The sequence below is a fragment of the Oncorhynchus masou genome, chromosome 2, assembly GCF_036934945.1.
Source record: "Oncorhynchus masou masou isolate Uvic2021 chromosome 2, UVic_Omas_1.1, whole genome shotgun sequence".
NCBI classification, from domain to species: Eukaryota; Metazoa; Chordata; class Actinopteri; order Salmoniformes; family Salmonidae; genus Oncorhynchus; species Oncorhynchus masou.
In genome coordinates, this window is record NC_088213.1 from 16657597 (window position 1) to 16801775 (window position 144179).

General features: G+C 46.4%; 2 protein-coding genes across 2 annotated transcripts in view; both read left to right on the top strand.

Annotated features, from left to right (window-relative positions):
• The window catches only part of LOC135556041 (mortality factor 4-like protein 1), an 11975-nt gene extending 3365 nt beyond the window's left edge, over positions 1-8610 (top strand). Inside the window, exons 8-13 of the mRNA XM_064988915.1 lie at positions 3273-3361; positions 3996-4097; positions 4487-4575; positions 4808-4980; positions 7203-7287; positions 8041-8610. Coding sequence (XP_064844987.1) covers positions 3273-3361; positions 3996-4097; positions 4487-4575; positions 4808-4980; positions 7203-7287; positions 8041-8122 — 620 coding nt within the window. The 3' untranslated portion in view covers positions 8123-8610. The remainder of the gene's footprint in view (positions 1-3272; positions 3362-3995; positions 4098-4486; positions 4576-4807; positions 4981-7202; positions 7288-8040) is intronic.
• Positions 8611-19275: 10665 nt separating this feature from the next.
• LOC135556048 (uveal autoantigen with coiled-coil domains and ankyrin repeats-like) lies at positions 19276-95561 on the top strand. The gene is given in 21 exon segments (XM_064988929.1): positions 19276-19469; positions 57930-58060; positions 66333-66421; positions 67793-67857; positions 70402-70459; positions 76843-76913; positions 77073-77179; positions 78995-79176; positions 83570-83607; positions 84789-84830; positions 86076-86183; positions 86538-86570; positions 86815-86907; positions 87052-87082; positions 87193-87242; positions 87697-88966; positions 88969-90181; positions 90183-90438; positions 90920-91075; positions 92824-92889; positions 95398-95561. Coding segments are annotated over 21 exon segments (4179 nt in total). The 5' UTR covers positions 19276-19421; the 3' UTR covers positions 95470-95561.
• The last annotated feature ends 48618 nt before the right edge of the window (positions 95562-144179 follow it).

Below are 144179 nucleotides of genomic sequence, written 5' to 3' on the forward strand. Positions count from 1 at the left end.
TTAGTCCCACTTTTTTCTGCTACTAGTTAGTGTTAGTCCCACTAGTTTCTGCTACTAGTTAGTGTTAGTCCCACTAGTTTCTGCTACCAGTAAAAGTGTTAGTCCCACTAGTTTCTGCTACCAGTAAAAGTGTTAGTCCCACTGGTTTCTGCTACTAGTAAAAGTGTTAGTCCCACTAGTTTCTGCTACTAGTAAAAGTGTTAGTCCCACTAGTTTCTGCTACTAGTTAGTGTTAGTCCCACTAGTTTCTGCCACTAGTTAGTGTTAGTCCCACTAGTTTCTGCTACTAGTTAGTGTTAGTCCCACTAGTTTCTGCTGCTAGTAAAAGTGTTAGTCCCACTGGTTTCTGCTACTAGTAAAAGTGTTAGTCCCACTGGTTTCTGCTACTAGTAAAAGTGTTAGTCCCACTAGTTTCTGCTACTAGTAAAAGTGTTAGTCCCACTAGTTTCTGCTACTAGTAAAAGTGTTAGTCCCACTAGTTTCTGCTACTAGTTAGTGTTAGTCCCACTAGTTTCTGCCACTAGTTAGTGTTAGTCCCACTAGTTTCTGCTACTAGTTAGTGTTAGTCCCACTAGTTTCTGCTACCAGTAAAAGTGTTAGCCCCACTGGTTTCTGCTACTAGTTAGTGTTAGTCCTACTGGTTTCTGCTACTAGTAAAAGTTAGTCCCACTAGTTTCTGCTACTAGTAAAAGTGTTAGTCCCACTAGTTTCTGCTACTAGTAAAAGTGTTAGTCCCACTAGTTTCTGCTACTAGTTAGTGTTAGTCCCACTAGTTTCTGCTCCTAGTAAAAGTGTTAGTCCCACTGGTTTCTGCTACTAGTTAGTGTTAGTCCCACTGGTTTCTGCCACTAGTTTCTGCTACTAGTAAAAGTGTTAGTCCCACTGGTTTCTGCTACTAGTAAAAGTGTTAGTCCCACTAGTTTCTGCTACTAGTAAAAGTGTTAGTCCCACTTTTTCTGCTACTAGTTAGTGTTAGTCCCACTAGTTTCTGCTACTAGTTAGTGTTAGTCCCACTAGTTTCTGCTACCAGTAAAAGTGTTAGTCCCACTAGTTTCTGCTACCAGTAAAAGTGTTAGTCCCACTGGTTTCTGCTACTAGTAAAAGTGTTAGTCCCACTAGTTTCTGCTACTAGTAAAAGTGTTAGTCCCACTAGTTTCTGCTACTAGTTAGTGTTAGTCCCACTAGTTTCTGCCACTAGTTAGTGTTAGTCCCACTAGTTTCTGCTACTAGTTAGTGTTAGTCCCACTAGTTTCTGCTGCTAGTAAAAGTGTTAGTCCCACTGGTTTCTGCTACTAGTAAAAGTGTTAGTCCCACTGGTTTCTGCTACTAGTAAAAGTGTTAGTCCCACTAGTTTCTGCTACTAGTAAAAGTGTTAGTCCCACTAGTTTCTGCTACTAGTAAAAGTGTTAGTCCCACTAGTTTCTGCTACTAGTTAGTGTTAGTCCCACTAGTTTCTGCCACTAGTTAGTGTTAGTCCCACTAGTTTCTGCTACTAGTTAGTGTTAGTCCCACTAGTTTCTGCTGCTAGTAAAAGTGTTAGTCCCACTGGTTTCTGCTACTAGTAAAAGTGTTAGTCCCACTGGTTTCTGCTACTAGTAAAAGTGTTAGTCCCACTGGTTTCTGCTACTAGTAAAAGTGTTAGTCCCACTAGTTTCTGCTACTAGTAAAAGTGTTAGTCCCACTAGTTTCTGCTACTAGTAAAAGTGTTAGTCCCACTAGTTTCTGCTACTAGTAAAAGTGTTAGTCCCACTAGTTTCTGCTACTAGTAAAAGTGTTAGTCCCACTAGTTTCTGCTACTAGTAAAAGTGTTAGTCCCACTAGTTTCTGCTACTAGTAAAAGTGTTAGTCCCACTAGTTTCTGCTACTAGTTAGTGTTAGTCCCACTAGTTTCTGCCACTAGTTAGTGTTAGTCCCACTAGTTTCTGCTACTAGTTAGTGTTAGTCCCACTAGTTTCTGCTGCTAGTAAAAGTGTTAGTCCCACTGGTTTCTGCTACTAGTAAAAGTGTTAGTCCCACTGGTTTCTGCTACTAGTAAAAGTGTTAGTCCCACTAGTTTCTGCTACTAGTAAAAGTGTTAGTCCCACTAGTTTCTGCTACTAGTAAAAGTGTTAGTCCCACTAGTTTCTGCTACTAGTAAAAGTGTTAGTCCCACTGGTTTCTGCTACTAGTAAAAGTGTTAGTCCCACTAGTTTCTGCCGCTAGTAAGTGTTAGTCCCACTAGTTTCTGCTGCTAGTAAAAGTGTTAGTCCCACTGGTTTCTGCTACTAGTAAAAGTGTTAGTCCCACTAGTTTCTGCTACTAGTAAAAGTGTTAGTCCCACTAGTTTCTGCTACTAGTAAAAGTGTTAGTCCCACTAGTTTCTGCTCCTAGTAAAAGTGTTAGTCCCACTGGTTTCTGCTACTAGTAAAAGTGTTAGTCCCACTAGTTTCTGCTACTAGTAAAAGTGTTAGTCCCACTAGTTTCTGCTACTAGTAAAAGTGTTAGTCCCACTGGTTTCTGCTACTAGTAAAAGTGTTAGTCCCACTAGTTTCTGCTCCTAGTAAAAGTGTTAGTCCCACTGGTTTCTGCTACTAGTTAGTGTTAGTCCCACTGGTTTCTGCTACTAGTTAGTGTTAGTCCCACTAGTTTCTGCTACTAGTAAAAGTGTTAGTCCCACTAGTTTCTGCTCCCAGTAAAAGTGTTAGTCCCACTGGTTTCTGCTACTAGTAAAAGTGTTAGTCCCACTAGTTTCTGCTACTAGTTAGTGTTAGTCCCACTAGTTTCTGCCACTAGTTAGTGTTAGTCCCACTAGTTTCTGCTGCTAGTAAGTGTTAGTCCCACTAGTTTCTGCTGCTAGTAAAAGTGTTAGTCCCACTGGTTTCTGCTACTAGTAAAAGTGTTAGTCCCACTGGTTTCTGCTACTAGTAAAAGTGTTAGTCCCACTAGTTTCTGCTACTAGTAAAAGTGTTAGTCCCACTGGTTTCTGCTACTAGTAAAAGTGTTAGTCCCACTAGTTTCTGCCACTAGTTAGTTAGTCCCACTAGTTTCTGCCGCTAGTTAGTGTTAGTCCCACTAGTTTCTGCCACTAGTTAGTGTTAGTCCCACTAGTTTCTGCCGCTAGTAAGTGTTAGTCCCACTAGTTTCTGCTGCTAGTAAAAGTGTTAGTCCCACTAGTTTCTGCTACTAGTAAAAGTGTTAGTCCCACTAGTTTCTGCTACTAGTTAAATGAACCCTTTAACATTTCTTTGTGGATAGAGTTTGATTGTGTGTCTGTCCCATTTGTCGTTGTGCAGCACCAGCGGCTGGAGAAGGTACCAGCACAGGAGAGATGCCACAGCCACCGCGGAAGAAGAGGGCTCGTTGCGACCCAACTGTGGAGAGTGTATGTCCACCTATGGATGCTGTGTGTTGTCCCTCACGTACAGCAGGCCTGTTCTCTGTGTTGTCCCTCACGTACAGCAGGCCTGTTCTCTGTGTTGTCCCTCATGTACAGCAGGCCTGTTCTCTGTGTTGTCCCTCACGTACAGCAGGCCTGTTCTCTGTGTTGTCCCTCACGTACAGCAGGCCTGTTCTCTGTGTTGTCCCTCACGTACAGCAGGCCTGTTCTCTGTGTTGTCCCTCACGTACAGCAGGCCTGTTCTCTGTGTTGTCCCTCACGTACAGCAGGCCTGTTTTCTGTGTTGTCCCTCACGTACAGCAGGCCTGTTCTCTGTGTTGTCGCTCACGTACAGCAGGCCTGTTCTCTGTGTTTTCGCTCACGTACAGCAGGCCCGTACTCTGTGTTGTCGCTCACATACAGCAGGCCTGTACTCTGTGTTGTCTGTCTCTCACATACAGCAGGCCTGTCCTCTCATACTCTGAAACAACAGCTCCAGTTACTTATGTCCTGCAGCAGTCAGCCAATCACAGATGAGAATTGTGTTTTTTAACAAGACCCAGGGCTTATTTTTTTACTGGTTTTCACATCTCTTATTGTAAATGAGTCTGACTGTTCCATTTGGTTTCACTGTAACCAGGAGGAGACGTTCATCAACCGCGTGGAGGTCAAGGTGAAGATTCCTGAGGAGCTGAAGCCCTGGCTTGTGGATGACTGGGACCTTATTACCAGACAGAAGCAGGTGGGGGTCTAGACAGCCGTCTACCAGGTTTGGGCTCAATTCCAATTGAAAATGGTCAATTCGGGAATTTGAATTTTAAACTTCAAATATTGAGAAAAAAACAAACATTTGAAATGAATAGTTTTACTTTTAAGTTTTATTGAGAAGTAATTGAAAATAGTTTTTATTTTTCTATTATTGAATTGGAATTTCAGTTCCTGAATTGGCTGCCGTCACTTCAAATTGACCCCAACCCTGCTGTCTTACCATGGTCAGAAGATGCCAACTATTTAATGGCAAGACAGGCTTTCTCTACAAGTTCATTCTTTACAGGATTTTGTTTGTGTTTTAAGCTTATTTTATGAGGTGCTTGACAAACACGTAAACATGACATTTTTCTTGAATTGTAGCTTTTTCACCTGCCCGCGAGAAAGAATGTGGATAGTGTCTTGGAGGACTATGCAAGCTATAAGAAATCAAGAGGAACTTCAGAAAGCAAGTGAGTAAACCCACACCCCTCTCAATGCTGCATTACGAGTGAAGTTACAATGAAGAAGGTCATCTGACTAGAAACCAGACAAGCCTGGCCTGTATCTGCTTATCAAAGTGGAATAGCTGTAATTCGCTTGCTTGGTGAAGTTCAACCCAGGCATCACGCATTCATTCAGCTCTAGCTGTGAACACTTCAGCAGTGCCTGTTGCCTTATGTCTCCTGTCCTGGTTCCCCTCAGGGAGTATGCTGTGAACGAGGTGGTGGCAGGGATCAGGGAGTACTTCAACGTCATGCTGGGCACTCAGCTGCTCTATAAGTTTGAGAGGCCCCAGTATGCAGAGATACTGGCGGATCACCCCGACACACCCATGTCCCAGGTCTACGGGGGCCCACACCTGCTCCGGCTTTTTGGTACGTAGCCACGGGGGGGGGCTGTCTGAATGAGGAGGATCGGAAGTAGTTTCTGGACTGGAACTTTTAACAAATATTTCCGTTTGAATCTCAGGAGTCTAACGTTGTGGTGATTGAGCTCTTTAGGAGAGGTGAAGACCCAGGGGGAAATGGTTCTCTTTAGGAGAGGTGAGGACCCAGGGGGAAATGGTTCTCTTTGGGAGAGGTGAAGACCCAGGGGGAAATGGTTCTCTTTAGGAGAGGTGAAGGCCCAGGGGGAAATGGTTCTCTTTAGGAGAGCTGAAGGCCCAGGGGGAAATGGTTCTCTTTAGGAGAGCTGAAGGCCCAGGGGGAAATGGTTCTCTTTAGGAGAGGTGAAGGCCCAGGGGGAAATGGTTCTCTTTAGGAGAGGTGAAGGCCCAGGGGGAAATGGTTCTCTTTGGGAGAGGTGAAGACCCAGGGGGAAATGGTTCTCTTTGGGAGAGGTGAAGACCCTGGGGGAAATGGTTCTCTTTGGGAGAGGTGAAGACCCAGGGGGCAAAATGGTTCTCTTTGGGAGAGGTGAGGACCCAGGGGCAAATGGTTCTCTTTGGGAGAGGTGAGGACCCAGGGGCAAATGGTTCTCTTTGGGAGAGGTGAGGACCCAGGGGCAAATGGTTCTCTTTGGGAGAGGTGAGGACCCAGGGGCAAATGGTTCTCTTTGGGAGAGGTGAGGACCCAGGGGCAAATGGTTCTCTTTGGGAGAGGTGAGGACCCAGGGGCAAATGGTTCTCTTTGGGAGAGGTGAGGACCCAGGGGCAAATGGTTCTCTTTGGGAGAGGTGAGGACCCAGGGGCAAATGGTTCTCTTTGGGAGAGGTGAGGACCCAGGGGCAAATGGTTCTCTTTGGGAGAGGTGAGGACCCAGGGGCAAATGGTTCTCTTTGGGAGAGGTGAGGACCCAGGGGCAAATGGTTCTCTTTGGGAGAGGTGAGGACCCAGGGGCAAATGGTTCTCTTTGGGAGAGGTGAGGACCCAGGGGCAAATGGTTCTCTTTGGGAGAGGTGAGGACCCAGGGGCAAATGGTTCTCTTTGGGAGAGGTGAGGACCCAGGGGCAAATGGTTCTCTTTAGTTATTAGAGCCTTAAGACTGTTTACAGTGCTGTTTGTCTACCCTTCTCCTACCACCGTTTACTGCTCTGTCATTGGTGCACCGTCACAGCACCCATGAAAGCTCATCTTCAGCCATATTGCTAATGAAGGACACTTTAATAGATTTCATTATCGGCCATTATCACAGGGATGAAAGTTAACTTTCTGGAGTCAATGGGGTGTAGGAGAATGTGTAATGTGTAATACCCAGGGAAGGCCAGAAAGTTAAGCGTCTACCGTTGCCACAAATTGCATCCAGAATCCCATTAGTTAGTTAATTAACATTGAGCGGATCTTTAACTACCGACAATTGGGATTCTGATCTCAACCGGTGTGATCATCAGATGGGCAAAGTGCCAGGGACATTTGAGAAAGCGTCTCGTTCCCAGCCAGGTTGAACTGAGGTTAGTCGATGAAGAACCATTTAGAAAAGCGTTTGTGTCATCAATGGCTGTGTCAAACACTTGAAGGGCAAACGCCAAGCGTCAATTGGGTGGTGCAGTCAGAAACAGGTTGTGTTTACAATCTCAAGGCCATCAGACTGTTAAATAGCCATCATTTGGGTGGATTCCACACGGTTACACAACCCTGCACCTTGGAGGCTGCTGAGCCTATATACATAGACTTGAAATCACTGGCCACTTTAATAATGTTTCCACATTTCTCATATATACTGTATTCTATTCTACTGTATTTTAGTCTGCGCCACTCTGACATTGCTCATCCTAATATTTATATATTTCTTAATTCCATTCTTTTACTTTTAGATTAGTGTGTATTGTTAGATATTACTGCACTAGAAACACAAGCATTTCTCTACATCCGCAATAACATCTGCTAAATGTGTGTGACCAATAACATTATATTTTGAAATGATAAATAAAATGAAATCACAATTTATTAAGGACTGCATTTAACAAAGTCACAACACTCTTCACAGATTTAAATAAAACTATAGCAGTTTCCATGGGAGAGTTTCAGTTAACCGTCATCTGTCCACACCTGCATTGAGACAGTATTTATTCAAATATCAGCCAATGCTAATATAGATTAATGTCTGTGTACATATGGCTAAATCTGGTCCCTGACAGTGCTGTTCTTTGTGTTGTGCAGTGAGAATTGGCTCCATGCTGGCCTACACTCCCCTGGATGAGAAAAGCCTGGCTCTGCTGCTCAACTACCTGCAGGATTTTCTCAAGTAAGACGCCTCTCCTTCATCCCCACTCGTGAAATTGAATGTCTGGCTTGGCAGAGCATTCCCTAACCTGGCTGGCCTATCATATTTATATATTCTCATCAGAAGGATTTCACCGTTGAAAACGTAGCCCACTGACCGTGAAATGCTGCTGTCCTAATCTCGCTGTCAGGGCTCGGTCTTGACACTGACAGACTTTGTGATACCACTCTAAGGAGAAGTTATCAAGACCATTGGATTCCAGAGTAGGCCTCATCGTACAGCTTATTTCAGTCATGCCGATGAAGCAGTTCCTTTGTTCACTGTTGCTCTGCCATGAATGTTTTCCTTGCAGTGGGCCTAAATATCTGGCCGTGCATCTGCAGGATACTGTCTGTGTACCCTAGAAACCATCTGGGAATGTGGTCATAATCATGATCCTCCTCAACCTGCAACAACCGTAGTAGATTGGGATGGGTTCAAACGGAGGCCACATTCATTTAGCCTTTTCCACGCGTCGTTATTTCCTGTAAACACATGTGGCCTTAACCGTCTGCAGCCATTAGGATATCTGGACAAAGTCTGTTTTAAAGGTCCAAATAGAAATGAGGTTATAAGTTGTTAGGATGAGCTGATCTGCTCCTCATTTTTCTGCAGCCTGTAATATTTCTAGACTTCATCGAGGCCGATCACCTTTACGAATACAGATGCCAAGTTTTTGTCCATTTTTCTATGGCTGGTAATTGACCTATTGTTTGTTCCTCCTGTGTGTCATAGGTATCTAATGAAGAACTCCTCCCTCTTCAGTGCCAGCGACTACGAGGTGGCGCCCCCAGAGTACCATAGGAAAGCCGTCTGAGAGGAAGGTGCAGTGGGCAGGGGGGCGATCGACCCGTTCGGAAACACCAAGCCTCTTCCAGACTACATGGAACCATCTCAAACCCGTTTGAGTGGAAAGCTGGACTGGATTTTATTTTATTTTTTTCACTTGAACTATTTCTGGAGGTTCCCTGGAGTCGGTTATGTCTTTTGGAGCAGTGGCAGCTTTTAAGATATAAAGTGTTTTTCTTTCCCACTGGGTACGTAACACAAGCGAGACAGGCATGTTTTCCTCCCAATATCGGGGACTTTTTACCATGAACAGCTCTGTAATGTTTCTGTGCATTCCATCGGATCTGGGGTTTTTGTTTGTCTGTTTTCACCTCAACGACTTTGCATGTGTTGAATTATGGATATTTGATGCTAACCACAATTTGTGCAAAGCAATCGAGTTGAAATGTCTTTGGTGGGATACATTAGCTGTGTAATGGTTGGCTATCATTTTGTAATAAAGATGTTTCTACACAAGTTCTGTATGGTAAATATCCTTCATTCTCCCTGACAACCTGTACTCTGCCAAAATAATGAGGATTATTTCTGTATTTGTATTCATGAGACTGAGATTTAATAATGGTCATTGATTCCCCATTAGATGGTTTTCACTCAAGGCACATGCACAATCACAGTGAAATGAGTGACCTGCCCTTCCCAACAGTGCAGTATTCAGTATCAGAATAGTGTAACTGGCACATACCCTGTTCAAAGACCCTAATCTTCTGTCTGGCCCATTCACCCTCTGAATGGCACACATACACAGTCCATGTCTCAAGATTTAAAAATCTCTACTTATGGATTTGAAAAGTGACTGGTAACCTGATTTAACACATGTACAGGCTTTAACCCGTCTCCTCCCCTTCATCTACACTGATTTGAAGTGGATTTAACAGGTGACATCAATAATGGATCATAGTTTTCACCTGGTCAGTCTTGTGGAAAGAGCAGGTGTTCCTAATGTTTTGTAAACAGGACTGAAAAGTGACTGGTAACCCGACTCTACTTATGGTAATACACATGTAAACAGGGCTGAAAAGTGACTGGTAACCAGACTACTTATGGTAATACACATGTAAACAGGGCTGAAAAGTGACTGGTAACCCCACTCTACTTATGGTAATACACATGTAAACAGGGCTGAAAAGTGACTGGTAACCCCACTCTACTTATGGTAATACACATGTAAACAGGGCTGAAAAGTGACTGGTAACCCGACTCTACTTATGGTAATACACATGTAAACAGGGCTGAGAACCCCACTCTACTTATGGACTAAACAGGGCTGAAAAGTGACCCGACTCTACTTATGGTAATACACATGTAAACAGGGCTGAAAAGTGACTGGTAACCAGACTCTACTTATGGTAATGGTAATACACATGTAAACAGAGCTGAAAAGTGACTGGTAACCAGACTCTACTTATGGTAATACACATGTAAACAGGGCTGAAAAGTGACTGGTAACCAGACTCTACTTATGGTAATACACATGTAAACAGGGCTGAAAAGTGACTGGTAACCCGACTCTACTTATGGTAATACACATGTAAACAGAGCTGAAAAGTGACTGGTAACCAGACTCTACTTATGGTAATACACATGTAAACAGGACTGAAAAGTGACTGGTAACCAGACTCTACTTATGGTAATACACATGTAAACAGGGCTGAGAAGTGACTGGTAACCCGACTCTACTTATGGTAATACACATGTAAACAGGGCTGAAAAGTGACTGGTAACCCGACTCTACTTATGGTAATACACATGTAAACAGGACTGAAAAGTGACGTAACCCGACTCTACTTATGGTAATACACATGTAAACAGGGCTGAAAAGTGACTGGTAACCCGACTCTACTTATGGTAATACACATGTAAACAGGGGTAAGATACCATCTATTTCTAGAGTTAACTATATCAATACTTATGGTAATATACAGTTGAAGTCGGAAGTTTACAAAGTTGTGGCCAAAAGTTTTGTAAATGACACATCTAAATTTCCACAAAGTTTGCTGCTTCAGTGTCTCGATACTTTTGTCAGATGTTACAATGGAATACTGAAGTATAATTACAAGCATTTCATACGTGTCAATGGCTTTTATTGACAATTACATGAAGTTGATGCAAAGAGTCAATATTTGCAGTGGTCACCCTTCTTTTTCAAGATCTCTGCAATCCGCCCTGGCATGCTGTCAATTAACTTCTGGGCCACATCCTGACTGATTGCAGCCCATTCTTGCATAATCAATGCTTGGAGTTTGTGGGTTTTTGTTTGTCCACTCACCTCTTGAGGATTGACCACAAATTCTTAATGGGATTAAGGTCTGGGGAGTTTCCTGGCCATGGACCCAAAATAACGATGTTTTGTTCCCCGAGCCTTATGGCAAGGACTGACACAGGACTGATGGTAGCGCTCACCTTGTCTTCTCCAGACAAGCTTTTTTCCAGATGCCCCAAACAATCGGAAAGGGGATTCATCAGAGAAAATGACTTTACCCCAGTCCTCAGCAGTCCAATCCCTCTACCTTCTGCAGAATATCAGTCTGTCCCTGATGTTTTTCCTGGAGAGAAGTGGCTTCTTTGCTGCCCTTCTGGACACCAGGCCATCCTCCAAAAGTCTTCGCCTCACTGTGCGTGCAGATGGACCTGCCTGCTGCCATTCCTGAGCAAGCTCTGTACGGGTGGTGCCCCAATCCCACAGCTGAATCAGCTTTAGGAGACGGTCCTGGCGTTTGCTGGACTTTCTTGGGCGCCCTGAAGCATTCTTCATAACAATTGAACCGCTCTCCTTGAAGTTCTTGATGAGCTGATAAATGGTTGATTTAGGTGCAATCTTACCGGCAGCAATATCCTTGCCTGGGAAGCCCTTGTTGTGCGATGCAATGATGACGGCAAGTGTTTCCTTGCAGGTAACCATGGTTGACAGAGGAAGAACAATGATTCCAAGCACCACCCAACCTTTTGAAGCTTCCAGTCTGTTATTCAAACTCAATCAGCATGACAGAGTGATCTCCAGCCTTGTCCTCGTCAACACTCACACCTGTGTTAACGAGAGAATCACTGACATGATGTCAGCTGGTCCTTTTGTGGCAGGGCTGAAATGCAGTGGAAATGTTTTTTGGGGATTTCACTACATTTGCATGGCAAGAGGGACTGCAGTTAATTGCAATTCATCTGATCACTCTTCATAAAATTCTGGAGTTTATGCAAATTGCCATCATACAAACCGAGGCAGCAGACTTTGTGAAAATTAATATTTGCGTCATTCTCAAAACTTTTGGCCACGACTGTACACTTAGGTTAGAGTCATTAAAACTAGTTTTTCAACCACTCCACAAATTTCATCTTAACAAACTTTTGGCAAGTTGATTAGGACATCTACTTTGTGCATGACACAAGTAATTTTTCCAACAATTGTTTACAGACAGATTATTTCACTTTTAATTCACTTTATCACAATTCCAATGGGTCAGAAGTTTACCTACACTAAGTTGACTGTGCCTTTAAAGCTTGGAAAATTCCAGAAAATTATGTCATGGCTTGAGAAGCTTCTGATAGGCTAGTTGACATCATTTGAGTCAATTGTAGGTGTACCTGTGGATGTATTTGAAGGCCTGCCTTCAAACTCAATGCCTCTTTGCTTGACATCATGAGACAATCAAAAGAAATCAGCCAAAAATTGTAGACTTGTAGACCTCCACAAGTCTGGTTCATCCTTGGGAGCAATTTCCAAACGCCTGAAGGTACCACGTTCATCTGTACAAATAATAGTACGCAAGTATAAACACCATGGGACCACGCAGCCGTCATACCACTCTGGAAGGATGCGCGTTCGTCTCCTAGAGATGAACGTACTTTGGTGTGAAAAGTGCAAATCAATTCCAAACCAACAGCAAAGGACCTTGTGAAGATGCTAAAGGAAACAGGTACAAAAGTATCTATATACACAGTAAAAGGAGTCCAATATCAACATAACCTGAAAGGCCGCTCAGCAAGAAAGAAGCCACTCCTCTAAAACCGCCATAAAAAAGCCAGACTACCGTTTGCAACTGCACATGGGGACAAAGATTGTACTTTTTGGAGAAATGTCCTATGGTCTGATGAAACAAAAATAAAACTGTTTGGCCATAATGACCATCATTATGTTTGGAGGAAAAAGAGGTAGGCTTGCAAGCTGAAGAACATCATCCCAACTGTGAAGCACAGGGGTGGCAGCATTGTGTTGTGGGGGTGCTTGCTGCAGGAGGGACTGGTGCACTTCATAAAATAGATGGCATCATGAGGGAGGAAAATTATATGGATATATTGAAACAACATATATTTATATTTATATGTATGTATCTATATCTATAACAGCAAATGGGTCTTCCAAATGGACATTGACACCAAGCATACTTCCAAAGTTGTGGCAAAATGGTTTAAGGACAACAAAGTCAAGGTATTTGAGTGGCCATCACAAAGCCCTGACCTCAATCCTATAGAAGGGAGTGTGAGGGAGGGTGGATGTGAAGGTGTGAGGGAGTGTAGGTGTGAGGGAGGGTGGATGTGGAAGTGTGAGGGAGGGTGGGTGTGAGGGAGTGTGGATGTGAAGATGAGGGAGTGTAAGTGTGAGGGAGGGTGGATGTGGAAGTGTGAGGGAGGGTGGGTGTGAGGGAGTGTGGATGTGAAGGTGAGGGAGTGTAAGTGTGAGGGAGAGTGGATGTGAAGTTGTGAGGGAGGGTGGATGGAAGGTGTGAGGGAGTGTAGGGGAGGGTGGATGTGAAGGTGTGAGGGGGTGGATGTGAAGGTGGAGGGAATGTAGGTGTGAGGGAGGGTGGATGGAATGTGAAGTGTGAGGGAGGGTGGTGAAGGTGAGGGAGTGAGGGAGGAGGGTGGATGTGAAGGTGAGGGGGTGGATGGAAGTGTGAGGGAATGTAGGTGTGAGGGAGGGTGGAGAAGGTGTGAGGGAGGATGTGAGGGAGGTGAAGGTGAGGGATTGTGAGGGAGAGTGGATGTGAAGGTGTGAGGGATTGTAGGTGTGAGGGGATGTGTGTGAGTGTGCGTGACACTGAAGGGGTGTGTGTGTGTGTCTAAGTGTGTAGAAACCTGTGGATGGGCATAGAGCCAGTGTGGATGGGAGTCTGTTGGTCTGAGCCGTGATGCATGCCTCAGGTGGCTGGAGTTTTTGGCAATTTTTCCGGGCAACCAAGAAAGACAATTTGAAAGATAGCTGCAGTTCAATTTCCTCTGGAGCTTGTGTCTGAATTTTTATGGAGTTTGCATATTTCTTTGTGTAAGAATAATTGCTAGAAAGATTAGAAGTTGAAACTTGGACCCATTTAAAATGATTAGAGGATGCCCTCAATTGAGGATTCATAGTCTTCAGATTCGGAGGCAGAATTCCTGGAGATATATGAAAGACTTGGACTAAAAGCAAAGCAGAGTCCTGTATCCACTACTTCCTGTACAGTGCTGCCCTAGATAATCTACTTCCTGTACTGTGGTTCCCTATATCATCTACTTCCTGTACAGTGCTGCCCTAGATAATCTACTTCCTGTACTGTGGTGCCTTATATCATCTACTTCCTGTACTTTGGTGCCCTATATCATCTACTTCCCGTACAGTGGTGCCCAAGATCATCTACTTCCCGTACAGTGGTGCCCTAGATTATCTACTTCCTGTACAGTGGTGCCCTAGATCATCTACTTCCCATACAGTGGTGTCCTAGATTATCTACTTCCCGTACAGTGGTGCCCTAGATTATCTACTTCCCAGTGGTGCCCAGTGGTGCCCTAGATTATCTACTTCCTATACGCGTAAATGTTTTGCTCCATGAAGTAATCCAGAAATGTGTACGCCACCATCTTGTCTATTTCAAGTCATTGATTGAGACATTCTGTAGCTAACCTACTGCAACATGTGTGGATAGGCCTTTGCAAAACATAAAGGGAAAGGACTTGAGTCGCTAAGGTACTAAATTAATGATATTAATGAACAGAATACAAGGCTGCTGAGGTGTGGGCCAACTGTGTATTTCTAACAGCTTCCAGCAACAAATACAAGCTGCAATTCCTACCGAGTCAGTCAGTAAATGGTGAGTGACAAACAAACAAAATAGGGGAACATCCTAATAGTCTACGAGGCTACGCCTCCCTGTCCTTCTCTCCATCTGTGTGGAGTGTAGACTTCTAAATGTGTCAATCAGCGGAGAGTGGTGGGAGGAGCTATAGGAGGACGGGCTCATGGTAATGGCTGGAATGGAATTAACGGAATGGTATCAAACATATGGAAACCACATGTTTGACTCAGTTCCTTTTTTTCCATTTAAAGCCATGACAATGTGCCTGTCCTCCTATATCTCCTCACACCAGCCTCCACTGGTGTCAATGGATTCTGCACTAATGTAAAATAACTGGTTAAGCAAAAGCACAATCTGAGAAGACATTGACTGTAGAAAGGATTCATCAAATCCAGGTGTTAATTGAACGTGCAAGTCATTGGACTGTTCTTATTTATGCTGACAATGAATTGAATATGACTCTGTTTACTTGTCAGATTTGACGATTGGCAGACACGAAGATGACTACAGATCAGTGGGGCGAGCAGGTATCCACCAGAAGGGTTCCTCCAGAATGTGTGACATGTCATGTGAGTGTGCAGGCCATGCAAGAACTGGGACACGTTCAGCTTCAGTGAATTGTGGACAGATCCTTGCGACATGGGGCTAAGCATTATCATGCTGAAACATGAGGTGATGGAAGCGGATGAATTGCACAACAATGGGCCTCAGGACCTCGTCACGGTATCTCTGTACATTCAAATCGTCATCGATAAAATGCAATTGTGTTTGTTTCTATAGCTTATGCCTGCCCAAACCATAACCCCACCTCCACCATGAAGCGCTCTGTTCACAACGTTGACATCAGATAACCGCTCGCCCACACGATGCTCGCCCACACGATGTCCACTGAAGTCTGGTACGACGCAAAACTGCAGTCAGGTCAAGACCCTGGTGAGGATGACAAGCATGCAGATGAGATTTCCTGAGACGGTTCCTGACAGTTTGTGTAGAACTTCTTTGGTTGTGCAAACCCACAGTTTCAACTGTCGGTTGTGAGGCTGGTTCGACGTACTGCCAAATTCTCTAAAACGACTTTGGAGGTGGTTTATGGTGGAGAAATGAACGTTCAATTGTCTGGCAACAGCTCTGGTGGATATTCCTGCAGTCAGCATTCCAATTGCTTGCTCCCTAAAAACTTGAGACTTCTGTGGCATTGTGTTGTGTGACAAAACTTCACATTTTAGATTGACCTTTTATTGTCCCCAGCACAAGGTGTACCTGTGTAATTATCATGCTGTTTAATAAGCTTCTTGACATGCCACACCTTTCAGGTGGATGGATTATCTTGGCAAAGGAGAAATGCTCACTAACAGGGATATAAACAAATTTGTGCACAACATTTGAGAGAAATAAGCTTTTTGTGTGTATGGAACATTTCTGATATCTTTTATTTCAGCTCATGAAACATGGGACCAAAACTTTACATGTTGCATTTATAATTTTGTTCAGTGTAGTTTGAGTATATACACAGATTTGAGTCAGGCGAACAAAATCTAACTTTGTAGAAGTAGAGGCTTATATATCCAGTCTTCCCTGCACAGTGTGCCATGGACATAATGCTCTTGTTGGGTGCTAGCAGGAATCCATGAGCGTTAATGGTCAGCTCTGCTATTGACAGGCAGCGATGCCTGTTGACCTTGTATAACATCTCGATAAGACAAAGGCTGTTTAGTGGAAGAGGAGTTGTCTCTGGCTTCAATCACACAGGTGCAGGACACAGCGTTGCCAGCAATGCAGTACTACGGGGAATCCATGGCAACGCTGTTGCTATGGAATCTTTGAGAGCTACAGTAAAAAACAACAACATCCAGTCGACATACCACAGGAGGTTGGTGGCACCTTAATTGGCACGGACGATGTCGTGGTAATGGCTGGAGTGCAATAAGTGGAATGATATGAAATATATCAAACCCATGTGTTTGACGTCATTCCATTCGCTCCGTTCCAGCCATTATAATGAGCCGTCCTCCCCTCAGCAGCCTCCAATGCAACATACTGTACATACACTCTGAGCCGGCCTGTAGAGATTCACTTGAATGAAAGACAGTATATTGAGCCTGTGTATAAGACAGAACTGTGCGATTTATGTTCAGTGTATTGACGTGTCGGAGCTAGACATTCTTTGGGAGGTCGTTCAAGGTAGGAGGTGGGAGGTAGGAGGTGGGAGGCGAGGCCTTTAAAAGTCGTATTTATTATTCCAACAAAAAAATATGAATCTCATTCTGAAAAAGATTCATAAACTATGTGCTTTTTCATGTTTCCATGACAGCGACTGTCAATATAACAATTTCCTCATCTTGAGCAAAAAGTAAACAAGCAAGTGTTCAATTACAGCGCAGATTTTAATTATGTTATGTCTTATGTTGTTATCAATAACCAAGCAATTATTTTAAATTGGGAAAATAATTGCCCAGAAGGGGGCAATCTTTCTCTTTTTCGACTTGGTTGAGTTGAGTCGTCCCACAGAAAGTAATGGTCTGCTACATTGATTCCACATTGACAGTGTGCATTACAAGGCAACATATGTTTTATTAGAACAATTCTGATGAGACTTTGTGTAGTATTGCCCCCCTCGTACCCAACCAGTTCAGTGTTCAAATCTACAACTGTTTAGTCAATTCCTCTCCTCGCATACATTAACCCTGGTAATATGCATTACCCTATTCACACTGAGTATACCAAATGTTAGGAAGACTTTCGTAATATTGTGTTGCACCTCTTTGGCCCTCAAAATTTGTCAGGGCGTCGAAAGAGTCCCACGCGGATGCTGGCCCATGTTGACTCCAATGCTTCCCACAGTTGTGTCAAGTTGGCTGGATAGCCTTTGGATGGTGAACCATTTTTGATACAAGGGAAACTGTTGGGTGTGAAAAACCCAGCAGCATTGCAGTTCTTGACACACTCAAACTGGTGGACCTGGCACCTACTATCATACCCTGTTCAAAGGCACTTAAATATTTTGTTTTGGCCATTCACCCTCTGAATGGCACACGTACACAATCCATGTCTCAATTGTCTCAAGGCTTAACAATCCTTCTTTAACCTTTCTCCTCCCCTTCATCTACACTGATTGAAGTGGATTTAACACGTTACATCAATAAGGGACCACAGACTGACCAGGTGAAATCTATGTAATGGAAAGAGTTCCTAATGTTTTGTACACTCAGTGTATATTGTGTATAATCCATGAGTACCCAAACCCCGGTCCAGCGACTGTCAAGTCAACACCGTAACAAAAACGACAGGTTGGAGCCCCTTGACGAGGTCGCTAGGTGTTCACAGGTTGCTACATCACCCCTTCCTTCTCTACACAGTCCTTCACAGGGCTACATCACCCCTTCCTTCTCTACACAGTCCTTCACAGGTTGCTACATCACCCCTTCCTTCTCTACACAGTCCTTCACAGGTTGCTACATCACCCCTTCCTTCTCTACACAGTCCTTCACAGGTTGCTACATCACCCCTTCCTTCTCTACACAGTCCTTCACAGGTTGCTACATCACCCCTTCCTTCTCTACACAGTCCTTCACAGGTTGCTACATCACCCCTTCCTTCTCTACACAGTCCTTCACAGGTTGCTACATCACCCCTTCCTTCTCTACACAGTCCTTCACAGGTTGCTACATCACCCCTTCCTTCTCTACACAGTCCTTCACAGGTTGCTACATCACCCCTTCCTTCTCTACACAGTCCTTCACAGGTTGCTACATCACCCCTTCCTTCTCTACACAGTCCTTCACAGGTTGCTACATCACCCCTTCCTTCTCAGTCCTTCACTTCTCTACACAGTCCTTCACAGGTTGCTACATCACCCCTTCCTTCTCTACACAGTCCTTCACAGGTTGCTACATCACCCCTTCCTTCTCTACACAGTCCTTCACAGGTTGCTACATCACCCCTTCCTTCTCTACACAGTCCTTCACAGGTTGCTACATCACCCCTTCCTTCTCTACACAGTCCTTCACAGGTTGCTACATCACCCCTTCCTTCTCTACACAGTCCTTCACAGGTTGCTACATCACCCCTTCCTTCTCTACACAGTCCTTCACAGGTTGCTACATCACCCCTTCCTTCGGGAGAGAGAAAATGTCCCCACGCTTCTCTACACAGTCCTTCACAGGTTGCTACATCACCCCTTCCTTCTCTACACATTCCATGGCCTCATTGGTTGCCATCCCTTCCTTCTACACAGTCCTTCACAGGTTGCTACATCAAACCCTTCCTAGACTCTACACAGTCCTTCACAGGTGCTACATCACTGTCAAGCAAACACCTTCGGAGAGAAAAATGTCCCCACGCTCTACACAGTCCTTCACATGTACCAACCTATTCCATGGACCATTGGTGCCATCCCACTTATGACACCAATGTGGTGACTAAACCCTGGTCCTGTACAAACATAAATTACGCCCAGAGGTCCCAACCTCTTGACCAAAAATATTAAGGACAAAAAATTAAAGGGGGATGCCTAGTCAGTTGCACAACTTAATGCATTATATTATTTATAGTATATGTATAAATGAGCTCATAGTTTCTCATGGTGTCTAATGCAGTTCCATGAGCACAACACTTGTTTGGTATGAATTCAGTCATGTATTCAGTCTTGTATTAAGTAATGTTTAAAAACAGAGCCCCTAGTCATCATTTTGTAATTTTCATATTTGTAACATTCCAGTATTACAAAAAATAAGTAGACCTCGGAATGTTTTGGGGAATTAATATGTGTGTGTGGGATATATGAGCTCTAGTGTGGATCATAAATCTAATAATCTATTTATGAATTGCTGTAGGCAAGCCAGGTTCGGAAAAGCCTGTACTGTACGTCCCGCCATTTCCCTCTTTCAGCCAGGTAAACCTGACGTCACATCACCACAGAAACTTAGGTTGTCCGGTGGGTTTTCCCATCAACTCCAAAAGTACGGCTGCCCAAGCTAACAAGGAAGTCCCTCCTTCACTTACGACTTATTGGTTACAACCCAACTGGTACGGGACACATTGTATTCTCATTGGTTTATTTGGTTGTCAATTTAGCAACTCTAGTTGGTTTGCGTCAGGTGAAAGTCGTACGGTACTCAGCGGAGGAAAAGTTGTTTCGTTTAGAAATGAAACGTTTGTCAACATCTTAAATTATAAATGTTGAATAATAAGATTTACAACTTCAACATCACCAGGTAAACAGCAGCAATGAAGAGTCTCAAATACCGACTGAAAAAGCATGAAGTTACGCTCACAGTAAGTTGAATCAGAACCTTTTGTGAATTACACGTTAATTTTTAGTAATGTACAGTGTAGTCTGATATATCGGACTCAAATGATATCAACCAAGTTTTCCTGTTACAAAGTTTCGAGCTTCCCAAACAAAAGCCAACCAACCCAAGCTAATCGGGGTTTGGCTACATCAAGCCCGTTTGTCATGATCGTGTTGTTAATCATTGTCTTATTGACAAATGCTTAAAACAAAAGTTTCACATTGAAGCATGCTCGTTTATCCAACTGTGTTCGTGGGCAGGGGAGTGGGGTTTTGAGAAAGGATGTTGGAACAGACACCCACGACACGAGCGTCCAATAGCGCCAAATGTTCTCCCTATGGAGGGCATCGTGTCGTGTGTAAATCTGTGCAACAAAGTTCGCATTGTTTAGAGTCTCTATCAGTCGGCACTTCAGGGCCATTGAGCCTCAGCAACATCGATCAATGTCCTCTCGAACAGCATTTATTGTTTTATTGCGTCATATTTTGTCGCTGGCTTGTAGGCGCCTATAAAAGACAGGCAATTTGAGACAACTGCAAGATGCAGATGTCACCGACTGTACAGACTGCGAGAACCTTTCATAGGCAACATTACAATATCTGTCAGGGGACTGTCGTGCCTTTACGTGTTCCGGGGCTACGCAATTCCACACGGATGTTATGTCACATCTGCCTATGGATGCACTCTAAAATACACTCTGAAATGTATGTGTATATATATACCGTGTATGCTATATATATACTGTATATGCTATATAGTAGCCTAATGTTGACTCTATACCAAGAATATTTAGTTGTTGTACAGGTTAGGCCAGTAGGCCCACTATTTATTTCTGGAAGTGACCTGTATGTTACGTTAAGGGCATGAGTGATCCCTTAGGCTATTCCTGCTATATCCCATACAGCCTGCAGGGTGGTAGCATTATGATTCTACTCAGTTCAGCAGGAGTTGTGTGGATGTTTGGCAGCGACAGCCCCTTCTCCCCACAGTAGGCTAATTAACATGAGAAAGGCACAAAGCCAAGAGCTGTTTTTATTGTCCAAGTTTGTGGCCCAGTCCCTAGAAAGGGAATTCAGGAATTCCATTCAATTTAAATCACAGTGGACCTGTCTCACATGTTTGCAGAGGCCAGAAACACACAGGTCATGGTGATGAGCTGCAGGCCAATGTTTAGCCTAGTAAAAAAATAAAATAAATAATGAACATAACTTGAGAAAAGCATTAATTTCCCCTGTGGGCGATGGAGGTGCACACTGATTTAAAAGGCAGCAGGTGGTCATGTCTAGCAAACTGGATTCCTGGTATTCTTATTTTGAAACCTCCAGACCTGTAACAGACACGATTGGATATCAAGAACCTTCAAATAGCGCAGACGGCCACACATTGTTTCTAGAAAACACGATTGACATTTGACTGATCATTTCATGTTGGCCTTGTTGCATAGCGTTGTGCTTGGAGGGGCTGAAGGGACCTAGAATTGAGATGGGGGGGGGGGGGGGGGGGTAGTAGCACGTTGCAGGATGAACCAGTGCAAATGCCTGGAGTTACAAAATGTGCCCCAAGAAATTGTCTGTGAAGAGAGTATTTACACATTGCAGATCACCATTATCTGTCCAACTCCAAGGCCCTGGGCCCTACTTCTAGACCCCTCATGTTGACCGGAGCTTCCTGATTGATTCATTTGATATCATGGTTACCCTTAATCAACCCCTTTAGACCTACACACGTTCATGGGGGCAGGAGGTCGATTTGGAATTGAGTGATATTTATGATGTCATACAGAAAAGATACCAAAAGAATATTCGTTGTGATCTTTCATACCAAAAGAAAATTGGTTTTGAACTCTATGATTGTAAGTAAGCATGTATTTCACTGTAAGGTTGTATTTGGGGACACGTGACAAAAAAACTTAGATTTGTCTGTGTGAAACATGAGGTGATACTGCCTGTAACCTCTAAAACGTTGATTTGTCTGTGTGAAACATGAGGTGATACTGCCTGTAACCTAAAAAACATTGATTTGTCTGTGTGAAACATGAGGTGATACTGCCTGTAACCTCTAAAACGTTGATTTGTCTGTGTGAAACATGAGATGATACTGCCTGTAACCTCTAAAACGTTGATTTGTCTGTGTGAAACATGAGATAATACTGCCTGTAACCTCTAAAACGTTGATTTGTCTGTGTGAAACATGAGGTGATACTGCCTGTAACCTCTAAAACGTTGATTTGTCTGTGTGAAACATGAGGTGATACTGCCTGTAACCTCTAAAACGTTGATTTGTCTGTGTGAAACATGAGGTGATACTGCCTGTAACCTAAAAAACAGACGAGCATGTCCCTACTGAACTGACAGCATTAGTCTTGTGAGCCAGCTTCTCCATGGGTGTAACAGGGAACTCTTCCCACACCCTCATCATATTGCACTGTTATTATGAGAACTACAGTAACTGACTACAGAACACAACATGAAGCACACCCTACAGTCCAGCAGAGCCTACACACTTATATACAGCTGTGTTTGTAATGGCTGCTTACTCCAAAACCCATGAGGATGATTGTGCTGTTTCAAGTGGTCCAACAGCTGTGTGAGAGTGAGTCAGCACGAGGCCTTTTGGGACGGGAACAATAGCTGAATCTAATCCAGACCACGACCACTTGTGGAAATCGTCCACTAAGTTTTGCAATGTATTTTTTTTCTACACATTCCTTTAGTTTTTTTTCTGTCTTCCAAATAAGATCCTGGGGGTTAGTTCCAGGTCGGTAGGACAAAGGGAGCCAATAGCCGTAAGCTTTGTTTTATGCTCCGTTTGTTCCAGGTCGGTAGGACAAAGGGAGCCAATAGCCGTAAGCTTTGTTTTATGCTCCGTTTGTTTCAGGTCGGTAGGACAAAGGGTAAGCTTTGTTTTATGCTCCGTTTGTTTCAGGTCGGTAGGACAAAGGTAGCCAATAGCCGTAAGCTTTTTGTTTTATGCTCCGTTTGGCAGAAATGATCTTGTATTTAGAGAGATTGCCTCCTGAGTGCCAAGCTATACTTTCTGTTGGAGCTGCCAGATTTATTTGACCCTTATCAAACTCAAACTACAAAAAAGCTACTTACTGTCAACAATCTGCACTCAATTCACCCCCCCCTCTACATTGCTGCTACTAGCTGTTTATTATCTATGCATAGTCACTTTACAAATGAGCTCAACTAACCTGTACCCCCTCACATTATCTCGGTACCGGTACCCCATGTATGTAGCCGCTATTTCTTGAGCTGCATTGTTGTTTAAGTGCTTGTCAGTAAGCATTTCATGGTACACCTTTTGTTTTCAGAGGATGTGACAATTTTTGGGATTTGATTTTCAACACTTCTGACACTGAGCTGTAAACAGGCCCTAGTTCTGCCATTGAGAATACTGTCTGGGTGTATGTTTAGAATATTATAATATTTTTTTAAACCTTTATTTAACTAGGCAAGTCAGTTAAGAACAAATTCTTATTTACAATGACGGCCTACACCGGTCAAACCCGAACGATGCTGGGCCATTTGTGTGCCGCCCTATGGGCTTCACAATTACGGCCGGTTGTGATACAGCCTGGAATCGAACCAGGGTGTCTGTAGTGACGCCTCTAGCACTGAGATGCAGTGCCTTAGACCGCTGTGCCACTCGGGAGCCATCCATTTCCACATTCCACACCTTGCCGTTTTGAGTTTGAGGTAGTAAGCTGAGGTAGGTCACACTTTCTCTTCAGGCTCAGAAAGCATTTGAAAGGACTTTTTTTTACCAAACATTTTAGCCTCTGATAAAGTTTGACACTTTATTTTTAGATAGTTTTGACAGTCCATCCCTCTGAGGCCTTTTAGCAACATTGTTTCTCTTGAATGAGAACAAGTTGTTTGCTCGTTTTGATTCACTCATATTGATTTGGGCTTTGTGAATGCTTTGGTGCCTGATTCTTTTCCACTGCGTTTGGGTCTGTCAAGTCTCATCAACTCATGCAGATGTGGAGCCCTGGCATATTAGTTTGTTCACAGCTCTTTACAAATCACAGAGAATCACTGTGACAGGTCTGAGGTTAGGAAAGTTTTCCAGACAGCTGTTGGTGTTCTGTTTTTTCGGATGAGTGAGGTGATAGACAGGCCAGTGTTTGTGTTGACAAATGACTAAATGAAGGAGGGTGCATTCAATACCACACCTTAGAAGTGCTGGCGTTTAATCATTAGGAGCAGGTCTAAAACTATCTTTGTCACTGACCCCACAAGTAACCTTCAATGTCAAATTGCCCACAAAATCGTCCCCCTGCTGCGGTAAATTGGAAGGGGTATAGGGGGGTAACAGTGTAACAGAAGGAAGAACAGTATTGGCTCTGGAACAGCATGAGGACACTCTAGGACAACAGGCCTGCCTGCTCTGCTCCGAGAAGATGGGGGAGGAGCAGACGGGCCAAGAACAGAGAGGAGAAAAAACACAAGAAAATCAAGATAACTCATCCAAAGGACTTTGACTTCTCAAACACAGCAGAAAGCTAACACAATATGATGCCCTGTCACCTTAAGTCAGCAACTTACTTAGATAACTAGCAAGTTATCTCCTCCTGTTGCACTTCTCCACTAGGATGAGAACTCAGAAACAGGCATTCTATCAACAGACAGCGCTCTGACTGATGTGTAGATACTTTTCTCCAGTACTCTTTTCAGTGTAGCCAGCCCTACTTTTCTCCAGTACTCTTTTTCGGTGTACCCAGCCTACTTTTCTCCAGTACTCTTTTCAGTGTAGCCAACCTACTTTTCTCTAGTACTCTTTTCAGTGTAGCCAGCCCTACTTTTCTCCAGTACTCTTTTCGGTGTAGCCAGCCCTACTTTTCTCCAGTACTCTTTTCAGTGTAGCCAGCCCTACTTTTCTCCAGTACTTTTCTCAGTACTCTTTTTGGTGTAGCCAGCCCTACTTTTCTCCAGTACTCTTTTTGGTGTAGCCAGCCCTACTTTTCTCCAGTACTCTTTTTGGTGTTTCTACTTTTCTCTAGTACTCTTTTTGGTGTAGCCAGCCTTACTTTTCTCCAGTACTCTTTTCAGTGTAGCCAGCCCTACTTTTCTCCAGTACTCTTTTTGGTGTAGCCAGCCTACTTTTCTCCCGTAAAATGCAAGATTAACTTTAAGCAAAACATGAGAAAATGTAGCTGTCTTAGGGCTGTCCCCGACATAAAGAAATATCTTGGTCGACCGGAAGTCGTCTGATCGAAATGTTTAAACGTGTATTCTTTACAAATAGATAGGTGAATACACACCCTATGTGTTATAATAAAATCAACTATTGCACTTGTCTGATGTTTTAAGCACTCTGTTTGATGAAATGAGACACAAATAACTCGAGGGAGCCAGAGATTCACATATTCTGCCGTTACTCTCCTGAGGTTGCCTGTAATAAGCTACACGAGGAGTCGGTCAGCTTTTTCATGTGGAACGCCAATTTAACTTACCACTTACCGATCTGCGTGCCAGTTATGATTTTCATATTTCCGTGGAACAGTTTAATTTACTTTATAATAATGTCATGTGGTTAATCAAAATTCTATCCAAATCTAAATTAAAATGATACTAACCTCAAAAGTAACTACTATTGCCAACTATATGAAACTAGCCTAGGTAAAAACATTGCAGCATGCAGGTAGAAAATATCCTCATACCTCTCTCTCACACTCTCTCACACTCTCTCTCACACTCTCTCTCACACTCTCTCTCTCACACTCTCTCACACTCTCTCTCTCACTCACTCTCTCTCACTCACTCACTCTCACACACACATGAGCAAACTTTTCTTTACAAAACATTCACTCACTATTACTTCACTTTGAGCACACACATGAGCAAACTTTTGGTTTACAAAACATCTTTCTATTACTTTGCTTTGAGCTGTTGAGGAGAGGAGGACTAGTGGGTTGGTTTTGTGGAGTCCTGTTGATAGTCTGAGGTAATATTTACCCATCTCGTTTGATTTACCATCAACGCCTATTATAAATGGACTGTTTCATATTAATTCCAGATCCATGTGAGTGGCAGCAGAAGTTGACATGTCGGCTATAGTGGAATGTTGAGGTTATTCATGTTCACAGCTTTCCAGGACCTACATGAACAGATCAGCTGAACAGATCCCAGATATGATAGATGAGGATAGATGACTCGTCTGACGGTCACCTCTTTCTCAGAAATACAGCCTTGCATTAAAATGAACTCATGTGGATCAAGTGTTTATGAACTAAATGCCTATCTAGGACAGATGTTCCACACACAGGACACACAGTGAATGAGTCACTGTCACATCCATAACATATCAACATTTATTTGTCATTCATCAGAAGCCTGTCCTCTGAATGACTCTGACAACCAGCACAAGTACCTAGTAGACAGACTGTCATCTCAACAGAGAAACAGACCATAAAGAGCACAAACTATAGAGAGATGGTTATTTTGAAGTGTGGAAGAGAGTCTAGACATCCTTTCCCAGAACAGAACCCATTCCTGCCGTATCGATTGATGGGTTCCTGTGGAAGCATGCCTCACCCCAATGGGAAATGGGATGTTCTTCTGAAAGCCCTGTGTGTGTGTATGTAGGTCCCAGAGTGCTGCTGCTGGGCGAGAAGGAAACAATGTGGATTGAAGTTTATCCTAGCATGAGTAAAAGCCCCAGGATTACAGGGGAAAGAGAGAATGTGCATAGCAGCATGAAAAGCTCTCTGACCTCTGGTCTCCGCTGCAGTGTGGGAGGTTAGAACAGTGTGGTCAGTCAGTCAGACAACGCTGTCGCTGGATGCCAGTAGTGCTCTGACAATACTATTGATTCATAGTGGTTTATCAATGCCTGGACATTTTAAAGTTAACATTTGCCCTTTTTGAAAGCTGCAATATGTACCTTTTTGGGTGACCCGATCAAATTCACATAGAAATGTTAATTATAGATCTGTCATTCTCATTGAAAGTAAGTCTAAGAAGCTGAAGATCTGTTCTATGTGTGCTATTTCTATGCTTCCCATTCTTAAGTTTAGTTTTTAGTTTGTGTCTTCAAACAGCTGAAAATACAATATTTTTGGTTATTGAAAATATATTTCACAGCAGTTTAGATGGTACAATGATTCTCAACACTTGCTTGTTTTGTCACATAAACTGAAGTTAGGCAAAATATTAGAATTTTAACCAGGAAATGGCGTCGCGATTTCTGCATATTGCACCTTTTTTTTAAAATCGATTACTGTACATTCTCCTCTCTTGAAATGTCCCTTAGCCAGCCATCAGTGTCTCTTAGAGGAAGTAGCAAAGTTATTTCTAAGGTGTTCTCAGGCGAAGATCGATCAAGCATTAATGTCCAAATAGCTGAGGCTTAAGCAGAAGGAAAGTATTGTACCATGTGGATTAGCAGCATAGTACTGGACTGATGCTAGAGAAACCCCTGTTCCAGTCGACTGGTAGATTGTTTGGTTGATAGACTGTTGGTTGACCAATATATTTTTTTAGTTGAGCAGTTGCAAATAGATAAAAAAAAATTAATGGCACACCTGTCTGATTTGCGCCTGTCTCAGTGGACTAATCCATTGAGGAAGGGTTCCCACAGTCCAATAAGGAGTGTAAATAAGATGCACAAGGCACGTCACTCCAGAACGCGTGCTCTCCCTCCATTTTGTGCTCCTTCATTGTTTCATAATGTCGTTGTTTGAATTGTTTGTCCTTTGATTGTTCGTGTCTATCAATTCCCCATTACATAAATGACCAGTAGTAGTACCAGTAAATGACCAGTAGTAGTACCAGTAAATGACCAGTAGTAGTACCAGTAAATGACCAGTAGTAGTACCAGTAAATGACCAGTAGTAGTACCAGTAAATGACTAGTAGTAGTACCAGTAAATGACTAGTAGTAGTACCAGTAAATGACTAGTAGTAGTACCAGTAAATGACTAGTAGTAGTACCAGTAAATGACTAGTAGTAGTACCAGTAAATGTAAATGTACCAGTAAATGTAGTAGTACCAGTAAATGACTAGTAGTAGTACCAGTAAATAGTACCAGTAGTACCAGTAAATGACTAGTAGTACTAGTAGTAGTACCAGTAAATGACCAGTAGTAGTAGTAAATGACCAGTAGTAGTACCAGTAAATGACCAGTAGTAGTACCAGTAAATGACCAGTAGTAGTAGTAAATGACCAGTAGTAGTACCAGTAAATGACCAGTAGTAGTACCAGTAAATGACCGGTAGTAGTACCAGTAAATGACAGTAAAATGTACCAGTAAATGACCGGTAGTGGTAGTAGTACCAGTAAATGACCGGTAGTAGTACCAGTAAAAATGTACCGTACCAGTAAATGACCGGTAGTGGTACCAGTAAATGACCGGTAGTGGTACCAGTAAATGACCGGTAGTGGTACCAGTAAATGACCGGTAGTGGTACCAGTAAATGACCGGTAGTAGTACCAGTAAATGACCGGTAGTAGTACCAGTAAATGACCAGTAGTAGGGTTAACGCACCACCACTAATGATCTGTGGAGCTTCTCAAAGTAATGTTTTCCTCACTTCAAACAGCAAGCAAACAAAATCTGAATTTACATCCAATGACAATGAAAATAGTTCTTCAATGTATTTGAAAAATATTTCCAGCTCTCTCCCTTCCCATAATCCAGGGTTTCCCAAACTTGGTCCTCAGGAACACAAGGGGTGCATGTTTTGGTTTTTACCCTAGCACGACTTGGCTGATTCAACTAATCATCAAGCTTTGATCATTTGAGTCAGCTGTGTACTGTTAGGGTTCCCGAGGACCGAATGTGGGAAACACTGCTATAACCGCTCAGCATCAAAGTGAAAAATGTAATGCTCTGATCCAGTGGGAGTGTCATAAAATACAAGATTACTTCTTACAGGATGGTCTGGAACAGTTTTTCTCCTTCTGGTTAGGCTATCTGAAGGTTACATTTGGCTAGTTAAATAAAGGTTAAATAAAATAAAAATATATTTTTTACATCTTGATCTCCGGCTCCCTCTTGAGTCATTTGTCTTAATTATTTAATCAAACAGCATGCTGAAAGCATCAGACAAGCTCAGTACATATAGTTGGTTTATTAAAACACAGGTTGTGTCTATATATGGAAAAATACACATTTTAAAGACGAATCTCCTCAGCTAAGGTGTATTTTTCAGCGACAGCCCTAATTGAAAGCATTGCGGTTTGTGGGTTTCCATTGGAGGATTTGTGCTGTATGATCCTCCATCAGGATTGACACACTTTCAAAGGTTACTATACAGTTGGTGAACAGTCGGCCCACCTTCTCCCTGAAAACCCTGCTATGACAGGTTTCTGGTCTGTGAAAAGGGAATCAATCTGGAACAGGTCTAATCTTGTTGCTGTGAACATAGCACTAAGTTATTCTATGAATTTCAACGGTAGTTGGCAATGGACTAGCTTAGACTAGTACACTGTATGTGTGTGAATCCGTATGTATGAACCAAAACCATCAATGAACCGTTGGTGCCTGTAATGAGGAATGTTATGCTAAATTAATTTGTCAGCAATTGGATCACCATCCAACAATCAGGAGACCTAATGTTTTGACTTAAACCAAAGCAGCACATTTGAGTTAAACCCGCCCATAGTCTCTCAGAAGATGCTGATTGGACGGGATACTTATTAGCCACTCTAAGTGCCTCTCCATTGGAGTAGGTCCTGATTTGAATCAGTGAAGATTCTTTATTAGTAATAATGAATTCATTTCTAATCAGTGGGCTCTAGCATTTGAATACTACATGTTACAAATGCATGCAGTGGCAGGGCACTCAGTTCTGAAATTAGCCATATGGCATATTAAAGAGATGAGCAATCAGACTCATTTCAAGCCCTTGACCGACTCTCTCCACTGTGTGGGAAAGGCAGCCCCCCGCACCTCTCTGATTCAGAGGGGAGAGGTTAATTGCGGAAGACACATTTCAGTTGAATGCATTCAGTTGTACAACTGACTGTATTCCCATGGACTGAAACATGGTGTTTTGACAGCCTGTATCTTTTAAAATGAATTAACCCTCTTCAGAGGACACACACTTATTTTAATTTGACTTATTTTACAGCTTTTCTGATACATATGCATATATTTCACAAACATACACATTTGACTGACACGGTACTTCTACATTATTCTACCTTTATTTCAACATGGAAAACAGACTGAGACCAGGGGCCTGAAGTAAACATGTTTACACATACAGTTTAGGTACAATGATTAAGAAGCTACACAAGACAAACAAAACCATCACAGATAACACAAACATACAGCAGCAGATTATTACATTTACATAAGGCTATTCCCCTAACAGGCTATTCCCCTAACAGGCTATTCCCCTAACAGGCTATTCCCCTAACAGGCTATTCCCCTAACAGGCTATTCCCCTAACAGGCTATTCCCCTAACAGGCTATTCCCCTAACAGGCTATTATAACAGGCTATTCCCATTACAGCACAAGAACTTGTAACCAAACAGTTATAAAGCAGTCCATAATATTAAAACAGTACCAAACATTAAAACAGTACCAAACATTAAAACAGTACCAAACATTAAAACAGTACCAAATATTAAAACAGTACCAAACATTAAAACAGTACCAAATATTAAAACAGTACCAAACATTACATTTAACAGTCAGACCAACCCTTAGCCATTCAAAATCACCTTAGACCAACAGCCACTTCAGCCAATCCAACCATCTAAACCATTTAAGCCACTGAAGCCCATCCAACCTATCACCTAGGTACCAAGAGGTGGGGCCAGGTGTCTCCACCCATGACTCCGCTGTCCTGGCGTGTCAAACAGTACCAAACATCAAAACAGTACCAAACATGAGCCAAACATTAAAACATCCCAAACATTAAAACATTACCAAACATTAAAACATTACCAAACACTAAAACATTACCAAACATGACCAAACATTAAAACATTACCAAACATCCCAAACATAAAACATAGACCAACCCATTCAGCCACTGTCAGCCCATCCAACCCATCACCTTTCAGACCAACCCTCAGCCACTGTCAGCCCATCCCACCCATCACCATAGACCAACCCTCAGCCACTGTCAGCCCATCCCACCTATCACCATAGACCATCCTCAGCCACTGTCAGCCCATCCCACCTATCACCATAGACCAACCCTCAGCCACTGTCAGCCCATCCCACCCATCACCATAGACCAACCCTCAGCCACTGTCAGCCCATCCCACCCATCACCATAGACCAACCCTCAGCCACTGTCAGCCCATCCCACCCATCACCATAGACCAACCCTCAGCCACTGTCAGCCCATCCCACCCATCACCATAGACCAACCCTCAGCCACTGTCAGCCCATCCCACCCATCACCATAGACCAACCCTCAGCCACTGTCAGCCCATCCCACCCATCACCATAGACCAACCCTCAGCCACTGTCAGCCCATCCCACCCATCACCGTAGACCAACCCTCAGCCACTGTCAGCCCATCCCACCCATCACCATAGACCAACCCTCAGCCACTGTCAGCCCATCCCACCCATCACCGTAGACCAACCCTCAGCCACTGTCAGCCCATCCCACCCATCACCATAGACCAACCCTCAGCCACTGTCAGCCCATCCCACCCATCACCGTAGACCAAACCTCAGCCACTGTCAGCCCATCCCACCCATCACCGTAGACCAACCCTCAGCCACTGTCAGCCCATCCCACCCATCACCGTAGACCAACCCTCAGCCACTGTCAGCCCATCCCACCCATCACCGTAGACCAATCCTCAGCCACTCTCAGCCCATCCCACCCATCACCATAGACCAATCCTCAGCCACTGTCAGCCCATCCCACCCATCACCGTAGACCAATCCTCAGCCACTGTCAGCCCATCCCACCCATCACCGTAGACCAACCCTCAGCCACTGTCAGCCCATCCCACCCATCACCGTAGACCAACCCTCAGCCACTGTCAGCCCATCCCACCCATCACCGTAGACCAACCCTCAGCCACTGTCAGCCCATCCCACCCATCACCGTAGACCAACCCTCAGCCACTGTCAGCCCATCCCACCCATCACCGTAGACCAACCCTCAGCCACTGTCAGCCCATCCCACCCATCACCGTAGACCAACCCTCAGCCACTGTCAGCCCATCCCACCCATCACCGTAGACCAACCCTCAGCCACTGTCAGCCCATCCCACCTATCACCATAGACCAACCCTCAGCCACTGTCAGCCCATCCCACCCATCACCGTAGACGATCCTCGTTTGGTTTCCATGTGCCATATATTTTTCAATTGTACTGTGATGTTTTACATACATGTTGAACCTTTCTAATTGTATAGTATCCACAGATAGTGAGCTAAAGATGAAAACCTTTCCTACCAGTAGTATTATATTATTTGTTGACTTCCAGATCGCCCAACACTGCTATTTGTAGGGTTCATTTTAAGTGAATGTTGTGATTTATTTTTTATTTACCATTCCTGAATCTGTGACCAGAAACAAGGTACATAGGGGCAATACCAGAATAAATTATCTATTGGTTCTATCTCTTCACAGCAAAATCTACAGAGCTGAAATGGTTGTATGCCCTATGTGTGTGTGTGTGTGTGTGTGTGTGTGTGTGTGTGTGTGTGTGTGTTGGTGGCAACAAAAAAAGTATAATAATTCACATTGGAAAAACTGTTTTTGTACCTGTTCATAAACCATGTGCCGATTCCATGGCACATCACAAATCTCTTCCCATTTATTTTTGCAACATGTATGGCACAGCTGTCAACATTGTTGTCCTTAGATGAAACTGGTATATTTTTCTATTTATGCCAGTTCCTTTCAGCCAATTAGTATCTTTACTATATGACAGACAAACTAGTGGTAGTGCTGCAATCAGTTGGTTGTAAGTTTGGATTGAGCAGAGACTCCCATATATTTCTGATAGCTGCATATGTGACATAACTCCACCGTTTCTATTCATAATGTCTTTAATAAATATAATACCACATAATACCATGTTTTTCCCTTGAAGAATGTTATTTATTAATCAGTATATTTGACTTACTATTTGTTGTAATATTTGTTGTCTCTTCTGGAGGATAAGACTGAAATTGTAACCAACTTTGTGTGTCTTGTTTAAGAAAGAGTGATACTTTAAACAACATTTATTTTTCAATTAGTCATAAATTACAAGTTGTAATCTGTATAAAGGCCATTTTTGAACAAAGGATGAGTCTTTCTTAATAATCTACTGGAGAATCATTTTGGGTTTAATTATAACTTATATATGAGTGAAGCTTTTAGTGAGAGGTTTAACGCTTCAGTATGTCATAATATTAGTACCCCCAAACTCATTCATTATTTAAATATGCATGTTTAATTATGTCTGGCTTAGCATTCCAAATAAAATGAAATATTATTTGCTCATATGATTAAAAAAAACAAGTTGTCTGGTGTAGGCAGCGCCATTAGTAAGTAAACTGTGAAAGGTCCAAAGAGTTAATCAATGTGATTTATTTTGTATTTTTCCATAAATAGACAAGTATTTACCTCTGTGGATGCAGAATCTTATCTATTTTTGCAAACTTACTGTTGAAGTCGATTGTGTTAAGTTCATTTATATTTTGAGGAATTAATACCAAGTACTTCACCATCCGCCCATTTATCGAATCCCTGAGCTGACAAGGTAAAAAAAAACTGCCGTTCTGCCCCTGAGCAAGGCTGTTAAGGTGGAGGGGTAGGACGGTGGGTTTGGGGTGGTGGAGGGGTAGGACGGTTTGGGGTTTTGGGGGGTGGTGGAGGGGTAGGATGAGTTTGAGTGGTGGGGGTGGAGGGGTAGGACGGTGAGTTTGGGTGGTGGAGTGGGTGGTTTGGGACGGGGGTTTGGGGTTGTAGGACGGTGGGTTTGGGGTGGTGGTGGGGGTAGGATGGTTTGGTGGTGGAGGGTAGGACGGTGGTTTTTTGGGACTGGTGGAGGGGTGGTGGAGGGGTAGGATGGTGGTGGAGGGGGGACGGTGGGTTTGGGGTGGTGGAGGGGTAGGACGGTGGTTTTGGGTGGTGGTGGAGGGGTTTAGGACGGTGAGTTTGGGGTGGTGGATGGTGGGTGGAGGGTAGGAGGTGAGTTTGGGGTGTAGGATGGTGGGTTTGGGCTGGTGGTGGATGGTGGTTTTGGGTGGTGGAGGGGTGGTGGTGGTTTTGGGTGGTGGAGGGGTAGGATGGTGGGTTTGGGCGGTGAGTTTGGGTGGTGGAGGGGTAGGATGGTGGTGGAGGGTGGTGGGTTTGGGTGGGAGGGGTAGGATGGTGGGTTTGGGCTGGTGAGAGGGGTAGGATGGTGGGTTTGGGCTGGTGAGAGGGGTAGGATGGTGGGTTTGGGCTGGTGAGATGGGTAGGATGGTGGGGTTTGGTGGTGATGGTGAGTTTGGGGTGGTGGGGGTAGGATGGTGGGTTTGGGCTGGTGAGGAGGGGTAGGGTGGTGAGTTTGGGCTGGTGAGGGGTAGGACGGTGGTTTGGGCTGGTGGGTGAGTTTGGGCTGGTGGTAGGACGGTGAGTTTGGGCTGGTGGGGGTAGGGTGGTGGGTTTGGGCTGGGGTGGTAGGATGGTTTGGGTTTGGGCTGGTGGAGGGGTGGGTTTGGGCTGGTGAGAGGGGTAGGGTGGTGGGTTTGGGCTGGTGAGTTTGGGGTTAGGGTGGTGGGTTTGGGTGAGAGGGGTAGGGTGGTGGGTTTGGGCTGGTGAGAGGGGTAGGGTGGTGGGTTTGGGCTGGTGAGAGGGGTGCAGGTCTCGGTGCTTTGTTTGGAAGGAGAAACCTCTGATTTGAAGGTTGTTTGGGAACAACAGGGAGAGTCATGAGTACGGCAATACAAGTGAGAAGAAACCCTGTAACATCTGGACTTAATGCTGTGTACCTTACCTCTTCATGAACCAAAACGGTCTGTCCTCAGACAAAAACTCTTACCCTAAAGGTATGATCAAATAGATTTGCAGGTTGAGGAAATTAGATTTTACAAGCGTTTGGTCAACTTCGCTATTGAGGTGATGAGCGGCTAAAGGAAACCTGCTGCTCTCCTGAACATGTTTATATGTGCAGTGGAATGTTTTGTCTCGTGGACCAGCATTGACCCACTATAACAGCAGACATCATTCTGTAGAATTACTCTGAAGAGGTTTATCTGGTCCCCAATGACCTGTCCACCTTTTTGATTGGCCCACATGGTGTAACCTCACAAGCACAGCAGTGCCTGGCTCACTCCACTTCCCCTCTCATTCTCCTCCTCTGCCCAGATTCTCTGTCTCCACTCCCTCTGGAATCAATGAAAAGAGGCCTGGAGTGCTGTGGAAGACTTCTCTGTCTGGCTGCTCAGGGCCTGAAAGCACTGTCACTAAGGGGTTATTATGTGTTTGCGTGTGAAAAGGAGAGACTTTAATACACCCCCACTTATGGCTGTGTGTGAGAGAGAGAACGCGAGAGAGGCTGAATACACTCCCACTCAGAGGCTCGTCCAAAGAGAGAGGAGAGCCTCTGTTCACATCAGAGGCCACCATGGCACAGCGCCCTGTGGCGCCCTCCGTTTTGGAATTGCCCTGGCTCCTCCCCTTTTTGTCTTCATGAAACGACAAGGAAACTACTGTATTAATCCAGAAACCTTCTTTCACTGTGCCAGTGTGGAACCAGTCCTACTACAGACTGCAGAGTGCCTCGCAGCAGATGTTCTCATGTTTTAGAAGTGCTTTTAGGAGTGAATCAATACTTTGTTGCCCAAAAAGAGTGAGAGATACTTTGTCCTCTGCCTGAGGAAGGGCCCCCTTTGTCCTCTGCCTGAGGAAGGGCCCCTGTCCTCTGCCTGAGGAAGGGCCCCTTTGTCCTCTGCCTGAGGAAGGGCCTCACTGTCCTCTGCCTGAGGAAGGGCCCTCTCTGTCCTCTGCCTGAGGAAGGGCCTCTCTGTCTTCTGCCTGAGGAAGGGCCCCCTTTGTCCTCTGCCTGAGGAAGGGGTCCTCTGCCTGAGGAAGGGTATTTGTCCTCTGCCTGAGGAAGGGCCCCCTTTGTCCTCTGCCTGAGGAAGGGCCCCCTTTGTCCTCTGCCTGAGGAAGGGCCCCCTTTGTCCTCTGCCTGAGGACAGGGCCCCTTTGTCCTCTGCCTGAGGAAGGGCCCTTGTCCCCCCTTTGTCCTCTGCCTGAGGAAGGGCCCCCTTTGTCCTCTGCCTGAGGAAGAGTCCTCCCCCTTTGTCCTCTGCCTGAGGAAGGGCCCCCTTTGTCCTCTGCCTGAGGAAGGGCCCCCTTTGTCCTCTGCCTGAGGAAGGGCCCCCTCTGTCCTCTGTCCCTGCCTGAGGAAGGGCCCCCCCCCTGCCTGAGGAAGGGCCCCCTTGTCCTCTGCCTGAGGAAGGGCCCCCTTGTCCTCTGCCTGAGGAAGGGCCCCCTCTGTCCTCTGCCTGAGGAAGGGCCCCCCTTTGTCCTCTGCCAGAGGAAGGGCCCCTTTGTCCTCTGCCTGAGGAAGGGCTCCTCTGCCTGAGGAAAAGTCTCAGCAGAGGAATGCCAACTACAATAAATGGGGCGATGGAAGTCCTCTGGAAAGAGGAACTTGTTTGTGAGGAAAAGTTAAACAAAAGCACTGAGCTTTGTGTGAGGAACTTTGCCTGAGGAAGGGGTTGCCAGGAAGGCTGAGTCATATTTTACTATCAACTGTTATTGGTGTTTTAATAGTGAAGAGAATAGAGATTTCTTCTGCGTCAGATCACAGAGCCGATAACATGAGGAAAACATTGGAGAATTACGATGGGTGTTTATCTGAGACTAGACTCCAATTTGATCACAGAATATTTTTTTTACAAATCTTTCTGCCTGTTTGGTTTGAACGGACGGCCAAGTAGCCTAATTCTCAACAAATGTAATTAACGCGTCAGATGTAGAATAGATTGAGGGCTATTCAGAAATGATACCAATGTGGATATCAACCTAAAGTATCAGAACACTTGTTTGCAAAACTCTGAGTTAGTTTACGAGAGCCTCTTCAGATGTCTTTTTTCACTCTCTTCACATCCATCTTAAAACACTTGATGTGGCAATAGGTTGTGCGTTAGTTTCCCTTAGATTAGGGGTCACCAACCTTTTCTGGGTCAAGATCGCTTTCTAATTCAAAATGTAGGCCGAGATGTACCGCTCAGATTTGTATTTTAATTCATTAAAAAATGTAAGCATATGCAACATTAACTAATTTAAAAACATTCTGTGGCAATGAGGTTCATGCAGTTGACTATAGGCCCAATACATTATCACTGCATATTGAATTGTCCTGCTAATATTGTTCTTCTGAGACCATTTTGACATTGTTTTAAAATGTTAGGTATATGATCTCACTGGTAATAGATCATTTGTTGTATTATTTGTGAGTCACAGCTGAGTGAGCATAATAAATAACTAGGTTGTGCGTTAGTTTTTTTACAAGACAGATGGCCTTCATCTGATGGTCAGTCTGAGGGGAGGGAAGAAGCAGTGGTGAGGCTGCCTCTCAGCCATACTCTCCTTCCCTTCCCTCCACTCTCCCTCCCATCCCTCTACTCTCCTTCCCTTCCCTCCACTCTCTCTCCCATCCCTCCACTCTCTCTCCCATCCCTCCACTCTCCCTCCCTCCACTCTCCCTCCCTCCCTTGCCTCCACTCTCTCTCCCTCCCTTGCCTCCACTCTCTCTCCCTGCCCTTCCCTCCACTCTCCCTCCCTCTGCTGAGAAAAGGGGACAACATCTTCCAGCTGATGGTGAAACTCAAGTCACACTGCATTATTTCTGCTTCCTGCACCAATTCATGTTGTTACTCTTATGGACAGAGAGTGCATTTTCTGGCTGATAATAAAGTGGTGTAAACAAGGTGTTGGCACAGTGCAGAATAACAACTTAAACATGAACTTACTCATAAGAACAGCAGTATTCGTTGAGTCTGTATTCGTTGATTCTCTGTAAGTCATGGTTTGGAAATCTTACGGTATCATCTTTCCTGTCGGTTCCAGGTTTCTTTTTACAGGCTATGGCTCCAGGAAACTGTGCAGACATGGTGATCTGAGCTATCTGATTGGCCAGCAGTAGGCCTATAAGTGCACTTGATTTGCTCTCTATGTCTGCCTGTTAAGGCAGAGTTTTAAAAATGTATATATATTTTTTAGATGTAACCTTTTATTTAACTAGGTAAGTCTAGTTAAGAACACATTCTTATTTACAATGACGGCCTAGGAACAGTGGGTTAACTGCCTTGTTCAGGGGCAGAACGACAGATTTGTACCTTGTCAGTTCAGGGATTCGATCCGGCAACCTTACTGGCCCAACGCTCTAACCACTAGGCTACCTGCCTTCAGACACGTGAAGTGGTTCCAAATGGGAACACATTGCATTCTGCTAGGACTAGGGCGGATAAATCAAGTGCACCTACCGTCAACAGTGTGAAACCAATACAAAAAATGGAATGCAAAGCTTTATCTTAGGTAAAAAAAAAAAAAAAAAAAATATTATTATATTTTTTTACAAGAGTGTTTATGAATATGGAGATTATGATATGACCATACCATAGATTAGGAAAAACATTTTTTTACAAGAGTGTTTGGTGAATGCCTTGGAGATTATGATCAACGGGTTGGTGACCACTACCATAGATTGTTTCTTAGGAAATGACCACATGGGGACCAGTAGGAGGCAGGCAGATCACATGATGGCAAGGGGAACCAGTAGGAGGTGGGTAGATCACATGATAGCAAGGGGAACCAGTAGGAGGCAGGTAGATCACATGATAGCAAGGGGAACCAGTAGGAGGTGGGTAGATCACATGATAGCAAGGGGAACCAGTAGGAGGCAGGTAGATCACATGATAGCAAGGGGAACCAGTAGGAGGCGGGTAGATCACATGATAGCAAGGGGAACCAGTAGGAGGCGGGCAGATCACATGATGGCAAGGGGAACCAGTAGGAGGCAGGCAGATCACATGATGCCAAGGGGAACCGGTAGGAGGCAGGCAGATCACATGATGGCAAGGGGAACCGGTAGGAGGCAGGCAGATCACATGATGGCAAGGGGAACCAGTAGGAGGCAGGCAGATCACATGATGGCAAGGGGAACCAGTAGGAGGTAATGTAATTACAACAATACTGAATGAACACTTATTTTAACTTAATATAATACATCAATAAAATCAATTTAGCCCCAAGTAAATAATGAAACATGTTCAATTTGGTTTAGATAGCGCAAAAACAAAGTGTTGGAGAAGAAAGTAAAAGTGCAATATGTGCCATATAAGAAAGCTAACGTTTCAGTTCCTTGCTCAGAACATGAGAACATATGAAAGCTGGTGGTTCCTTTTTAACATGAGTCTTCAATATTCCCAGGTAAGAAGTTTTAGGTTGTTAGGTAGTTATTATAGGAATTATAGGACTATTTCTCTCTACCATTTGTATTTCATTAACCTTTGTCTATCGGATGTTCTTATAGGCACTTTAGTATTGCCAGTGTAACAGTATAGCTGCCGCCCCTCTCCTCGCCCCCACCCTCGAAGCAGCGTTACCCATGCAGAGCAAGGGGAACAACCACTCCAAGTCTCAGAGCGAGTGAAGTTTGAAACGTTATTAGCGCGCACCCCGCTAACTAGCTAGCCATTTCACATCGGTTACACCAGCCTCATCTCGGGAGTTGATAGACTTAAACAGTGCAATGCTTGAAGCATTGCGAAGAGCTGCTGGCTATTCGCACGGAAGTGCTGTTTGATTGAATGCTTACGAGCCTGCTGGTGCCTACCACCGCTCAGACTGCTCTATCAAATCATAGACTTAGTTATAACATAATAACACACAGAAATACGAGCCTCAGGTCATTAATATGGTCGAATCAGGAAACTATCATCTCGAAAACAAGACGTTTATTCTTTCAGGGAAATACGGAACCGTTCCGTATCTTATCTAACGGGTGGCATCCATCAGTCTAAATATTCCTGTCACATTGCACAACCTTCAATGTTATGTCATAATTACGTAAAATTCTGGCAAATGAGGCGGCTCAAACTGTTGCATATACACTGACTCTGCGTGCAATGAACGTAAGAGAAGTGACACAATTTCACCTGGTTAATATTGCCTGCTAACCTGGATATATTTTAGCTAAATATGCAGGTTTAAAAATATATACTTCTGTGTATTGATTTTAAGAAAAGCATGGATGTTTATGGTTAGGTACACATTGGAGCAACGGCAGTCCTTTTTCGCGAATATGCACAACATCGATTATATGCACCGCATATGACACGCTAGATAAACTAGTAATATCATCAACCATGTGTAGTTAACTAGTGATTATGATTGATTGTTTTTTTATAAGATGAGTTTAATGTTAGCTAGCAACTTACCTTGGCTACTGCATTTGCGTAACAGGCAGGCCGCTCGTGGAGTGCAATGTAATCAGGTGGTTAGAGCGTTGGACTAGTTAACTGTAAGGTTGCGAGATTAATCCTCCGAGCTGACAAGGTAAAAAAAAATCTGTTGTTCTGCCCCTGAACAAGGCAGTTAACCCACTGTTCCTGGGCCATCATTGAAAATAAGAATGTGGTCTTAACTGACTTGCCAGGTTAACTAAAGGTGTAAAAAATGTTTTTTTTTTAATCGGCCAAATCAGTGTCCAAAAATACCGATTTCTGATTGTTATGAAAACTTGAAATCGGCCCTAATTAATAGTCCACTCCGATTAATTGTTCGACCTCTAGTGTGGAGAGTTCTTGGTACTGTAGCACCTGCCTCTGATGCTGGCACTTGGCAGTGGTCCTGGTACCTCATACCAAAAATGTGCCAAATAATATATTTCCATACAAATGTATGTATTACAAATACATTTTAATATTGTTTATATTTCACATAAAATATATTTTATGTATATATATATTTTGGAATGGGACAGTCCAGTCCTGTTACAGTGGGCAGCCTGTTGGTGCATTTGGCTGACAGTAAAAGCCTAAGTTAGGCCCAGTTAAAGGTTACATGTTTTGCATTCTGATAACTAAGGAATGGTATGATTTTTATCTAGTGGACACCATGACAATTAGATCATGGAATGATTTCCTGCTTTACAGAGGTTGCCACTTGTCATAAATCATATTTGTGTTTTATTACTGTGGCCCAACTGTTGCTCGGTTACATGCATTTGGGCTCATGAACGCAGCTGCCTGGTAAAGAAGGACAGATGACTGGGAAGGAGAAGACCCAAAGCGGCGTGTGGCATTTCTCAGAAACTCTATTAAATGAATACAGTTGGCTTTGGGGATGACCAGTGAAATATACCTGCCGGAGCGCGTGCTACGGGTGGTGACCAGTGATCTGAGATAAGGTGGGGCTTTACCTAGCAAAGACTTATAGATGACCTGGAGCCAGTGGGTTTGGCAACAGATATGTAGTGAGGGCCAGCCAACAGGAGCATACAGTTCGCAGTGGTGGGTAGTATATGGGGCCTTGGTGACAAAACGGATGGCACTGTGATAGACTGCATCCAATTTGCTGAGTAGAGTGTTGGAGGCTATTTTGTAAATGACATCGCCGAAGTCGAGGATCGGTAGGATGGTCAGTTTTACGAGGGTATGTTTAGCAGCATACATGGAGGCTTTGTTGCGAAATAGGAAGCCGATTCTAGATTTAATTTTGGATTGGAGATGCTTAATGAGTCTGGAAGGATACTTTAGTCTATCCACATACCTACCTATTTGTAGTTGTCCACATATTCTAAGTCAGAACCGTCCAGAGTAGTGATGCTGGACGGGCGGGCAGGTGCGGGCAGCGATCGGTTGAAGAGCATGCATTTAGTTTTACTCGCATTTAAAAGCAGTTGGAGGCCACAGAAGGATTGTTGTATGGCATTGAAGCTCGTCTGGAGGTTTGTTAACACAGTGTCCAAAGAAGGGCCCAAAGTATAAAGAATGGTGTCGTCTGCGTAGAGGTGGATCAGAGAATCAAGAGCGACATCATTGATGTATACAGAGAAAAGAGTCAGTCCGAGAATTGAACCCAGTGGCACCCCTTTAGAGACAACAGGCCCTCCCATTTGACACACTGAACTGTATCTGAGAAGTAGTTGGTGAACCAGGCGAGGCAGTCATTTGAGAAACCAAGGCTGTTGAGTCTGCCGATAAGAATGCGGTGATTGACAGAGTGGAAGGCCTTGGCCAGGTCGATGAAGACGGCTGCACAGCACTGCCAGCAGGTAGTTGGGTAGTGGTGGAGCTGCAGAGCTCCAGTCTGGAGGCCCTGTGCACTGCAGTGCCCCGTGGGATGCCGTGTTAGCCAGGGAGGGCTCCCTGATCACAGATCATATTCATTTCCAAATGGCTTCTTTCAGACAGCATTAGAGCCACTCGTGATTGGATGATGCACCCAGTATGTGACCCTGATCATCATGCGTTTGTAAAGATTCAAATTGACAAACTACTGACTGGATGAAGTTGATGGTGAACATATATGGAATGGTTTGAATAATGAAACACACAAGTAACAAAAAAATCACACATTTTAAAAATGAACATGAGCTTGATTGGTACGTTCTGAGCAGGAAGACACAGTGTATGGATCCAAGTTGGAAGAGTGCAGCATCTGCACTGTATAGTAAGGGGCCTGACACACACACACACGTTCACACTCACTGGCATTAATCAATTGCTGGGGGATTTGTTTTAGGGTAGTAAGAAACCCTTTGGAGAGCTGCCTTATGCATGTGAAATATTTCGCAATACAGAAATCTATATTTAATTCGGAAAGCCATATTCGTAGTGTGTTTCATGGCGTCTGTAAAGCTATGTGTTGGGACTCGGCTCAATACGGAGGAAATGAAATGTTTCCTTGTTGATTATGTATCAAGACTTCTGCTCGGCCCCCAACATTACCTTGTTATGAAACTTACAGCCAGGCTCAGCCCCCAACATTACCTTGTTATGGAACTTACAGCCAGGCTCAGCCCCCAACATTACCTTGTTATGGAACTTACAGCCAGGCTCAGCCCCCAACATTACCTTGTTATGGAACTTACAGCCAGGCTCAGCCCCCAACATGACCTTGTTATGGAACTTACAGCCAGGCTCAGCCCCCAACATTACCTTGTAATGGAACTTACAGCCAGGCTCAGCCCCCAACATTACCTTGTTATGGAACTTACAGCCAGGCTCGGCCCCCAACATGACCTTGTTATGGAACTTACAGCCAGGCTCAGGCAGCTGTATGGAGGTTTTATTCATTATGAAATATTGTGTCAGCTAAATGTTGCCCCTATTTATACAAGACAAATCCTGTGTAGAATTTAAATAAGCATTGAAGAAAATGTTTTATTTATATGAGCTGTGATGTCGAAAGCAAACATGGCCTAGATAAAAAACAATAGACATTTGTTTTATCTGTTACACTTAACTTGAGTCCACAGTAGCATACAGGGCTTTTCACCTACATCAGGGTGGCTGGTACACCCCAATGGGTTTTTAGGATTAAAGTCTGGCTCCATGTGCTGACCATGAGGTCATCCTGGCAGTACTAGTCTGCTGTGTAGGGCCCTTACATCATAGCCTCTCAGTAGGAGAGTGAGGAGCAGAGATGAGGGGGTGTTGGGGGGGGTTTGCGCTGAGGGATTTCGCAGAGTCAGGGAGAACCATGGCTGAGGGCTTATCTTCCCCCTCCGCACACACACACAGACTGAGCCACAGGAACACAAACCCTATTCTGCTGATGAGACAGACGCTACGGAGAGGGCCCAGACAGGCGCTACGGAGAGGGCCCAGACAGGCGCTACGGAGAGGGCCCAGACAGGCGCTACGGAGAGGGCCCAGACAGGGGCGCTACGGAGAGGGCCCAGACAGGGGCGCTACGGAGAGGGCCCAGACAGGGGCGCTACGGAGAGGGCCCAGACAGGGGCGCTACGGAGAGGGCCCAGACAGGGCGCTACGGAGAGGGCCCAGACACGGGGCGCTGCGGAGAGGGGAGAGGGCCCAGACAGGGGCGCTACGGAGAGGGCCCAGACAGGGGCGCTACGGAGAGGGCCCAGACAGGGGCGCTACGGAGAGGGCCCAGACAGGGGCGCTACGGAGAGGGCCCAGACAGGGGCGCTACGGAGAGGGCCCAGACAGGCGCGACAGTGGAATCTGGTGGGGAGAAAGGGAAACGTTCACTCTACTGCCTAGTTAAGGCAGGTTTCACTCTACTGCCTAGTTAAGGCAGGTTTCACTCTACTGCCTAGTTAAGGGACCTTGGTGGAGACCTAGTCAGTTGTACAACTGAATGTATTCAACTGAAATGTGTCTTCCACATTTAACCCAGTCGGGGGCTGCCTTAATCGTCATCCACATCTTCGGTCAGGTTTCACTCTACTGCCGAGTTGAGGGAGGGTTTCACTCCAGCATGGATTTAAAGCTCTAAGTGGATTCTTGTGTTCCTGCAGTTTCATCATGTGGGAATCCATTTTGGTGGTGTTGATATGCTTGCAAATTCACCCAATGCTGCCCTCTGTTGGTCAGATATGGAGTATTGAATTGTCATTGGTTGAAACCATGTACTGGAGCTCTACGTTGCTCAAACTAGAGGAATAAAAAAAATAAAGTTTTTCCCAAATTCATCTTGATGTCATTACGCCCCCATTAAATAAACAAAAAATCTCTGAAACAAACATTTGAGGGCCGGGGACAATGGGTTCACAGAGAAGAGTGTGTAGTTTTGAGGGGTTTTCCTAGTGGGGCCTATTGACTGAACTGGTCGTATAACCGCTAAAGAAAGAGGAGGAGGAAGAGGAGTGCTGATTACAGACAAGTCCACACCTGCAAGCTGAGCCTCTTCCCAGATTGGAATGTTGCTATGCCAAAACTGGCATTTTCCTCACGTAGACGAACTGTCCACTACAGACGTTTATCTAGCTGTGACATTTACCATAATGGATGGCTTTTTATGGGACTCTTATCAACAATGGTCCCTGACAGTAATGTCTATGTGAACAGTGTTACGCCATATTTGTCATAAAGCATCCAGTGTATTGCATAAGTCATTCCAGTAAATGGCTGCTTCTGTTGGCACTGTAAGATGAGAGATCACTGTTTTATCAACTTTTAATTGCAACATATTATGTCTTTATGCAACTTTGTCTTGACAGAATACAAAGGGGCTTTAAATACACTATTCTGTCAGCATGCTTCTTCCAGATTCTTCTATTGAGCCTCATGCCTTGCCCTTTGTATACTGTGTGTTTGTGTGTGTGTGTGTGTGTTTGTGTGTTTGTGTGTTTGTGTGTGTGTGTGTGTGTGTGTGTGTGTGTGTGCGCTGTGACTTGTAGCTACTGGTGGTGTTAGCCACCTTCACCACCAGGTTACTTTCAGGGAGTCACTGCTGTTGTTTAGTTTCAATTCACCTCTATTCATTTTGTTGTACATTTTATTTCATCACTCTGACTAACTGGACTGATCTCTCCAGTGAGTGTGGTGTCACGCTGCCCTCAGCCTCATATAGACTGATCTCTCCAGTGAGTGTGGTGTCACGCTGCCCTCAGCCACACTGCTCTCAGCCTCATATGGACTGATCTCTCCAGTGAGTGTGGTGTCACGCTGCCCTCAGCCACGCTGCTCTCAGCCTCATATGGACTGATCTCTCCAGTGAGTGTGGTGTCACGCTGCCCTCAGCCTCATATGGACTGATCTCTCCAGTGAGTGTGGTGTCACGCTGCCCTCAGCCACACTGCTCTCAGCCTCATATGGACTGATCTCTCCAGTGAGTGTGGTGTCACGCTGCCCTCAGCCTCATATGGACTGATCTCTCCAGTGAGTGTGGTGTCACGCTGCTCTCAGCCTCATATGGACTGATCTCTCCAGTGAGTGTGGTGCCACGCTGCCCTCAGCCACGCTGCTCTCAGCCTCATATGGACTGATCTCTCCAGTGAGTGTGGTGTCACGCTGCCCTCAGCCACGCTGCTCTCAGCCTCATATGGACTGATCTCTCCAGTGAGTGTGGTGTCACGCTGCCCTCAGCCACGCTGCTCTCAGCCTCATATGGACTGATCTCTCCAGTGAGTGTGGTGTCACGCTGCTCTCAGCCTCATATAGACTGATCTCTCCAGTGAGTGTGGTGTCACGCTGCCCTCAGCCACGCTGCTCTCAGCCTCATATGGACTGATCTCTCCAGTGAGTGTGGTGTCACGCTGCCCTCAGCCTCATATGGACTGATCTCTCCAGTGAGTGTGGTGTCACTCTGCTCTCAAAGAAGAAAAGGAAACGCACACCTATAAAGACGAGGAGCTGGCTAGCGGAATAGAAACTTGGTAATAGAAGAGAGCCGCACACTCTAGGAGCTCAGATGCAAAAATGTAATACCAACGTTTCGACAGCCAAGCTGTCTTCATCAGGGTATAATCACAAACACTGCGGGATGACTCGTTTATATAGTGTCAAAAGACACAGGTGTCTGTAATCATGGCCAAGAGTGGCCTAATATCATTGGTTAATAATCAAATATTAAAATGTCATACAAAGAACAACATACAAACAACAAATGGACAGCATACGATCATAGATTAATTTAACTACACAAGTTTACAAACAATTACAATGGCCAGATGTTATAGCGGGTCCAGTACAATGTTTTTGTTACTAGGGCCTAACAATCCAGGACAATGTTTTTGTTACTAGGGCCTAACAATCCAGGACAATGCTTTTGTTACTAGGGCCTAACAATCCAGGACAATGCTTTTGTTACTAGGGCCTAACAATCCAGGACAATGTTTTTGTTACTAGGGCCTAACAATCCAGGACAATGTTTTTGTTACTAGGGCCTAACAATCCAGGACAATGCTTTTGTTACTAGGGCCTAACAATCCAGGACAATGCTTTTGTTACTAGGGCCTAACAATGCAGGACAATGCTTTTGTTTCAAGGGCCTAACAATCCAGGACAATATTTTTGTTACTAGGGCCTAACAATCCAGGACAATGCTTATGTTACTAGGACCTAACAATACAGTACAGTGTTTATGTTACTAGGACCTAACACTCCAGTACAGTGTTTATGTTACTAGGGCCTAACACTCCAGTACAGTGTTTATGTTACTAGGACCTAACAATACAGTACAGTGTTTATGTTACTAGGACCTAACAATACAGTACAGTGTTTATGTTACTAGGACCTAACAATACAGTACAGTGTTTATGTTACTAGGACCTAACAATACAGTACAATGTTTATGTTACTAGGACCTAACAATACAGTAAAGTGTTTATGTTACTAGGACCTAACAATACAGTACAGTGTTTATGTTACTAGGACCTAACACTCCAGTACAATGTTTATGTTACTAGGACCTAACAATCCAGAACAATGTTTGTTACTAGGACCTAACAATCCAGGACAATGTTTTTGTTACGAGGACCTAACACTCCAGTACAATGTTTATGTTACTAATAATAATAAAAACATGTCTGCTGAGTCAGTGACCACTGTTCCACATTTATAGCAGCTAAATCAGCAACCAGGCAGCAGCAGAGCGAGTCTAAACGCCCTCTATCTCCATGTCATCAGGCCCAGCTGGGACAATACAGCCCCAGGGGCCCCCGCCAGCCAATACCAATAAGCCAGACAGTTTTTTAATACCTCCGCCAGGGACCCTGTTATTGCAGCGAATAGAATTGCAATGTGCGAGTGATGTCGCTGTCAGGCGCTGCTGTTATTTTTCCCTCCCCTTTCAGCTCCATATGAAGGAAAAAGAGAACAAGCCGAGGTCACCGCAATGCTTTCTCAAACAGACCAGGAATTTCGACAACCGGAATTGTTTTGAAATGAGAGATTTGATTTGGCACTACTTTCTGCCCCCCTTGTCTGCCAGTTTTAGATTTGGGAGTAAGGGGAGAGTTTCGCCTCTGTTGTCCAGATACTGACCTGTGTCTTTGGTGCCTTTCAGACAGATTGACCAGGAGGAGGACAGAGTGATAGTTCCATGTTCTTGTCTGTTATGACCCAATGTCTCAGGAGGACAGAGTGTTAGTTCCATGTTCTTGTCTCTGTTATGACCCAATGTCTCAGGAGGACAGAGTGTTAGTTCCATGTTCTTGTCTCTGTTATGACCCAATGTCTCAGGAGGACAGAGTGTTAGTTCCATGTTCTTGTCTCTGTTATGACCCAATGTCTCAGGAGGACAGAGTGATAGTTCCATGTTCTTGTCTCTGTTATGACCCAATGTCTCAGGAGGACAGAGTGTTAGTTCCATGTTCTTGTCTCTGTTATGACCCAATGTCTCAGGAGGACAGAGTGATAGTTCCATGTTCTTGTCTCTGTTATGACCCAATGTCTCAGGAGGACATAGTGTTAGTTCCATGTTCTTGTCTCTGTTATGACCCAATGTCTCAGGAGGACAGAGTGATAGTTCCATGTTCTTGTCTCTGTTATGACCCAATGTCTCAGGAGGACATAGTGTTAGTTCCATGTTCTTGTCTCTGTTATGACCCAATGTCTCAGGAGGACAGAGTGTTAGTTCCATGTTCTTGTCTCTGTTATGACCCAATGTCTCAGGAGGACAGAGTGATAGTTCCATGTTCTTGTCTCTGTTATGACCCAATGTCTCAGGAGGACAGAGTGATAGTTCCATGTTCTTGTCTCTGTTATGACCCAATGTCTCAGGAGGACATAGTGTTAGTTCCATGTACTTGTCTGTTATGACCCAATGTCTCAGGAGGACAGAGTGTTAGTTCCATGTTCTTGTCTGTTATGACCCAATGTCTCAGGAGGACATAGTGATAGTTCCATGTTCTTGTCTGTTATGACCCAATGTCTCAGGAGGACAGAGTGATAGTTCCATGTTCTTGTCTCTGTTATGACCCAAATCACGTTCTCTCTCTTTTTATTCTGGATGAAATTAATTGGAATTTGCCTTTCTGCTTACTGTTATCTTACTAAATTGCCACTAGTCATTTATCTGTGTTAAATTAAATTGAGTGTTTGCAGTTAGATGAAACAAAAGATATTTATCATATTTTATCTGTATAATTTTCCCCGTCTTATCAACTGTCATCGTCCATCAGTGTTTTGGTGAAAACATTCCTCAGCTCCCATTCCTCAGTCCTTAGAGACCCAGTATCAGTACAAGTCCTTAGAGACCCAGTATCACTACAAGTCCTTAGAGACCCAGTATCCCTACAAGTCCTTAGAGAACCAGTATCACTACAAGTCCTTAGAGACCCAGTATCACTACAAGTCCTTAGAGACCCAGTATCAGTACAAGTCCTTAGAGACCCAGTATCACTACAAGTCCTTAGAGACCCAGTATCACTACAAGTCCTTAGAGACCCAGTATCACTACAAGTCCTTAGAGACCCAGTATCACTACAAGTCCTTAGAGACCCAGTATCAGTACAAGTCCTTAGAGACCCAGTATCACTACAAGTCCTTAGAGACCCAGTATCACTACAAGTCCTTAGAGACCCAGTATCACTACAAGTCCTTAGAGACCCAGTATCACTACAAGTCCTTAGAGACCCAGTATCACTACAAGTCCTTAGAGACCCAGTATCACTACAAGTCCTTAGAGACCCAGTATCACTACAAGTCCTTAGAGACCCAGTATCACTACAAGTCCTTAGAGACCCAGTATCAGTACAAGTCCTTAGAGACCCAGTATCAGTACAAGTCCTTAGAGACCCAGTATCAGTACAAGTCCTTAGAGACCCAGTATCACTACAAGTCCTTAGAGACCCAGTATCACTACAAGTCCTTAGAGACCCAGTATCACTACAAGTCCTTAGAGACCCAGTATCAGTACAAGTCCTTAGAGACCCAGTATCACTACAAGTCCTTAGAGACCCAGTATCACTACAAGTCCTTAGAGACCCAGTATCACTACAAGTCCTTAGAGACCCAGTATCACTACAAGTCCTTAGAGACCCAGTATCACTACAAGTCCTTAGAGACCCAGTATCACTACAAGTCCTTAGAGACCCAGTATCACTACAAGTCCTTAGAGACCCAGTATCACTACAAGTCCTTAGAGACCCAGTATCAGTACAAGTCCTTAGAGACCCAGTATCACTACAAGTCCTTAGAGACCCAGTATCAGTACAGGCCCTTAGAGACCCAGTATCACTACAAGTCCTTAGAGACCCAGTATCACTACAAGTCCTTAGAGACCCAGTATCACTACAAGTCCTTAGAGACCCAGTATCACTACAAGTCCTTAGAGACCCAGTATCAGTACAAGTCCTTAGAGACCCAGTATCACTACAAGTCCTTAGAGACCCAGTATCACTACAAGTCCTTAGAGACCCAGTATCACTACAAGTCCTTAGAGACCCAGTATCACTACAAGTCCTTAGAGACCCAGTATCACTACAAGTCCTTAGAGACCCAGTATCACTACAAGTCCTTAGAGACCCAGTATCACTACAAGTCCTTAGAGACCCAGTATCACTACAAGTCCTTAGAGACCCAGTATCACTACAAGTCCTTAGAGACCCAGTATCACTACAAGTCCTTAGAGACCCAGTATCAGTACAAGTCCTTAGAGACCCAGTATCAGTACAAGTCCTTAGAGACCCAGTATCAGTACAAGTCCTTAGAGACCCAGTATCAGTACAAGTCCTTAGAGACCCAGTATCACTACAAGTCCTTAGAGACCCAGTATCAGTACAAGTCCTTAGAGACCCAGTATCAGTACAAGTCCTTAGAGACCCAGTATCAGTACAAGTCCTTAGAGACCCAGTATCAGTACAAGTCCTTAGAGACCCAGTATCAGTACAAGTCCTTAGAGACCCAGTATCAGTACAAGTCCTTAGAGACCCAGTATCAGTACAAGTCCTTAGAGACCCAGTATCAGTACAAGTCCTTAGAGACCCAGTATCAGTACAAGTCCTTAGAGACCCAGTATCAGTACAAGTCCTTAGAGACCCAGTATCAGTACAAGTCCTTAGAGACCCAGTATCACTACAAGTCCTTAGAGACCCAGTATCAGTACAAGTCCTTAGAGACCCAGTATCAGTACAAGTCCTTAGAGACCCAGTATCAGTACAAGTCCTTAGAGACCCAGTATCAGTACAAGTCCTTAGAGACCCAGTATCAGTACAAGTCCTTAGAGACCCAGTATCAGTACAAGTCCTTAGAGACCCAGTATCAGTACAAGTCCTTAGAGACCCAGTATCAGTACAAGTCCTTAGAGACCCAGTATCAGTACAAGTCCTTAGAGACCCAGTATCAGTACAAGTCCTTAGAGACCCAGTATCAGTACAAGTCCTTAGAGACCCAGTATCAGTACAAGTCCTTAGAGACCCAGTATCCCTACAAGTCCTTAGAGACCCAGTATCCCTACAAGTCCTTAGAGACCCAGTATCACTACAAGTCCTTAGAGACCCAGTATCCCTACAAGTCCTTAGAGACCCAGTATCAGTACAAGTCCTTAGAGACCCAGTATCACTACAAGTCCTTAGAGACCCAGTATCAGTGCAAGTCCTTAGAGACCCAGTATCACTACAAGTCCTTAGAGACCCAGTATCACTACAAGTCCTTAGAGACCCAGTATCAGTACAAGTCCTTAGAGACCCAGTATCAGTACAAGTCCTTAGAGACCCAGTATCCCTACAAGTCCTTAGAGACCCAGTATCCCTACAAGTCCTTAGAGACCCAGTATCCCTACAAGTCCTTAGAGACCCAGTATCCCTACAAGTCCTTAGAGACCCAGTATCACTACAAGTCCTTAGAGACCCAGTATCCCTACAAGTCCTTAGAGACCCAGTATCAGTACAAGTCCTTAGAGACCCAGTATCACTACAAGTCCTTAGAGACCCAGTATCAGTGCAAGTCCTTAGAGACCCAGTATCACTACAAGTCCTTAGAGACCCAGTATCAGTACAAGTCCTTAGAGAACCAGTATCAGTACAAGTCCTTAGAGACCCAGTATCCCTACAAGTCCTTAGAGACGTGTTCAGCGCTGTAACAGGTATCAGTACAAGTCCTTAAAGACGTGTTCAGCGCTGTAACAGGTATCAGTACAAGTCCTTAGAGACGTGTTCAGCGCTGTAACAGGTATCAGTACAAGTCCTTAGAGACGTGTTCAGAGCTGTAACAGGTATCAGTACAAGTCCTTAAAGACGTGTTCAGAGCTGTAACAGGTATCAGTACAAGTCCTTAGAGACGTGTTCAGAGCTGTAACAGGTATCAGTACAAGTCCTTAGAGACGTGTTCAGCGCTGTAACAGGTATCAGTACAAGTCCTTACCAGACGTGTTCAGCGCTGTAACATGACTTTTGTTTTAGTATCAGTACAAGTCCTTAGAGACGTGTTCAGAGCTGTAACAGGTATCAGTACAAGTCCTTAAAGACGTGTTCAGAGCTGTAACAGGTATCAGTACAAGTCCTTAGAGACGTGTTCAGAGCTGTAACAGGTATCAGTACAAGTCCTTAGAGACGTGTTCAGAGCTGTAACAGGTATCAGTACAAGTCCTTAGAGACGTGTTCAGCGCTGTAACATTGGAAGTGCTGTGCTTCATTTACAGTCTGCTGAAGTTCATCTTTGAATTTGATCACAGCTCATCTAAAGATTTGAAAACCCTTTGATGTAACATACCCAGGCCTTCTTATAACATTGTGTGTATACATACAGTCCCTCTGTCCTCTGTCTGACTGTCATCTCTTCAAGGTATAGATTGTACATCACCTCCCTCCTGAACCATTTCTCTAAATGATAGTTTTCACTATTTCATGTAAATTTGCTAGGCACTGTCATTGCCTATCTTTCCTGGCCAAGTAGGAACCATCCCCCTGTTGGTGATCACATGATTCAGTGAACAAGTCCTCCATTGGACAGTGGTAATACGTTGTAGAGGGCGTGGTGTAAGATGGAGGGGGTCAGTGCAGAAAGCTGATCCCTGATCTCTTGCCCAGGGCCCTGCTGTCGGAAGTGGGGGAAAATAGCCATGGGAAGCCATTGCCTGTGGGTCACACGTCACATCCAGTACTGTGACCCAGCCAGCAGCTGGCAGCTTCAGACGGAGCTCCACTTGGGCTCCGTAGATGGGAAGGGGTTTCAGTGGCCAGCAGGGAACCTAGACATGACCAGGCAGGTTGGCCACCAGGCAGACAGTCAGAATAGTGCGCTAGCCCTATCTATCAGCAATCTAATGCTGTATCTCTCAATGGCATGCTGTGTCTCGCAATTTCTTGGCTTGCAATGTGTCACAACTTCAGTAAAGAAAGAACTATCAATGAATAGGCTAGGATATTGAGATAAGGGAGATGCAACACTCATCCTTCACACAGTCACACACAGTATCTTGCCATGTGTATGGGTTGACTTCATGCTGGTCACAGCGTGGTAACCAGGGCACCAACAGTTGAGTCACTTCAAAGCTCTTAGTTGTTATTTTTTGCATCTATGTGAAAAAATGTACAGTTTTTCGGTTCAATTTTGTTTACACTTTTTAATGTTCACCCCCCTACTTTTAGCTCAGGTCGTCAGTGGTACATCATCCTTGCTAATTAAAGCATCAATTTGCCGTAACGACAGACACCTAATATTCCCCTCTGGCCTCTCTGTTTTCCTCCCTTTCTCTCTGACCCTCCCCATGGTGTCAGTCAGCCTGTAAATAATCTGACCATTACACCACCGCCCAGCTCCCCCCTAATCACCAGCCAGTCTGTTGCCCTGTGTCTCTAAAATATAATGGCTGTTCACCGCGTTAATGGCTAACACTGACGACCCCACAATGGTGAGGAAGGGGGTTAAGAGGCCACAGCTGCTACTGCTAACAGAGGCTCTACGTTTCTCTCCCTCAGACCCTCGGATTAACTGTGTGTGTGTGTTCGTGTGCACGTTCCAAGAACTCAACAATGTCTCTCCTTGAATCAACAACATCAGTTTTTCAATCAGTGGTTGTCAGTCAGTTTATGGCAGCCATTTTTAATTTACACCAGTCTGACCAGAGTGTTTCTGTTTCAGAGCTATGTGACCGAGCAGGATGCTTTTTGATGTCCACTCATTGGCAGGATATCCCTCCACCACTGGCTCGGACTGTGATTGTTTTCTTGGGCAACTCACGACCTGGGTAAACAGTCTGGTTGGCAAAGTGGCTGGCACTTAGTTTTGTTCAGTGTTAGTCTTAGTTTCCTCCCTGAGTCCCCGTCTCTCTCGTCCACTACAGCATGAGTCAGTCTCTCTGCCTGTATTGCACTGTAGCTAGGAGCTCTAACTGCTATCGGAGCTTGTCTTCAGTAAGTTAGGACTATCAGCAGCTCTCCTAGCTGTAGTCTGGGGCTTCTTCTGTCAGTGGATACTGCCTCACTGTATCAGCCCTGGTGAGACATTCAGATGGCATGTTGTAGGTTCTGTTTGTGTCTGTAATGATGAATGGAATATCTATAAGACACTGGGAGGTAACAGGGCGGTGTCTGTTACCATGGCGCCTGTTTTCATTTCTGTGTTGAGGGATATTGGTCGGTACTAGGTGTCAGGATCTTGGATCTCTCCTTCTCTCTCCCTCTTACGCTCCGTCACCCTCGCTTTATCTCTGTTTCTCTCCCTCCTGTCTCATTAAAGATGTCTGTTATCCCATCACTGCCAGGGGGTGCTGTGGCCTTAGTGTTGTCAACCTGTCTGTGGCTTGGCCCGAGGACACCCAGCTGTAAAGTCCTGGCTCCACTTCATTGCCTGAGGCCCTGACCTCCTCCTCTTGGCTCCTCTCACTCACACATGGTGACAGGGGGAGGGAGGGGGAGAAAGGCTGGGTATTTACTGCTGGCCATTTCATCTGACAGGACATCACAGGCCATTAGCTAAGAGGAACATGGATATGATGAGGGTGTTGGGATGAGCTACGGCCTGCCGATACGGACAGTCCAGGACCTCGGGAAGATGTGATGGAGAATCACAGTGGACTAGAACGTCCTCCGGCTCCTTCGTAGCCTGCACAGAGCCTAATAGTGCCTCAAGTTGGTGCATGTTCTTAGATTAATTAACATTAAAGCTCCATTTAATTAAAAAACAATTACATCCATCAATCAATGATCAACATTTACTTGAAATTTGCATTGATATTTTACAATTCACTCCCTAAAGCATAAAAATGATTCTCCAGCTCTTGTCTTACAGGCACTATATTGAGAGCAGATTTATTCGCTACCCCATGAAGTCATGTTCAACACTATACGTGGTGTTCTAAACCCGACTCATGTATCCAGTCCAAACAAAACAACCCAGACACACCCATATAGATATTTAGGCGTGAGGGCCACTGCACTCAGTTTGTCAACCCAGGTTCCATTTTGGTGCCTTTGTCTCCATGCAGGCCCCAGCAGTTTTAGAAAGAAGACACCCGGTCCTTCATATGACGTGTCATGCGGGACGGGCCTTTTCGCATGTTTGCGGAATATCACGGCCACTCTGCTAACGCCAGTCTGGCAGCGGGTCGTAACCCGAGCCCCCGACCGAGCTGACGCAGTGTGTGTAAATTAAACGCGTCCCCCTCCTTTCTTTCTCTCTCTCGCTCTTCTGACCTCTCGTTCTTTTTCACCTCGCAAATAATACAAGTTGACGTATTCCATTGTTAATAGACGGCCCAGTGCGATGTTTACCACCAAGGTAGTAATGACAGTTGGGTGGAGGGTTTAAGGGGAGCCTGCAATCCCAGACAGCTGATTTGTAAAAGACTGTGACACCTAATCCTGCTACCGTGTGGTGGGATCAGCACCTCTGCGCACACAGACACACATACAGAATGAGTATATAGACTGTTTAACAAGGTCCCTGAACGTCGGGGAACCTCAGGGGTCCGTGCCAGGGCCAGCTCCAACGTGCAACAATAATCCCCTTCTCCACATCAGGTTAATATTTGGGGATGTGGGATAACGGTGGGGATGCTTAGCAGCAAGGCTCCTCCTTGGCTGGCCATGTTTCAGTCGGGGTGCTGCTATGCAGGATGGACAGGACCCCGACGGTACTGCTCTCAGAGCAGGCATGCTCAATGTATTCTTAGCCCCTGTCTTCCTATCAGTCATTGGAGAAAGGTTGGAGGGTAACAAATAAAGAGGTAACCTGTCTGCTGGTGCTGTCTGCACTAGACGCTGTTTACCACAGGGGGGGAGAGGGAGAGAGAGAGGGAGAGAGAGGGAGAGGGAGAGAGAGAGAGAGCTCCCATATTTACACCTTGGGGGCTGGCTGACCTTGCCATTTGGCTGGGTAGAAGACGCTGTACACCCCAGACTGAAAGAGAGACCAAGAGAGGAACTCCTACTGCACAAAAACTAGCTGACAGTCTGCTAAGAGAAGACTGTATAGAAAGGGAGAGGGGACTGGACGGGAGAGGGGATAAGAAGAGCAACTAAGAGAGAGAAGCAGAATACAAATTGAAAGAGAGTAGTTAAAGAGAGATTGAAGAGATCCAGGCTGTAGCCGAGAGGCTGTTCCCCAGAGGAGGAGCTGCAGTAGCTGGCCGGGGCTGGTCCCAGGGCTGGCAGGGCTGGTCCTACTGCTCCTCCACACCTCCTCCTCCATCCCCACCCCCTTTTTCTATTTCTTCTCCTCCTACCCTGTGCTGTGCACAGTGGGGTGATGAATTCACAGACAGAGCCTGGGAGTGCCAGAAAAACTTTTAGGAACTTCTCCGTAACGCTTCGAGACCGAGAGGCTCTGGCAGCAACAGCAGGCGACGTTGCTGGAGAGCTCTGAACGACGACCTAGCGAGCTGCAACGGGACGCTCCGTCTGTCCGCTCACTCAACTCACACTGGCTGGCACAGTGCCTTAACAGCACTTCCCAGAAGGGGAAAACTTTTGTTTTTGTTTGTTTGTCGTTCTACCGGAACAGTGGCGGCGTTTGCAGCGGCACTCTGCAAGGACCAGTCCCCCTCTCTCAACATGAGTCGCTGGCTGAAATGCACCTCCATGTACTTTGTAGGTATTCTGCTTGTTCTTTTAGAGAGTAAGGGCATTTCTAGTGACACTTGTTAAAAGTATCCTGAGGCCATTGGGACCTAGCTACTGTGGTTGGGTTAGGACCTAGCTACTGTGGTTGGGTTAGGACCTAGCTACTGTGGTTGGGTTAGGACCTAGCTACTGTGGTTGGGTTAGGACCTAGCTACTGTGGTTGGGTTAGGACCTAGCTACGGGGGTTGGGTTAGGACCTAGCTACTGTGGTTGGGTTAGGACCTAGCTACTGTGGGTGGGTTAGGACCTAGCTACTCTGGGTGGGTTAGGACCAAGCTACTGGGGTTGGGTTAGGACCTAGCTACGGGTGTTGGGTTAGGACCTAGCTACTGGGGTTGCGTTAGGACCTAGCTACTGGGGTTGCGTTAGGACCTAGCTACTGTGGTTGGGTTAGGACCAAGCTACTGTGGTTGGGTTGGGACCTAACTACTGTGGTTGGGTTGGGACCTAACTACTGTGGTTGGGTTGGGACCTAACTACTGTGGTTGGGTTAGGACCTAGCTACTGGGGTTGGGTTAGGACCTAGCTACTGGGGCTGGGTTAGGACCTAGCTACTGTGGTTGGGTTAGGACCTAGCTACTGTGGTTGGGTTAGGACCTAGCTACTGTGGTTGGGTTAGGACCTAGCTACGGGTGTTGGGTTAGGACCTAGCTACGGGTGTTGGGTTAGGACCTAGCTACTGTGGTTGGGTTAGGACCTAGCCACTGTGGTTCCTGAATACTGAGTAAACATGGTGTTGAAACAGCAGGAAGGAGTGAGCTGTGACTTACAGCTTCTTCTTCTCTCACTAACCTGAAGGAACTCTGTGAATCTGCCCTACATTCCCCAGGAGAATTCGTTCATCAACCCAGAGGCACAGTGGCCTGTTTTAACTCGTTATCAAGTTCCATTCTTTACGTTTTTAGTTTTGAACTTGCATTCTGATAATGCTAATATGTATTAGGTACATGTTGACGCTTAATGTTGGAGGGAGACAAATTGCATGCAAAATAGGCCTATCATCTATGTGCAATATATATATTTCTGCCAGTGTGAGTTGAGTGAGCGGACAGACAGAGCGTCCTGTTGCAGTTTGGTGGGTTTATTTATTTATTTATTTTTACAAATTCCTTTGTGACACGTGTTTACGTGTTGTTGTATCCAGGAACAGGCAGAGAACTGTCCTTTCTCGGTCTCTATGCGGCTTTAGCCACAGCTTTCTGTTTTCTTGGATCCCTCTACTCCAGTGCCTGTGTTCTGTCCAAGAGGGGTCCTTTCTTGCAGAAGAACGAGCCGTTCCCATGCTCTGTGTCCAGGCACTCTCAGAAATGCTTTGCTTCAGAATGGAACCGCACTGTCTTGGCATAAATCATTGAGGCTAACCTCAATCCAGTCTATAGTCCCTCTGAGAATTCTAAAAGTTATGTTTGAAATGTTGATCTGTCCAGACTCCTTGAATTATGACAAAGTGATGACCGTGGTGAGAATGAGTTTCCCTGACCCGTATGTTGCCAAGGCGAGGTATCTGTGTTGTGTTGACGTTGTGCCTTCTCTCTCTCCCAGAACACAGACTGGAACAAGTATGACGACCGGCTGATGAAGGCGGTGGAACGGGGCGAGGTGGACAAGGTGGCGGCCGTGCTCAGCAAGAAGGGCATCATCCCCACCAAGCTGGACATGGAGGGACGATCCGCGTGAGTAACGTGTGCTCACACAAACACTGCATCCAGGCATGAACACATGCATACACGTGTATACAGAAGTCTACAGACACACACAGTCCCACAGGAACATATGGACCAGTAAGCACTACACTATCCCGCACAATAAGTTGTCTCAACCAATAGCGTGAAATGTCTGGCAATGCAAACTGTCTCTCATTCCAAGCATAGTAAATAGCACTACTCTCCTTCAAACTGCTAGGGATGCCAACATACTTGTCTGGTTCAATTATCAACTTCTAATAGCTGAAAACAGAGCTGAGAACTGTTGTAGTACTAGATAATGTTATTCAGCATATGGTCAGATGCTGGCCGCTCTCCGTTCCCCTCTCGCCGCTCTCCATTCCCCTCTCTCCGCTCACCTCTCTTCTCTCGCCTCTCCCCGCACTCCTCTCTTCGCCCCCCCCCCCCCTCTCACGTCTCCCTTCTCACCCCTCTCCCACCCTGTTCTGAGATAATAGATATCAGTTGTCCTCCATGTCAGTTGGGGAGGCTTGTGAAGCCACATTGAAACACCAGGTCTCCCCTCTGTATAGCTGGATACACACACATCCAGTCGACTGTGCCAGTAGAGAGTTCAGGGAACTCTGTGGTAAACTGTATGTCACACACTGCTTGATCTTACTGGCCTGGAGTGTCTGCCACTCTGGCCAGGAAGTGGCTCAGAACAAACAGATTTGAGCCACAGTTGATGTTTATGATACACCATGACAGTTGGGGAACATGCTGTATTTCAAGGGTCAGGTTGTCAAGAGTAAACTAGTATTTTATCTAGAATGGTGGGTGGATGAACACGGGATGGCCAGTATTTTAGGATTTAAAACGCCGGGACCTTTTTTAGAATAGTTCATTTTGGATGGCTCACCACCGGCAATATTGGATCGGTTATGTGTCCTCTAAGAATGACACCCTTCCACCACTGGAAGGTCGATATAAAAGCTGTGAAGTCAGACTTGTTTTCCTGCCTGACATAAATGTAGCCAGATTCCAACGCTGGTGTTTTAGGTAGCTAGTCCCCCTCGGGTTAATTCCAGCTATGTGAAGTAGTCGCCTGTCTCTGATCCATGCTTCAGGTTCGTTTTGAGCCCCGGCTTTGTTGCGACCTCGATGGAGAGAACTGGACATTTCAGAAGCTGTGGGGCTGAGTATTTTCAGTAGTGTATGAAATTCTCCCACACCAGTGTCCGTGACACACTCGTGCACACACACACTCACTCGCGCGCACACACACTTGCACACGTACACACATTCACTTGCGCACACACACACACACACACACACACACACACACACACACACACACACACACACACACCAAGGAGAGAAGGGCTTGTCTCATAATGAGGTGCTGGAATTTCTCCGGGCTAAATCAAGTGCGTCTGGCTGGCGTGGAAGACGCCACCCTGCATTACAGCGAGGAACTGGAGCTTGTTGTACTAAGCACTGTCCTGACACACGATGCTCACTGGTCACCTTCAGTGTTGTTGGCTTAAAGACCACCGTGGCGAGAACAGAACCAGTTCTGTGTCAAACTGCGTCCATCACATAAACTGGAGCATAAGGAACCCCAGCTCACTGGTCACAACCATCTGTTGATTCAGCTTAGCCTTAGTTCTAATGTTATAACCTGGGCCATACATAGCATCCTAATATATAACCTGGGCCATGCATAACATCCTCATATATCCTGGGCCATACATAGCATCCTAATATATAACCTGGGCCATACATAGCATCCTAATATATAACCTGTGCCATACATAACATCCTAATGTATAACCTGGGCCATACATAGCATCCTAATATATAACCTGGGCCATACATAGCATCCTAATATATAACCAGGGCCATACATAACATTCTAATATATAACCTGGGCCATATATAACCTGGGCATCCTAATATATAACCTGGGCCATACATAACATCCTAATATATAACCTGGGCCATACATAGCATCCTAATATATAACCAGGGCCATACATAACATCCTAATATATAACCTGGGCCCATATCCTAATATATAACCTGGGCCAGCATCCTAATATATAACCTGGGCCATACATAGCATCCTAATATATAACCTGGGCCATGCATAACATCCTAATATATAACCTGGGCCATGCATAACATCCTAATATATAACCTGGGCCATGCATAACATCCTAATATATAACCTGGGCCATACATAGCATCCTAATATATAACCTGTGCCATGCATAACATCCTAATATATAACCTGGGCCATACATAACATCCTAATATATAACCTGGGCCATGCATAACATCCTAATATATAACCTGGGCCATACATAGCATCCTAATATATAACCTGGGCCATACATAGCATCCTAATATATAACCTGTGCCAAGCATAACATCCTAATATATAACCTGGGCCATACATAACATCCTAATGTATAACCTGGGCCATACATAACATCCTAATATATAACCTGGGCCATGCATAACATCCTAATATATAACCTGGGCCATACATAACATCCTAATATATAACCTGGGCCATACATAACATCCTAATATATAACCTGGGCCATACATAACATTCTAAAATATAACCTGGGCCATACATAACATCCCAATATATAACCTGGGCCATACATAACATCCTAATATATAACCTGGCCCATACATAGCATCCTAATATATAACCTGGGCCATACATAGCATTCTAATGTATAACCTGGCCCATACATAACATTCTAATGTATAACCTGTGCCATACATAACATTTACACTTTAGTCATTTAAGACACTCTTATCCAGAGGGTTAAGTGCCTTGCTCAAGGGCATATTGACAGTTTTTTTTTTCACCACACAGCTCGGGGGTTCGAACCAGCAACCTTTCGGTTACTGGCCCAACACTCTTAACCCTAGTAACGTCATAAGATATGACCTGGGCCACACAACATACCATCCTCGTGTGTGGTCACTTCTGTCTCCAGACAGACCTCAAAGCCACTGGAGGACGATGATGGACAGTAATCATGGTCTGCCTGTTCTGCCCCATGGGGAGGTTTAATTACTGGGTATAATCCCTCATCTTTAATTTAGTGTGTTTTATAATCCCTGATGTGTAATTTAGTTTCCTGGATTAGGCTCCCCAGTGTTGATAATGATATAATGATATCACCTGGAACGAGTGCTCATGATGAGATCCACAGCTGAACAAATAGTGTGGCTGTATCTCCACATTGCACACGCTCATGATGTTGGCTCGGCAAGTCTTAACTACTGCCCTTGATGAGGCTGGCTAACCTGGGCCTTAACTACTGCCCTGATGAGGCTGGCTAGCCTACCTTAACTACTAACACCCCTGATGAGGCTGGCTAGCCTAGCCTTAACTACTGCCCCTGATGAGGCTGGCTAACCTAGCCTTAACTACTGCCCCTGATGAGGCTGGCCCTAGCCTTAACTACTGCCCCTGATGAGGCTAGCCTATATTAACTACTGGCTAGCCTAGCCTTAACTACTGCCCTTGATGAGGCTGGGCCCTTTAATGATGAGGCTGGCTAAGCCTAGCCTTAACTACTGCCCCTGATGAGGCTGGCTAGCCTAGCCTTAACTACTAACTACTGCCCCTGATGAGGCGGGCTAGCCAGCCTTAACTACTGCCCCTGATGAGGCGGGCTAGCCTTAACTACTGCCCCTGATGAGGCTGGCTAGCCTAGGCTGCCCCTGAACCTAGCCTTAACTACTGCCCCTGATGAGGCGGGCTAGCCTAGCCTTAACTACTGCCCTTGATGAGGCTGGCTAGCCTAGCCTTAACTACTGCCCCTGATGAGGCTGGCTAACCTAGCCTTAACTACTGCCCTTGATGAGGCGGGCTAGCCTAGCCTTAACTACTGCCCTTGATGAGGCTGGCTAACCTAGCCTTAACTACTGCCCCTGATGAGGCTGGCTAGCCTAGCCTTAACTACTGCCCCTGATGAGGCTGGCTAACCTAGCCTTAACTACTGCCCTGATGAGGCGGGCTGCCTAGCCTTAACTACTGCCCTGATGATGAGGCTGGCTAACCTAGCCTTAACTACTGCCCTTGATGAGGCGGGCTAGCCTAGCCTTAACTACTGCCCTTGATGAGGCTGCTTAGGCTAGCCTAGCCTTAACTACTGCCCTTGATGAACCTAGCCTTAACTACTGCCCCTGATGAGATGAGGCTGGCTAGCCTTAACTACTGCCCCTGATGAGGCGGGCTAACCTAGCCTTAACTACTGCCCCTGATGGGCTAGCCTTAACTACTGCCTAGCCTTAACTACTGCCCTGATGATGAGGCTGGCTAAGCCCTAGCCTTAGCTACTGCCCTTGATGAGGCTGGCTAACCTAGCCTTATCTACTGCCCCTGATGAGGCTGGCTGCCTAGCTACTGCCCCTGATGACGGGCTAGCCTAGCCTTAACTACTGCCCCTGATGAGGCTGGCTAGCCTAGCCTCTACTGCCCCTACTGCCCTTGATGAGGCTGGCTAACCTAGCCTTAACTACTGCCCTTGATGCGGGCCCTAGCCTTATCTACTGCCCCTGATGAGGCGGGGCCTAGCCTTAACTACTGCCCCTGATGAGGCTGGCTTAGCTACTGCCCTTGATGAGGCGGGCTAAGCCCTACTGCCTGATAGGCGGGCTACTGCTTAACTACTTGATGAGGCGGGCTAACCTAGCCTTAACTACTGCCCTTGATGAAGTGGGCTAGCCTAGCCTTATCTACTGCCCTGATGAGGCGGGCTAACCTAGCCTTAGGCGGGCTACTGCCCTGATGAGGCTGGGCTACTGCCCCTGATAGGCTGGAGTTAACTACTGCCCCTGATGAGGCGGGCTAGCCTAGCCTTATCTATGCCCCTGATGAGGCCCCTGATGAGGCGGGCTAACCTAGCCTAGAGTTAACTACTGCTCCCAGTCATTTGCACTTGTGATAGCTGATTAAGTGTTAGCGCAGAGGGAAGGGCATCAGCTCCAGCTGGAGTTCAGTGGGCGGTGGTTCCTTGATTGTATGGAGCTGGGGATATTGATTTCCGTAGTTTTATATACCATTGGGCAGTGTTTCTCAATCCATTCCTGAACGGTCTCATGGTGTGTGCGTTTGTTCTAGCCCAGCGCTAACACAACTGATTTCAACTAGTCACCTAATCACCTACACCTTGATTAGGCCTCATTAAATCAGCTGGGCTAAAACTAAAATGTGCAGGAATGGATATAGAAACAGGTCCTATACCAGCCCACATGATCCTCTCTACTCTGTCCGTCTCGGGATAAACACAGCCTCCATATCCTGTGTAGACTGGACGGACGGAGCTGAAAGACACTTAAGGAGCCATCTGGTGCCAAGATGAAATGACATGTCTGTGCTCTCCTGAATGACCCAGTGTCTGGTGACACACACACACACACACACACACACACACACACACACACACACACACACACACACACACACACACACACACACACACACACACACACACACACACACACACACACACACAGACACACACACACACACACACAGAGACACACACACAGACACACACACACACACACACACACACACAGAGACACGGGCCGTTTTCTCTCAGATCAAATCTAAATCCGCGTAATTACTCTGGACAAAGGGATCGTGAAAGAGCGAGAGAGGGACAGCTAAAAGGAGCGGTAGAAAGAGAGACCTGTCATTCTATCAATCCAAACAAAAAGCTATCCGCACCTTGTGATGTCACATTTCCACCGCAGGTCAAATTAAAGCTCAGAGCCTCCATTTAAAACGACATCTTCTTCTTCTGTGTTTTTGTGAGTTTCTATTATTTGATTTCCTGTGCCATTTCTCCCGTCAGACTGGTTTGGCACTTGGCACCTTTCATGTCATTATGTTTAAGTCTGCAGTTATCTTCGTCTTGACCCCCTTCACCCTCCTCCTCCAGTCCGCATACAGAAAATGTCAGCCTGTCAGTTATACTTTGAACAATCCCAGGATCCCAGATGGGTTTGAATAGGTCATTATACTCACTGCTTAATGTGAGGAGGATCGATACAATTGAAGCCCTGTTTTACTTGAGCAGCACTCAGAGGAGAGTTCTTGAAGGCCAGTTACACAAGCAGTGGTCGTGCAAGTCAAAGTGCAAGTCGGTGTATACAGTAGGCAATAGAGGCTATGACCATGTGGAACTGTTACAGCTATTCTATCATCTACTTTTGCCAATTCAAACAAGTATAATGTTTATATAAAGTTACTTTTGGCATTTATCACATCTCACACGTCCACCTAATGCAAAACCACCATGCAGTACATACTGAAGCCTCTTCTCGCCATGCAGTACATACTGAAGCCTCTTCTCGCCATGCAGTACATACTGAAGCCTCTTCTCGCCATGCATACTGAAGTACATACTGAAGCCTCTTCTCGCCATGCAGTACATACTGAAGCCTCTTCTCGCCATGCAGTACATACTGAAGCCTCTTCTCGCCATGCAGTACATACTGAAGCCTCTTCTCGCCATGCAGTACATACTGAAGACTCTTCTCGCCATGCAGTACATACTGAAGCCTCTTCTCGCCATGCAGTACATACTGAAGCCTCTTCTCGCCATGCAGTACATACTGAAACCTCTCCTCGCCATGCAGTACATACTGAAACCTTTCTCGCCATGCAGTACATACTGAAACCTCTCCTCGCCATGCAGTACATACTGAAACCTCTCCTCGCCATGCAGTACATACTGAAACCCTCCTCGCCATGCAGTACATACTGAAACCTCTTCTCGCCATGCAGTACATACTGAAACCTCTCCTCGCCATGCAGTACATACTGAAACCTCTTCTCGCCATGCAGTACATACTGAAGCCTCTTATCGCCATGCAGTACATACTGAAACCTCTTCTCGCCATGCAGTACATACTGAAACCTCTCCTCGCCATGCAGTACATACTGAAACCTCTCCTCGCCATGCAGTACATACTGAAACCTCTCCTCGCCATGCAGTACATACTGAAACCTCTCCTCGCCATGCAGTACATACTGAAACCTCTCCTCGCCATGCAGTACATACTGAAACCTCTTCTCGCCATGCAGTACATACTGAAACCTCTCCTTGCCATGCAGTACATACTGAAACCTCTCCTCGCCATGCAGTACATACTGAAGCTTCTGATTCTCAAAGACCAAAACGCCGCCCTCCCAAAGCATCCCTTCTAGATCCCAATAGCATTGTTGTGACATGGCATCCATTTGTCCAACAAGACTAATGTTGTGCTTAGTTGGCGTGTCACGGTTATCCACAGCGCTGCAGGCATATATATGGCTTACAGGCCCCAGGGTCAAGGTCTCCGGCTGCAGACTGAGTTTCTCAAGCACCGTCAACGCAGCTTTTAATAACGGCGCCTGAGACGAGGTGTCAGGACGCCTGTCTCCTTGGAGGATCTATCAAGGTTAATGCATAAACAAGTTGCGGGCTGTGAGGCGTGTTGGTTTACAAACAGATGTTTTTTCCCGTATGTGTGGGGCCGGGGCATGGCTGGGGAAACTGACGGATGTGGGTCAGGAAGAGGGACACGGTCGATGTGTGAAGAGTGGCTAACAAGTGACCAACTCATCCAGGGTTTAGGTTGTTCAAACAAACCCAGGGATGTTAAGGGGCATATTTGTTGAAGATTTAAGTGACAAAGATGGAGGACCGTAAAAGAAAGGGGAGGGGAAACTTGAGAAAAGAGGATCAGGGATTAAACGGGAGAATAGAGGGCCAGGGATTAAACGGGAGAATAGAGGGCCAGGGATTAAATGGGAGAATAGAGGGCCAGGGATTAAATGGGAGAATAGAGGGCCAGGGATTAAACGGGAGAATAGAGGGCCAGGGATTAAACGGGAGAATAGAGGGCCAGGGATTAAATGGGGGAATAGAGGGCCAAACCCAGGGATTAAACGGGAGAATAGAGGGCCAGGGATTAAACGGGAGAATAGAGGGCCAGGGATTAAACGGGAGAATAGAGGGCCAGGGATTAAACGGGAGAATAGAGGGCCAGGGATTAAACGGGAGAATAGAGGGCCAGGGATTAAACGGGAGAATAGAGGGCCAGGGATTAAACGGGAGAATAGAGGGCCAGGGATTAAACGAAAGAATAGAGGGCCAGGGATTAAACGGGAGAATAGATAGCCAGGGATTAAACGGGTCTCTCCAAACCTGCTCGTACCTCGACCTACTGCGCTTTCCCTCCCTTTACACGCTCTCTCCATCTCTCAACGCAGGTTCCACCTCTCTGCAACCAGGGGCCACCTGGACTGTCTCAATCTCATCCTGGGCCACAGCGTTGACCTCACAGCCACCGATGCCACCGGTGAGAGAAAGACAGATGAAGTTTATGGTTATACATTTACATGTTAGTCATTTAGCAGATGCTCTTATCCAGAGAGACTTACATGTTAGTCATTTAGCAGACACTCTTATCCAGAGAGACTTACATGTTAGTCATTTATCCAGAGACACTTACATGTTATCCAGAGCTCTTATCCAGAGACTTACATGTTAGTCATTTAGCAGATGCTCTTATCCAGAGAGACTTACATGTTAGTCATTTAGCAGACACTCTTATCCAGAGAGACTTGCATGTTAGTCATTTAACAGATGCTCTTATCCAGAAAGACTTACATGTTAGTCATTTAGCAGACTCTTATCCAGAGAGACTTACAGTAGTGAGTGAATACATTTTTGTACTGGTCACCCATAACCCTGGCATTGAAAGCACCTATGCATGGTGCTCTACAGAACAGTCCATAGGAGAGCGTTTCCACCAAGCCCATCGTTGGTGAAATCTTTCTAAGGGACGCGGATGTCGATTTAAGGCAGCCTCTTCCAGAACACAGATATATTGAACAAAAATATAAAGGCAACATGCAACAATTTCATTGATTTTACTGAGTTACAGCTCATATGAGGAAATCGGTCAATTTCAATAAATAAATTAGGCCCTAATCTATGGATTTCACTTGACTGGGAATACAGATATGCATCTGTTAGTGACAGATATCTGACAATAGAATGGGCCTCAGGATCTCATCATGGTATTTTTGTCCTTTCAAATTGCCATTGATAAAATGCAATTATGTTCGTTGTCTGTAGTTTATGCCTGTCCATACCATAACCCCACTGCCCCCATGGGGCACTCTGTTCACAATGTTGATATCAGCAAGTCGCTGGCCCGCACAATGCCATACACGTGGTCTGCGGTTGTGAGGCCGGTTGGACATACTGCATAATCCTCTAAAACAATGTCAATTATCTGGCAACCGTTCTGGTGGACATTCCTGCAGTCAGCATGCTAATTGTACACTCCCTCAAAACATGAGATATCTGTGGCATTGTGTGACAAAACTGCACATGTTAGTGGCCCTTTATTGCCCCCAGCACAAGGTACACCTGTGTAATGATAATGCTGTTTAATCAGCTTCTTGATATGCCACATCTGCCAGGTGGATGGATTATCTTGGCAAAGGAGAAATGCTCACTAAGAGGGATGTAACCAAATTTGTACAAATCATTTGAGAGAAATAAGATTTTTGTGCGTATGGAACATTTCTGGGATGTTTTATTTCAGCTCATGAAACATGGGACCAACACATGACATGTTGCGTTTATATTTTTGTTCAGTGTAGATTATGGAAGATATTGATTTTGTGTATCGCTGATCTCCTGAGTTGTTTTCTTGCAGGTAAAAACGCCCTTCATCTAGCTTCCAGAAATGGCCAGTCGCTTTGTGTGCAGAAGCTATTGCAGGTACAGTCACTTAAAACAACGGCCTCCATTCACATTAACTTGCCTGTGTTATCTGTGCATCGTCAAACGGATATCTGACCCGAAATGTGCCGCAACATGTACTTTTGGGGCTTAGTTGCCAGGTGTCAAGGTGGTTTCAGATTAAATCTAGTCCGGGACTAAAATACCAAAATTACCAAAAACACCAACATTACCAAAAGTATGTGGACACCCTTTCAAATGAGTGGATTCAGCTATTTCGGCCACACCATTGCTGACAGGTGTATAAAATAGAGTGCGTAGTCATGCAATCACCATAGACAAACATTGGCAATAGAGTTTCCCGTATTTGAAGAGCTCTTTGAGCTCTTTGAATTTCATCGTGGTATCGTCATAGGATGCCACCTTTCCACAAGTTTATCATTTCTGCTCTGCTAGAGCTGCCTTGGTCAACTGTAAGTGCTGTCATTGTGAAGTGGAAAAATCTAAGATCAACAACGGCTCAGCTACGAAGTGGTAGGCAACACAAGCTCACAGAAGGACTGTCGAGTGCTGAAGCACACATCGCCTAAAAATCACCTGTCCTCGGATTGCAACACTCCCTACCAAGTTCCAAGCTGTCTCTGGAAGCAATGTCAGCACAATAACTGTTTTTCGGGAACTTCATGAAATGGGTTTCCATGGCCGAGGAGCCGCACACACACAAGCCTAAGATCACCGTGCGCAATGCCAGGCGTCAGCTGGAGTGGTGTAAAGCTCGCCTCCATTGGACTCTGGAGGAGTGGAAACACGTTCTCTGGAGTGATGAATCACGCTTCACCATCTGCCAGTCCGGCGGACAAATCTAGGTTTGGTGAATGCCAAGAGAGAACGCTACCTGCCCGAATGCATAGTGACAACTGTAAAGTTTGGTGGATGAGAAATAATGGTCTGGGACTGTTATTCATGGTTTGGGCTTGTCCCCTTAGTTCCAGTGAAGGGAAATCTTAACGCTACAGCATACAATGACATTCTCGATAATTCTGTGCTTCCAACTTTGTGGCAACATTTTGGGAAGTTTCAGCATGATAATGACCCTGTGTACAAGTAAGGTCCATACAGAAATGTTTAGTCGATCGGTGTGGAATAACTTTACTGGCCTGCACAGAGCCCTGACCTCAACCCCATCAAACACCTTTGGGATGAATTGGAATGCTGACTGCGAGCCAGGCCTTGTCGCCCAAAATCTGTGCTCGACCTCACTAATGCTCTTGTGGCTGAATGGAACCAATGCCCACAGCAATGTTCCAACATCTAGTGGAAAGCCTTCCCAGAAGAGTGGAGGCTAAGAGTGGACACCATATTAATGCCCATGATTTGGAATGAGATGTTTGATGAGCAGGTGTCCACATACTTTTGGCTATGTGTACTGTACATGTCTTGGAAACAGGTCCATAATGTTCAAGGTGCATTACCAATACTTCTCTCTCAGTTCTTTGAGGAATAACATTTTGTTGGTTTTACTCAACCAGCTGCAGTGATATTGAAACATGTTTGAAATATATTTGATATGTTTACAATGACAATTGTGCAATTGTAGGCTGAATGGTTGTTGAAGAACGTTGTTTTTGTTTGGCATAGCCCCTGATAGGGCAACAGTAGCCCCTGATAGGGCAACAGTAGCCCCTGATAGGGCAACAGTAGCCCCTGATAGGGCAACAGTAGCCCCTGATAGGGCAACAGTAGCCCCTGATAGGGCAACAGTAGCAGTCTGTTGAGTTGCTATTAATTTATGTGTTTACAATAAGGCCCCGTGTTCAAGCCAGCCACCGGCCACATTAACTGCCGCCCCCCCTGAAAGGAATGGCAGCTTACCAGCGGGGGTGTTGGTCGTGTTGACAAGGCTGCCCTCTCGCAAACCATGCCGTCATCGCGCTTGACATAGCAACCCAACTCCCGATCCGAGGGGAAAATCCTACTTGCCCCCCGACCCCCACTAGAGGTGTAGAATTCCATGCCCCCCAACCCCTCCCGTAGCTGTTATCTGACCTGGCTACTCCTTTTGGGACCTTGTTGCTAGAGAGAGCAGGGTTTTTCTAGTGGGCCCTGCGAAGGCCCGAGCTAGGAGACCTTAAAGGCCTGCTGTTGGCATTGAGCCTTAAACAGCTCTCTTGGCTGTCAATGCTACAGCATTATTATCAGCCTCTGTCTGACTGACTGTCTCTGTCTGTGTGAGATGATATCACAGTGAACACTACGTTGATAGCGTTACGTGAGTGACCCTGCTGCAGAGACTCATCCAATTGGAGATGCAGATGCCAGGAAGATTCTGTCACTTTGATGCCATCCTCAAAGTCGCGACTCGGACGGGATTGAAACGACTCGTTGTATAGCAAAGCTATACCAAAACATTTCTCCCCTGAATGTTGCCATCCTGTTGTATATTAATAGACCTAATGGATTGCTCCCACAGAGTGTTCTTTTGAGAGATGCATAGCAGAAATGTAAGAAGAGTTTTGTCAGGGTGAGTGGCTCAGGTTTTTAAGAGGCATATTACATTTTAGGATTATTTGTGTGGCTTTGCAGCACAACTGTCCTGTGGGGAATGTGGACTTGCAGGGGAGGACCGCTCTACACGACGCTGGTGAGAAACACTTTGGATCCTCCTCTCCTCTGTCATTACACTAGATGCCTTTTACTTCTCTACTTTCTCTAATCTGGTGGAATGAGCTGCCCAAGAGATCACTGGCAGACAGATGTACACACCAGAGTCGGTACATAGATGTGCTTTGAATTGACGATTGATGACCCAATGCAGTATTACACTGCATGACATTCACTTCACATACTATCATGACAGGTTCCTGATAGATTGACAGGTTCCTGGTAGATTGACAGGTTCCTGGTAGATTGACAGGTTCCTGGTAGATTGACAGGTTCCTGATGGATTGACAGGTTCCTGGTAGATTGACAGGTTCCTGGTAGATTGACAGGTTCCTGGTAGATTCCTGGTAGATTGACAGGTTCCTGGTAGATTGACAGGTTCCTGGTAGATTGACAGGTTCCTGGTAGATTGACAGGTTCCTGGTAGATTGACAGGTTCCTGGTAGATTGACAGGTTCCTGGTAGATTGACAGGTTCCTGGTAGATTGACAGGTTCCTGGTAGATTGACAGGTTCCTGGTAGATTGACAGGTTCCTGGTGGATTGACAGGTTCCTGGTAGATTGACAGGTTCCTGGTAGATTGACAGGTTCCTGATGGATTGACAGGTTCCTGGTAGATTGACAGGTTCCTGGTAGATTGACAGGTTCCTGGTAGATTGACAGGTTCCTGGATTGACAGGTTCCTGGTGGATTGACAGGTTCCTGGTAGATTGACAGGTTCCTGGTAGATTGACAGGTTCCTGGTAGATTGACAGGTTCCTGGTAGATTGACAGGTTCCTGGTAGATTGACAGGTTCCTGGTAGATTGACAGGTTCCTGGTAGATTGACAGGTTCCTGGTAGATTGACAGGTTCCTGGTAGATTGACAGGTTCCTGATGGATTGACAGGTTCCTGGTAGATTGACAGGTTCCTGGTAGATTGACAGGTTCCTGGTAGATTGACAGGTTCCTGGTGGATTGACAGGTTCCTGGTAGATTGACAGGTTCCTGATGGATTGACAGGTTCCTGGTAGATTGACAGGTTCCTGGTAGATTGACAGGTTCCTGATGGATTGACAGGTTCCTGATGGATTGACAGGTTCCTGGTGGATTGACAGGTTCCTGGTAGATTGACAGGTTCCTGGTAGGTTCCTGGTGGATTGACAGGTTCCTGGTAGGTTCCTGGTGGATTGACAGGTTCCTGGTAGGTTCCTGGATTGGATTGACAGGTTCCTGGTAGATTGACAGGTTCCTGGTAGATTGACAGGTTCCTGGTAGATTGACAGGTTCCTGGTGGATTGACAGGTTCCTGGTAGATTGACAGGTTCCTGGTAGATTGACAGGTTCCTGGTAGATTGACAGGTTCCTGGTAGATTGACAGGTTCCTGGTAGATTGACAGGTTCCTGGTAGATTGACAGGTTCCTGGTAGATTGACAGGTTCCTGGTAGATTGACAGGTTCCTGGTAGATTGACAGGTTCCTGGTGGATTGACAGGTTCCTGGTAGATTGACAGGTTCCTGATGGATTGACAGGTTCCTGGTAGATTGACAGGTTCCTGGTAGATTGACAGGTTCCTGGTAGATTGACAGGTTCCTGATGGATTGACAGGTTCCTGGTAGATTGACAGGTTCCTGGTAGATTGACACTGGTAGATTGACAGGTTCCTGGTAGATTGACAGGTTCCTGGTAGATTGACAGGTTCCTGATGGATTGGTTCCTGATGGATTGACAGGTTCCTGGTGGATTGACAGGTTCCTGGTAGATTGACAGGTTCCTGGTAGGTTCCTGGTGGATTGACAGGTTCCTGGTAGGTTCCTGGTGGATTGACAGGTTCCTGGTAGGTTCCTGGTGGATTGACAGGTTCCTGGTAGATTGACAGGTTCCTGGTGGATTGACAGGTTCCTGGTAGATTGAAGGTTCCTGGTGGATTGACAGGTTCCTGGTAGATTGACAGGTTTCTGATGGATTGACAGGTTCCTGGTGGATTGACACGTCTGCTCTTGCTCATTACAGTAATATGATCAGATTTTCTTGAATGTTCTCCACTTCCGATGCTTGAAGAGATTAAGCCTCAATACTACAGGAGCTTAATATGAGCTGGACAAAGTCCTTTAAGGCAAATATGAACACCAACACCCCATTCTGTCTCTTTGTAGTGCTGTACAACAACAACCTCCAGTACATTGGAATCACATATAGATTCACCTGTTGCACACATTTATCCTTACCGTACCTCTGCATGTGAGATGTAAACGTGCCAGGGTGAATGCCTGCTGCACAGGATTCATTTCTCATTACTATACCAGTCCCGTAATGAGCTCTGTGCTCATTACTATACCAGTCCCATAATGAGCTCTGTGCTCATTACTATACCAGTCCCGTACTGAGCTCTGTGCTCATTACTATACCAGTCCCATACTGAGCTCTGTGCTCATTACTATACCAGTCCCGTACTGAGCTCTGTGCTCATTACTATACCAGTCCCATACTGAGCTCTGTGCTCATTACTATACCAGTCCCGTACTGAGCTCTGTGCTCATTACTATACCAGTCCCGTAATGAGCTCTGTGCTCATTACTATAAAAGTCCCGTACTGAGCTCTGTGCTCATTACTATAAAAGTCCCGTACTGAGCTCTGTGCTCATTACTATACCAGTCCCGTACTGAGCTCTGTGCTCATTACTATACCAGTCCCGTACTGAGCTCTGTGCTCATTACTATACCAGTCCCGTACTGAGCTCTGTGCTCATTACTATACCAGTCCCGTACTGAGCTCTGTGCTCATTACTATACCAGTCCCGTACTGAGCTCTGTGCTCATTACTATACCAGTCCCGTACTGAGCTCTGTGCTCATTACTATACCAGTCCCGTACTGAGCTCTGTGCTCATTACTATACCAGTCCCGTACTGAGCTCTGTGTTCATTACTATACCAGTCCCGTACTGAGCTCTGTGCTCATTACTATACCAGTCCCGTACTGAGCTCTGTGCTCATTACTATACCAGTCCGTACTGAGCTCTGTGTTCATTACTATACCAGTCCCGTACTGAGCTCTGTGTTCATTACTATACCAGTCCCGTACTGAGCTCTGTGTTCATTACTATACCAGTCCCGTACTGAGCTCTGTGTTCATTACTATACCAGTCCCGTACTGAGCTCTGTGCTCATTACTATACCAGTCCCGTACTGAGCTCTGTGCTATTTTACTATACCAGTCCCGTAATGAGCTCTGTGCTCATTACTATACCAGTCCCGTACTGAGCTCTGTGTTCATTACTATACCAGTCCCGTACTGAGCTCTGTGCTCATTACTATACCAGTCCCGTACTGAGCTCTGTGTTCATTACTATACCAGTCCCGTACTGAGCTCTGTGCTCATTACTATACCAGTCCCGTACTGAGCTCTGTGCTCATTACTATACCAGTCCCGTACTGAGCTCTGTGCTCATTACTATACCAGTCCCGTAATGAGCTCTGTGCTCATTACTATACCAGTCCCGTAATGAGCTCTGTGTTCATTACTATACCAGTCCCGTACTGAGCTCTGTGCTCATTACTATACCAGTCCCGTACTGAGCTCTGTGCTCATTACTATACCAGTCCCGTACTGAGCTCTGTGCTCATTACTATACCAGTCCCGTACTGAGCTCTGTGCTCATTACTATACCAGTCCCGTACTGAGCTCTGTGCTCATTACTATACCAGTCCCGTACTGAGCTCTGTGTTCATTACTATACCAGTCCCGTACTGAGCTCTGTGTTCATTACTATACCAGTCCCGTACTGAGCTCTGTGCTCATTACTATACCAGTCCCGTACTGAGCTCTGTGCTATTTTACTATACCAGTCCCGTACTGAGCTCTGTGCTCATTACTATACCAGTCCCGTACTGAGCTCTGTGCTATTTTACTATACCAGTCCCGTACTGAGCTCTGTGCTATTTTACTATACCAGTCCCGTACTGAGCTCTGTGCTATTTTACTATACCAGTCCCGTACTGAGCTCTGTGTTCATTACTATACCAGTCCCGTACTGAGCTCTGTGCTCATTACTATACCACGTATGAGTTCTGTGCTCATTACTATACCAGTCCCGTAATGAGCTCTGTGCTCATTACTATACCAGTCCCGTACTGAGCTCTGTGCTCATTACTATACCAGTCCCGTACTGAGCTCTGTGCTCATTACTATACCAGTCCCGTACTGAGCTCTGTGCTCATTACTATACCAGTCCCGTACTGAGCTCTGTGCTCATTACTATACCAGTCCCGTACTGAGCTCTGTGCTATTTTACTATACCAGTCCCGTACTGAGCTCTGTGTTCATTACTATACCAGTCCCGTACTGAGCTCTGTGTTCATTACTATACCAGTCCCGTACTGAGCTCTGTGCTATTTTACTATACCAGTCCCGTACTGAGCTCTGTGCTCATTACTATACCAGTCCCGTACTGAGCTCTGTGCTATTTTACTATACCAGTCCCATACTGAGCTCTGTGCTCATTACTATACCAGTCCCGTAATGAGCTCTGTGCTATTTTACTATACCAGTCCCGTAATGAGCTCTGTGCTATTTTACTATACCAGTCCCACACTGAGCTCTGTGCTATTTTACTATACCAGTCCCGTACTGAGCTCTGTGCTCATTACTATACCAGTCCCGTACTGAGCTCTGTGCTCATTACTATACCAGTCCCGTACTGAGCTCTGTGCTCATTACTATGCCAGTCCCGTACTGAGCTCTGTGCTATTTTACTATACCAGTCCCGTACTGAGCTCTGTGCTCATTACTATACCAGTCCCGTAATGAGCTCTGTGCTCATTACTATACCAGTCCCGTACTGAGCTCTCGGTTCATTACTATACCAGTCCCATAATGAGCTCTGTGCTCATTACTATACCAGTCCCGTACTGAGCTCTGTGTTCATTACTATACCAGTCCCGTACTGAGCTCTGTGCTCATTACTATACCAGTCCCGTACTGAGCTCTGTGCTATTTTACTATACCAGTCCCGTACTGAGCTCTGTGTTCATTACTATACCAGTCCCGTACTGAGCTCTGTGCTCATTACTATACCAGTCCCGTACTGACCTCTGTGCTCATTACTATACCAGTCCATTACTGAGCTCTGTGCTATTTTACTATACCAGTCCCATACTGAGCTCTGTGCTCATTACTATGCCAGTCCCGTACTGAGCTCTGTGTTCATTACTATGCCAGTCCCGTACTGAGCTCTGTGTTCATTACTATACCAGTCCCGTACTGAGCTCTGTGTTCATTACTATGCCAGTCCCGTACTGAGCTCTGTGTTCATTACACTACCAGTCCCGTACTGAGCTCTGTGTTCATTACTATGCCAGTCCCGTACTGAGCTCTGTGTTCATTACTATGCCAGTCCCGTACTGAGCTCTGTGTTCATTACTATACCAGTCCCGTACTGAGCTCTGTGCTCATTACTATGCCAGTCCCGTACTGAGCTCTGTGTTCATTACTATGCCAGTCCCGTACTGAGCTCTGTGTTCATTACTATGCCAGTCCCGTACTGAGCTCTGTGTTCATTACTATGCCAGTCCCGTACTGAGCTCTGTGTTCATTACTATGCCAGTCCCGTACTGAGCTCTGTGTTCATTACTATGCCAGTCCCGTACTGAGCTCTGTGTTCATTACTATGCCAGTCCCGTACTGAGCTCTGTGTTCATTACTATACCAGTCCCGTACTGAGCTCTGTGTTCATTACTATGCCAGTCCCGTACTGAGCTCTGTGTTCATTACTATGCCAGTCCCGTACTGAGCTCTGTGTTCATTACTATACCAGTCCCGTACTGAGCTCTGTGTTCATTACTATGCCAGTCCCGTACTGAGCTCTGTGTTCATTACTATGCCAGTCCCGTACTGAGCTCTGTGTTCATTACTATGCCAGTCCCGTACTGAGCTCTCGGTTCATTACTATACCAGTCCCGTACTGAGCTCTCGGTTCATTACTATACCAGTCCCGTACTGAGCTCTGTGTTCATTACTATGCCAGTCCCGTACTGAGCTCTGTGTTCATTACTATACCAGTCCCGTACTGAGCTCTGTGTTCATTACTATGCCAGTCCCGTACTGAGCTCTGTGTTCATTACTATACCAGTCCCTTACTGAGCTCTGTGTTCATTACTATACCAGTCCCGTACTGAGCTCTGTGTTCATTACTATGCCAGTCCCGTACTGAGCTCTGTGTTCATTACTATACCAGTCCCGTACTGAGCTCTGTGTTCATTACTATACCAGTCCCGTACTGAGCTCTGTGTTCATCATTTTGATGGCAAGAACCTGGAATGATTAAGGCACTGCTGTCCGTTTGCTTGATGACGTGAAATAATGGTTTATTTTCGTGTGTCCAAGTGATGGCAGGCTGCTCCTCTAGCGTCAAACTACTGTGTGACAGCGGGGCCTCTGTAAACGCAAGTGATTTTGTGAGTATTGTTGTCCAATTCATTCACACCTATGCTGCTCTACATTTATCCTTAATGGAATACTGTAGTAATGAGAGAATCATCACAGCCGTGAATCACTAGCTCTGTTCTCTGTTCTGTGTGTGTGTGTGTGTGTGTGTGTGTGTGTGTGTGCTGCAGGATGGGCGGACTCCTCTGGTGCTGGCTACCCAGATGTGCCATCCACACATCTGCCGGCTGCTGTTGGAGCGAGGGGCCGACATCGCCATCCGTGACAAACAGAACAAGTAAGCTGGTCCACCCAGGGTCCACAAAGCATCACAGCTAGCTACTAAATGAAATGTATTCAACGTTTCACTTGTTATTTAGATGCACTATTGTAAAGTGGCTGTTCCACTGATGTCAGAAGGTGAATTCACCAATTTGTAAGTCGCTCTGGATAAGAGCGTCTGCTAAATGACTTAAATGTAAATGTAAATGTAATGTAAATGTTATTCACTTACAGTGTGTATTGATGGGGTTCAGTTAGTGTGTGTATTGATGGGGTTCACTTACGGTGTGTATTGATGGGGTTCACTTACGGTGTGTATTGATGGGGTTCACTTACGGTGTGTATTGATGGGGTTCACTTACGGTGTGTATTGATGGGGTTCACTTACAGTGTGTATTGATGGGGTTCAGTTAGTGTGTATTGATGGGGTTCAGTTAGTGAGTATTGATGGGGTTCACTTACAGTGTATTGATGGGGTTCACTTACGGTGTGTATTGATGGGGTTCACTTACGGTGTGTATTGATGGGGTTCAGTTACGGTGTGTATTGATGGGGTTCAGTTACGGTGTGTATTGATGGGGTTCACTTACGGTGTGTATTGATGGGGTTCACTTACGGTGTGTATTGATGGGGTTCACGTACAGTGTGTATTGATGGGGTTCAGTAGCAGTGTGTATTGATGGGGTTCAGTTAGTGTGTATTGATGGGGTTCACTTACGGTGTGTATTGATGGGGTTCAGTTACGGTGTGTATTGATGGGGTTCAGTTACGGTGTGTATTGATGGGGTTCAGTTACGGTGTGTATTGATGGGGTTCACTTACGGTGTGTATTGATGGGGTCCACTTACGGTGTGTATTGATGGGGTTCAGTTACGGTGTGTATTGATGGGGTTCAGTTACGGTGTGTATTGATGGGGTTCAGTTAGTGTGTATTGATGGGGTTCAATTAGTGTGTATTGATGGGGTTCAGTTAGTGTGTATTGATGGGGTTCAGTTACGGTGTGTATTGATGGGGTTCACTTACGGTGTGTATTGATGGGGTTCAGTAGCGGTGTGTATTGATGGGGTTCAGTAGCGGTGTGTATTGATGGGGTTCAGTAGCGGTGTGTATTGATGGGGTTCAGTAGCGGTGTGTATTGATGGGGTTCAGTAGCGGTGTGTATTGATGGGGTTCAGTTAGTGTGTATTGATGGGGTTCGGTTACGGTGTGTATTGATGGGGTTCGGTTACGGTGTGTATTGATGGGGTTCGGTTACGGTGTGTATTGATGGGGTTCGGTTACGGTGTGTATTGATGGGGTTCGGTTACGGTGTGTATTGATGGGGTTCGGTTACGGTGTGTATTGATGGGGTTCAGTTAGTGTGTATTGATGGGGTTCAGTTAGTGTGTATTGATGGGGTTCAGTTAGTGTGTATTGATGGGGTTCAGTTAGTGTGTATTGATGGGGTTCAGTTAGTGTGTATTGATGGGGTTCAGTTAGTGTGTATTGATGGGGTTCGGTTACGGTGTGTATTGATGGGGTTCGGTTACGGTGTGTATTGATGGGGTTCAGTTAGTGTGTATTGATGGGGTTCAGTTAGTGTGTATTGATGGGGTTCAGTTAGTGTGTATTGATGGGGTTCAGTTAGTGTGTATTGATGGGGTTCAGTTAGTGTGTATTGATGGGGTTCACTTAGTGTGTATTGATGGGGTTCACTTACAGTGTGTATTGATCAGTGTGTCAGTGATGCATCTGTCTGGCCTCTATAGACTTTGCTTTGTAGCCTACTCTTCAATACATTTCATTATGGAGGCAATTAAATGATTCATATCTCTGTGTGTGTGTGTCCAGGACCGCTCTGACCCTGGGCTGTGAGTATGGCTGTAAGGACGCGGTGGAGGTCCTTCTGAAGAGCGGCGCCGATGTGACTGCCGTGGACAGCTTTGGCCACGACTGTTTCCACTACGCCCGCCTCAGCAAGAACCAGGAGCTGGTCAGCCTTTTCAAGACCTACCTCGACAACGTCACCAAAGGTCAGAGCACGGCTGTGTCCCGGCTTGACCCATGCCCTAGGTACTCCTGTAGGGTAGCCTAGTGGTTAGAGCGTTGGACTAGTATCCGGAAGGTTGCAAGTTCAAATCCCCGAGCTGACAAGGTACAAAATCTGTCGTTCTGCCCCTGAACAGTCAGTTAACCCACTGTTCCTAGGCCGTCATTGTAAATAAGAATTTGTTCTAAACTTACTAGCCTGGTTAAATAAAGATAAAATAAATAAAAGATGTGTTTTTCACCCTGTGTGAGGGCTGCCCTGTGGACAAGAGGCCACATTTCATTTTCCTGTTTAAACCTTCAGCGATGTTCAAAACGTGTTTCATCGACTTCAAATACTATAATCATCGTCCATGCCTGGCAGGGAGAGGGAGGTTTTGATGTTTTTCTGTATCTTTTAAATGAGAACTTGATGTTTTCTTAGCCTCAGTCGGGTGGAGACAGGAGCAGCTAGCCCAGAATGAAGAGGTTCTGAGATGTTTCTATCTGCAGTGTAAGCTGTAACTCAGCCGGAGCAGCTAGCCCAGAATGAAGAGGTTCTGAGATGTTTCTATCTGCAGTGTAAGCTGTAACTCATCAGGAGCAGCTAGCCCAGAATGAAGAGGTTCTGAGATGTTTCTATCTGCAGTGTAAGCTGTAACTCAGCAGGAGCAGCTAGCCCAGAATGAAGAGGTTCTGAGATGTTTCTATCTGCAGTGTAAGCTGTAACCCAGAATGAAGAGGTTCTGAGATGTTTCTATCTGCAGTGTAAGCTGTAACCCAGAATGAAGAGGTTCTGAGATGTTTCTATCTGCAGTGTTAAGCTGTAACTCAGCAGGAGCAGCTAGCCCAGAATGAAGAGGTTCTGAGATGTTTCTATCTGCAGTGTAAGCTGTAACTCAGCAGGAGCAGCTAGCCCAGAATGAAGAGGTTCTGAGATGTTTCTATCTGCAGTGTAAGCTGTAACTCAGCAGGAGCAGCTAGCCCAGAATGAAGAGGTTCTGAGATGTTTCTATCTGCAGTGTAAGCTGTAACCCAGAATGAAGAGGTTCTGAGATGTTTCTATCTGCAGTGTAAGCTGTAACCCAGAATGAAGAGGTTCTGAGATGTTTCTATCTGCAGTGTAAGCTGTAACCCAGAATGAAGAGGTTCTGAGATGTTTCTATCTGCAGTGTAAGCTGTAACTCAGCAGGAGCAGCTAGCCCAGAATGAAGAGGTTCTGAGATGTTTCTATCTGCAGTGTAAGCTGTAACCGGAGCACCGCTCTGACAGAATGAAGAGGTTCTGAGATGTTTCTATCTGCAGTGTAAGCTGTAACTCAGCCGGAGCAGCTAGCCCAGAATGAAGAGGTTCTGAGATGTTTCTATCTGCAGTGTAAGCTGTAACTCAGCCGGAGCAGCTAGCCCAGAATGAAGAGGTTCTGAGATGTTTCTATCTGCAGTGTAAGCTGTAACTCAGCCGGAGCAGCTAGCCCAGAATGAAGAGGTTCTGAGATGTTTCTATCTGCAGTGTTAAGCTGTAACTCAGCCGGAGCAGCTAGCCCAGAATGAAGAGGTTCTGAGATGTTTCTATCTGCAGTGTTAAGCTGTAACTCAGCCGGAGCAGCTAGCCCAGAATGAAGAGGTTCTGAGATGTTTCTATCTGCAGTGTTAAGCTGTAACTCAGCCGGAGCAGCTAGCCCAGAATGAAGAGGTTCTGAGATGTTTCTATCTGCAGTGTAAGCTGTAACTCATCCGGAGCAGCTAGCCCAGAATGAAGAGGTTCTGAGATGTTTCTATCTGCAGTGTAAAGCTGTAACTCAGCAGGAGCAGCTAGCCCAGAATGAAGAGGTTCTGAGATGTTTCTATCTGCAGTGTAAAGCTGTAACTCAGCAGGAGCAGCTAGCCCAGAATGAAGAGGTTCTGAGATGTTTCTATCTGCAGTGTTAAGCTGTAACTCAGCCGGAGCAGCTAGCCCAGAATGAAGAGGTTCTGAGATGTTTCTATCTGCAGTGTAAGCTGTAACTCAGCCGGAGCAGCTAGCCCAGAATGAAGAGGTTCTGAGATGTTTCTATCTGCAGTGTAAGCTGTAACTCAGCCGGAGCAGCTAGCCCAGAATGAAGAGGTTCTGAGATGTTTCTATCTGCAGTGTAAGCTGTAACTCATCCGGAGCAGCTAGCCCAGAATGAAGAGGTTCTGAGATGTTTCTATCTGCAGTGTAAGCTGTAACTCAGCCGGAGCAGCTAGCCCAGAATGAAGAGGTTCTGAGATGTTTCTATCTGCAGTGTTAAGCTGTAACTCAGCAGGAGCAGCTAGCCCAGAATGAAGAGGTTCTGAGATGTTTCTATCTGCAGTGTTAAGCTGTAACTCAGCCGGAGCAGCTAGCCCAGAATGAAGAGGTTCTGAGATGTTTCTATCTGCAGTGTAAGCTGTAACTCAGAAAACACGGAGCAGCTAGCCCAGAATGAAGAGGTTCTGAGATGTTTCTATCTGCAGTGTTAAGCTGTAACTCAGCAGGAGCAGCTAGCCCAGAATGAAGAGGTTCTGAGATGTTTCTATCTGCAGTGTAAAGCTGTAACTCAGCAGGAGCAGCTAGCCCAGAATGAAGAGGTTCTGAGATGTTTCTATCTGCAGTGTAAGCTGTAACTCACCCGGTGCCTCAGAAATACAGAACCCACAGGAGACTGCTGAAAACACCCATTCAACCAGAAGATCAAAATGAGAGCAAGGGAAAAGTAAAAATAACATTTCTATTGAAAACACTGGGTTAAAAAGTCACGCTGCAGAGAAAGTAAAGTTATTAACAGAATGAAATGGACTGGGGGAAATTTGCAGTAAAGGTGAAAAAAAGGATTGTGCTTTTAAGGAAGGTAACCGGAGTTCAAGTGTGTCAGCTTTCTTCTTTCAGAGGGAATTTAAGGTTGTTCATTCAGCGCGGCATGTGGCTTTGCAGAGTGTTTTAATGTGGGTTTTTCTCAAGGCTATGTGAAATAGAGTACATATAATGTCCCTAACATATCCCCGTCATGAGAACTTTGTGTATAGAGCCATGCATTTATCAAAGGCCCACTCCACTAGAACCCTAGGTAAAGAGCCCACTCCACTAGAACCCTAGGTAAAGGGGCCCCACTCCACTAGAACCCTAGGTAAAGGGGCCCACTCCACTAAAACCCTAGGTAAAGGGGCCCACTCCACTAGAACCCTAGGTAAAGGGGCCCACTCCACTAGAACCCTAGGTAAAGGGCCCACTCCACTAGAACCCTAGGTAAAGGGGCCCACTCCACTAAAACCCTAGGTAAAGGGGCCCCACTCCACTAGAACCCTAGGTAAAGGGGCCCACTCCACTAAAACCCTAGGTAAAGGGACCTCACTCCACTAGAACCCTAGGTAAAGGGGCCTCACTCTACTAGAACCCTAGGTAAAGGGGCCCCACTCAACTAGAACCCTAGGTAAAGGGGCCCACTCAACTAGAACCCTAGGTAAAGGGGCCCACTCAACTAGAACCCTAGGTAAAGGGGCACCACTCCACTAGAACCCTAGGTAAAGGGGCACCACTCCACTAGAACCCTAGGTAAAGGGGCACCACTCCACTAGAACCCTAGGTAAAGGGGCACCACTCCGCTAGAACCCTAGGTAAAGGGCCCACTCCACTAGAACCCTAGGTAAAGGGGCACCACTCCACAAGAACCCTAGGTAAAGGGCCCACTCCACTAGAACCCTAGGTAAAGGGCCCACTCCACTAGAACCCTAGGTAAAGGGGCACCACTCCACTAGAACCCTAGGTAAAGGGGCACCACTCCACTAGAACCCTAGGTAAAGGGCCCACTCCACTAGAACCCTAGGTAAAGGGGCACCACTCCACTAGAACCCTAGGTAAAGGGGCACCACTCCACTAGAACCCTAGGTAAAGGGGCACCACTCCACTAGAACCCTAGGTAAATTGCATCTCATCAAATTCCACTCTTTAGCACTTTAGTCTACATTTGTCAGAAAGTAGAATTGCCTTTTCTCCTAGTATCTGGTGCACCATCAGTCATTTACCCTACTTAACAATTATCTTGTTGTGGCAAATTGATGTCCTTGGTTTGTGGGAGGCGGCTTTAGATGGCTTCATCGGATTTCTCCCACACCTGTTGTTTGTTTTTTCACGCTCAGTGCTCATTTGAGATTGGTTTCTCATCAAGCCTTTAATCATCATTACTGTGGCATAATTGCTTTTTTTTTTTTTTTGCATAAAATCTTTGTGCCCATGTGAAAGTACTGTCCTTGTATCACTTCATTTCAACTTCTCTCTTCAGTCTCCTGAAGACTTGGTGATGAGAAAACACATTGTATAGATTTAAATCATCAACGACATGAGTGACGGGCTGCTCTGACGTGTGTAAACGGACCCTTTAATTGTTTCTCATTGTATCCACAGCAAAAGAAGCTGCCAAGATGGAGCAGAAAAAGCGACAGGTAACATCGCATCGCTCACTTTAATTGCCAACCTTCATACTGATTTCTGTGCACGGAGATGCCCTATCATATTTAAAACAACACACATCCCCACAGACAACATCTCCTAGATCCTAGGGCAATGCCTCTCCTGCTATGTTGCCCTTTGAGCTGTTGATTAGACTGTAGTTGTTATTGTTGAGCTGTATGGTAATCACCTGACATGTCTACTGTTATTTCCTACTGTTGAGAAGGTGAGCTGGCTCATAGGCTTACCAAAGGTTTGACGTGAGCCCCATCAAGCCAATAGGATGGGTTTTTATTATCGATTCTGTTACCGCTTCCTTGTCAAGGCACTTCCTGGGTCATGTGTTCTGTATACATGGAGCAATAGACGGTATCTGTGAGGTCTGAACAAGCCGATCCCAACAATACCACTTAAGTTCAGTTTCTGCTCTATTGAATCTGACCACATTCACCACTCATTGGTTTAATATTGAATCTGACCACATTCACCACTCATTGATTTAATATTGAATCTGACCACATTCGCCACTCATTGATTTAATATTGAATTTAATCATTGAATCTGACCACATTCGCCACTCATTGATTTAATATTGAATCTGACCACGTTCGCCACTCATTGATTTAATATTGAATCTGACCACATTCACCACTCATTGATTTAATATTGAATCTGACCACATTCGCCACTCATTGATTTAATATTGAATCTGACCACATTCGCCACTCATTGATTTAATATTGAATCTGACCACGTTCGCCACTCATTGATTTAATATTGAATCTGACCACATTCGCCACTCATTGATTTAATATTGAATCTGACCACATTTACCACTCATTGATTTAATCTTGAATAGAGACGGTCACAAGTGTTTTTACAAAATCACTGTTGTGTTGAAGCGGTTTGCTTAATGGTGTATTACCATGCGGTAAACAGTGAGTTGTCATGTTTTACACTGATTCCTGTGGAGGCCAAGTGACTCACACTCCGACATTCAGTTGGACATTACTGCCACCTAGTGACGAGATGGATAATCGCAGTTCATTCCCTAATGTCACTGCCACCAGAGAACCTGTATATAAAGGAAATCTCTTACCCTGCTACCACTAGCCATCAGCCCCCCCCCTCCCGGCGGTCAGTCATGGCTAAATGATAACCTGTGTGTCCACAGCACTCAGTGGAGATGACTGAACAGGCCGAAGCCAACGTGAGGGTGAGTACAATTGTTTTTTCTGCATACGTTCAATATTGAATTTGATAGGCCAGCTACATTGAGTTTGATCTCAGTCCTTTGTGATGGACAGGGATGTAATTACCCGGTCTGAATGTATGAGGACATTAAGCAAGATGTACCCAGCGGTATATAGGGGAATATATAGGCTGGCCTGAGCATCAGCGTGACATGATTCTACAATGTCCAGGATAATTGAAGGTACTAGTGAATTTATATTTACTGTTGGATCTAATTAAACAGATCTACAGATGTTTTCAACTCAGCCGTTACTGTCCGCCCTGAGATTGGAATGTTGGGGCTTTGATCCCAGGTCAAGTCATACCAAAGACTCTAAAAAGGGACCTGATGCCGCTGTGCTTGGCACTCAGCATTAAGAAGATGGATTGGGGGTGAAGGCGACTGTATGCTTCCCAACTGAACCAATTTGGGAAGAGTTTGTGCATATGTTATATTTTGTGCCATTTTTGTTAGTTTTGGACTTCGGTGAGGGTTTTTTCAGCTGTTCAGGCACACAATGTTTTCTAGAGGCAAGCCAAGGTCTATGCCCCTTCGTCGGTGATTGGTCAACAGTAGGGGTACTTCAATGAGAGACGATTCATTTTCATGCCCAATATTTCATTGACGGGAGCTACAGGCAAAACCAAGATGAAACGGCAACCAGGAAATCAGCAGGATTTTTGAAATAGTTTCCCCAAGGTGTCTGCAGCACATAAGAGACTACAAACATCTTAGTTAGATGTTACATAACTATGATCTTACACAAAGATTCTTTCAGGAAAAAAACATTTGCTATGTAACTGAGAGTCTCCTCATTGAAAACATCCGAAGCTCTTCAAAGGTAAATGATTTTATTTATTATCTTCAGGTATCTTCAGTAAGTGTATACTGGCTACGGCATCTCAAAATGAACAAACAGTACTATTGCTGCGTTTTTCTCATTTTTTTAAAGCGAATGTCTTTTAAGGGAGTATGCAAGCAACTCTCGTTCGGTTCGGGTTGCCGAGTTCAGCTAGGAGCCAGCCGAACAGAGGGATGCTGACGCGTTAAGGCCCTGTGACAGACGAGCATCCTGCCCAGGGGATGTACATGTACTTCAAGCTGACTCATGCTACAGAAACATTTGATAGGATCCTACCCTATGGGTTGGTCTGGCTTGGAGAAGGGTTACTTAGAGATTTGGGTGATTTGACTTGTAAATGGATTGTGACTTCTAATGTTTGTCAGGACCTGGAGAGACAGAACGAGAGCCAGCAGGAGACTCTGAGGAAGTTTCACCTGGAGCAGAGGACTCTGATGGACAAGGTCAAACTCCTGCAGCAGCAGCTCAGCCAGGTACACAGATGACACACAGACACATCCTGCCACACACACACACACAGAAACACACACACACTTCTAACAGGACACACACACAGGAGACACACACAGACACACACACAGCACACCAGACACACACACACACACACACACACACACACACAGGCACACAGGCACACAGACAGCACACAGACAGAAAGTGTCGACAACTTCTTGACTCACATGGAAAGTCACTGAGAGGGGAATCAAACACAGTTTGTGCTTCAAGAGAAACATAAGAACTTGGACGGTGACAGGCACTATATATGGTAATGAGTTGTTTGTCAAACACTCTGATACTTAACTTGTAATCCTCTATATCCTGTGCAGGAAAAACATACAGTGGAATGCATCCATAAAGAGGTAAGGACAGCCACATAACTCAATTGTTTGGGGTGGGAAGAAAAAATTGAACATTTTACCGATAGATTAGAGCGTTGAATTAGCATGTCTGTTTGTTTGTGGCTGTTTGTGAGAATTTGGAAAGATTTGATTGGATACCAGGCCATAGCTGTGTTCATCTGAAAGTTACTGTCCTCAAATGCAACTAAAGTTGCTAGGCTGTTGATCTGCTCTAAAGCTCCACGTTGTGTTTGTGCTGAATTAGAGGGAACAGCTGAAGCTCCTACTGAGTGCCAAAGACAGGGAGGAGGGGGCTCGGGCCCCAGAGACTGTCAAGGTTCAGCTCAGGAGCCACATGGTGAGGGACCACAGCCAAATGCCAACCCTGCTGCAGCATATGAAATCATCATGGGGTTTTACATAATAACACTAAGAGCTCTTGCTTAGGTTGTCTACGGTTATGCGTGAATGTGAACATACTGTATGTTCTATGTGTTTTCAGGGGGACTACTCTGGCCAGTCTGTTATCAAAGGTGAGGGAGCTCTCTTTTTAATGTGAGATATCAGAGAATAAGAGATCCAATCAGAGGATCTGAATGAAAAAAAGACCTCTTCTGAATCATCTCTGTATTTGTTCTGGCAGGAAAAGACAATGTCCTCGTCAAACAATCTCACAGCCTGGATTCAGCGCAGGTAAACCTGACTTCGTTTTTCTAGAGCATTATGGACCGCAATGACAAGGAAACTGTCATGGAGTATGAGAAACACGCAGACCATATCTGCTGTGTATTCTAGTCCAGTCAGCAACCATGAGCTTATCAGCTCTCTGACAGCCAAATAAACGGCTGAATTCTCATTTCGTCCTATCAGCTGTTTGCCCCCCAGCAAATGAGAGATTTATTCTCTTAAACCACTGCAGGTATTTTTTAGATTTTGGGCTCAACTTTTAAATTGATATTTTTTTTATCCTATTGTAGCCTTCACATCTTCTCAGTATTCTCGTGTCGCTTTAGTGGAACTGACTAAGTCAGCTCTCATTGCAAAACCAATATTGGACTGACACTGCTGTGAGTGAGAAATAGGTGTGCGAAGTGTATGTAAATTGCACAATCATTCCACACACATGAAACTTTTGTTCCTGCTGTAGGTGCTGCAGTCGACCGGTCTTTCACACTCACTGTCCCGTCCCCTGGAGCTTGCGGGACGTCCTGGTGTGGGCTGGGACCCAGTCGAGGAGGTGGAGGCCCTGCGGTGCGAGCTGGAGACGGTGAGGAGGCGGCAGCAGACTGCCGAGGAAGAGGCTCTTCGCCTGCAGGCGGCACTGGCCCGCAAAAGCCAGGAGTGCCAAGAGCTGGTCCAGAGCCGGGAGACCATCCAACGGCAGGCAGACCGGCAGGTCCAGGAGCTGGAGGAGGCACTGGGGGACGTCCAGATGAGGATGCTGGACTCTGAAGCCAAGGTCAAGCAGCTCCAGGCCCACGTGGTGGCGGTCAAGGAGCACCTAGGAGGCCAGGCGGCCGACGAGCTCCGTGCCCAGCTCCACGATGTCAAGGCCAAGTACGAGGGCGCCTCGGCCGAGGTGGGGCGTGTGCGTAACCACCTGAAGCAGAGTGAGAAGGCCCTGGAGGAGTACAAGAGCAGCGAGGGCCAACTGGCGGTGGAGGCAGAGCGGCTGGGCCTGGAGCTGACCGCCTTGCGGGAGGAGCGGGATGAGCTGGCAGAGGCTGTGCTGGACATGGAGGCCCTCATTAAGGAGTCCCGGGCACGGCAGGGAGAGAAGGTTGTGCCGGCAGAGAAGTTCGACAACATGAAGAACCTGCTGAGCAATGCGGTGGATGAGAAGGAGCGTCAGCTGGCAGAGCTGCGGGAGGACTATGACCGTGTGCTGGAGGAGGTGGCTGAGCTACACAGGGAAATGGACAGCCAGCAAACCCAGGCCGGGACAGGGGCGGTCCCCCTGCAGGAGCATGAGAGGATGAGGACGACCCTGGAGGAACAGAGTTCCTCCATGAAGAGGAGGCTGGCGGACATAACTGCCAAGAGCCAGGCACTGATCCGCCAGGTAGAGGAGAGCGAGGAGGAGCGGGAGATGCTCCAGGAGCAGCTGGAGGAGCTCAACAGCAGGGTGGAGGCCAACTTCATCCCCCTCAAGGCCCATGAAGAGGCCAAGAGCGCCCTGGAGAGAGCTGTGGAGAAGCTGGAGGAGAGGCTGGTGGAGGCCGCAGAAAGGAACGGCCAGGCCGAGGTGCAGATCCAGAGGCTACAAACGGAGAGGGTCACCCTGTGTGAGAGTGTCACCAGCCTACAGAGCGCTACCGTGCCCTCTGAGAAGTTCCGGAGCGAAGTGGGTGCCCTGAATGCTCGCAACGCTGAACTGGTGAAGGAACTGGAAGTGCTCCAGAAGAGGTTTGAAAGAGAGAGAAGGAGCTCGCCCAGGTCACTGCCAAGAACCAGTCTCTGAAACAGAGCCTAAATGGAGAGTACGTGTCCAGAGAGAAACATGAGCAAGTGAATTCGGAGCTGAGTGCTGCTTTGGAGAAGGCCAAGGCTGAGCTCTCCAAAGTGGAGAAGGAGAGCAAAGAAAGTGAGGAAGAGTTGCAGAAGGTGAAAGAGGGTAGTGCAGAGTTGAAAGAGAAGCTGGAGAATGTTCAGGTGATGATAGAAAATGACTATGTGTGTCTTATAGACCATGAAGCTGTAAGGGTTAAGTTGAGCAATGCTGTTGTTGAGGCGGAGCATCGTGCCAAAGAGGCGTTGGCAAGCTACCAGTCTGCCCAAGATGGGACAGTAAAGCTTCACCAAGAAATGGAGGCGCAGAAGAAAGAACTCGACACCATCCAGGAAGCTATCCAGGCCAAGTTTGTCCCGTTGACTGCCATAGAGGAGAGGGAGAACTCCTACAACACCAAGCTGAAAGACTTGACAGGAAAGCTCTCGGAGATGCAAGAGAAGTACAACCAGGAGAAGTTGGACGGGGAACGTCACAAGCAGGAGAAAGAGAAACTGAAAGTGCAGATGGAGTCTGTGCAGCAGAGAATGGAGACAGGCGCCAGTAAAAAGCACAAGGAGGTGGAAGATGAGTACAGGGGTAAAATGGAGGAGCTGACACTGAGGTTGGTAGACCTAGAGCAGCAGTACAAAGACGTGACTGTGCAGAGGGCCGAGCTGGAGGAGCAGAACGCCCTGTGTAACACTGACATCCAGAGCCTGCAGCAGCGCCTGGAATCCGAGTCAACCCGGCTGGAACACTATGAGGCCGAGCACCAAGCCCTGAGGGGCACCATCCACCAAGCCCAGGACGAGTGCCAGAAAGCCAGGGAGGCCCAGCGTGGGGAGGCCCAGAGAGCCTGCGCCTTGGAGAAGGAGCTCCAGGGATGCTCCGGGGACCAGGCCGTCCTCCTGCAGCAGCATGCTCAGGCCAAGGAGGCCCTGGAGGGGCAGGTGGCCCAGCTACTTGCTTCCCTTCGCCAGGAGCAGGAGACCAGCGCCCAGAGGGCCCAGAACGTGGCAGCCCTGCAGTCAGAGCTGCTCCGGGCCACCCAGGCCCTGGACGAACTCGGAGGAAGAGAGGACCAGTTGAGCCAGCTGAAGGCCGAGAAGCAGCGTCTGCAGGAAGAGACAGCGGCGTTGGGGGAGGCTATCTGGGCTGGCGGAGCAGTGCGAGGTGCTCCACCATGAGGTGGCCCAGGCCAGGGAGGACGAGGGCAGGGCCAGAGAGGACAAGTCCAGGGCCAGGGTGGAAACTGAGGCCCTGCAGGAGAAGAGCAACACCATGGATAAGGAGATCCGGGAGCTGAAAGAGAGGTACGAGGAGTCGCTCAGCACCATCGGGGAGTTTCAGAGGAGGATCCAGATGTCGGCGGAGCAGACCGAGGTCAAAGACAAAAAGGTAGGAGAAATATTCTGCATTGAATTGTCGGCCATTTTTAATATGAATAAAATCAACATAAATGTGCAGTTCCAGCCAAAAGGTGACACACCTACTCATTCAATTTTCTACATTGAAAAAAAGCAGTCATCAAGGGTGGCTACTTTGAAGAATCAAAATACATTTTGATTTGTTTAACACTTTTTTGGTTACTATATGATTCCATGTGTGATATTTCATAGTTTTGATGTCTTCACTATTATTCTACAATGTAGAAAATAGTTTAAAAAAATAAAAACTCTGGAATGAGTTGGTGTCTAAACTTTTGACTGGTACTATATATGGTAGTATTTACATTTGGCAAGATCTCAATTTCTCAGTTTTTAGTTCTGTTATGAAGTTTGGCAGTTTTTCTGGCAATACTTTGGTCCGTTGATATGAGGTTTTCTAAATATGTAGATGGTTATGTATGTTCTGGTGCTAACAGCTTTGTGTGTTTCAGATCAGCGAGTTGCTGACGGACGTGGAGAGACTGAAACAGGCCCTCAATGGTCTGTCCCAGCTGGCGTACGCTGGCAACGCTGCACCCAATAAGAGACAGATGCAGCACATAGACACACTCCAGGCCCAGATCAAGAGCCTGCAGCAGCAGCTGGCTGTGAGTGTGTATATATATATATACATGCACACACACACACACACACACACACACACACACACACACACACACACACACACACACACACACACACACTGCAGATGTAGTGGATGGCAGCTAGTTGTAGCTAACCTAGCATTTCTGTGACATTGCCCCTATTTGACAGTTTAAAAAAAATACATACACACAGAACATACCTGTACATTTTAAAACTTGTCAGGGACGACACAAAGTAAATGACTTATTTATGTTGTGGTCCCTTACATTGTGTGAAGCTGTAACAATTGACTTGCCTACATAGTGTACATACTTGATTGTATTGACATGTTATACTCATGACAGACGATGACCTATAACATGGTGTCATGTCAATACGCTGCACTAACACCATAATCAGTCACTCAGTACTCTATGGCTCCAAACATAATGAGCCTCGTTAGTAGGAACCAAAGCATTTTTTCAGTCCAGCTTTAGTTACCGATAATGGGATGTTATTATCTTCGTTAATTACCTTGATGACATAGAGGTTTGGTCCAGACGTGATTGATCCTCCACCCACAGTGAGTTACTGGTAATGAACCATTTCCCTGTGGATACATCAGTACATCAGAAAGAACATCTGTGTCAGTGCTCTTACAGTGCAAACCAAAGGCTATTTGTCGTATAATTACAGTAACACTCTCGCTGTGTGGGTATTACAGATGATTTACCACTGAGCTGGAAACGATGCGAGACTCAACAAAACATTTGTCTGTGCACCTGATTTTCAAGGACGACCTCTGCCTTCCTCTCTGTCAGCTCACTCGGAGCCTTTGAAATGATGGAGGCAGAGAATGAACTGGAGTGCTTTTTGTTGAAGTCGGGTCTAGCGGCTCGCCAGAACCCAGATGAAAAGAAAATGAGGTCCATATTAGAATCCTGAGAACGTCATTACTCATGCTCTGATGTGAACCCACAGTTGGGGCCACGTTTTGATTTGGAGTTCGCTCTCTTGGCTCTTTCGTTCGATGCTGGCAGTCTTCAGGGAATATATAGATGCCATCTATTTTGCTGTGAAAGACAGGCGTATTTCAGAGGTGCATGGTAAGGTGGAGCCAGGCAGGCGGAGTCCCTTTGTAATGTCTGCCAGGTCAGCCCATAGTGGGCCTGTACTCATCACGTCTCTTGTTCTCTCTCTCTTCCTCTCTCTCTCTCTCTACCCCTCTCTCTCCAACATCCCCCTCTCTCTTTCTACCCCTCTCTCTCTCTTCCCCTCTCCCTCTCTCTCTCTCTCTTCCCCTCTCCCTCCTCTCTCTCTCTCTCTCCCCCTCTCTCTCCAACATCCCCCCTCTCTCTCTCTCCCTCCTCTCTCTCTCTTCCCCTCTCCCTCCTCTCTCTCTTCCCCTCTCCCTCCTCTCTCCTCTCTCTCCCCCTCTCTCTACCCCTCTCTCTCTCTCTCCCTCCTCTCTCTCTCTTCCCCTCTCCCTCCTCTCTCTCTCTCTACCCCTCTCTCTCTCTACCCCTCTCTCTCTCTCTACCCCTCTCTCTCTCTTCCCCTCTCCCTCCTCTCTCCTCTCTCTCTCTCTCTCTCTACCCCTCTCTCTCTCTCTCCAACATCCCCCTCTCTCTCTTCTCCTCTCCCTCCTCTCTCTCTCTCTCTACCCCTCTCTCTCTACCCCTCTCTCTCCAACATCCCCCTCTCTCTTTCTACCCCTCTCTCTCTTCCCCTCTCCCTCCTCTCTCCTCTCTCTACCCCTCTCTCTTCACAGGATGCTGAGAGTCAACACAGAGAGGTGGTTTCAATTTATAGAACTCATCTCCTCAGTGCAGCACAGGTCAGTGTGTGTGTTTCTTTTAGTTAGTGATTTTTTTTCTAGTTAAAGTAAAATATAACACTCAAGCTTCCCTGGCATTTCTTGCATTTTTGTTGCCCAGCAAATTCCTGAAGACAAATAATATATCTGAAAATATATGTGATTGTTGATACGATAGTGTCCTAAATGTCAGAGGCTGACGACACCAGTAGACTGTCCCATAGCCCCCACTGCTGACGACACCAGTAAGACTTGCCCATAGCCCATACTGCTGACGACCCCAGTAAGACTGGCCCATAGCCCACACTGCTGACGACCCCAGTAAGACTGGCCCATAACCCACACTGCTGACGACCCCAGTAAGACTGGCCCATAGCCCCCACTGCTGACGACCCCAGTAAGACTGTCCCATAGCCCACACTGCTGACGACCCCAGTAAGACTGGCCCATAACCCACACTTCTGCCGACCCCAGTAAGACTGGCCCATAGCCCCCACTACTGACGACCCCAGTAAGACTGTCCCATAGCCCACACTGCTGACGACCCCAGTAAGACTGGCCCATAACCCACACTGCTGACGACACCAGTAAGACTGTCCCATAGCCCACACTGCTGACGACACCAGTAGACTGTCCCATAGCCCACACTGCTGACGACCCCAGTAAGACGGTCCCATAGCCCACACTGCTGACGACACCAGTAGACTGTCCCATAGCCCCCACTGCTGACGACACCAGTAGACTGTCCCATAGCCCCCACTGCTGACGACACCAGTAAGACTGGCCCATAGCCCATACTGCTGACGACCCCAGTAAGACTGGCCCATAGCCCACACTGCTGACGACCCCAGTAAGACTGGCCCATAACCCACAATGCTGACGACCCCAGTAAGACTGGCCCATAGCCCCCACTGCTGACGACCCCAGTAAGACTGTCCCATAGCCCACACTGCTGACGACCCCAGTAAGACTGGCCCATAACCCACACTTCTGCCGACCCCAGTAAGACTGGCCCATAGCCCCCACTGCTGACGACCCCAGTAAGACTGTCCCATAGCCCACACTGCTGACAACCCCAGTAAGACTGGCCCATAACCCACACTGCTGACGACACCAGTAAGACTGCCCCATAGCCCACACTGCTGACGACACCAGTAGACTGTCCCATAGCCCACACTGCTGACGACCCCAGTAAGACGGTCCCATAGCCCACACTGCTGACGACACCAGTAGACTGGCCCATAGCCCCCACTGCTGACGACCCCAGTAAGACTGGCCCATAACACACACTGCTGACGACCCCAGTAAGACTGTCCCATAGCCAACACTGCTGACGACCCCAGTAAGACTGTCCCATAGCCAACACTGCTGACGACCCCAGTAAGACTGTCCCATAGCCAACACTGCTGACGACCCCAGTAAGACGGTCCCATAGCCCACACTGCTGACGACCCCAGTAAGACTGGCCCATAGCCCCCACTGCTGACGACCCCAGTAAGACTGTCCCATAGCCCACACTGCTGACGACCCCAGTAAGACTGTCCCATAGCCCCCACTGCTGACGACCCCAGTAAGACGGTCCCATAGCCCACACTGCTGACGACCCCAGTAAGACTGGCCCATAGCCCCCACTGCTGACGACCCCAGTAAGACTGGCCCATAACCCACACTTCTGCCGACCCCAGTAAGACTGGCCCATAGCCCACACTGCTGACGACCCCAGTAAGACTGGCCCATAACCCACACTTCTGCCGACCCCAGTAAGACTGGCCCATAGCCCCCACTGCTGACGACCCCAGTAAGACTGTCCCATAGCCCACACTGCTGACGACCCCAGTAAGACTGGCCCATAACCCACACTGCTGACGAGCCCAGTAAGACTGTCCCATAGCCCACACTGCTGACGACACCAGTAGACGGTCCCATAGCCCACACTGCTGACGACCCCAGTAAGACGGTCCCATAGCCCACACTGCTGACGACCCCAGTAAGACGGTCCCATAGCCCCCACTGCTGACGACCCCAGTAAGACTGGCCCATAACACACACTGCTGACGACCCCAGTAAGACTGTCCCATAGCCAACACTGCTGACGACCCCAGTAAGACTGTCCCATAGCCCCCACTGCTGACGACCCCAGTAAGACTGTCCCATAGCCCCCACTGCTGACGACCCCAGTAAGACTGTCCCATAGCCCACACTGCTGACGACACCAGTAGACTGTCCCATAGCCCACACTGCTGACGACCCCAGTAAGACGGTCCCATAGCCCACACTGCTGACGACCCCAGTAAGACTGTCCCATAGCCAACACTGCTGACGACCCCAGTAAGACTGTCCCATAGCCAACACTGCTGACGACCCCAGTAAGACTGTCCCATAGCCCCCACTGCTGACGACCCCAGTAAGACTGTCCCATAGCCCACACTGCTGACGACCCCAGTAAGACTGGCCCATAGCCCCCACTGTTGACAGAACTGTGAAATAGGGGACCAGTGGATGATCTCAACCCGTTGTTGTTTCTCCCAGGGCCACATGGATGAGGACGTCCAAGCCGCCCTGCTGCAGATCATCCGCATGAGACAGGAGTTTGTCTGCTAAAAGTCCATTCAGCAACAACAGAACACAACCCGCTGACTCAAATCCACCGTTCACACAGCCCCAGCTACAGAGCACCCCCCCGCTGTGGCCCCTGTGGGCGCCTGGCGTGTGCGAGTGTGTGTTGGGATTGTGTGTGTCTGTGTGGGATCCATGTTAGTAGTCAAACATAATCCTCCCTGTATGTCTAGATTGGTTTGTGTGTTTCAACAGAACTAAGACCAAGTGTTGTGGGTGGACATAGATGTACAGTAGATATACGGTAGATAGAGAGGGTAAGGGTAGACGATGGGTTGTACCTTAGCTAGGTGGATAAACCTCAGCATAGGTGATGACTCAGTGGGATACTGTAGCTGCTGACCAATAGAATGTACTAATGTCCTTTGAAAACATGAGCATGATGAACTGCCTATGCAGGCCTTTCTCTTCCTGACTACTCTGTTAAGGCTCCATGAAACAGCATATTCAATGGCAAGTCTCTGAAAGGAAGCTCCTCTTAGGTGGAATGTATCTCCTCTAGGACTGTATGGGTTTATCATGATGCTGGGTCTTGTGTGGGAGGTGTGGTGGGGTGATTGGCCTCTGCTTAGATTATCCTTCTGACGTCGCAGCAGTGAAACGGATCTGAAAACACAAGCAGCAAAGTCCGCTGTTATAACTCACATTCCCCCGTGGCGATCGACTCCCTCCCGTCTTTCGTCTTCATCTTTTGAGGTTCTACGGTGAATTCTAGAACCGTGCCCTGGTCATTTCAAACAGGAACCCCCTGAAGTTACCTACTCATTCAGTTTGGGAGCAGGACTCCTCCATTTTGGGGCATTGGCCACAGTGACTGTTTCCCTAAAGGTCCAAACTTTATCTTGATTCTTTTCACTGAATCGTAAACTCCTCAAGCAGTCTCTTTAAGCCATTGACCCCACACAAACAACGTGAATGTGGGGCTCTGCACATTCTGGATTTGACTCGAGGAGTGTTTGCAAACAACACTGTAGCCCAATCTTAAGACGAACCCCTACCATGAACCTTAACCCCTACCATTATGGTGGTCACAGATCTGAAGGAACAGGATAGGTTTAAGCAATATGCAGATTGCTCCAAGTCATCAACATGTAGGCTGCCCTGATAGAGTCAGTCTTAAACCTATCAGAGCAGCCTACATGTTGATGACTTGGATCAATCTGCATATTGCTTACACCTATCCAGTCCCCCTTCAGATCGGCAAAAACACACCAGAGAGTTAGAGGCTGGGAGTTTTGGACAGGGGTTCTAGAAAAGGGCCTTGGCTGTGTCCTCGTGTTTGCGGTGCAGCGTCCCCTGTTGCTGGAGCGAGAGTGCCCTCTAGTGGGGAGACTTGGCAGGCCAAGTTGACTGATGTATTCATTTGACTAGTGTTTTTTTGTTGTTGTCTTGTCGTGGTTCATTTTAGTGGTCTCTGAGAGTGGAGCAAGTCTCTTGTGCCTTTAAACTGATATCTTTTTCATGGCTTTGTACTATTTTGATTAATAAACAATGTTGGTTTAACAATGAAATTCAGCAGGTCTGGAGTAGAAAGACAGGACACCCTTTAGGGGAACAGTTAGGATGTCATTCTGTAGGGATACTACGAATCCCTCTATTTATATGGATTGAGAAGTCTACGGTTGCGTCTGAAATAGCACGTTATTCACTATATAGTGCACTGCTTTTGACCAGGAGGTCTACAGTAGTCCACTGTGTAGTAGGGAATAGGGTTCCGTTTGGAACACACGTGTTGCTCAGCGTAACAATATGAAGAAGCTCAGTGATGCTTTTGTCTTTTGTCTAACATGCTTTGCAAAGCATATAGAAATGTATATTAATCAGTTTCATACTAAATCCTCTATATACTACTGCTGTAACACAATGATCTAAAATGTGATTTCTGAAATGTCATTTTGAAATTAACATAAAAACAGATTAATTTAAAATTAATCTCCAATAACAGAATTTACAAGTTGAATACAGTTATTTTAAATCTAGACCAATATGTTGAAATTGGTTGTTTTTCTTTTTTCTTCTTGCAAGGATGTATTTTTGTTTGTGAATTAGTGTTAAAACATAAATAAAAGTAACTTAGAGAGATGTCTTGTTGATTTCCTTACTTACACAATATGAAGACACAATACGATGCTTCAATATACCTGGTGCACAGTACTGGTTTGGGTCGGCTCTATAGTGGGAATCAGCCAGCACAGTACGGGTTTGGGTCGGCTCTATAGTGGGAATCAGTCAGCACAGAACGGGTTTGGGTCGGCCTTATAGTGGGAATCAGCCAGTACAGTGCGGTTTGGCTCGGCCCTATAGTTGGAATCAGCCAGCACAGTACGGGTTTGGGTCGGCCTTATAGTGGGAATCAATCAGCACAGTACGGGTTTGGGTCGGCCCTATAGTGGGAATCAATCAGCACAGTACGGGTTTGGGTCGGCCCTATAGTGGGAATCAGTCAGCACAGTGCGGTTTGGGTCGGCCCTATAGTGGGAATCAGCCAGCACAGAACGGGTTTGGGTCGGCCCTATAGTGGGAATCAGCCAGCACAGTACGGGTTTGGGTCGGCCCTATAGTGGGAATCAGCCAGCACAGTACGGTTTGGGTCGGCCCTATAGTGGGAATCAGCCAGCACAGTACGGTTTGGGTCGGCCCTATAGTGGGAATCAGTCAGCACAGTACGGGTTTGGGTCGGCCCTATAGTGGGAATCAGCCAGCACAGTACGGGTTTGGGTCGGCCCTATAGTGGGAATCAGCCAGCACAGTACGGGTTTGGGTCGGCCCTATAGTGGGAATCAGCCAGCACAGTACGGGTTTGGGTCGGCCCTATAGTGGGAAGCAGTCAGCACAGTGCGGGTTTGGGTCGGCCCTATAGTGGGAAGCAGTCAGCACAGTGCGGGTTTGGGTCGGCCCTATAGTGGGAATCAGCCAGCACAGTACGGGTTTGGGTCGGCCCTATAGTGGGAATCAGTCAGCACAGTACGGGTTTGGGTCGGCCCTATAGTGGGAATCAGCCAGCACAGTACGGTTTGGGTCGGCCCTATAGTGGGAAGCAGTCAGCACAGTACGGGTTTGGGTCGGCCCTATAGTGGGAATCAGTCAGCACAGTACGGGTTTGGGTCGGCCCTATAGTGGGAAGCAGTCAGCACAGTACGGGTTTGGGTCGGCCCTATAGTGGGAAGCAGCCAGCACAGTACGGGTTTGGGTCGGCCCTATAGTGGGAATCAGTCAGCACAGTACGATTTGGGTCGGCCCTATAGTGGGAATCAGCCAGCACAGTATGGTTTGGGTCGGCCCTATAGTGGGAATCAGCCAGCACAGTACGGGTTTGGGTCGGCTCTATAGTGGGAATCAGCCAGCACAGTACGGGTTTGGGTCGGCTCTATAGTGGGAATCAGTCAGCACAGTACGGGTTTGGGTCGGCCCTGTAGTGGGAATCAGTCAGCACAGTACGGGTTTGGGTCGGCTCTATAGTGGGAATCAGTCAGCACAGTACGGGTTTGGGTCGGCCCTATAGTGGGAATCAGTCAGCACAGTACGGGTTTGGGTCGGCTCTATAGTGGGAATCAGTCAGCACAGTACGGGTTTGGGTCGGCCCTATAGTGGGAATCAGTCAGCACAGTACGGGTTTGGGTCGGCTCTATAGTGGGAATCAGTCAGCACAGTACGGGTTTGGGTCGGCCCTGTAGTGGGAATCAGCCAGCACAGTACGGGTTTGGGTCGGCTCTATAGTGGGAATCAGTCAGCACAGTATGGTTTGGGTCGGCCCTATAGTGGCAATCAGTCAGCACAGTATGGTTTGGGTCGGCCCTATAGTGGGAATCAGCCAGCACAGAACGGGTTTGGGTCGGCTCTATAGTGGGAATCAGTCAGCACAGTACGGGTTTGGGTCGGCCTTATAGTGGGAATCAGCCAGCACAGTACGGGTTTGGGTCGGCTCTATAGTGGGAATCAGCCAGCACAGTACGGGTTTGGGTCGGCCCTGTAGTGGGAAGTAGCCAGCCAGCACAGTACGGGTTTGGGTCGGCCCTATAGTGGGAATCAGTCAGCACAGTACGGGTTTGGGTCGGCCTTATAGTGGGAATCAGTCAGCACAGAACGGGTTTGGGTCGGCCTTATAGTGGGAATCAGTCAGCACAGTACGGGTTTGGGTCGGCCCTATAGTGGGAATCAGCCAGCACAGTACGGGTTTGGGTCGGCCCTATAGTGGGAATCAGCCAGCACAGTACGGGTTTGGGTCGGCCTTATAGTGGGAATCAGTCAGCACAGTACGGGTTTGGGTCGGCCCTATAGTGGGAATCAGTCAGCACAGTACGGGTTTGGGTCGGCCTTATAGTGGGAATCAGTCAGCACAGAACGGGTTTGGGTCGGCCCTATAGTGGGAATCAGTCAGCACAGAATGGTTTGGGTCGGCCCTATAGTGGGAATCAGCCAGCACAGTGCGGTTTGGCTCGGCCCTATAGTGGCAATCAGTCAGCCCAGTACGGGTTTGGGTCGGCCTTATAGTGGGAATCAGTCAGCCCAGAACGGGTTTGGGTCGGCCCTATAGTGGGAATCAGTCAGCACAGTACGGGTTTGGGTCGGCCCTATAGTGGGAATCAGTCAGCACAGTACGGGTTTGGGTCGGCCCTATAGTGGGAATCAGTCAGCACAGTACGGGTTTGGGTCGGCCCTATAGTGGGAATCAGTCAGCACAGAACGGGTTTGGGTCGGCCCTATAGTGGGAATCAGTCAGCACAGTACGGGTTTGGGTCGGCCCTATAGTGGGAATCAGTCAGCACAGTACGGGTTTGGGTCGGCCCTATAGTGGGAATCAGCCAGCACAGTACGGGTTTGGGTCGGCCCTATAGTGGGAATCAGTCAGCACAGTACGGGTTTGGGTCGGCCCTATAGTGGGAATCAGTCAGCACAGTACGGGTTTGGGTCGGCCCTATAGTGGGAATCAGTCAGCACAGAATGGTTTGGGTCGGCCCTATAGTGGGAATCAGTCAGCACAGAATGGTTTGGGTCGGCCCTATAGTGGGAATCAGTCAGCACAGTACGGGTTTGGGTCGGCCCTATAGTGGGAATCAGTCAGCACAGTACGGGTTTGGGTCGGCCCTATAGTGGGAATCAGTCAGCACAGTACGGGTTTGGGTCGGCCCTATAGTGGGAATCAGCCAGCACAGTACGGGTTTGGGTCGGCCCTATAGTGGGAATCAGCCAGCACAGTACGGGTTTGGGTCGGCCCTATAGTGGGAATCAGTCAGCACAGTACGGGTTTGGGTCGGCCCTATAGTGGGAATCAGTCAGCACAGTACGGGTTTGGGTCGGCCCTATAGTGGGAATCAGCCAGCACAGAACGGGTTTGGGTCGGCCCTATAGTGGGAATCAGTCAGCACAGTACGGGTTTGGGTCGGCCTTATAGTGGGAATCAGTCAGCACAGTACGGGTTTGGGTCGGCCCTATAGTGGGAATCAGCCAGCACAGAACGGGTTTGGGTCGGCCCTATAGTGGCAATCAGTCAGCACAGTACGGGTTTGGGTCGGCCTTATAGTGGGAATCAGCCAGCACAGTACGGGTTTGGGTCGGCCCTATAGTGGGAATCAGTCAGCACAGTACGGGTTTGGGTCGGCTCTATAGTGGGAATCAGCCAGCACAGTACGGGTTTGGGTCGGCCCTATAGTGGGAATCAGCCAGCACAGTACGGGTTTGGGTCGGCCCTATAGTGGGAATCAGCCAGCACAGTACGGGTTTGGGTCGGCCCTATAGTGGGAATCGGCCAGCACAGTACGGGTTTGGGTCGCCCTATAGTGGGAAGCAGCCAGCACAGAACGGGTTTGGGTCGCCCTATAGTGGGAATCAGCCAGCACAGTACGGGTTTGGGTCGGCTCTATAGTGGTAATCAGTCAGCACAGTATGGGTTTGGGTCGGCCCTATAGTGGGAATCAGCCAGCACAGTAAGGGTTTGGGTCGGCCCTATAGTGGGAATCAGTCAGCACAGTACGGGTTTGGCTCGGCCTTATAGTGGGAATCAGTCAGCACAGTACGGGTTTGGGTCGGCCCTATAGTGGGAAGCAGCCAGCACAGAACGGGTTTGGGTCGGTATTCAGACCCCTTGACTTTTCCCACATGTTGTTACGTTACAGCCTTATTCTAAAATGTATTAAATACATGTTTTTTCCCTCATCAATCTACACAAAATACCCCATGATGACAAAGCAAAATCAGGTTTTTAGAATTGTTTGTAAATGTATTAAAAATAAAACGTATCACATTTGCGTAAGTAATCAGACCCTTTTCTCAGTGTTGAAGCACCTTTGGCAGCGATTTCAGCCTAGAGTCTTCTTGAGTATGACCCTACAAGCTTGGGACACCTGTATTTGGGGAGTTTCTCCTAATCTTCTCTATAGATCCTCTCAAGCTCTGTCAGGTTGGATGGGGAGCGTCGCTGCACAGCTATTTTCAGGTCCCTCCAGAGATGTTTGATCAGTTTCAAGTCCGGGCTCTGGCTGGGCCACGCAAGGACATTCAGAGACTTGTCCCGAAGCCACTCCTGCGTTGTCTTGGCTGTGTGCTTAGGGTCGTTGTCCTGTTGGAAGGTGAACCTTTGCCCCAGTCTGAGGCCCTGAGAGCTCTGGAGCAGGTTTTCATCAAGGATCTCTGTACTTTTCTCCATTAATCTTTCCCTCAATCCTGACTAGTCTCCCCGTCTCTGCCGCTGAAAAACCTCCCCATAAAGGATGAAATGGAAACAGCATGATGCTGTCACCACCATGCTTCACCGTAGGGATAATGCCAGGTTTCCTCCCGATGTGACACTTGGCATTCAGGCCAAGGAGTTCAATCTTGTTTTCATCAGACCTGAGAATCATGTTACTCATGGTCTGAGTCCTTTGGCAAACTCCAAGTGCCTTTTACTGAGGATTGGCTTCTATCTGGCCACTCCACCATAAAGGCCTGATTGATGCAGTGCTGCAGAGATAGTTGTCCTTCTGGAAGTTTCTCCCATCTCCACAGAGGGTCTCTGGAACTCTGTCAGAGTGACCATCTGATTCTTGGTCACCTCCCTGATCAAGGCCCTTCTCCCCCGATTGCTCAGACACAACCCTGTCTCGGAGCTCTACGGACGATTCCTTCCACCTCATAGCTTGGTTTTTGCTCAGACACAACCCTGTCTCGGAGGTCTACGGACGATTCCTTCCACCTCATAGCTTGGTTTTTGCTCAGACACAACCCTGTCTCGGAGCTCTACGGACGATTCCTTCCACCTCATAGCTTGGTTTTTGCTCAGACACAACCCTGTCTCGGAGCTCTATAGCTTGGGACGATTCCTTCCACCTCATAGCTTGGTTTTGCTCAGACACAACCCTGTCTCGGAGCTCTACGGACGATTCCTTCCACCTCATAGCTTGGTTTTTTGCTCTCGGAGACACAACCCTGTCTCGGAGCTCTCGGGCTCTACGGATTCCTTCCACCTCATAGCTTGGTTTTGCTCAGACACAACCCTGTCTCGGAGCTCTACGGACGATTCCTTCCACCTCATGGCTTGGTTTTTGCTCTGACATGCACTGTAAACCGTGGGACCTTATAATAGACAGGTGTGTGCCTTTCCAAATCAAATCAATCAATTTCATTTGCCAAAGGTGTGGACTCGAATCAAGTTGTAGAAACATAAAGGATGATCAATGGAAACAGGATGCACCTGGGCTCAGTTTAATAATAATAATAAATTAGCATACATTTCTATAAATCTGTTTTTTGCTTTGTCATTATGGGGGATTGTGTGTAGATTGACGAGGGGAAAATTGATTGAAATAATTTTAGAATAAGGCCTAAACATAACCAAAATGCTGTATTGGCATGATGTAACAATGTACATATTGCCAAAGCTTACTTTGGATATGTACAATATTAAAATAATAAGAATCCAAATTGTCAACGGGACGACAGTAACAACAACAACCAAGGGTCAAAATAACCATACAATGAACAATAAGCATCGGGGACATGTGCAGGTTGATTGGTCTGTCAGACACTGTCCCTCATCTTACGTCAGACAGCAATGTAGTGCGCTGCCAACCCACAGCTCTCTGCGTCCTCCCCCTCCCTCTGTGTCCTCCCCTGGGTAGCCTATTCTCATCAGAGAGGTCTTAGAAACCTTCAATAAGGGTTTCAAAATTGGGGAAATGTCACTCTAATTGTTTTTGACATGTTGTCAGGAAATGCAGCTGTCTCAGGTTCTGCTGCAGTGGTTGTACAGCCTTTCCTCTACAGGGAGACAGGTTCTGCTGTGCTGCAGTGGTTGTACAGCCTTTCCTCTACAGGGAGACAGGTTCTGCTGTGCTGCAGTGGTTGTACAGCCTTTCCTCTACAGGGAGACAGGTTCTGCTGTGCTGCAGTGGTTGTACAGCCTTTCCTCTACAGGGAGACAGGTTCTGCTGCAGTGGTTGTACAGCCTTTCCTCTACAGGGAGACAGGTTCTGCTGTGCTGCAGTGGTTGTACAGCCTTTCCTCTACAGGGAGACAGGTTCTGCTGTGGTGGTTGTACAGCCCTTCCTCTACAGGGAGACAGGTTCTGCTGCAGTGGTTGTACAGCCTTTCCTCTACAGGGAGACAGGTTCTGCTGTGGTGGTTGTACAGCCCTTCCTCTACAGGGAGACAGGTTCTGCTGTGGTGGTTGTACAGCCTTTCCTCTACAGGGAGACAGGTTCTGCTGCAGTGGTTGTACAGCCTTTCCTCTACAGGGAGACAGGTTCTGCTGCAGTGGTTGTACAGCCTTTCCTCTACAGGGAGACAGGTTCTGCTGTGGTGCAGTGGTTGCACAGCCCTTCCTCTACAGGGAGACAGGTTCTGCTGTGATGCAGTGGTTGCACAGCCCTTCCTCTACAGGGAGACAGGTTCTGCTGTGCTGCAGTGGTTGCACAGCCTTTCCTCTACAGGGAGACAGGTTCTGCTGTGGTGCAGTGGTTGTACAGCCTTTCCTCTACAGGGAGACAGGTTCTGCTGTGGTGCAGTGGTTGCACAGCCTTTCCTCTACAGGGAGACAGGTTCTGCTGTGGTGCAGTGGTTGCACAGCCTTTCCTCTACAGGGAGACAGGTTCTGCTTCAGTGGTTGCACAGCCTTTCCTCTACAGGGAGCCAGGTTTTCCTGTCTACCCTTCTCAATGGCAAGGCTGTGCTCACTGAGCCTGTACTTTGTCAAGGGTTTTCTGATCAGTAACCATGGTCAAATAGTTAGCCACGGTGTACTGTCCATTTAGGGCCAGATAGCACTGCATTAGGCTTTGTGTTTGTGCTTTGTGTTTCCCAATAAGCAATGTAGTTTTGTTTTGACTGTGTTGTAATTTGGTTTATTCTGATTGATTGGATGTTCTGGTCCTGAGGCTTCAGTGTGTTAGTAGAACAGGTTTGTGGACCAGCTGGATGAGGGGACTCTTTTCTTTGCTCAGCTCTTGGCATTGTCATCTAGCTGGTCCTGGGGCTGAGTTCACAAACCTGTTGAGATGGGGTCAGTTTCCAAAACGTAATTGCTCTTTTTTGATATTTTATTATTTGTTGTTTGTAGTTTTCATCTGAAGAATCATACAAAACTCTGCATGCAGGGATTCAATAGTGTGTTTGTCCCATTTGGTGAAATTTTGTTTTGCAAGTGGACCCCACACCTCGCTGCCATGAAGTGCAATTGGTTCAATTACACATTCAATTAGTTTTAGCCAAAGGTATTTCAATTGGCTTTTTAATGGCTGAGAATGCCCTGCGTGCTTTCTCTCTCAGTTCATTCACTGCCTCATTAAGGTGTCCAGTTGAGCTTATTTTTAAACCTAAGTAATTGTAGTGTGTACAGTACTCTATATATTTTGTACCAATTGAGAACTTTGGTCTAATTCCCTGAGATCTGGATCTTCTCTGGAAAATCATTATTTTAGTATTTTTGGGGTTTACTGCCAGTACCCAGGTCTGGCAGTACTGCTCTAGCAGGTCCAGGTTCTGCTGTAGGCCAGGTGCTGTGGGGGTTTACTGCCAGGGCCCAGGTCTGGCAGTACTGCTCTAGCAGGTCCAGGTTCTGCTGTAGGTCAGGTGCTGTGGGGGTTTACTGCCAGGGCCCAGGTCTGGCAGTACTGCTCTAGCAGGTCCAGGTTCTGCTGTAGGTCAGGTGCTGTGGGGGTTTACTGCCAGGGCCCAGGTCTGGTAGTACTGCTCTAGCAGGTCCAGGTTCTGCTGTAGGTCAGGTGCTGTGGGGGTTTACTGCCAGGGCCCAGGTCTGGTAGTACTGCTCTAGCAGGTCCAGGTTCTGCTGTAGGCCATGTGCTGTGGGGGTTTACTGCCAGGGCCCAGGTCTGGCAGTACTGATCTAGCAGGTCCAGGTTCTGCTGTAGGCCATGTGCTGTGGGGGTTTACTGCCAGGGCCCAGGTCTGGCAGTACTGCACTAGCAGGTCCAGGTTCTGCTGTAGGTCAGGTGCTGTGGGGGTTTACTGCCAGGGCCCAGGTCTGGCAGTACTGCACTAGCAGGTCCAGGTTCTGCTGTAGGCAGGTGCTGTGGGGGTGACAGCAAGCATAGGTCATCTGCTGTAGGAAGAGCAGCCATTTAACCTGTCAGGTGCTGTGGGGGTTTTGCCAGGGCCCAGGTCGGCAGTACACCAGGAGCTGAGGATTTTTCTAGTAGGTCCAGGTTCTGCTGTAGGCTAGGTTTTGACAGCAAGCATAGGTCATCTGCGAAGAGCAGCCATTTAACCTGCGGAGACACCAGGAGCTGAGGATTTTTCTCTCTCTCATCCTCCCTTTCTCTCTCTCATCCTCCCTCTTTACTCTCATCCTCCTTCTCTTTCTCTCTCATTCTCCCTCTCTTTCTCTTTCTCTCGCTCTCTCTCTCTCTCTCTCTCTCTCATCCCCTCTCTCGCTCGCTCTCCTCTCTCATTCTCTCTCTCTCTCTCTCTCTCCTCTCTCATTCTCTCTCTCTCTCTCTCTCTCCTCTCTCATTCTCTCTCTCTCTCTCCTCTCATTCTTGCTCTCTCTTTCTCCTCTTCCCTCTCTGAGTGGGAGCAGTACAGTTCATGTGGTTTCACTTTAAACACAATCAACCCTGGAATGAGAGAAAGAGCCCCATACAGTTCTCACTTTTATCTTGTAGCTCTTAGACTGATTGATTCTCTTCTTTACCACGTTGAGTTTTTCTTCAAAGTGAAGAGATACAGTACATCTCACAGGAGAATAACCTTCCTATTTTGAAACAGGTTCTCTGGGTTGCAGGTCTCGGTTCTCTGGGATCCTAATTGAAGCCTTGGGTTGGTCCAGTACAATATGGATGACTTGGTTTAGAAGTTGTATGTCTGAATATAGTCAGATCTAACGGCTCCAGTATAAAATGGCCTGATGTTTACATTAGTCTTCCAGCAGTATAATGCACACTGTAGAATGTCTTCCAAATCAGAGCAGCCTTTTGATTAAAACCTTCTACATCTTCACCCTGCCACACACACACGCACCTTATAACCGATACAAGACTTGAGGCTGATTGCTGTAAGAGCCAAGGCAGACTGGTTTCACATGGCAGACCTCTCTCCCCCCGTGGCTTTAGGACTCTTTTATTTGCGGTCTGCTCTGAATAAGCTGTTCTCAGCAATTATGGCAAATACAATTCAATCTGTTTGGAGATTTCCCTTTAATCTCATTTCCAGGGTCCTAACCAGAACCAGCTGCCCCCCCACCCCCTCCTTCCCCCCTCTAAACATTCATCATCCCAGTAAAGATCACAGTGCTGTGATGTCGTTTAACCCCCCCCCCCCTTCTTACCCTTCTCCTCCCCTCCTGTCCCTTGTTCAAACTGAACCCTTGTCAAGGGGGGCTCTACACACCCCCTCCACTGGGCTTTCCTGTGGTTTGTTACCTCACGCAGTAGTTGCCACCCCACTAACTCTCCCGCCATGATTCAGAGCAGAGCACTTTATTACACACTGACCGTGGCTGCAAGGGCCATCCACATGTCATACAAATAGTTCCCCTTGCTTTTGGCTGCGTTCCCTCTTCCCTGGTTCTCGCTCGCTCTCGCTCTCACCCAACCTCCACCTCTCTCTACATCAATCTCCCACCCTCCTTATTCCCCTGTCACTCCCCCTCTTCCTCTCTCCTAACCCCTGTGGTCAGGTCAGAGGTTGCTGCGGCCATCTCTGTTTCCTCTCTGGGATTGCTGACCACATCTCTGTCAGTAATAGGCCATTAGCCTGTCAGTCTGCAGCGCTGCAGTGGAGGCTGTACACGCACCCAGGGTCCCCCCCTCCCTTCTCATTGATCCCCTGAGGGGCCCCCTGCACTCTTCTCCTCCCAGGCCTCAGTCCTTGGCCAAGTTCTCTGTTTTTGCAGAGTTCCAAAACACTTTGTTGCCTCAATAATGTTCATTTATGGGATAATATTGCTCTGGAGGGACACATGGTGCTGATTTGACTTGGACGGCGCTTCGCCAAGGCCCTCGTTCCTCGTTCCCACTTTCTCCCTTTTCTCTTCTCTTCATTCTTCGGTTCTTTCTCTTCCTGTGGTACAAGTCTCTGATCCTGTGTTGACCCGGGATTTACACCAGGGAGTTGTACCAGAGAGGGGACTGGAGGCCTCTCATTTCACAGGATTTACACCAGGGAGTTGTACCAGAGAGGGGACTGGAGGCCTCTCATTTCACAGGATTTACACCAGGGAGTTGTACCAGAGAGGGGACTGGAGGCCTCTCATTTCACAGGATTTACACACCAGGGAGTTGTACCAGAGAGGGGACTGGAGGCCTCTCATTTCACAGGATTTACACACCAGGGAGTTGTACCAGAGAGGGGACTGGAGGCCTCTCATTTCACAGGATTTACACACCAGGGAGTTGTACCAGAGAGGGGACTGGAGGCCTCTCATTTCACAGGATTTACACACCAGGGAGTTGTACCAGAGAGGGGACTGGAGGCCTCTCATTTCACAGGATTTACACCAGGGAGTTGTACCAGAGAGGGGACTGGAGGCCTCTCATTCCACAGGATTTACACACCAGGGAGTTGTACCAGAGAGGGGACTGGAGGCCTCTCATTTCACAGGACTTACACACCAGGGAGTTGTACCAGAGAGGGGACTGGAGGCCTCTCATTTCACAGGATTTACACCAGGGAGTTGTACCAGAGAGGGGACTGGAGGCCTCTCATTTCACAGGACTTACACCAGGGAGTTGTACCATAGAGGTGGGGGGCTAGGGATGTGTGTGTACCAGAGGGGGACTGGAGGTATGCTGGGGGAAGGATGGATTGGGGGGGGCTAGGGATGTGTGTGGGGGGTAGGTATGCTGGGGGAGGGATGGATTACAGGGGGGTAGGTATGCTGGGGGAGGGATGGATGTGGGGGGGGTAGGTATGTTGGGGGAGGGATGGATGGGGGGCTAGGGATGTTTGGGGGTAGGTATGTTGGGGGAGGGATGAATGGGGGAGCTAGGGATGTTTGGGGGGTAGGTATGTTGGGGGAGGGATGGGGGGGCTAGGGATGTGGGGGGTAGGTATGCTGGGGGAGGGATGGATGTGGGGGGTAGGTATGCTGGGGGAGGGATGGATGTGGGGGGCTAGGGATGTGGGGGGTAGGTATGCTGGGGGAGGGATGGATGTGGGGGGGCTAGGGATGTGGGGGTAGGTATGCTGGGGGAGGGATGGGGGGGCTAGGGATGTTTGGGGGGTAGGTATGTTGGGGGAGGGATGGATGGGGGTGCTAGGGATGTGTGTGTGTGGGGGGGGTAGGTATGCTGGGGGAGGGATGGATGTGGGGGGCCGGATGGATGGGATCAGAGGAGTCCCAGTCCCAAACCTCGGCAGGAGGATCGTTCATTTTTTTTACGTGACAAAACTAAAGGAGGCTGGAGTCAAGTGCGTGTCCCAGAATAATGTGCTGTGTCAAAAGGGGTGTGGATGGACATGTTGCCAATACTTAAGAACATCCAGACTTTTAAAGTGGAGTCCATTTACAAAGGCAGAAACACACTGATCAGAAACTGGCCCCCCTACTACCCCCCTTTTGGTTTGCATTAACCCCCTTGTGTAATTACCATCGTCATCTTTCCTTGAAACGCAATGAGGACACAGAATACGGCCGAACGCTAAACAGTTTCATCTGAGCTCAATCTTTATATTTTTCCCTCATTAGCTCTTGGTTAACCGCTAGCTGATGCTTAGTGTGTCCTCTCCTCTTTCCCCCTCGTAACCTTACCCAGAACCAGATGCCTCCTCCCTTCCCTTCCCTCCCCTCCACTCTTCTCACCAATGACTTAATAATCCCGCCTCTCAAACAGAAAAACCCTTTTCATCTCTGCTCGGGCCTCAACACTGTGGCCGTGTATGTAGTTTAACAGGGATAAGACTGTGGCCTGGCTGGCTGGCTGGTTGGTTGTATGGCTGGTTGGCCGCTAGGGCTGGTGTTTGGAAACGTGGGCGTGAGGTTAAGAGTAGCACTGGGCTTTCTTCCCAGTTCTTAAAGACATGGGGCTGTACGCCTGGGGGGAGGGAGTCCGTCACCATAGGCTTGTTAGCATGGTTAGAATAGGAGTCCATCACCATAGGCTTGTTAGCATGGTTAGAATAGGAGTCCATCACCATAGGCTTGTTAGCATGGTTAGAATAGGAGTCCATCACCATAGGCTTGTTAGCATGGTTAGAATAGGAGTCCGTCACCATAGGCTTGTTAACATGGTTAGAATAGGAGTCCGTCACCATAGGCTTGTTAGCATTGTTAGAATAGGAGTCCATCACCATAGGCTTGTTAGCATGGTTAGAATAGGAGTCCATCACCATAGGCTTGTTAGCATGGTTAGAATAGGAGTCCATCACCATAGGCTTGTTAGCATGGTTAGAATAGGAGTCCATCACCATAGGCTTGTTAGCATGGTTAGAATAGGAGTCCATCACCATAGGCTTGGTAGCATGGTTAGAATAGGAGTCTGTCACCATAGGCTTGTTAGCATGGTTAGAATAGGAGTCCATCACCATAGGCTTGTTAGCATGGTTAGAATAGGAGTCCATCACCATAGGCTTGTTAGCATGGTTAGAATAGGAGTCCATCACCATAGGCTTGTTAGCATGGTTAGAATAGGAGTCCATCACCATAGGCTTGTTAGCATGGTTAGAATAGGAGTCCATCACCATAGGCTTGTTAGCATGGTTAGAATAGGAGTCCATCACCATCGGCTTGTTAGCATGGTTAGAATAGGAGTCCATCACCATAGGCTTGTTAGCATGGTTAGAATAGGAGTCCATCACCATAGGCTTGTTAGCATGGTTAGAATAGGAGTCCATCACCATAGGCTTGGTAGCATGGTTAGAATAGGAGTCCGTCACCATAGGCTTGGTAGCATGGTTAGAATAGGAGTCCGTCACCATAGGCTTGTTAGAATGGTTAGAATAGGAGTCCGTCACCATCGGCTTGTTAGCATGGTTAGAATAGGAGTCCATCACCATAGGCTTGTTAGCATGGTTAGAATAGGAGTCCATCACCATAGGCTTGGTAGCATGGTTAGAATAGGAGTCCATCACCATAGGCTTGTTAGCATGGTTAGAATAGGAGTCCATCACCATAGGCTTGTTAGCATGGTTAGAATAGGAGTCCATCACCATAGGCTTGGTAGCATGGTTAGAATAGGAGTCCATCACCATAGGCTTGGTAGCATGGTTAGAATAGGAGTCTGTCACCATAGGCTTGTTAGCATGGTTAGAATAGGAGTCCATCACCATAGGCTTGTTAGCATGGTTAGAATAGGAGTCCATCACCATAGGCTTGTTAGCATGGTTAGAATAGGAGTCCATCACCATAGGCTTGTTAGCATGGTTAGAATAGGAGTCCATCACCATAGGCTTGTTAGCATGGTTAGAATAGGAGTCCATCACCATAGGCTTGTTAGCGTGGTTAGAATAGGAGTCTGTCACCATAGGCTTGTTAGCATGGTTAGAATAGGAGTCCATCACCATAGGCTTGTTAGCATTGTTAGAATAGGAGTCCATCACCATAGGCTTGTTAGCGTGGTTAGAATAGGAGTCCGTCACCATAGGCTTGTTAGCATGGTTAGAATAGGCTGCGTACGTTTTCAACATGGGAACTGGATGAACAGTTTGTAGTTTAGTAGACCGTGGCGTGTCAAGTTGGTGCTGGCTTGGCTTGGGATTAGTTGCTCTCCTCTCGACTGTCGTGGTGATGGATGACAGGTTGCGATGTAATAAAATGTTTAGGCTTGGTTGTATATAACCGACATAAGGGATGGAGCAGTCGACACTAATTCAATACACATTCAAATACTCTTGCTGACACGTTTATTTCTGCATGGGCTGCATCACAATCTGCCAATGTCTGCCTCCTCTGTCTGCCTTTCTCTGTCTGCCTTTCCTCTGTCTGCCTTTCCTCTGTCTGCCTTTCCTCTGTCTGCCTTTCCTCTGTCTGCCTTTCCTCTGTCTGCCTTTCCTCTGTCTGCCTTTCCTCTGTCTGCCTTTCCTCTGTCTGCCTTTTCCTCTGTCTGCCTTTTCCTCTGTCTGCCTTTCCTCTGTCTGCCTTTCCTCTGTCTGCCTTTCCTCTGTCTGCCTTTTCCTCTGTCTGCCTTTTCCTCTGTCTGCCTTTCCTCTGTCTGCCTTTCCTCTGTCTGCCTTTCCTCTGTCTGCCTTTTCCTCTGTCTGCCTTTTCCTCTGTCTGCCTTTCCTCTGTCTGCCTTGCCTCTGTCTGCCTTGCCTCTGTCTGCCTTCCTCATCGGTTTGTCAGACCAGGAAAAAAAATCTGTCGTCTTACGAAAACGTCTGCAGGGCCTGAACTGTTTAGGCTACAAAACTGAACAAAAAATATAAAACACAACATGTAATAATTTCAAAGATTTGACTGTTACAGTTCATGTAAAGAAATCAGTATTTTAAATGAATTAATTAGGCCCTAATCTATGGATTTCACATGACTGGGAATACAGATATTCATCTGTTTTTAAGTAAAGGCGTGGATCAGAAAACCAGTCAGTATCTGGTGTGACCATTTTCCTCATGCGCGACATCTCCTTCACATAGAGTTGATCAGGCTGTTGATTGTGGCCTCTGGAATGTTGTCCCACTCTTCAATGGCTGTACAAAGTTGCTGGATATTGTCAGGAACTGGAACACACTGTCATACGTCAATCCAGAGCAACCCAAACATGCTCAATGGGTGACATGTCTAGTGAGTGTGCAGGCTATGGAAGAACTGGGTCATTTTCAGCTTCCAGGAATTGTGGACAGATCCTTGTGACATGGGGCTGTGCATTATCACGCTGAAATATGAGGTGATGGCAGCAGATGAATGGCACGACAATGGGCCTCAGGATCTCGTCACAGTATATCAAAATTGCCATCGATAAAATGCAATTGTGTTCGTTGTCTGTAGCTCATGCCTGCCAAATACCATAACCCCACCGCCATCATGGGGAACTCTGTTCACAATGTTGTCATCAGCAAACAGCTCGTCTTCACGACGCCTGCCATCTGCTCGGTACAGTTGAAACCGGGACTCGTCCATTTCTCCAGTGTGCCAGTGGACATCGAAGGTGAGTATTTGCCCACTGAAGTTGGTTACGATGCCAAACTGCAGTCAGATCCTGGTGTGAATGACAAGCAAGCAGATGAACTTCCCTGAGACTGTTTCTGACAGTTAGTGCAGAAATCCTTTGGTTGTGCAAACCCACAGTTTCATCAGCTGTCCAGGAGGCTGGTCTCAGACGATCCCGCACTGCCAAGTTCTCTAAAATGACATTGAAGGCGGCTTATGGTAGAGAAATTAACATTCAATTTTCTGGTGGACATTCCTCATTCTTGCATACCAGTTGCACACAAAACTTGAGACATCTGTGGCATTGTGTTGTGTGAAAAAACAACACATTTTAGTGGTCTTTTGTGCCCAGCACAAGTTGCACCTGTGTAATGATCATGCTTCTTGATATGCCACACCTGTCAGGTGGATGGATTATCTTGGCAAAAGAGAATTTCTCACTAACAGGGATGGAAACACATTTGTTGCCAAAATGTTAGAGAAAATAGCTTTTTGTGTGTATGGAACATTTCTGTTATCTTTTATTTCAGCTCATGAAACATGGAACCAAAACTTTACACGTTACCTTAATATAATACTACTATGGAAAGCATCAAGACTTGTGTGAAGGTAACCCAGCACCTGTTTAAAACATGTTCTAGTAGTTTTGTGCCCCAAAAAGGGGCTTAAATATGGGTAAAAAACAAACTAATCATAAGCTTCTTTAATATCTCAGAAATACGACAGACACTCAAAACAGATACTTCTGTTTTATTTATTTTTGAACTCTTTTGCTGTGTTTGAATATGGTATTCAATGCGTTTCTATGCAAGTTCATTACTATTGTTGATGACACTGGAAAGTTGACCCATATGGTGTGATTATTATGTTCCTCATAAACCCTAATTAGGGTCTAATTAGTCACACACACACAGTTCACATCAGGACAACAAACATTTCAACTCGAGAAATGACATGGCCACTTGACACTTCTCTATAAATGTCTTGTTTTGTTAAATAACCTATAATGAACGGTGTATTAAAGCGTTTACTACTGTGTTGTTTTCTTGTAGCTTTGCTTCTCCATAACCTCTCTTCTCTCTAACTTGTTTACACTTAGTGTTATTGATGTTTTAGCTCAGCATTGAAATTGACATGCTACACAGTTTACCAGACAGTACGTCATTTCAGAGTAGGCTCGTCCTCAAGGGGCATGTTATGAATTACCTAGTGCGCGTCTGCCTGTTCTTTAGTGATGTCCTCAAATAAACCCCAAGTCTGTCATTTGCATTAACATCAGTTTGTTATTGGGCAGAACAAAGATAAACAAGAGGACTTTCCGTTATATGATGAAATATAACTTCTTTGCTCTCTGTCCACTTCCTGCTGATGATTTCTCTGAGAAGCCATCTGGACGTCACCATGGATGTGAACAAAGGTCAAGAGGTCAAACCCCTGGACCCGTTCCCCTTTGGAGTAAATTAGAGGGTAAATCAAATCAAATCAGATTAGAGGGTAGTGTGCTTGACTTATCTTCCAGTTGACGTTAAGCCTAGGTTCCCAGGTACCTTCAGAGCATAGAGTGGTGAGGCGGAGGATCTCCATGGACCCTTCATGTCCACAATTCATTTAGCCATTCATTGCGATCTGTAGAGTTGGTGTTTTCTTGTCAATTAACTTGTAACATTCCTAGATTACTCATACTAACAAGGTACGACAATTACCATAGTCAGTTTCAAAAAAGTTAAGGGTAGAAGACTGTGTACATATCTGGCAGTGTTGGCAAAAACACTACATATCCCATGGAGCCAAGAGGTGAGCAGCTGCCCATTGTCACAGTTCCAAGACCAGTCCTCTAACCAGCTAACCCAACTCCAATGAGACTGGTTGATCTGAACTTGAATCTGCATTAAGACAAAGGATATCATTGCTACTTACGACACGACCAGGGTGGCAAAATATGGAGAACTTTCAATAAATTCCCTGGTTTTCCCGATGTCCCATTTGGAGGATTCCTTGAATCAGGAAAACCAGAATCCTCCACAGTATTTCTGGAAAACCAGAATCCTCCACAGTATTTCAGGAAAACCAGAATCCTCCACAGTATTTCTGGAAAACCAGAATCCTCCACGGTGTTTCTGGAAAACCAGAATCCTCCACAGTATTTCTGGAAAAACAGAATCATCCACAGTATTTCTGGACAATCAGAATCATCCACAGTATTTCAGGAAAACCAGAATCCTCCACAGTATTTCTGGAAAACCAGAATCCTCCACAGTATTTCTGGAAAACCAGAATCCTCCACAGTATTTCTGGAAAACCAGGGAATTTATTGAATGTTCCTGGAATTTTGCAACCCTAGACAAAAGAAATATCTTAGATACATGTTTGTATAACTAGCAAAGGAGTTTAAGTTAAGGGTGCAGTATTTATGAAGTTTGGTAACGAGGATGGAAACGAGTATAGTTCAGCTAGCGAGTTTAGCCAGGGACAACCGGAAGAAGGAAAACACCTCAGGACAGGATATAGCTGAGTGCACGAGGCTAATTCAGGACACAGATTGTAGCTTTTATGCCCTGATATCAGGAGCTGGCGATGAAACGTTTGAATAAACAATTCAGATACTGAAACGAATACATCAGATGACAAATATTTGAGAGCTAATTGATATACATCTGAAATCTGATGGACCTGTCAATAGCCAGACGATGTTTGAGTGAATCCAGAAAATGAACAGTATGTATTTTATTTATTTAACTGGGCTATTTCCTGACGGCCTTGGAACAGTGGGTTGCTGATTTTTGTGTGTGGGATTTGAACAACCTGTGTGTGGTGTGTAACCACTGTGTGTGTGTGTGTGTGTGTGTGTGTGTGTGTGTGTGTGTGTGTGTTGAAATCTCTTCCTGACATGGTAGACTCCTCCTCGTTACCCCTCTATAGGGACTGTTGGTCATTAGCATTGGGAAAAATACATTTGTTATACAAGGCTGTAGTCACACAATCCAATTAAACACATGAAAGCAAACTCTCCTCTTGGGCAGGAAGACATAAACAGGCTGTAAAATGGAGAACTACATCTGTGTTCGTTTCTCTACCTTGAAAGACGGCCACATTTGGTAAGCTTTAACAAACACCTTCAAATAATCAAGAGCACTTTAGGGGGGAAAAAGCAGCACATTAATGCTCTACCCATCTGCTTTCAATGTTGGAAAGGAGTCGTTGTGGGATGATGAAATGCTTTGTATTGCATGTGGCACGTTCTGTTCACATGGGCATAAATGTAACATGTTAGCCGAAGCATTAGGGCTGCGAATTGCCAGGGACCTCACCATAAGATGTTATCACAATACTACGGTGCCAATACGATATGTATTGCTATTCTCACGAGTCGATATGTACTGCAATTCCACACTGTGATTTTATTGTGATTTCGACGTTAAACATATTGCTCTCCATATGTCTGCTGCAGAGGGACAGGGGAGAACCATGACAACATGAGTTTTTGACCAGTCGTGGAAATAAGAGCCGAAAAACAAATTGCCTCCCTATTTAAAAAGCTTGAGAACAAGCTCTAAAGGAAAAATACTGGCGTTTTGGTGCAGGTACAGCCAACTACCTCAAAAATAATATTACAATGTTGTCGATAGACACGATATATAGTGAAATAATATCCAGATACGCCACTTGGCTCCCTCCACTAATAAGCATGCACACATACTCCTCTTCTCACCCCCTCGTGCATCCTTAGATGTCAACCTCGAAAGTTGTAACAATGAAGTCCTCTTTCAGTGGAAAAGGACTCTTGGATTAACTGATATTTTGCCTGATATATGCGTTATCAGAAAGATCTTTGCTGCACACCTTTATGATGTAAAGTAAGTAAGTAGCTTTGTGTGAGCGTTTGCTCGTGCCAGACGGAACTTTTGCCACCTTTGTGATGGTTGAAACTCTTTCTGGCAAAGAGCTCATCTTCAATTAACACCATCCCTCCCATCATTAACTGTACCACATGAAACATCCTCAAATGATTATCAGAAACAATGCACAACGTTGCATACACAGTAGGCAGTAACATACTGTATGTTAGCCTCGCTATGCACAACGCTGCATACACAGTAGGCAGTAACATACTGTATGTTAGCCTCGCTAATGCACAACGCTGCATACACAGTAGGCAGTAACATACTGTATGTTAGCCTCGCTAATGCACAACGCTGCATACACAGTAGGCAGTAACATACTGTATGTTAGCCTCGCTAATGCACAACGCTGCATACACAGTAGGCAGTAGCATACTGTATGTTAGCCTCGCTAATGCACAACGCTGCATACACAGTAGGCAGTAACATACTGTATGTTAGCCTCACTAATGCACAACGCTGCATACACAGTAGGCAGTAACATACTGTATGTTAGCCTCGCAATGCACAACGCTGCATACACAGTAGGCAGTAGCATACTGTATGTTAGCCTCGCTAATGCACAACGCTGCATACACAGTAGGCAGTAACATACTGTATGTTAGCCTCGCAATGCACAACGCTGCATACACAGTAGGCAGTAGCATACTGTATGTTAGCCTCGCTAATGCACAACGCTGCATACACAGTAGGCAGTAACATACTGTATGTTAGCCTCGCTAATGCACAACGCTGCATACACAGTAGGCAGTAACATACTATATGTTAGCCTCGCAATGCACAACGCTGCATACACAGTAGGCAGTAACATACTGTATGTTAGCCTCGCTAATGCACAACGCTGCATACACAGTAGGCAGTAACATACTGTATGTTAGCCTCGCTACTGCACAACGCTGCATACACAGTAGGCAGTAACATACTGTATGTTAGCCTCGCTAATGCACAACGCTGCATACACAGTAGGCAGTAGCATACTGTATGTTAGCCTCGCTAATGCACAACGCTGCATACACAGTAGGCAGTAACATACTGTATGTTAGCCTCGCTAATGCACAACGCTGCATACACAGTAGGCAGTAGCATACTGTATGTTAGCCTCGCTAATGCCCTATAATGAGTGTGTATAACGTGAGCATTAGAACTGTGAGATATCCTCTAATTTCACCTATTGAGGTTTGTAAATAAATAGCATCCTGCTTTCATCCGGAGCGGGGCCTTTCGATGTATAGAGGGGGCCTCTCGGATGCCTGTGTAGAATCCTAATTAAATTACCTCATTAGTCGAGGCTCAGCGTTAACACCTAATGTTGCCTTAAAACTGTCGAAAATGTCCCCTTTCATCTCTACCTTTTCCAGGCGTTTGCGTCGCTCTGATCTCGGGTCTGTGATTGCACCTTTTTGTGTCTTGAATTTCCATGTAAATTGTCCTCTGATGAGCGCTTTCCCGTTGACTGCCTCCCGCTCCGGGGGAAGAAGTAAATACTAATCCTGTGGGAAATGCTCTGGTGGGAAGTGAGCCCCACTCACCTGATCTAATTGGTTTTGTCTTGATGAACTGCAGACGTGTGCGTGCGTGCGAGAGAGAGCTTCTAAGAGAGTGTGTGTGTGTGTGTGTGTGTTGGGCTAGAGACTCTGGCTTTCATGTCTCCACTTCAGAGGGCTGGTTTAGACCTTTCATACCTTGCTATCTGCCAGACCAAAGGGAAATATTTATAAATCATCTGCACAACAAATATTGGATCTGGCCTCGGGTGTCGGGGTCTGTAGATGGACTCTCTAGTGACTGATGTGGTAATGCACCTCGTCCTACTGTGGACTGGATCTTGGAGGTTCTGGCTTTGACTGGCTCTCTCAAGTCTCATTTCCTGAATTGTAGATCATCAACACATTGAACACATATTATTCACATGATTCATAATTCCTAACTCAATTGGAATTTAATGCAAGGATTTAGGATTTGAAATGCACGCTTCCCTATGCTGGAATCAGTTGGAAGTATCTCCCTAGTTCAATACCTGCCATTCCTCTCCAGTTTCATTGTCACTATTTCATTTCATCGGGTTGTTTTTCAGATTGTCCTTCCCTTTTATGTTAGGCTGGGACGGCATGGCATCACTCACTATAGATGTTATACCCTGCGTTCCTCTTCAGCAGTGCAGTAAATGAGTAAAATGCACAGGTCTTAATATCGCTAACCCCGCTGCTTCCTTCCTAGCCACCCAAGGTAATTACCATAGCAGCACACTCCATTACATATTCACCAAGTGATGCCTCATTAGCTTTTGCAATCTAAGTGTTTAAAATCTGTGAGTAGTATAGGCCTAAACTCTAGGCAGCTACAGACACAACACTGAATTACTGCCTGGGGCTACACTGTCTGACTTGCCTATTGGAAATGTTAATGGTTATTTGTGTGTGTGCATGTGCCCCTGTGAGAGAAGGGAAATGTTTGTGTTTTCCGAACAGTTCCCTCAGCGGGGCTGCAGTTCCACCCCCATCCTCCAGAGGGCAGACTTGTATCACCAAAGGCTTGCCAGTCCCTGTACTGTAGCTGGGAAGTTTGGGTTTGACAAGCAACTGCAGTGAAGAAACAGACGGCAAAGTGCTGGTACAACTCCCCACAGAATGGAGAGTGTTTTGTGATGCGGGTGGTGAAAGACTAGGGAAATCTAGTCTAGCAGCGCTGCTCGAGGCCCCAAAAATCTGGCCTTTTACTCATTTTGTCATTGTTGCATAACCCACAACACTGATTCATTTTATGAACAATGTTTTCAATTAGGTCCCGATCCGTTTGTGTTGTTCAAGATATTCTCTTCCCACTAGCAAGTATTTCTGCTTCGGCTTTTTTGTGCATATTGCCCGAACACAGCCGCACAAGACAATGACACACGAAATGATTGACAGGCCTATCTTCAGATGTCTGCAGGCCTTATTTTCAGACAGATACACCCTTCAAAAGATCCCCTATTGAGTTCACCATTTGAGCAGGAAAGAGAGTGAGAGAGGAGAGTGAGTTGGCAGTTTTGCAGCGTGCCCTCTCACACTAGTCTTGTTGTTCCAGCCGGCCCAGGCTGTCAGTGGGCCTGTCTGACCTCTGACCTCAGCATGAGGAAGTGGTTAGGCAGCCCAATAACAAGGCCTGGTGGAGAGACTGAAACCAGAGCTGAAGTACTTGCTGCCCCTGCTCCCTTTAGTCCAGTTTGTCTTCAGGGCTCCATTCCAATCCAAATATGTCCTCCTTTCCCTCTACTCTTGTTGACTGCCTGTCTGTCACAGATCTAAAAGGCCTGGATAGGGCAAAGAATTGTGGCAGCAGCTCTACTGGGAAATCAGAGGGTACGCTAGACCCATCCAAGCCTTTCAGATCTGTGTCAAGGAGTCAACAAGGGTAGAGACAAGGGAGTACGTTTTTGGCCTTAAATCAGTGAGGAGTGACCTAATATACTGACCCCTGTGACCTCTTGGGTTTGGCCAAGCATGTCACATGAGAGAGATGGGAGAGAACCTAAAGGTTGTTCCAACGTGTGAGGCAGTTTAGATGATGTGTATGGTGTTTTCCTCCTGTAAACAGAGTCAAGGCTCAGTGAGAACACGCTCATCATCAACTAACTTGCCTTCCCCGGCTTATTGTTGCAAATGCTCCCTAACACCTGGCCCGTGTCTCTCTCTGTCTCTCTCTCTCTCACTCCCTAACATCTGGCCCGTGTCTCTCTCTCTGTCTCTCTCTCTGTCCCGTGTCTCCCTCTGTCTCTCTCTGTCTTTCTCTGTCTTTCTCTGTCTCTCTGGCCCGTGTCTCTCTCTGTCTCTCTCTGTCTCTGGCCCGTGTCTCTCTCTGTCTCTCTCTGTCTCTGGCCCGTGTCTCTCTCTGTCTCTCTCTGTCTCTCTGTGTCTCTCTCTGGCTCTCTCTCTCTCTCTCTCTCTGTCTCTCTCTGTCTCTCTCTCTCTGTGTCTCTCTCTGTCTCTCTCTCTGTCTCTCTCTTTCTGTCTCTCTCTGTCTCTCTCTGTCTCTCTCTCTGTCTCTCTCTCTGTCTCCTCTCTCTCTGTCTGTCTCTCTGTCTCTCTCTCTCTCTCTCTCTGTCTCTCTCTCTCTGTCTCTCTCTCTCTCTCTCTCTCTCTCTCTCTCTGTCTCACTCTCTGTCTCTCTGGCCCATGTCTCTCTCTCTCTCTGTCTCTCTCTCTCTCTCTCTGTCTCTCTCTCTCTCTGTCTCACATGCTCTCTCGCTGCTCTCTTTCTCTCTCTCTCTCTCTCTCTCTGTCTCTCTGGCTCTCTCTCTCTCTCTCTCTCTCTCTCTCTCTCTCTCTCTCTCACATGCTCTCTCTCTCTCTCTCTCTCTCTCTCACATGCTCTCGCTCGCTCTCTCTCTCTCTCTCTCTCTGCTCTCTCTCTCTCTCTGTCTCTCTCTCTCTCTCTCTCTCTCTCTCTCTCTCTCTCTTACACACAGGAGGGGCTTAGCCAGATGTCAGCATCCCATCTTAGGGAGCAATTAAAGGTGGTGTTATGATTAAGGAATTATTCTGCCAATGTTTCCCCATATGTGAAAATAATTGAGTGATTGAATGTCATCGCGATTAAATGATCTCTCTTTCTCTTGCTGTCTCTCATTCCCCCCTCCCTCCCGCTCTCTGCCTCTACCCAGCTACTCAACTCCTTCAGGGGGCACAATAAACCATACTCTCTTTGTAATAACTAGAGAGGACTTGGATTGATGCTCGTTAATCACACTGCACTTCACTGAACTGAGTGGACCTATACTTTTATATCAGGACATAAGAAAAAAGTTAGTCATTCTCCAACATAGGCCTCTTCGTGTGTTGCTATAGTGATGAGCTACTGGAAACCCAACCATGAAAACCTTGGCTCCGTTCAACTGTTGACTCTGAAGAAAGAGAATATGATCAAATATTTGCGGGATTTAGTGCTTGGCTTTGATTGGCTCGCAGGTGACCGATGGTTGGCCAGTCTGGCATGATGTCAGCGCAGGCAATAGGAAAATGGAAGGTGGTAAAATCACTCAGTAGGGCCTTTAGGAATATTTGCTCAGCCGCCTGCCCTGCAACATCTGCTCAAATGATTGCGTAAAATCCTCGGCTCCGAGCCTGGTGGATCTGAGCACCCAGATGTCAGCCATGATGGAAGTCAACAGTGTTTGTGTGATTATGGTGGTTCTGTGTGGGGGCGCCATAGGAACAGAGATGCCATCACTCCCAACACACAAAATATTACAAGCCATAACACCGGCTGTGATTTTATAGTTAAACATGATTAGCAATGTTCATGTATTTCCCCACAGCCCTAACTTTAATCTACAACCTACATGTAACTAATTCCTTACTTTGACTGTAAATGAGTCGTGACGTTTTGGACACAAAATGAGGAAACAATGAAACTCAATTGAGTGGGGATGAACTGTAGAAAGCCAATCGGAGTTCAGGAATCGTATTGCGTTGAGGCCCCACACCACGGCCTGTGATATAACTGACTATCATGGCACAGGGTTCATCTAGCAAAACAACTGCTCTGTGAATTACAGACACGGGATACAAGCTTGTTTCCTTCCTCTACTGTGTGTTACAACATCAACTCACCTCCTGCCTACAGGCAGCTCTTCTCTGTACTTTATTTTCTACAGTACCAAGGAAAGATTCGTCTGGGCTTTCTTCTTCGTGGTGATTCAGTAATGAGGTAAAGTGTATAAATGATTTATCCACGGGCTGTTAGTGAAGACGCCGTGAATGCTAATCATATCTGCTGCTATACCTTGGTGTTGCAACAGCAGGACTGATTGATACCTTGGTGCTGCAACAGCAGGACTGATTGATACCTTGGTGCTGCAACAGCAGGACTGATTGATACCTTGGTGCTGCAACAGCAGGCCTGATTGATACCTTGGTGCTGCAACAGCAGGACTGATTGATACCTTGGTGCTGCAACAGCAGGACTGATTGATACCTTGGTGCTGCAACAGCAGGCCTGATTGATACCTTGGTGCTGCAACAGCAGGCATGATTGATACCTTGGTGCTGCAACAGCAGGCCTGATTGATACCTTGGTGCTGCAACAGCAGGCCTGATTGAGCCGTGTTTCAAATAACATTCCTTTCATGTCTGTTTATCAATGTCTAACAAACTTACCTGCACTCACAGTTTTGGAAAGTGAAGGAAGGTCAATGGAGCTGTATGGTACATAGACAGGCATGGTTGACTTGGGCTGGGTTGGTGAATGGACCATAGACAGGCATGGTTGACTTGGGCTGGGTTGGTGAATGGACCATAGACAGGCATGGTTGACTTGGGCTGGGTTGGTGAATGGACCATAGACAGGCATGGTTGACTTGGGCTGGGTTGGTGAATGGACCATAGACAGGCATTGTTGACTTGGGCTGGGTTGGTGAATGGACCATAGACAGGCATGGTTGACTTGGGCTGGGTTGGTGAATGGACCATAGACAGGCATGGTTGACTTGGGCTGGGTTGGTGAATGGACCATAGACAGGCATTGTTGACTTGGGCTGGGTTGGTGAATGGACCATAGACAGGCATGGTTGACTTGGGCTGGGTTGGTGTATGGTGGTGCATAGACAGGCATGGTTGACTTGGGCTGGGTTGGTGAATGGACCATAGACAGGCTTGGTTGACTTGGGCTGGGTTGGTGAATGGACCATAGACAGGCATGGTTGACTTGAGCTGGGTTGGTGAATGGACCATAGACAGGCATGGTTGACTTGAGCTGGGTTGGTGAATGGACCATAGACAGGCATGGTTGACTTGGGCTGGGTTGGTGAATGGACCATAGACAGGCATGGTTGACTTGGGCTGGGTTGGTGAATGGACCATAGACAGGCATGGTTGACTTGGGCTGGGTTGGTGAATGGACCATAGACAGGCATGGTTGACTTGGGCTGGGTTGGTGAATGGACCATAGACAGGCATGGTTGACTTGGGCTGGGTTGGTGAATGGACCATAGACAGGCATGGTTGACTTGGGCTGGGTTGGTGAATGGACCATAGACAGGCATGGTTGACTTGGGCTGGGTTGGTGTATGGTGGTGCATAGACAGGCATGGTTGACTTGGGCTGGGTTGGTGAATGGACCATAGACAGGCATGGTTGACTTGGGCTGGGTTGGTGAATGGACCATAGACAGGCTTGGTTGACTTGGGCTGGGTTGGTGAATGGTGCAGACCAGCTTGGTTGACTTGGGCTGGGTTGGTGAATGGTGCAGACCAGCTTGGTTGACTTGGGCTGGATTGGTGAATGGTGCAGACCAGCTTGGTTGACTTGGGCTGGGTTGGTGAATGGTGAAGACCAGCTTGGTTGACTTGGGCTGAGTTGGTGAATGGTGCAGACCAGCTTGGTTGACTTGGGCTGGGTTGGTGAATGGTGCAGACCAGCTTGGTTGACTTGGGCTGGGTTGGTGAATGGTACAGACCAGCTTGGTTGACTTGGGCTGGGTTGGTGAATGCTACAGACCAGCTTGGTTGACTTGGGCTGGGTTGGTGAATGGTGCAGACCAGCTTGGTTGACTTGGGCTGGGTTGGTGAATGGTGAAGACCAGCTTGGTTGACTTGGGCTGGGTTGGTGAATGGTGGTGCATAGACAGGCATGGTTGACTTGGGCTGGGTTGGTGTATGGTGGTGCATAGACAGGCATGGTTGACTTGGGCTGGGTTGGTGAATGGACCATAGACAGGCATGGTTGACTTGGGCTGGGTTGGTGAATGGACCATAGACAGGCATGGTTGACTTGGGCTGGGTTGGTGTATGGTGGTGCATAGACAGGCATGGTTGACTTGGGCTGGGTTGGTGTATGGTGGTGCATAGACAGGCATGGTTGACTTGGGCTGGGTTGGTGTATGGTGGTGCATAGACAGGCATGGTTGACTTGGGCTGGGTTGGTGAATGGACCATAGACAGGCATGGTTGACTTGGGCTGGGTTGGTGAATGGACCATAGACAGGCATGGTTGACTTGGGCTGGGTTGGTGTATGGTATATAGATGGGCTTGGTTGACTTGGGCTGGGTTGGTGAATGGTATATAGATGGGCATGGTTGACTTGGGCTGGGTTGGTGAATGGTATATAGATGGGCTTGGTTGACTTGGGCTGGGTTGGTGAATGGACCATAGACAGGCATGGTTGCCTTGGGCTGGGTTGGGCATATAATTTGCGGTCATCGTATTTGTACTTAAAATTGGGGCAATAGAGCTCGATTCAATCCGTAGTGCAGAAGTTCTGCGTTGCAACGCGGTTGACTTTTTAAAGGTACCTTCTGACTGAGCCGACATACGCAGCGTTTACTGTGAACACAGTCTCTGCACATGAGGTAACACTGCCTTTAATGTCAGTCGTGCTACACCGCAGCCCACTTGGACACACACTGGTTGAATCAATGCCTTATCCACGTCATTATTATTATTTTTTTTTACATGAAACCAACGTGTAAAAGACGTTCAATTGACATCTGTGACCAGTGGGAGATCGTCCTCACTACAGATTGATCAAGCCCTTTGTGTTTACTTTGGTGGAGAGGCATGCTGGGACTTTCCAGGTAATGTGGTCTGTGTTGAGGAAGCCTATCTGCTTCATTGCGGGTACAGTTTTGGGGTGAAAGGGGATGCCAACTTCACTCACTAGCCAGTGGGTACAGTTCTATGGAGGGGGGGGGGGGGGGCAATCGGGACTAATCCTAGATGGGAGGAAAAAAATATATTTAAAAAACTTTTTGAAAATCTACTCAGCTCCCACCCCCCCTTCTGCTGGAAGTAGGACATACATTATTAGGGCTGGCAGCTGTTCATAGGTTCAAATATACATGAATTAGTGCAATTGGCAGCGTTTCTCCCACAACTTATTAGTGTTCATGATGGGTGCAGGAGCAGTTGTTATTCTGGCTGTTCTACAGAGATCATAAATCTGGCCTGTCATCATCCCAACCACTTTGGTGGAGATGATTTGAGTCCAGTAATAAAGGAACTCTGGTGCAGCATTACAAATGCCTCGAGGTTAACAACCTTGGCAGCCGTCTCATCTCACCACCGCCGACACTCGCAGACTTCAGAGGCCCGGAGCAAAGGAACGTGAAGGAAACTGAACAATTGTGTATGCTGAACTTTACGGTCCCCGCTGCCTCGTAGATCAAGTCTCCCCATGACATGGCAGATGTACACTAGGTACAGAAGAGTGGGTCATTGTTTGACCTGAAGATTTGAGTTTCACAAAATGGCAACTTCCTTTTGGGATCTTTCTTTTATTTATTTACATATATATTCCCCCCCCTTTTCTCCCCAATTCCAATCTTGTCTTATTGCTGCATCTCCCCAACGGTCTCATGAGAGGCGAAGGTGGAGTCATGTGTCCTCCAAAACATGACGCGCCTAAACACGCTCCTTAACATCCGCCAGCTTAACCCAGAAACCAGACGCACAAATGTGTCGACACAACGTCTCACTAGAGCACGATGAGCAAAGTAAAACCCTCCCCTAACCTGGACGACACTGGGCCAATTGCGCGCCGTCCTCTGGTACTCCCGGCCAGGGCCGGTTGTGGCACAGCACGTAAATCAACCTAGGTCTGTAGTAAAGCCTCTAGCATTTAGACTGCTGCTTATTAGTTTTTTTCTAGTTTGTATGCATCATGGATTATCCAAAGGACTGATCATTTTTGCTTGGTGTTTATTCGTTTTTTCTAGTTTGTATGCTTCATGGATTTTCTAAAGGCTTGATATTTCTCGCCGTCACGGCTCTACTTTTTAAATTGTTGCTACTTGTGATTTGAGTCATGGGTCATTTTCAGCACTGCCAGATCCCAGATCACTGCACCACAGAGCTTGCGATGGGTAATAAAATGCTGCATGCTCTATGAACTTTCATGGCAGTGTTATGAGGTAATTGGCACTTTGGCCAAGAGCTGAAAGATGGCACAACTCTGCGGCTGTGGATGGATTCATTGGTCGAAAAAAACACATGCTTAGCCAAGCACTTCTTCATAATTGCCCAACAGTTATTAGCAAACTGCTTTGTTGATGCACACAGCACTCTGAATCTGTGCTTTCTCAATCGGCTTTGACCACAAACTCCTCAAAATGGAGTCCATGGAAAAGATGATTCCCCCCCCCATCATCATATAATTTTCTAATCCTCACCAGAAATTTGTGAGACTCAATATTACTGTTAGAAATATCAACATCCAGTTGAGAAAATTGGGTGTGAATCTTAAATGATTATATTTTCACTTTTTTTGTGTATCCAGTTTCTGATTGACAGGGCATTCCTAACACTGCAGCCTGTGATTAGCTTGAAAAAACCAATAGGATCCATCGGCGAGATCCCCCACCCCCCCCCCTCCCCCCAATCCAAAGCAAATAAACCCAGGGCTCCCGCCTAGTCAGACTAGTATAATACATCCACTAACTCCAGGGGGAAATTACTTCAACTCTCTTTCTTTTTGGCAGACTTCCATAACTGGTGTTTTACCCCAGAGGGCTTTTACACATGAAGCACAGAAAAAGGGGAATTGCCGATATTAAAAATGGTAAATGTGAGTAATTACAAGACTGGGAGGCGGTGAGAGACTTTTAAAGGCCTGCCGTTGAGTGTTTCAGCATTTCATCTGGGTCACAGCTCTTTAACAGCTCGGCGATTTACCAGTCTTGGACAGTAGCACTGCTAGAACCACTTCATCTACTGTCGGTCGATGTGGTAATGTCCATCTATACTGGACTAGATGTGGTAATGCCCATCTATACTGGACTAGATGTGGTAATGCCCATCTATACTGGACTAGATGTGTTAATGTCCATCTATACCGGACTAGATGTGGTAATGCCCATCTATACCAGACTAGATGTAGTAATGCCCATCTATACCAGACTAGATGTGGTAATGCCCATCTATACCAGACTAGATGTGGTATTGTCCATCTATACTGGACTAGATGTGGTAATGCCCATCTATACCAGACTAGATGTGGTAATGCCCATCTATACCAGACTAGATGTGGTAATGTCCATCTATACCGGACTAGATGTGGTAATGCCCATCTATACCAGACTAGATGTGGTAATATCCCTTTGTACTCACTGCATAGAGCACTATACAGTTTTGGAATGCACTTTTCCTGGTTTTGACATTGATTGCTGCTAGGCACTTGTACTTCCTGCAATGGTTCTGGAAGTCACCCAAAGCCTCTTGTATCCTTAAGGGCATCCCATTAAGAACACATGATGAGGATGTGGCCAGAATAAATAAAAAAAATCTGTGTGTTTTTTTTTTTTTTTTACATTCTTTGAGTAAGACGATTTTGGAGCCCGTTAGGAATGAAAACGCTTAGGTCCGGTACCGTCCATGCTGGTCTAACCAGAGAGCAGCTGCGAGGTCACAATGTCCTTATTCTAAGGATTTGCATCACCATCTCTGCCACGTTTCTCTTTTCCGTGGGCGGCCATTTTCTTTTAGGCCAGAACCGACTAGAGCCCAGCCCAGCAGACCACCAGGCCTGTGTGGAAGCACTCCCTTCACCATGAGAGCTGTAGATTACAGGGCTTGGAGCTGCTCCAGAGGAGTTTTGTGGTGCGTCGAGCCCCAGACAGAAAACAGTACTCAGGGGAACCACAGGCATCCATAAATATTCAATCCCAAAGAGGTTTATAGAGTTTGTTGTCAAGGATTTATAGCAGGCTGCAGAAGTGGTCCAGCATGGTAGGGGGCTCCGGGCCTTGTTTCAGGGGAACTTCCACAGGTTGGGAGGAGGGGTGCTCGAGGCCCCTCCAAAACCCCCCTCCCAGCCCTGCGGTGGGGAAACGGAAATATGCATAAAAATCCACAGATGCAAACATCACACCCCACCAGCGAGGATGTAATTAAGATGGATGTGGTTTGGAGGGTTTCATGTTGCTGTCAAGTTGTTGAGCTGTACTGTAGTATCGGGCTTGTTTTCACCGCTGTAACGCGTTCTCTTGGGAGCAACACAGGGTTGTGTAACATCTGTCTAGTAGTTTAAGGTTTTGGGTGAAAACCCCCATGACAAAAGGCTGTCATATGACGTGTCATCCCGGACTAGATAAATAGTATTGATGGAGTTGGCTTAGAGGTTCAACCCGATCTCTCATGCATCAGTGTAACATGATTAATGATATGATTCACTGGTTTCCGATAACCAAGGTTTACATTTCAACAGAGAAAATCAGAATGTTGTTTTTGTTTACGGTTTAAGATAGATGTATGAAAAGTGCTTGATAGACAATGTTATTATTATAACCCATGTTTTCATGGGAAGTTAATAAGACGAACTTGAAAAAAATGTGTGTGTTTGCTAAACTTGTGCACTCTGCTTTCACGCGTGTGTGTGTGGTGTGTGTGTGTGAGAGAGTGTGTCAACTGTTGGCCCGGCGTTTCGGGTCTTTCACAACCTGACCACAGCCAAGCGTCAGAGACCCACTCCTATGGACTCACCCTGACCACAAACAATACACCCAGCTCTACTAACTTCATCCTCCAGGCTACAGCCTTCTCTCCTCAAACCCCCTTCTCTCTCACACCTTCTTTCTTTTTTTACTCTCTTATGCTCTTCTCTCTCTCTTTTTCTCTTTCTCTCTTTCTCTGTCTCTCTGTCTTTCTCTGTGTCTGAACCCTCAACATTTTTGGAAGCTACTCCGAAAACCCCAGCTTCCCTTTCTCTCCCTGCTGTGTGTCGTTTTGGTGTGAGACGAGGCCACAACAACCACCCTCGTTGCAACAACTCCATTTCCTCTTTACAAACCCACAAGGCCTTTTTGAAATCTCAAGACACTCAGTTAATAGCATCTCTAACTAAAGGTTAATACTCAAAGTCTTCCTGGAAACAATATGCCCTCAAATAATCATCTTGCCAAGGCTGAATGTGGTATCTGCTACAATAGCGTTGTGGGCGGTGTTCGGCCCAGGCAGGCCGTAGTGTGGTGTGTTAGTGGCGCTAGCACCTATGTAAATGATGAGTGAGTCCATTAAAAGGTGAACCCCCTCCAAGGATTGTGAGTGCAGATTTAATATGCTGGTTTCTGTGGCTTGTTCGCCTCAGGCTGGTCTGAGAGAAGATCGCTCTGACCTTCTTTCTCCCCAGACGCCTCCCCGGAGGATACGGTAACTGGAAGTGTGTGTGTGTGAGAGTTCCATCTGATGAAACCTCCAGAGGGCTAGGGTTTATGTGAAAGATATCCCTTGTAACATCCTCTTCCCAACAAGCCACAGCCAGCGTCATGTGATCCGACCCGCAGAAGAATAAAAAACAGGAAGGCTCAAGTCCCTCATTTCCCATCTCGCCAGCAAATTGTTACTCCATCCTCCTCCAACCCCCTTCTCTTCTTCCTGTGGATTTGAATTTAAATAAAACAAGACGTTACGGGCCAAGATAATGTTGCAAGAAAATAAACAGGGACGCCACGAGGCGAATCCAGCTGCGATATAGAAAGGGAAATGATGATGTTTATCTCCTTGTCAGCCCCAGACAGTGGCACAATAACAGTGGGACCAAATGGAGGGGAGGGAGCGGACGCCTTCTGATGTCAGGCAAGATGAATGATCAAGAAAGTATTCGTCCCCATCGGAGAAGGATGAGGCTGGAGATTACATCACGATCCTATCTGCCCCAGACATCGTTTAATGAAAGAGATTTGTCAGTTTAATAAGTGTGGATATCTGACAATATTGAGAGAGAAAGCTCCCCTATGTCTCTCCGGGGAGGAGCTAGATTGTTAAAGAGCTTCTCTACATTATTGTCAAATCTGCAGTTCATCTATAGCCAAGCACCCCCCCCCCCCAGACTCTGGCAGTGCTATGCATTAGCTAGCTGCATTGATTTGGCTCTCTTTTTAAAATCTTAATATGTGAGCAGGTTTATTCAAAACTATTCAATACGCTTGCATCTGTGGTTGTATTGGTTTAGTAAGGCCATAGCAAATATTCCAGGATTCCTTACAACAGAGGGTGAAACTCGTACAATGTTTACAGGGATTGGCACTCCCATAATGGGTAGCATTATGCATAGCAAAAAGGCCCCTTAGCTCCCAAACTAAAGGGATGGCGGATTGCTGTGTGAAAGGGTCTCAAAGTTCATTATTAGTAAAAGCTAATGAGAGTGGCAAGAAGCTCTTCTCATCTTGGTCATTAGTTCCCCTCACACAAGGCTTTTATCTGTAGGCTCTAGAGTTAAAAAGAGGCCCTTCCTGTTTGTCATTCCATTTCTTTCATAGGCAGTGAGAGCGTAAATAAGAGAGAGCGAGAAAGACTGTGTGGTTCTGCAGTCTATCACTTTCTCTCCTGAAGACACACACGGCTGGAGAGAGAGAGAGAGAGAGAGAGAGAGAGAGAGAGAGGGAGAGGGAGAGGGGGAGGGAGGGAGGGAGGGAGGGAGGGAGAGAGGGAGAGAGGGAGAGAGGGAGGGAGGGAGGGAGGGAGAGAGAGAGAGAGAGAGAGAGAGAGAGAGAGAGAGAGAGAGAGAGAGAGAGAGAGAGAGAGAGAGAGAGAGAGAGAGAGAGAGAGAGAGAGAGAGAGAGAGAGAGAGAGAGAGAGAGAGAGGAAATCAACCAAACAGGCCTCATGAATTCTTATTACAGTGAGATTATTGCAGAGGCAGGCTGTGAGAGCGTAAATAAGAGAGAGCGAGAAAGACTGTGTGGTTCTGCAGTCTATCACTTTCTCTCCTGAAGACACACACGGCTGGAGAGAGAGAGAGAGAGAGAGAGAGAGAGAGGGAGAGGGAGAGGGGGAGGGAGGGAGGGAGGGAGGGAGAGAGGGAGAGAGGGGAGAGGGAGGGAGGGAGGGGGAGGGAGGGAGGGAGGGAGAGAGAGAGAGAGAGAGAGAGAGAGAGGAGAGAGAGAGAGAGAGAGAGAGAGAGAGAGAGAGAGAGAGAGAGAGAGAGAGAGAGAGAGAGAGAGAGAGAGAGAGAGAGAGAGAGAGAGAGAGAGAGAGAGAGAGAGGAAATCAACCAAACAGGCCTCATGAATTCTTATTACAGTGAGATTATTGCAGAGGCAGGCTATGCATTAGATGTCAATCATCCTGTTTTATGCCACTGGCATCCATGGGTCCAATTACTACAGGGTCCAATTATTCCTGCCGTTTACAACACATCCAGTTGATATCCAGGTGCTCGGAGTAACTGCACGACAGCATTTTGACCATTTATCAAAATGCATTTTGATACATCAATTAGTGTTTTCTGAACTTTGACAGATGACTGATATTCCTCGTAATGATAGAGCTGTGTCTCTCTGGGCTAACAATAAAGTGGGACTGGTGTTCCTCGTAATGATAGAGCTGTGTCTCTCTGGGCTAACGATAAAGTGGGACTGGTGTTCCTCGTAATGATAGAGCTGTGTCTCTGGGCTAACGATAAAGTGGGACTGGTGTTCCTCGTAATGATAGGGCTGTGTCTCTGGGCTAACGATATAGTGGGACTTGTGTTCCTCGTAATGATAGAGCTGTGTCTCTGGGCTAACGATAAAGTGGGACTGGTGTTCCTCGTAATGATAGGGCTGTGTCTCTCTGGGCTAACGATAAAGTGGGACTGGTGTTCCTCGTAATGATAGGGCTGTGTCTCTCTGGGCTAACGATAAAGTGGGACTGGTGTTCCTCGTAATGATAGAGCTGTGTCTCTTTGGGCTAACGATAAAGTGGGACTGGTGTTCCTCGTAATGATAGGGCTGTGTCTCTCTGGGCTAACGATAAAGTGGGACTGGTGTTCCTCGTAATGATAGAGCTGTGTCTCTCTGGGCTAACGATAAAGTGGGACTGGTGTTCCTCGTAATGATAGGGCTGTGTCTCTCTGGGCTAACGATAAAGTGGGACTGGTGTTCCTCGTAATGATAGAACTGTGTCTCTCTGGGCTAACGATAAAGTGGGACTGGTGTTCCTCGTAATGATAGAGCTGTGTCTCTCTGGGCTAACGATAAAGTGGGACTGGTGTTCCTCGTAATGATAGAGCTGTGTCTCTCTGGGCTAACGATAAAGTGGGACTGGTGTTCCTCGTAATGATAGAACTGTGTCTCTCTGGGCTAACGATAAAGTGGGACTGGTGTTCCTCGTAATGATAGAACTGTGTCTCTCTGGGCTAACGATAAAGTGGGACTGGTGTTCCTCGTAATGATAGAGCTGTGTCTCTCTGGGCTAACGATAAAGTGGGACTGGTGTTCCTCGTAATGATAGAGCTGTGTCTCTCTGGGCTAACGATAAAGTGGGATAAGATATGTGATGTGGATTGAAATGTTTGAAATATTCCTAAAATGTGCAAGATACACCTACCAATTAGGATGCGCACTGCGGAGAACACCGGAAGAAGAATGATATTTTAATTACCATAGTGAATTATTGTAGTGTTTGTTTATGTGTCAATTTATCCCATAAGGGATGGGTTATCACCTGGCGATTTGACACAAAAATAAAATGTCATTCATTCAATTTCATTCATGAGTGTTTTGTTAACTTTTAAATGTCCCATGTTAGTTTTACTTTCTGAAAAGCAGTGAGCGATATCCAAATGAAGCATAAACAGTATTACAGTTTACGATAACAACTTTGGGTTTAAAAGAAGAGGTCTTAACTCAAAATGTAATTTTAGGATGTACAAAAGTATATAGCTACCTGCAAACACAACAGGGTTCTCCTGTCCTATCAACGTGGTCTCATGACAATCCGTATCATTCTGGATGTAAATCTGTAACACTCCATTCAGTAAGATTTAAAAAAAAAAGTGTTTTTAAATTCTTAATTTTAGTATTTTATATATATATTTTTGTATATACATTTTTTAAAACTGCGTTGTTGATTAGGGCTTGTAAGTAAGCATTTCACTGTAAGGTCTACTACACCTGTTGTATTCGGCATATGTGACAAATACAATTTGATGTAGATTTTATTTTAAATTACGTTAGGTTACATTACGAATTCTAAGACGTATAGGATCATACGTCTTACCCAGTCATACAGTAGCATATGAATTGGATGATGCAACTTGTCATACGTCTTGGAGGACCGGGTCATACTTCTCTGAGACCAGGTTGCTTGTTGCGCCATAACAACAAAGGATAATTGCGGTTTGGGGAACAAACGACAAAGGTTTTACGTAAAGGTTCGGAGAACTAAAAGGACAAAGGTTAGGTGAATTGGGTCAACTTTAGAATAAGGTTTAGGGGAAGGGTTAGCTACAATGCTACAGCTGTCCCCGATGCGACTCAAACACGGGACCTTTAGATTGCTAGACGAACGCAGATTATGCCCACCCATCCTGCCTGACCACCCTCCCTTACTTTTGTTTCTTTCTAAAGTAACTCAACCATTTGTAGGTATCATATGTCTTGGTTGCACGCAGTAATAAGCATGTCTCTGAGGCCAGGCTGGACTTATGGGGACAAACAAATAACCCGTTCTGCCTTTTGCTGCCTTTGTATTCAACACTGTTTGTGTCTGGTACCTGCCTGTCTTTTGCTGCCTTTGTATTCAACACTGTTTGTGTCTGGTACCTGCCTGTCTTTTGCTGCCTTTGTATTCAACCCTGTTTGTGTCTAGTACCTGTCTTTTGCTGCCTTTGTATTCAACCCTGTTTGTGTCTGGTACCTGCCTTTTGATGCCTTTGTATTCAACCCTGTTTGTGTCTGGTACCTGCCTGTCTTTTGCTGCCTTTGTATTCAACCCTGTTTGTGTCTGGTACCTGCCTGTCTTTTGCTGCCTTTGTATTCAACCCTGTTTGTGTCTGGTACCTGCCTGTCTTTTGCTGCCTTTGTATTCAACCCTGTTTGTGTCTGGTACCTGCCTGTCTTTTGCTGCCTTTGTATTCAACCCTGTTTGTGTCTGGTACCTGCCTGTCTTTTGCTGCCTTTGTATTCAACCCTGTTTGTGTCTGGTACCTGCCTGTCTTTTGCTGCCTTTGTATTCAACCCTGTTTGTGTCTGGTACCTGCCTGTCTTTTGCTGCCTTTGTATTCAACACTGTTTGTGTCTGGTACCTGCCTGTCTTTTGCTGTCTGGTACATGCCAGTCTGTTGGTGTTTGTTACATGCGCCGAATACAACAGGTACCGTGAAATGCTTAAAACTCTTGAAACTCCCCATCCCGGATCCGGGATCGTGACTAAAGCCTCAGGCTCATTAGCATAACGCAACGTTAACGATTTCTGAAAATCGCAAATAAAATGAAAATAATGCGTCTGCTCTCAAGCTTAGCCTTTTCTTAACAACACTGTCATCTCAGATTTTCAAAATATGCTTTTGAACCATAGAAATTGACTAATTTGTGTAAGAGTATGCAAAGCTAGCATAGCATTTTGAGTAGCATTTAGCACGCAACATTTTCACAAAAACCAGATAACCAAATAAATAAAATCATTTACCTTTGAAGAGCTTCTGATGTTTTCAATGAGGAGACTCTCAGTTACATACCAAATGCGCAGTTTTTCCTGAAAGCGTCTGTGTGTAGGAGAAATCGTTCCGTTTTCTACATTGCGTCTGGCTACCGAAACGAACCGAAAATTCAGTCACCTACAACGTAAAACTTTTTCCGAATTAACTACATAATATCGACTGAAACATGGCAAACGTTGTTTGGAATCAATCCTCAAGGTGTTTTTTCACATATCTCTTCATTGATATGCAGTTCGTGGAAGCTTGCTTTCCTCTCTGTATCCCATGGAAAAATACTGGCAGCTGCCTTTTGCGCACCAATTTCGGCGCAGGACACCGGGCGGACACCTGGTAAATGTGGTCTCTTATGGTCAATCTTCCAATGATCTGCCTACAAATACGTCACAATGCTGCAGACACCTTGGGGAAATGACAGAAAGGGCAGGCTCATTCCTCTCGCATTCACAGCCATATAAGGAGACAATGGAAAACAGAGCCTCAAAAATCCTGCTCATTTCCTGGATGCCGTCTCATCTTGGTTTTGCCTGAAGCTCACGTTCTAGGGCACGCACAGAAAATATCTTGGTAGTTCTGGACACGTCAGAGTGTTTTCTTTCGAAAGCTATCAATTATATGCATAGTCGAGCATCTTTTTGTGACAAAATATCTTGTTTAAAACGGGAACGTTTTTCATCCAAAAATGAAATAGCGCCCCCAGAGCATCAACAGGTTAACCAACAATGCAGAGTTTAAAAAAAAGAAGCATGAACACATTTTCATTTATTTTACATTTTTAATAGTAATAAAATAACAATGAGGCTATATACAGGGGGTACCGGTACCGAGTCTGTACAGGGCTACAGGTTAGTCGAGGGAATTGAGGTAATATGTGCATGTAGGTAGGGGTAAAGTGACTATGCATAGGTAATAAACATCGAGTATTGTCATAAATAAAATAAAAAAAGGGTTAATTCAAATAGTCCGAGTAGCCATTTGATGAACTGTTTAGCAGTCAAACAAGGGGAATGACTTACTGTGTAAAATGTCCAAATGACAATCAGTTTGACCGGTTGTAAGGAAAAAGAAAGCTGTGAAAACGACCCTAAGTGTTTAAGATAAGATTTCAGTTCGGCTTCAATGCATATTTTGACGATGATTTTATGACGAAGACAGAACCTCTACAGATCGTATCTAACTGAGCATTGGATTCTCTCAAGATGCAGGAAGAAATCGTATCTCCACTCCTTACTGAGAGAAATGCTTCATTCGGACGTTGTTATTAAGGCCCTATTTACACGGGACGTGTTGGTTATTTATTACCCTAGAATGTCCGTTATTCCAGAGGACGATTCGGAAGGGATACGTGTTTTCCAAACTGCACCCTGTAATTTCATTTTTATATATATATATAAATTGACAGTTATGACGGAAGCCTGGAGGGGTTTTTCTAGGTGTGAAGATATTTCAACAAGTCCAGGCGATAACAGGCTACACTTTTAACTCAAGCTCGGTTCCCAAGTTTCTAAACCATCTTTGGTATCTGTCGCCATAATATTTGAATTGAGGAAGTGTGATCATAATCATTAGGATATCTTAGCTCTCCGCAGTGGAAGCCCGGCCTAAAGGCCCCCCAGCCTTCAGATTTGAGCTAAACGGCTAACTTGCACTTGATATGGGTTTTTAGACTATGGATAAGATGGTGAACTTGATCCAAACATTTAGCTCAGTTGTATGCTGCTTTGTGATCTATTAATTAAGTGCAAGGGTTTGCATTAAAACAGCAAAATATTTTGTTCATGATGCATTTGGTGTTTTTCAATTCACTCCCTTCTCTTTATTTTCAACTCTCCTTTTGCAGATTTTGTCTTATTGAATTAAACTTCGACGACGTCCATTTTGCCTCTCTGGATTGATGTGAACTTTTTCTGCCGGCTCCAAAAAGCATTATTTGTTGATGGGCTGTGAAGGCGATTTGGCGGTTGTACAGTTAAGCCCTGAACCTTAGGTTCATGCACTAATACCAGACAGTTTCAAATAGTGAAAGAAAAACCTCAATGTAGACTTCGGTTCCGGTTGGAGCGAGCGGTCGCATCTACACTTCGGTCCGCAGGTAGTATAACTTTTCATTACATTTCGTTATAGTACAACGGTTTGATTTGTCTAATCTTAGCAATTTCTTCTTAGCCAGCTACATAGCCGTCTTTGTATCAACGACAATTGCATAATTATCGTATTTCGTCGTCCTAACGTATCTGCCCAGCAGCTAGCTAACATCCACTGTCCACTAGCACTGTAGAAACTATTACACTCAACTGAACGACTCGATTAGCGTAGTGTCAGCTAGCTACATAGTTGTCTTCGTATCCAAGATAATTGTGCAGTTTAGAGTGTGTAGACCTAGAGTGATTATCTTAATTTACCGAGGTTAGCTAGCCAGCTATTTGTCGTCCTTAACGTAGGAAATGCTGCTAGCTAGCTAGCCAACAGCTAGCCAACCTCTACCGAATTGAACTCCAACTACCCGGTCAACATTCCGCGTCGCTCCACAGGTAGTATCACATTTTCATTTCACTTCATTACAGTACAACGGTTTGATTTGTTTGATCGTAGCTAGCCAGCTACATAGCCGTCTTTGTATCTAAGACAATTGTGTAGTCTAGAGCGATTTTCTAGGTTAGCTGGCCAGCTATTGTCGTTCTTCTAACGTAGCTAGCCAGCTAGCCCCGAATAGCAGCACTGTAGTATCTATTACAGTACAACGGTTTGTTTTGTTTGATCGTAGCTAGCTAGCTACATAGCCGTCTTTGTATCTAAGACAATTGTGTAGCCTAGAGCGATTTTCTAGGTTAGCTGGTCAGCTATTGTCGTTCTTCTAACGTAGCTAGCCAGCTAGCCCCGAATAGCAGCACTGTAGTAACTATTACAGTACAACGGTTTGTTTTGTTTGATCGTAGCTAGCTAGCTACATAGCCGTCTTTGTATCTAAGACAATTGTGTAGCCTAGAGCGATTTTCTAGGTTAGCCAGCCAGCTATTGTCGTTCTTTTAAAGTAACGGAACGCAATCAACCTTGCTAGCTAGCCAGCTAGCCCCCGAATAGCAGCACTGTAGAAACTATTACACTCGACGGAACGACTTGATTAGTGTAGTGTCAACATCGCAGCCACTACCAGCTAGCCTACTCCAGCAGTACTGTATCATTTCAATCATTTTAGTCAATAAGATTCTTGCTACGTAAGCTTAACTTTCTGAACATTCGAGACGTGTAGTCCACTTGTCATTCCAATCTCCTTTGCATTAGCGTAGCCTCTTCTGTACCCTGTTAACTATGTGTCTATCTATCCCTGTTCTCTCCTCTCTGCACAGACCATACAAACGCTCCACACCGCGTGGCCGCGGCCACCTAATCTGGTGGTCCCAGCGCGCACGACCCACGTGGAGTTCCTGGTCTCCGGTAGCCTCTGGAACTGCCGATCTGCGGCCAACAAGGCAGAGTTCATCTCAGCCTATGCCTCCCTCCAGTCCCTCGACTTCCTGGCACTGACGGAAACATGGATCACCACAGATAACACTGCTACTCCTACTGCTCTCTCTTCGTCCGCCCACGTGTTCTCGCACACCCCGAGAGCTTCTGGTCAGCGGGGTGGTGGCACCGGGATCCTCATCTCTCCCAAGTGGTCATTCTCTCTCTCTCCCCTTACCCATCTATCTATCGCCTCCTTTGAATTCCATGCTGTCACAGTTACCAGCCCTTTCAAGCTTAACATTCTTATCATTTATCGCCCTCCAGGTTCCCTCGGAGAGTTCATCAATGAGCTTGATGCCTTGATAAGCTCCTTTCCTGAGGACGGCTCACCTCTCACAGTCCTGGGCGACTTTAACCTCCCCACGTCTACCTTTGACTCATTCCTCTCTGCCTCCTTCTTTCCACTCCTCTCCTCTTTTGACCTCACCCTCTCACCTTCCCCCCTACTCACAAGGCAGGCAATACGCTCGACCTCATCTTTACTAGATGCTGTTCTTCCACTAACCTCACTGCAACTCCCCTCCAAGTCTCCGACCACTACCTTGTATCCTTTTCCCTCTCGCTCTCATCCAACACTTCCCACACTGCCCCTACTCGGATGGTATCGCGCCGTCCCAACCTTCGCTCTCTCTCCCCCGCTACTCTTTCCTCTTCCATCCTATCATCTCTTCCCTCTGCTCATACCTTCTCCAACCTTTCTCCTGACTCTGCCTCCTCAACCCTCCTCTCTTCCCTTTCTGCATCCTTTGACTCTCTATGTCCCCTATCCTCCAGGCCGGCTCGGTCCTCCCCTCCCGCTCCGTGGCTCGATGACTCATTGCGAGCTCACAGAACAGAGCTCCGGGCAGCCGAGCGGAAATGGAGGAAAACTCGCCTCCCTGCGGACCTGGCATCCTTTCACTCCCTCCTCTCTACATTTTCCTCCTCTGTCTCTGCTGCTAAAGCCACTTTCTACCACTCTAAATTCCAAGCATCTGCCTCTAACCCTAGGAAGCTCTTTGCCACCTTCTCCTCCCTCCTGAATCCTCCTCCCCCCCCCCTCCTCCCTCTCTGCAGATGACTTCGTCAACCATTTTGAAAAGAAGGTCGACGACATCCGATCCTCGTTTGCTAAGTCAAACGACACCGCTGGTTCTGCTCACACTGCCCTACCCTGTGCTCTGACCTCTTTCTCCCCTCTCTCTCCAGATGAAATCTCGCTTCTTGTGACGGCCGGCCGCCCAACAACCTGCCCGCTCGACCCTATCCCCTCCTCTCTCCTCCAGACCATTTCCGGGGACCTTCTCCCTTACCTCACCTCGCTCATCAACTCATCCCTGACCGCTGGCTACGTCCCTTCCGTCTTCAAGAGAGCGAGAGTTGCACCCCTTCTGAAAAAACCTACACTCGATCCCTCCGATGTCAACAACTACAGACCAGTATCCCTTCTTTCTTTTCTCTCCAAAACTCTTGAACGTGCCGTCCTTGGCCAGCTCTCCCGCTATCTCTCTCAGAATGACCTTCTTGATCCAAATCAGTCAGGTTTCAAGACTAGTCATTCAACTGAGACTGCTCTTCTCTGCATCACGGAGGCGCTCCGCACTGCTAAAGCTAACTCTCTCTCCTCTGCTCTCATCCTTCTAGACCTATCGGCTGCCTTCGATACTGTGAACCATCAGATCCTCCTCTCCACCCTCTCCGAGTTGGGCATCTCCGGCGCGGCCCACGCTTGGATTGCGTCCTACCTGACAGGTCGCTCCTACCAGGTGGCGTGGCGAGAATCTGTCTCCTCGCCACGCGCTCTCACCACTGGTGTCCCCCAGGGCTCTGTTCTAGGCCCTCTCCTATTCTCGCTATACACCAAGTCACTTGGCTCTGTCATAACCTCACATGGTCTCTCCTATCATTGCTATGCAGACGACACACAATTAATCTTCTCCTTTCCCCCTTCTGATGACCAGGTGGCGAATCGCATCTCTGCATGTCTGGCAGACATATCAGTGTGGATGACGGATCACCACCTCAAGCTGAACCTCGGCAAGACGGAGCTGCTCTTCCTCCCGGGGAAGGACTGCCCGTTCCATGATCTCGCCATCACGGTTGACAACTCCATTGTGTCCTCCTCCCAGAGCGCTAAGAACCTTGGCGTGATCCTGGACAACACCCTGTCGTTCTCAACCAACATCATGGCGGTGGCCCGTTCCTGTAGGTTCATGCTCTACAACATCCGCAGAGTACGACCCTGCCTCACACAGGAAGCGGCGCAGGTCCTAATCCAGGCACTTGTCATCTCCCGTCTGGATTACTGCAACTCGCTGTTGGCTGGGCTCCCTGCCTGTGCCATTAAACCCCTACAACTCATCCAGAACGCCGCAGCCCGTCTGGTGTTCAACCTTCCCAAGTTCTCTCACGTCACCCCGCTCCTCCGCTCTCTCCACTGGCTTCCAGTTGAAGCTCGCATCCGCTACAAGACCATGGTGCTTGCCTACGGAGCTGTGAGGGGAACGGCACCGCAGTACCTCCAGGCTCTGATCAGGCCCTACACCCAAGCAAGGGCACTGCGTTCATCCACCTCTGGCCTGCTCGCCTCCCTACCATTGAGGAAGTACAGTTCCCGCTCAGCCCAGTCAAAACTGTTCGCTGCTCTGGCCCCCCAATGGTGGAACAAACTCCCTCACGACGCCAGGACAGCGGAGTCAATCACCACCTTCCGGAGACACCTGAAACCCCACCTCTTCAAGGAATACCTAGGATAGGATAAGTAATCCTTCTCACCACCCCCCCTTAATGATTTAGATGCACTATTGTAAAGTGGCTGTTCCACTGGATGTCAGAAGGTGAATTCACCAATTTGTAAGTCGCTCTGGATAAGAGCGTCTGCTAAATGACTTAAATGTAAATGTAAATGTAGACTATATAAATTGCACAATAATTATACATCTATGAATTTTTGAAGGTATTGATTCTCTATAACCCACCCACCACCCACCTGCCCTTCAGCCACACTATTTACCTATAGGAGCCTCTTGACACCTGTAGTAGTCTCTTGACGTCAGCAGTAGTCTCTTGATGCCTGTAGTAGTCTCTTGACACCTGTAGTAGTCTCTTGACACCTGTAGTAGTCTCTTGACACCTGTAGTAGCCTCTTGACGCCTGTAGTAGTCTCTTGACGCCTGTAGTAGTCTCTTGACGTCTGTAGTAGTCTCTTGACGTCTGTAGTAGCCTCTTGACACCTGTAGTAGTCTCTTGACACCTGTAGTAGTCTCTTGACGCCTGTAGTAGTCCCTTGACGCCTGTAGTAGCCTCTTGACGCCTGTAGGAGCCTCTTGACGCCTGTAGTAGTCTCTTGACGCCTGTAGTAGTCTCTTGACACCTGTAGTAGTCTCTTGACGCCTGTAGTAGTCTCTTGACGTCAGTAGTAGTCTCTTTACGCCTGTAGTAGTCTCTTGATGCCTCTAGGAGCTTCTTGACGCCTGTAGTAGTCTCTTGATGCTGTAGTAGTCTCTTGACGCCTGTAGTAGTCTCTTGACGCCTGTAGTAGTCTCTTGACACCTGTAGTAGTCTCTTGACGTCAGTAGTAGTCTCTTGATGCCTGTAGTAGTCTCTTGACACATGTAGTAGTCTCTTGATGCCTGTAGTAGTCTCTTGACACCTGTAGTAGTCTCTTGACGTCAGTAGTAGTCTCTTGATGCCTCTAGGAGCCTCTTGACACCTGTAGTAGTCTCTTGACGTCAGTAGTGGTCTCTTGATGCCTCTAGGAGCCTCTTGACACCTGTAGTAGTCTCTTGACGCCTGTAGTAGTCTCTTGACGCCTGTAGTAGTCTCTTGACGCCTGTAGTAGTCTCTTGACGTCAGTAGTAGTCTCTTGACGCCTGTAGTAGTCTCTTGACGCCAGTAGTAGTCTCTTGACGCCTGTAGTAGTCTCTTGACGCCTGTAGTAGTCTCTTGACGCCTGTAGTAGCCTCTTGACGTCAGTAGTAGTCTCTTGACACCTGTAGTAGTCTCTTGACGCCTGTAGTAGTCTCTTGACGCCTGTAGTAGTCTCTTGACGCCTGTAGTAGTCTCTTGACGCCTGTAGTAGTCTCTTGACGCCTGTAGTAGTCTCTTGACGCCTGTAGTAGTCTCTTGACGCCTGTAGTAGTCTCTTGACGCCTGTAGTAGTCTCTTGACGCCTGTAGTAGCCTCTTGACGCCTGTAGTAGTCTCTTGACGTCAGTAGTAGTCTCTTGACGTCAGTAGTAGTCTCTTGACGCCTGTAGTAGTCTCTTGATGCCTGTAGTAGTCTCTTGACGCCAGTAGTAGTCTCTTGACGCCAGTAGTAGTCTCTTGACGCCTGTAGTAGTCTCTTGACGCCTGTAGTAGTCTCTTGACGCCAGTAGTAGTCTCTTGACGCCAGTAGTAGTCTCTTGACAGTTGTTGATGGTGGTTTTTGCGGTTTCTGTTATTGTCTATGGATGTTGTGTGTTGTCTGGCATTACCATTAGTTATTTTTTGACATCTGGGATTGTCTGATGTTGTTGTAAGGATTTCTGTAGAGATCTGTGGCTCTATGTTGACGTCTGATGATTTTTGTCAATATTTACTCATCAAGGCAGAAAGGGACCTCTCTCGGCTTATGAAGTTTCTGATGTTGACGGGGTAGGGTAGAGTTCAGCTCTGTTTGTGAAGACCGTGACCAGGTCATTCCCAGACAGACACAGGATGTGACAGGGTGTGTTTGCCCAGGCCAGACAAGGCCATGTGAGTCTCTCTCTTTCCCTCCATAGCTATCTCTCCCTCTCTTTTCAGTAGTACTGGCTGTGTAACTTGTTGTGTTTGCAAGTCTCCCCAAGATTACAATGTCCCACATAAAGGTTCAGCTGTAACATGGTACATTTACTCATCACAGTACTCCCTGTATACGATCTCTAGAATATAATGAATGAGTGATGACACTGTGCAATCACTGACACAGTTCTCTCGGCTCAGTAATGACACTGTGGAATAACTGACACAGTTCTCTCTGCTCAGTAATGACACTGTGCAATAACTGACACAGTTCTCTCTGCTCAGTAATGATACTATAGAATAACTGACACAGTTCTCTCTGCTCAGTAATGACACTGTGGAATAACTGACACAGTTCTCTCTGCTCAGTAATGACACTGTAGAATAACTGACACAGTTCTCTCTGCTCAGTAATGACACTGTGGAATCACTGACACAGTTCTCTCTGCTCAGTAATGACACTGTAGAATCACTGACACAGTTCTCTCGGCTCAGTAATGACACTGTAGAATAACTGACACAGTTCTCTCTGCTCAGTAATGACACTGTAGAATCACTGACACAGTTCTCTCGGCTCAGTAATGACACTGTAGAATAACTGACACAGTTCTCTCTGCTCAGTAATGACACTGTAGAATCACT